Source organism: Theropithecus gelada, chromosome 6 (assembly GCF_003255815.1).
Source record: "Theropithecus gelada isolate Dixy chromosome 6, Tgel_1.0, whole genome shotgun sequence".
NCBI lineage: Eukaryota > Metazoa > Chordata > Mammalia > Primates > Cercopithecidae > Theropithecus > Theropithecus gelada.
The window spans coordinates 6,251,433-6,395,611 of NC_037673.1; the positions used below are offsets into that span (position 1 = coordinate 6,251,433).

At 44.1% G+C, this 144,179-nt stretch overlaps 2 protein-coding genes across 5 annotated transcripts; one reads left to right on the forward strand and one right to left on the reverse strand.

Annotated features, from left to right (window-relative positions):
- Positions 1–25,365: 25,365 nt before the first annotated feature.
- On the reverse strand, positions 25,366–59,398 carry NSUN2 (NOP2/Sun RNA methyltransferase family member 2). 2 transcript variants are annotated; one of them, XM_025387517.1, is made up of 19 exons: positions 58,931–59,398; positions 58,647–58,804; positions 57,925–58,029; positions 51,261–51,366; positions 48,534–48,605; positions 47,342–47,426; positions 45,743–45,935; positions 43,431–43,505; positions 42,210–42,340; positions 37,792–37,865; positions 37,027–37,157; positions 35,899–35,995; positions 32,985–33,169; positions 32,609–32,701; positions 31,347–31,482; positions 30,661–30,741; positions 30,221–30,359; positions 28,553–28,592; positions 25,366–26,362 (listed from the first exon to the last, which is right to left on the reverse strand). In XM_025387517.1, the coding sequence occupies exons 1-19, from the start codon at positions 59,024–59,026 to the stop codon at positions 26,056–26,058; spliced, it is 2,304 nt and encodes a 767-aa protein (XP_025243302.1). In that variant the 5' UTR covers positions 59,027–59,398; the 3' UTR covers positions 25,366–26,055. The 2 variants fall into 2 exon arrangements, with proteins under 2 accessions (XP_025243302.1, XP_025243303.1); XM_025387518.1 differs by lacking the exon at positions 57,925–58,029.
- Positions 59,361–95,470, forward strand: SRD5A1 (steroid 5 alpha-reductase 1). Of its 3 annotated transcripts, none has more exons than XM_025387520.1 (6): positions 59,361–59,904; positions 70,300–70,792; positions 77,100–77,266; positions 81,327–81,428; positions 88,461–88,611; positions 94,112–95,470. In XM_025387520.1, exons 2-6 carry the CDS (start codon positions 70,719–70,721, stop codon positions 94,176–94,178), a joined length of 561 nt encoding a protein of 186 aa, XP_025243305.1. In that variant the 5' UTR covers positions 59,361–59,904; positions 70,300–70,718; the 3' UTR covers positions 94,179–95,470. The 3 variants fall into 3 exon arrangements, 2 of the variants coding, with proteins under 2 accessions (XP_025243305.1, XP_025243304.1); XR_003119805.1 differs by lacking the exon at positions 70,300–70,792 and adding an exon at positions 78,729–78,918 and having other exon boundaries at positions 59,366–59,904; XM_025387519.1 differs by lacking the exon at positions 70,300–70,792 and having other exon boundaries at positions 59,366–59,904.
- Positions 95,471–144,179: the final 48,709 nt, after the last annotated feature.

The window sequence follows — 144,179 nt, forward strand, 5'->3', positions numbered from 1 at the left end:
AGTGAGCCAAGATTGTACCACTGCACTCCAGCCTGGGTGACAGAGCAAGACTCTGTCTCAAACAAAAAAAAAAGAAAAGAAGGAAAGAAAAAGAAAGGAAGGAAGGAAGGAAGGAAGGAAGGAAGGAAGGAAGGAAGGAAGGAAGGAAGGAAGGAAGGAAGGAAGGAAGGAAGGAAGGAAACAGCTTGTTAGAACAGCATCCAGCATCGAGGCAGTAGCCAGTGGAACCCCGCCCTCTGGGAAGGCTACCACCAGCTTTGGTGTCCTGAGCGACACCACCAGGCTGACTGGGGGCGTGTTTCACATTTCAAGTCCAGTGACAGTGCCATTTCCATATCTATAAAACCCAGAGGAGTCAGCGCTATTCTGGGGAGTAGCCATGGCAGCAGGTCCTCTCAGGTAACCCTAATTTGGACAGGAAAGGAGGCAGCCCACAGGAGTGTCTCCAGGGGGGACCCAATGTGAGGGGAAGCCAGGCAGTCGTCTCATGGAGAATTCAGGGGACCTGGGCTCCAGCCTCACCTTAGCCCTCCCTCAATAGCAAAGCAGGTGGATAGGGGACCTGTAAGACCCAGCTGTGGGGGAGAGTCTATTGCAAAATTCCTAGAAGCAAAGCTGTGTTATCCCTCAAAACCATTAGTCAAAGAGCCCAATAGTATTCCAAGAAAGTCCTGGTTTCTCACAGATCTTAGCCACCCAACATTCAAGAGTAAAGTTTCTTCTCAAAGCCTCACCCAGTCGCTTCATCTCTTCTACCCCTGGCATCCTTCAAGGGCCAGCATGCCCTGCAATGTTTCTTTTTCTCTACACTCACTTCCTCCTTGAGCAAAGTTTCTTGTGACTCATGGCAACAAGAAAAGAAAAAGCATTTGCCCTTCCTGTATCTCTCTCCTCCTAAATGATGCCAAATGCTACACAAAGAAAAAGAAAGAAATAAAAGAAAAGAAAAAAGAAAAGAAATAAACAGGATGTACCTTAAATTACAAGTGGATATTGAATGCTCATCAGTTTGGGAACACTCTATGATCCAGGGTTGCAATGGAGAAACACAGGACAGAATCCTTAAGACATGTAGAGAGAGAGACAGACAGAGAGACAGAAACAGAGAGCTTTATTTAAAGGCATTCGTTTACTAGATTATCAGGGCTGGCAAGTTCAAATCCATAGGGCAGGCCATCCAGAATGCAGGCTGGAAACTCCGGGGCAGGAGCTGTTGCTGCCACCTTGAGGCAGAATTTCTTCTTTCTCTGGGAAACCTGTTTTGTTCTTAAGGTCTTCCACTGATGAGATGAGACCCACCCACATTTTCGAGGGTAGCCTTCCTGACTTAAAACCAATTGATTGCAGATGTTAACTGACTGCAGATGTTAACTTCAGCTACAAAATACCTTTGAGGCAACACCTGAATTAGTGTTGGATTAAATAAGTGGATGTGAGAACTTAGCCAAGTTGACCCATGAAACTGATGATCACAAAATACAGAATTAACCTTCCAGTATGGTGATGCACACCTGTAGTACCAGCTACTTGGGAGGCTGAGTGGGGATGATTTCTTGAGCCGATGAGGTCAAGGCTGCAGTGAGCTGTGACTGCACCATGGCCCTCCAGCCTGGGCAACACAGTGAGATCCTGTCTCAAAAGATAGAAAAGGAAAAATTAACCTTCCAACTAGAGTGTGCAGCATTCTCCTGCCATTTTGGGCTGCCCAGACAGGCGACACTGACTGGCATCTCAAGAGACACAAGGCAATGGTGCTTGAGTCATTCCCAGACAGCAAGACACACACAGTGAGCTCTCAACCCTCTGCCCATGGGCCCTCTGAATATACATGGACAAAAATGAGAAACCTGTCCTCCAAAACTCCCAACCAAAGTAAGAGACCACAGGTTTAGAACTCAAGAGATGGTTTCAGCTCTTCTCGCTCCCTGTCCAACCCCATGTATGGCTGGGAAACGGAGGCCTGAGCAGGCGTCCATGTGACTCTCCCAAGTAGCAGAGGATGCAGGACTGCCATCAGGCCTACCTCATGTATTCTATTTGAAAACGCTGCTGTCCACGTGACTACAAACCCCACATGACTAGAGCCACCAGTTCCTCTTTACCCTGGTTCAGTTAGAAGGGACAAGGATTATTCAAATAATCCCCCCTTCATCTCAAAACCTGTCCATATCATATCAAGAAAAAAAGATCCATTGAACGTTTCTCATGTGTTATAGCAGGGTATTGATTTCAGAGAAGTTGAGATTTGCAGTCCTCAGGAACAGTGTCTCTGTGCATAGGTGGGGTGTATAGGGGAGTGGCACAAGGGCCCCCGGATCTGCTGCACCCCACCCTTCACTGGGGAGCCAGGTACCATGAGCTTTGGAAGGCGACCCAAGTATGGGCTGCTGCCCTGCAGTCCCAGCTCTGTGACTCAGGATGAACGCCCTTCCCCATCCATCCTCTAAAATGAACAGGGAGGGCTAATTGAGCCCTAAAATTCTGAGTGTTGGCAGATAATGATATTCTTCTGTGACTATGGAAGTTTATAGTTGTTATATTTTTCTGTCCATGACATCTCTTTGGTTTTAGCCATGACTTATTTGTGCCACGTCCTTGGTGTGACAGGCAATCCCCGATCACTTTATACTATCCATTACTTCCATTGTTCCTTTGGGAAAATGCTGCTTGCTTTCCAAAGCAGTTTTTAGAAATGCGTTACACAATGCCTGTGGTGTCGGTGACCTCATCCATCCTTGTCGCCTGGTGAAAGAGCTTCTGTGATTGTCGGGAGGATCATCTGAGAGCTCTCTGCCACCCGTGGCTTCTTAAAGCAATGGTCCTGAAGGTGCAGAGGTGTGGAAAGGCCGGAGAAAGAAAGGCCCCAAAGTTACACTGCCTCCGAGTCACCTCCATGTCACCGCAGATGCCACGGTGGGGAGGTGGGGTGACCAAAGGGGGCATTCCATATATTTGCAAGCACATCTCATAAACCACTGCACTCGCTTCCAAAGAAATCAATCCTCTTGGTACTTCCCGCGTGTCTTGGAGGCTTTTAGAATATTGGAATGTGTTCTTTCTTTGGAGAAATGCAAATTCCGGCCAAAGTTATCTCCCACCGTACGAAGGAAAGTCTCCTGAAAGTACCGGGTACATGGCACAAGCGGAGATATTGTGCAAGGGCTGGTGGTGACCATCGACAGGAGATTGCGGGAATCACCTAAGTGGGCTGAAGTGGAGGCCATGCCTTTGGAATGTGCAGGTTCTAATGTCTCTCCAGTGGCCTCCATCCACATTTTTCTCTTCAGGACAGTGTGTTACCAGCCTACAGTCTCAGTGGGCAGACACCACCTCCACTTTTTGTGGATGACACCTCCTGCCGGGGCTGTACAGGGAACTCAGAGGAGCCCTGAAGTATGTGGATAAATTTAGGCAGCTGTATTCGTGCGTTTTCATGCTGCTAATAAAGATGTACCCGAAAGTGGACAATTTACAAAAAAAAAAAAAAGAGAGAGAGAGAGATTTAATGGACTCATAGTTCCACGTGGCTGGGGAGGACTCACAACAATCATGGCAGAAGGTGAAAGGCACGTCTCACATGGTGGCAGACAAGAGAAGAGAATGAGAATCAAGCAAAAGGGGTTTTTCCCCTATAAAACTCTCAGGTCTCATGAGATTTATTCACTACCATGAGAACAGTATGGGGAAAACCACCTCATGATTCAATTATCTCCCACCGGCTCCCTCCCACAACTCTTGGGAATTATGGGAACTACAATTCAAGATGAGATGTGGGTGGCGACACAGCCAAACCATATGAGCAGCTGTGCTGCAAGCCAGGCCCCGGTGGCCGGGAGCTCGGTTCCTCAGGCGAACTCGGTGAGGCCCAGATGGCGTCGTAGATACACAGGACGTGAATTTGCTGTGTACATTCAACATCCCTCTAAAAGGCATGGCAACCAGTTCCACAGAGCAGGCAATTCCCTCTACCATGGGACTCATGAGCAGGGCTCCGTGGTGAGCGTGGCATGGGCAACCTCTGCTGCTGTGCACGGGCAGTCTTGGTTCCCAGCCAGAGTTTGAGGACGGGTTTCCTCACCACAAGCCACTCCTTCATCCGAGGCTGACTTAGAGAAGGAAATCCACTCCAATTCCAGTGCAAAAGCCACCACGCTTTCATTCTGACCACACAAATGTTCTCCCATAGGAGTTAACTTTACTGTTTTTAAGTGCCCTATTTATTTTTAACAAGTAATACACAGATGTGGAACAAAATTTAAAGGTATACAATGTGTTCCCCTCTAATTGCCATCCACGAGGCACTCAGTCTCCTCTCGAGAGATGAGTCCTGGATCAGGTTCCCTGCATGTCTCTCCAGAGACATCCATGTAAAGTAGACAGACACCAGAGATTCTGCCCATCTGCACCTTGATTTTCTGTGTTCACCGAGATGTATTAGAAACACGCATCGGCAAATACAGAGCTGCCTAACTCTTTCAGAAAGTGCGCGATGCCATTCCCTTTTGTGGATACGTGGTAATTTATTCAATCAGTTCCCTATTAGCAGGTGGTTTCCCATCCTTCACTCTTGCGATGCTGTGTGATTAACTTTGCAAGTCTGCCTCAAACACTTACCAAAAGATGTGTTGGATAAATTCCTGGAAGTACAATTCCTAAGTCAAAAGGTATGAGTGTTTTTAATTCGATAATTATTGCCAGCCAGTAGGTTTAATCAATGCATACCTTCACCTGCCATATATGAGGGTACCTAGTCAATAACAGCTATGGGAGAAAGCTCATTGTTTCACTTTGCACCCTCTAATGAAATGGGGCATATTTCAACATGTTTAATGGCCATTAGTGTATATATAGAGATATATATTTTTACCTCTTTCTCTGTTGATCTTTTTCTGTTTGATTTGGAGGCACTCTTTGTTTATTAAAGAAGAAATTAGTCCCTTGATTTGGGATAACTTTCCTTTTTTTTTTTTTTTTTTCCTTTGGTCATTACTATTTTATGAGTCTTTTTTCATTCAGAAGATTTTTTGTGGTTGATTTTATTTTATATATATATATATATAAATGTATATATATACACATCTGGATTTGGGATCAAAATTTTAAAAGCCTTCCCCACTCCAAGATTGCAAGTCTGCTGACTTGAAATTCCCACACTTTCCTTTCTCATACACACTGTATAAAATTTAACTGTACTGCAGCTAAACTGCTAAATACTGTCAGCCAAAATTAAGGCTATTGAGGCAGAAATAATTTGAGAAAGGTTTACTGGAAGCCAAATGTGAGGATTGTTCCAGGGTCGAAATAGTTCTACGAGAAAGTTTAGGAGCAGGGAGGGGAGGGCACTCCTTACATTGGAGTTGTCCTTTCCATCGGAGAGTACCAGGATGTCCCAAAGAGGTTACAATCATTAGCTTCAGATTACAACACAAACACAGGCTAAAGCATTCTATCTGCAAGACAACTGGCAAAACTTCATGATTCAGAGACAAACCAGGGCCTGGTGCACTGGTTCATGCCTGTAATCCCAGAGTATTTTGAGGCTGAGGTGGGGGATCCCTTGAGGCCAGAAGTTTGAGGTTACAGTGAGCTATGATCATGCCACTACACTCCAACCTGGGTCACAGATCAAAGCCCGTTTCCAAAAAATAAAAATGAATAAAACAGAAATAAATCAGTGTCCTTTTTCCATACTGATCTGTATGTCGACAGTAGGATGAGGTTACGAGAAGATTTGAGGGATTCACGAGAAGACCCTTTACTCAAGGACAGGATGCAAACCATGTATCACGAAACCTTCCCCAAGCAGATAACTCGGAAGGCTGCCAAGTGGGACCTGTAGGCTCTCAGCACCTACCCGTGGAATGACAGATCCAAGCTAGAAGGGATATGGACAATCCATAGGTCCCACCCTCCTGTTTCAGCAGTGAGAGAATTGAGACACCCTCGGGTGTCTCCTGAGGTCACCCAGCCACCTGGCCCCAGGGAGCACAGGCCCCAGGAAGCCCACCCTTTGTCTCCCCCAGATTCTGACCAACCGCCACATCATCTCTTTGCCTGGTTTCTCCGGGGAACCAGGAAAAGAGTTGAAGAGTAGCTTCTGCTTTATAATGTTCACATTCCATTTCTAGTTGAAAGTCAATTGATTTTTAAATAATGCATCGCCTAAGACTGTGGGTTTTGGCAGGAATTTCAAAATACAGATAAAATTCCAGAGAGTATAAAAGAGAAACACATTTACTGCCAATTTCTTTTGAGGGGAATAGAAAAACACATTTTTGAATAAGCTCACCCTGGGTTCAGTTTTCCCTGTGAGAAGGACACATGTTACAACAAGAAATTAAGGGCTCGTGAAGGAGAGGGGCCACCCTGTGCTCACCCCTACACAGCCCTGCTGGAAAACCCGGTGAACGGTGCCCAGATGCCTGGCTGGCTCCTGGGCTGGGAGGGGACATGGAGGGACAGTGGCCGTCAGGTTCTTTGTGGACACTGGGGATTAACTACTGCCTGTTCTCAGCTCACTGGTGTCCAGTCCATCAATAACCTCATCAATAACCTAACTTTGGTCAATTAGGTTGGAGTTGGAAGGCGGCTGATTTGCTGGCAAGAGGTTTTCTTTCTTCCTCTGTAAAATGGAGTCCTTCATCATCCATCGCAAGGAAACAACTCGCTTCCTAATGCCTCTGCATCAAGGAGCCATGCTCTGCAGCTCTTTGGTACCTTATCTCAAATAGATTCACGCGTCCTTCTGCTGACACGGTGGGTACCTCCCACTGTGCAGCACTCGGAGCATGGACACACACTCTAACTCCAGCTAGGGGAGGACGAAGCCACTTGCACCCGGGAGGCTAAGCAGGTCAGGCAAGTCCTCGCCTTGGAGGGGAGAGTCCTTATGATCCTCCCTGCCTCTGCTCCCACCAACGGGACAGGACGGACCCAGGAGGGGCGAATGGTATGTGGGGCGGGGGCGGTTTGTTCAGATGGAGTCATGAACCCCGGGTCCGTCTGGTCTTTTTTATTCACTGCATATTAAGCTGCATGTGGCCTATAGCTGGTCCCTGCCCTGCACACCTGTATGGCCTGGACTAGGCCCGAGCGCCTCAAGGGCCAAGCTGGGTCCTCCGGACCCCCTGGATTCCCCAGCGCCCAGGCCCGTCTCCAAAGAATTCCGCCCCCCCTTCCCGCTCCCCGGAGAGCAGGTCCCGACTTCTCAGGCGTCGGGGCTCGCCGCAGTCACGCTGCACACCCTCCCGACCTACGACAGCGCCCAGCCCGAGACTCGCGTCTCTCCCCGCGGCGCCGCCCAGGGCCCGGGCCTCGGAGCCCGGCTGCACCCCCTGCTGGCTGCTGGACGGAGGAGCCGCAGGAAGCGGGGAACGCGGGGCCGCGGGGAACGCGGGGGCCGGGCTGGCCGGAGTGAGCGGCAGAGGCGGCGGAGCGGCCGGGGTGCGCGTTAGAGATGGGGCGGCGCGGCTGGGGCGCGCCAGCTCCAGCCCTGGAACCCCGCGGGGTCCTAGACAACAGCGTCTTTGCGGCGTGGGCCCCTTTCTGCGGCTCCTCCTCCTGCGCGCTGTCGGCTCCGGGCCACTGGGGCTTCGAAGGGCGCCAGTTCCCTGCCCCACTTGCACGCCTAGGAGGGCGCAGGCCGCGTGTCCCTGTGGGTGGAAAGCCCCGGCAGCTTGCAAAGACCTCACGTCACAGAAACTTGCGACATTTGCCCCCGATGCGCGCGTCAGGTGCTCCGTCCCTTCTAGGTGGCAGAGGAGAGGGAAGGGTCCCGCCTGGTGGGGCCCTGAGAGCCAATGGGCTGCGGTGCGCGAGTGTGGACGCCGCCCCCGCCTTCTGCGTCTACAACCCGGGGTTCTGGGACCTTTGGAAACCGCTTTGGACGAAGCTGAGCATCTCTTTCCCCACGCTGACCTCCCCCATAGACTCTGGATGGGGGCAAATGAGGGTAAGGGGTGCCGTCACCGCTGGAGGTGGGTTTTCTATGCTCCACAAGACAAAAAATCTGTTAAGTTTAATTTACTGCAGTTTATGTTATTTTTTCTAAGTTTGTAATTTCCTCTTCCAAACGTAGAATTTATATTCACAGAACTAGAATTTATATTCATAGTGCTAGAATTTATATTCATAATGCTAAATACATATGCTTTTAAACTCTACCCCCTAATAAAAGCACAAGGCAGTCTCTCCCCTGAGGAATTCGAACCCGCCGCACAGTCCCCACTCCTGAGGTCACATCGCAGCTAAAAATTTGAGCAGGGAGTGAGGGACTTGTCTTTCCATGATATCTTGGATGTTACCTAACACATATACATATACATCACACATGTCATATGTGGTATAGTATGCACATGATACATGACATATTGATTTGAGAATTAGTTTGATTACCCATGGAGCCACTCCAGGGCAAGCCCTGTATTTAAGGATGTTGCCAGTATCCAGATTGTGTGCTGCAAAAGAGAGCAGTGGTAGACTGGAGGGAAGGACCCAGGGAGAGAAGGAGGGGAAAAAGGAAGAGGGAGGAAGTTTTTCCACGAAGCTGTTAGCCTGCAGTTTCCCTTGGTTGGTGAGCCCTGGGGTGCTATGGCCAGTACCCTGGAATATGCTTGGTCGGCTTCTTCTCTCCAGGTCCAATCCTCTCCGTGTTCTCCCTGGCCTGGAAGGGGAAGATGAGAAGATGAGCTGGGGCTTTAATTGTGTCCTAAGTATCAAAACTTTAGGCCAAACCACTCTGCCCAGCCTTGATGATGGGAAGGCCAAGGGTATGGCAACAGTGAGTGTCTCTATTTCCAGGTCGCAGTGAGGATCTGGAAGGTCAAGAGACAAGGTAGCCCAGCACCTGGCCCGCATTAAGGAAGGAGACCACTACTACTCCTGCTGCCCTCCTCCCCCTACCTTGCTTAGTTCACAAGACAGGAAGAAAAAGAGAAAGCAAAAAGAGAGAAAGAAAAGTAAGATAAATAGCCAGACAACCTCGGCACCACCACCTGGCCCTAGGAGTTAAAAAAAAGTAATAATAATAACATCAACCCCTGACCTAAACTACTTGTGTTATCTGTAAATTTCAGACACTGTATGAAAAAAAGCATTGTAAAACTTTTTGTTCTGTTAGCTGATGCATATAGTCCCCCAGTCACATTTCCCACGCTTGTTCGATTTATCACGAGCCTTTCACGTGGACCTCTTAAAGTTGTAAGCCTTTAAAAAGGCCAAGAATTTCTTCTTCGGGGAGCTTGGCTCTTAAGACACGAGTCTGCTGAAGCTCCCGGCCAAATAAAAAACCTCTTGCTTCTTTAATCCGGTGTCTGAGGAGCTTTGTCTGTGGCTCGTCCTGCTACATCATGATAAGCAATTTCTTCTTCGAGATGATGAAAAAAAAAAAATCCCTGGGTCAGTTCCTTCTTGAGGTGCTGGGCTCATAGCTAACCTTGTCATTTCCCCTCACTGCTGTCACCCAGCCTCCTGTGAACAAAGCATCACAACAGTCAGCATCACAAATCCCCATCAGCCCCATGCAGTTGTGCTGGAGCAGAGGCCATCAGCCTGGCCTTTGGGCTCTCCACAGCGCCCCGCCCAGCTGCTCAGGATGGCCAGGTCCATCCTCCATCTGACAATGTGTGCTCCCTGCACCTGGCCCCAGGATGTGTGCAGTAGGCTGAACTGTGTCCCTCTTGAAGTGCCTGTGCTAAAGTCCTAACCCCGAGTATCTCAGAATGGGAGCTCATGTGGAGGGAGGGTCTTTACCAAATTAAATTGAGTTGTTAGGGTGAGGCATCAGCCCATGTGACTGGTGTCCCTACAGAAAAAGGGAAATGTGGCGACAAACACACACACACAAGGACAACACAGTGTGACCATGAACATGGCCATGGACAAGCCAAGGAGAGAGGCCTGGAACCGTTCCTCCCCACCCAGCCCTCAGAGAGGACCAGCCCTGCCCACACCTTTACTTTGGACTTCCCACCTCCGGAACAGAGAAACAATCCATCTCGGTTGTGTAAGCCTCTAATTTGTGCTGCTTTGTGATTGCAGCCCCAGGAAACTGAAACAATGAGCCAGCAGGCAATGAAAAGGGCAGGCCCACCCCAGGCCAGCTTCAAAGTGAGTCATCTTCCCCTCTCCTTTCCTGAGAGGTGGCCACCTTCGCCTGCTGTCCCAGCTCACACCAGACACCGTGCCCAAGTACTGGCCAGTCCCCAAAGGGCATGGGAGAAAAGCCATCCATCCCTGAAATTCACAGGGAAGGCAACCACTCAGCACCCACTTATCTTAGGAGCGTCCTGAAAGGGGATGCAATCAAGCCAGTTCAATTTGGAATTGCTTAAAAATGTGGATTTTAAGCAGAATGTAAAAAGGAATGATTTCAGACAGTGCTAGTGAGGTTTTATTTTTTTACTTTTTACAACTCCTAGGAAATCCAGAAAGTTCACTCTAGAGAAGCTTGTTTGGCCAAACCTTGCTTTGGGTGGTGAAGACAGAATATGATGTCCCGGATCAGCGTGTGGTGACTTTGGAGGTATTTACACGCAGCTCACTCCAGCTCTGCCACTGGGCTGGCTGAGGTGGCTGCAGTACACGGGGCCCATCCTGAATCCCAGGTTCCTCACATGTGAACAGCATGAAAAGTGCCTCTCAGACATCCACAGGTGTGCAGGGTTAGAGTGGGTGAGTGTCCTAGTGTAGACTCAGCGGAGTGGAGCTAGGGTGTGGGTAGTGGTGTTCTGCCCCTGCTTGCTACCCAGCCCTCCCTCTCCCTCAGACCTGGCCTCGGCCCTCAGGCAGACCCCTGTCTTCTCTTCCACCCCCTCCTTCCTCCTCCCTGGCACTCAGCCTTGCTCCTCTACTCTCTACCCTCCCTCCCCAGGCAGCGCCTCAGCTTGGTCAGCTCCCTTAAGTGCTGTGGCTCCCTTAGGACAAGGCTCTGTCCCTCAGAGCACTGAGCGCCATCTAATGCTGGCCTCTTGGAGACGTTGTATTCACCAGGTAAGATGGATTCACCATTGCACCCCAGAGTGCCTGGCGCACAGCAGGGGCCACATAAATACATCTGCTGGGCGCACGAATACTTCCTCCTTCCTTGCCACCAGCCAGCATCACAACCAGCCTGGCCAGGCTCCCAGCCCAGCCCAGCCCAGCCCAGCTCAGCAGCTAACCCCAGCCTACAGAGTGTTACAGGCCAAGAAAATGGGGGTCATGACCAACTCAGTATACCACTGGAGGCTCTATCAGTGAATGGAAAAATGTTCTCATGAAAGCAGGATGTTGGAAAACTGACAACTGCATCTGCCCCCAGAGGGAGGGCTGAGGGCAGTCACGCCCTGTTCCTTGTGATAGGAACATCTGACGCCTGTTGTATGAAGAACGCAATTATGTGCACCTGTGATTAATTAAGCAACTGACCAACCATTACCTCTCCCTCCGTGCTCTTTCTCCCTAATAAATACGAAGGGCTGTGGAAGCTCAGAGCTGCCTTTGCTCACTAGAAGCGAGGAGCCCCCGACCCCTTCTTTTAAAACAGATCCTCTTGTCTTTTTACTTCTGCGTTCAGCCGCCTTCGTTCACTCCCGTAGAAACCGTCAGCAATAGCACAGCGTTCATCACATCCATGTGGGAGCTCTCAGGGACCCTCTTCTTTACTATGTAGTAAGTATTTCCTGAACACCTCGTGCCGACCTCACCAGACACAAGGCACCCGGAAGCCTCCGTGGACAGAACGTGCTCATGGAGCTGGTGTTCCACTAACAGGACAGATGCCTTAGAAGGTCATCACAAACAGGGACTTTGGACTGCAAGTTGCGGTAAGTCCCATGAATGAAACCAACAAGTTGCCAAATGGAAAGAACCAGAGGAGCTCAGTGTGGACGGGTTAAGCAGTGGCCCCTGGGGGAAGGGAAATTGAAACTGAGACCTGAGCGACTAGAGGCTTGGCGAAGTGATTTTGGGGATGCAAGGGGTGGAGCGAGGGGATGAGATCCTTCCACGCACAGGAACAGCATGTGCAAAGTCCCTGGTTTGGAGTCAGAAGGACCTCTCCTGTGACCGGCCTGGGGGCGTGGCACCAGAGGAGTGGGCGGGGCCAGTCGTGTGGGTAGGGCCATCGCTGGCGCTGGGGTCGGGGTGGGGGCTTCCTGGCCACAGCAAGGAGCCTGAGCTTGCTTGGAATGTCCTCATCTTTAAAAAATTGCTTCACCACGTTTTGGTAGAAAAATGTGGACTCCAAATCAGGAAACCTGGGTTTCCCACTGGGCTGCCCCTAAATGCAAATCTTTTTAAGTGACCCTAATTTCTTGGGGCAGATGAAAACTCCTTTCCCGAAGCGCCTCACAGATCTTGTGTGAACATTAAAGGATGAGCCGGAAAGCCGTTGGGAAAGCCACAGTGCCATCCAAGGAGAGTGATGGCCACTCCAGATGCTGTCCTTGTGAGGCAAGAGAGAAACTCCAGCTCCATCCCCCAGCAAGCCCCTCTGCCTGAACCTCAGCTTCTTCACAGAAGACGAGCCAGGTCATGATACCACCAGGGAGTATGTTTCCATGTTGAATTGAGACACTAAGCCCTTGGCAAATGTTGGCTACGAAAAAAGGGGGCTCCAAGACGGGACCTGTGGTTCAGGTAGAAGACGGTGAACAAGCATTGCCTGAATCAGAGTTCGCTACTCTGGTTACGCAGGTGTCCCCTGTGGACTGGTCAAAAGCCCTTCCCTGACCACTGAGGGAGGGAGGCAAATCAAAGACCCCCACGCACCTCCCGCATGGATGGCCAGAGCGCTGGTCCCACCTCCTTCCTTCCAAACTGCAACCCGGATCAGCACAGCGGAGAAGTCTCCTGTGGCTGGGACTAGTCTGGGATCACACAGAACACTAGATGCTGGGGATTTGTTCACCAACATTCATTCAACAAACACTTACTAAGGCTAACACCGGGAATAGAGACAAACTTCCCTGTCCTCATGGAGCTTGCTTTCAAAAGGGAAGGAGGCAGACAGTAAACAAAACAATCAAATCAATATAAAGCATGGTGCAGAAAAGGTGTGATGCCACCCTCTTGTGTGAGTTTAGAACAAGCAGAAGATATTGTTCCAAGAATTAATTTCAGCTGGTGAAAGAGTGCAGGCAAAAAACCTGATCTCGGACTTTCAGGTGTTGCTTAAGAACATAGTTGCAGTTTTTGTTCTGATTCTTTGTGCATCTTGCACTAGTGAAAGATTCTGCCATGACTGCCACCTCTGGAGACGTCACAGCCAGCACAGCCGTGACCAGGGATGAACTTGGCCGTCATCCAGCAGCACTATGGGAGGACCAGCTGCTGTAAGTGAAGGTCGTCATCCATCTGATTTGCTGGCTTTTTGCCACTACTGCGGTTGAAGTCTTAAGAGTAGCCACCTTTTCTGTACTCAGACCTTCACTTCGCTGGATGTCAGCACGGCAGTGTCAGCAGCTTGATCAAAGACAAACACCGCCACTTCTCTGGATCAGAAGCACATGGAAAGCCACTTTCCAAGAAGACCCAGCTAATCCAAAAGTACCCATATCCCTGTAGCATCCTCTTGGCTGGATGTCACTACTCCTTAAACTTGTACCACTTTGAAGAGTAAAAGTTTAAATTCATTCATAGTATCATTTTTTAGTTTTTAGTGTAAGTGGAGCTGTTTATTGGCCATTTGTATGTCCTTTTTTTTTTTTTGTAAATTACCTCTTTGCCAAATTTTCTCTCAAATGACTCATCTTTTTCTTATTGATTTGCAGAAGCTATTTACATATTATGGATGTGGAGTATCTAACATACACAGCAAATACTTTCTCCCAGTGTGTCACTTTTTAAAAAAATTCCTTATGATGTCTTTCATCCTTATAAAATTATTAAGCTATTGGGAGCTTTTATGCCTTTTCAGTTTATTTTCTTACATAGATAATTATCTGACGTGCAAATAGGGACAGTGTTAGTCTTATCTTCCCAAGGCTGCACCTCAGACGTGGAATGTTGACAGCAATATCTGTTACCTTGTTCCTGTTTTTAAGATTTCACTGTTAAGGCCAGGCATAGTGTTCACGCCTGTAATCCCAGCACTTTGGGAGGCCGAAGTGGGTGGATCATTTGGAGCTAGAAGTTCGAGACCGCCTGGCCAACATGGAGAAACCCTCTCTCTATTTTTAAATACATTTAAAATATTAACAATTAAAACATTTTACCATTAGTATGATGCTTGATAAAGGATTTCCAATACATACTCTTAGATATCAAGTTAAATAAGTTTCCTTTTACTCTTGTTTATTGTTTTGTGTTTTGTTTGTTTTGTTTTTTTGGTTTTTTGAGACAGAGTCTCGCTCTGTCACCCAGACTGGGGTGCAGTGGTGCAATCTCGGCTCACTGCAAGCTCTGCCTCCTGGGTTCACGCCATTCTTCCGCCTCAGCCTCCCGAGTAGCTGGGACTACAGGCACCCGCCACCACATCCAGCTAATTTTTGTATTTTTAGTAGAGATGGGGTTTCACCTCGTTAGCCAGGATGGTCTCGATCTCCTGACCTCGTGATCCTCCCACCTCGGCCTCCCAAAGTGCTGGGATGACAGGCTGTTGTTCGTTATTTTTAAAAATAAGGAATGAATCTTGGATTTTAGTGTATCAATAATTATATTTTAGTTCTTCTTTAACTGCATAATATTCCTTATAATTCCTTATGTCATATTAAAGATGTAAATTTCTATTTATTTTATCATACAAATGATTCATAAATGTATAAGCATGTCATCATATGAGAGTATACTTCCTTATGTTTCATGAATGCATCGTGACATGCTCATTGTTTTAATCACTGCTCAATTTGTGCCACTGATGTTTTCTGAGGCCTGTTTATGTCGGCGATGGTAAGAGTGTTAGCGTTTCCTCTGTGGGTACCTTCATCTACCATGAGTCTCCTGGATATGCTAGCATCACAGAATGGCAGGGGGACATTTCCAGCTTTTTCTATAGAATGAGTTTAACATAGAAACTAGATCTTCCTTGAAAATTTGGTAACACTTACCTGGAAACCTCCCTGGCCTAGTGCCTCTTTTCTGGGGGATAAATGGTATGAAAATGGGTAGATCTCCAAATGCTTTTTCCGTTTTTCTATGATTATTATTCCTACTCAGGCTTTTCTCTTCTTGGAACAATGCTGCTAACTTGTGCTTACTTGGATATTTCTACTTCTTGTATGTTTTCAAATCCATTGGTGTGCAAGTGGACTTAGTATGTTCTTGCAAGTGTAAGAGTCTCTCCATTAGTGTAATGAACTTTCTGTTTTCCTTGAGCAATTAACAAAGATTTCTCTATTTTATTGGTCTTACTCAGAAGAATAAGCTTCTGAGGTTGATCACCCATACTGTGTGTTCTATCTCATTATTCTGGGTTTACTCAAGCTTGTTAATTGATACTCAAATCTCTGTATTTTGTCAATTTCTGTTAGATGCTAGTATTAAAATTTCTTTATATAATCATAGATTTGTCTATTTCTTATTTTATAGGTAACAGTTTTTGCTTTTTCCAATATTTTGTTGTAAGGTGTTGTTTTAAGTTCTTTTTGAATTATTTTGCATTTTTTGGTTATTGTTGTAAGGTGCTTTTCTAAGTTCTTTTTGGATTATTTTGTATTTTTTGGTTATTGTTGTATGGTGCTTTTTAAAGTTCTTTTTGAATTTTTCTGTGTTTTTTGGTTATTGTTGTAAGGTACTTTCTTAAGTTCTTTTTGAATTATTTTGTATTTTTTGGTTATTGTTGTAAGGTGCTTTCTTATTTTTGAATTATTTCGTATTTGGTGATTGTTGTACGGTGCTTTCTTAAGTTCTTTTTGAATTATTTTGTATTTGTGATGATTGCTGTAAGGTGCTTTTTTACGTTCTTTGTGAATTATTTTGTATTTGTGGTGATTGTTGTACGGTGCTTTTTTACATTCTTCGTGAATTATTTTGTATTTGTGGTGATTGTTGTACGGTGCTTTTTTACGTTCTTTGTGAATTATTTTGTATTTGTGGTGATTGTTGTACAGTACTTTTTTACGTTCTTCATGAATTATTTTGTATTTGTGGTGATTGTTGTACGGTGCTTTAAGGTTAAGTGCTGTCACGTGTTCTTGACAGGTTATTCCTTTTATAAATATCAAATGTAGAAAGTTTCCCTGTCCTCCCATTTACTGTGCCTTGCGATGAAGTATGGTTTTTTGATATATTGACATACCTAATACCTATCATAATTTAAAACACACATACTCCTTGACCAATAAATATGACTTCTAGGAATTTATTCGAATGCACACACATGTGCAATATTTGAAATGAAAGGTACAACGTTATTCATTGCAGGCTTTGCAGGTAATAACAAAGGATTGGAAGAAATCCACATATGTATTCACAGGGGTCTGGATAAACAAGGGACCCTCTGCCACTCTGGAAAGAATGAAACTACTTATGTACCAATAGGAAATGATCTGTCAGACCTATGATTAAACAAAAACAAATCCTAGGAACAAAACATTCTGAACAGATGTCAATATTTGTTTAACAGAGGTGGGCAAGCTGGCTCATGCCTATAATCTCAGCACTTTGGGAGGCCAATGCAGGCAGATCACTTGAGGTCAGGGGTTTGAGAGCAGACTGGCCAACATGGTGAAACCCCACGTCTATGAAAAATACAAAAATAGCTGGGTGTGGAGGTGCATGCCTGTAATCCCAGTTACTGGGGAGGCTGAGGCAGGATAATCACTTGAACTTGGGAGGAGGAGGTTGCAGTGAGCCAAGATCATGCCACTGCACTTCAGCCTGGGCAACAGAGTGACAACCTGTCTCAAAAAAAAAAAAAAAAAAAGTTTTAACGGGAGAAAATCATATCTACCTATCTGCACAGAATATCTTGAGGGATGGACGGGAAACTGTTACTGTTGGCTGCCCACAGAGGATGCGGCTGAGCAAGGGGGTAGAAGGGAGCATTTCACAGAGCTGAATCTCTCAAATATTGAACTCCGTGTTTAACTATTCAAAACATAATTAAAATTAAGTGTCCACACCTGCATCTTGCATTAGCATTTGCCTATGTATGTCAGTTTCATTTCCATTTTGTGAGCTGTTTTGCATTTTCTGTTTAGTATGTATTCTCGCTATTTCTAATCTTCTAACCTTTTTTTTTTTTTTTTTTCTGTTTTTTTAGAAGGAGTCTCGCTCTGTCACCCAGACTGGAGTAGTGCAGTGGTGAGATCTCGGCTCACTGCAAGCTCTGCCTCCTGCGTTCTTGCCCTCCTGCTTCAGCCTCCCAAGTAGCTGGGACTACAGGAGACCGCTATCACGCCTGGTTAATTTTTTTTTGTGTATTTTTAGTAGAGACGGGGTTTCACTGTGTTAGCCGGGATGGTCTCGTCTTGATCTCTTGACCTCGTGATCTGCCCGCCTTGGCCTCCCAAAGTGCTGGGATTACAGGCGTGAGCCGCCGCCCACCCACCGCCTTCGATCCTTTTTTCTCCCTTTCTTCTCCTTCCCTAGACTGATGCAATTTTGTGACTTTTCTTTTCTAGTGATTTGGAGGTTATACTTCCTGTTTCTGTCTCCTCATTACTCAACCATGTGAACAGATGTATTGAAGTGGTGCAGCAGATAAGGAGGTATTCAGGGCTGGAGCTGTCCAGGAGCTGAGACAGTGTCAGCTGGGAGCTGAGACACTCAGAGAGTTCCCCCAGCTGAAGAAAGTCTCCCTGCCTAAGGTCGTGATCTTTCCCAGGGCAGCCCACACCCCACATCTAATGACTGGTTAATATTGGAGGTGCGGTGTCAACTCTCACCTCAACTCTGCCAAGTCATGCAGCTCCAGAGTGCCCCATGGGACCCGCTGGGGCCTGTCATGCCTGCAACACAGCCCCGTGTCTCCTGGAGCCCCATCCACCCAACCCTGCGTCTTTCACTCGGCTGCTGGGAATGATCCAAACTTCCTGCACGCACATCTCTAGCAGCAGCGTTTCCCAGGGAACCTGGCTTCCAAACACTGATTTCTCTGACAAGTTCTAACACACACCGTTACAGACAAATGGGCAGTGCCGCTCGTGAAAGGCGATACAAAGAGGCTTATCTGTATATTGGTTCTGGTAATATCCCATTAGTACATTCTCTGGACCCTTTATATAGTAGTAGTTGTTTAAAATGGGTTGCAATTTTAGAGATCTTGATACTGGAAAATGTCATTTGTTGTAACCAAAATCCACCTGGAAAAGCATACCACAGATATTTCCATTTTAATTGTAAAAAGTGAAGTCGTTCTCTTGATACCAACAGTGATCTTATAAATAGCCTAATTACCTAATTAGAACACAAATTTGCATCAATTGCCAGGTGCCTGGATACCTGGAGCACAGGGCCAATGTTTTCTAGTTTTTATTAGTTTTTCATAAGGTACTTTAACATAATCTTTGATGTTGAAGATTGGCATTGAGGAAGTGAGAGGTAGGTAGTAGAAATTCGTGTTTGACATTAAAAAGCAGTAATGCAATTCTGTTTCCTGCTGCAACCAGCTCCCGGGTGCCCTGCCACTAACAGCTCAACAGAAGGGCATGAGGCACCTCTTCCCAGACTGACACAAGGAAATTAGAACAAGAATATATGAGCTATGTGATGCTCCTTGGTTCTCAGGGCTGTGATTCAATGACTATGTTAGTTTCTGCTAGTACTGAAGATTTTGCAGCAGCCGAATATGTGAGCAAAGACGACATTTAAGTTCTATATGCTTCACCCACCTCATCTTTGGATCCCCCAATCAAAAAGTTTTATTTGCTAGCAAATAAATAAATGATTATCAGTAAATGTGCAGTCTTAGCACCTCGCACGCCAACCAGCCCCCACCTTGAAACACAAGCTGTCGGGTGCCATTCTCAGTGCACATATGTTGGGGTGATCAGATCCAACACCAGGTCGTGGGGGCGACAAAGTATGGCAGAGTCAAAGGATTGAGAAAAAGTTTGAGACGTAAATTGGGACCAGGGGGGCATCGCGATCGTGGAGGCTGCGAAGGCCCCGAGCTCTGGGAGCCCACGCTGTTTATTGGTAATCCAACAGAGAAACAGGCAGCGAGAATGTGGGGGTCAAAGGGCGCGTTGCATAAAGCACATGATTTACAGTTGTGGATGGTTTAGCATTTGCTCTGCTACTTGAGAAAATGGAGAGCAGGTTCTTTTAACTCAACATACAATCAATCCTGGGAGAGCAAGGAGCAAGGAGCCAGCAAGTCTAGACACATTCCAGAGCCATGAGCCCTGATTTCTATCCAAGCCACCAGGGATTTTATGCCCTGGGCTTAGATTACGGTTCATCAGGGCAGCCTTCCACCCTTTAGCACAGAGCTTGGTGTTCCAAAAGCCAAAAGGGGTTTTAGACCCTGGCCCCCAGACATGTTCCAAGACTCTTTTACATTATGTCGGACATGCAAGTCCTGCCTTGGCTTCTTCCAACACTCAGCTTTTTCCCAACACACATATTCACTAACTCAGGCCTCAGCACACCTTTTCGGGTAGGTGCTACCATCTGCCCATTTTATAATGAGGTAATAAAGGCCCAGAGATGTTAAGAAACTTGCCCAGGGCCATACAGTCAAGAAGAAAGGGGCTGTATCAGTCATCTATGGCTCTGTAACAAATTATCCCAGGATGTAGTGGCTTGAAACAATACTTAATATCTCACAACTTCTGTAGTCAGGAATGCTGGCTTAACTAGGTCTTCTGCTTCAAAGTCTCTGTAAACTAAACTTCTAAGCCCCCTGCTGACTGAATGGACTCCTTGTGGTCAAGAGGACCCCAGAAAAACCTTAAAACTCAGCTCCCAGCCATAATGAGATGTGAGGTCAGACACACCTCATTCTACCCCTTCCCTTTTGTGGTTTAGACACAACTGACCGACATTAATGTTAAAATAGAGAACGTAAGACTGGCAAATGGACTCTGTGGCAGTAAGAGATCAGATTGTAAACAGGACCCAAAGCCATGCCAGGCAAGGGTTAAGTCACACATCCCTACCCGTTCTTCTAACCACCATGGCTTTTTCTTTTTCTCTAGCAACTAAACAAGCACTGGCCTTGAGATACATTAAACAATTCCAGCTCATCCGGCTCGGAGACATTAACTAACTGACCCCGTTCCACCGGCCATAACTGCAGCTTTGACTTGAACTTACTGAAATCTCTTTGTAGTACTACAAAGAGCCTGTAGTGGCCGGGCGCGGTGGCTCAAGCCTGTAATCCCAGCACTTTGGGAGGCCGAGACGGGCGGATCACGAGGTCAGGAGATCGAGACCATCCTGGCGAACACAGTGAAACCCCGTCTCTACTAACAAATACAAAAAAAAAAAAACTAACCGGGCAAGGTGGCGGGCGCCTGTAGTCCCAGCTACTCGGGAGGCTGAGGCAGGAGAATGGCATAAACCCGGGAGGCGGAGCTTGCAGTGAGCCGAGATCAGGCCACTGCACTCCAGCCTGGGCGACAGAGCCAGACTCCATCTCAAAAAAAAAAAAAAAAAAGAAAAAAAAAAAAAAAAGAGCCTGTAATACAAAGAGATTGATTTCAGTAACTTTCTCCTGACCATGAACTGGTCCTGGCTGGCTGCACACTTGGACACCTTCATGTCCTGAAAAGACCTTTTGACATATAGGGTCTAACTGTAGTACATTTAAATGTTAAGTCTCCATCCCAAAGTGAACATGGGTGGTATGTTACACGCATGTTTGTCCCGTACACATGTGCCAGGACCATCACGAATATTCATAGCTCCTCCTGTCACCTGTTCAATATGCATGTTTAGCCAACCAGTTCAACCTTAAAGCTCCTGTCCCAGCTTCCCTTCCTCCAACGTGTTTCTCTCTGGTCTTGGCTGGAGGCTGTGCTTCCCAGGCTGCAGGATGGCCACCTTGCAGGCTGAAACCTTTGCAAGAAATAAAGTCTCCTCTGTTTTCTAAATGTATTCATTGTGGTTGATATGGTTTGGCTGTGTCTCCACCCATATCTGATCTTGAATTGTAGCTCCCATCATTCCCATGTGTTGTGGGCGGGGCTTGGTGGGAGGTAATTGAATCATGAGGGCGGTGATTTCTCACACTGGTCTCATGGTGGTGAATAAGTCTCACAAGGTCTGATGGTTTTATAAATGGGAGTTCCCCTGAACAAGCTCTCTTGCCTGCCACCATGTAAGACGTGATTTTCCTCCTCATTCACCTTCTGCCATGATTGTGAGGCCTCTCCAGTCATGCGGAACCATGGGTCAATTAAATTTCTTTCCTTTATAAATTACTAGTCTCGGGTATGTCTTTATTAGCAGCATGAGAACAGGCTAATACAGTGGTTTTGTATTTTTAAAGTTAACATCTCTCAAGAAGTGGGTCAACTCAAGCCTCAACTAGGGCAGGATCTGTTTCCAAGCTCACGTAAGGGGTTGTTGGCTGGATTAGGGTCCAAGGCAGTTGCTGGACTAAGGGCCCCAGTTCTTTGCTTTTCCAATGCCACACCTTACTTCATCACAGTAAGACAGGTGTGAGGACTTTTCCCAGCAGGCCCAAGGCCACGCTCCCTAAAAAGGCCTGAATGCAAGACTGGACCTTAGTTGGCCTCTGGGAACTTGGATTTTGGGAGTGTTCCCACCATCCCAACTGATAAGTGGTTCACTGTACCTAAACTGTTTATGCAAACAATACGCTGAGTGCCTGCTTTCCCTGCCACGGTCTGGAATGTTGGAGGTGCAAGACAGAAGGTGCCCACATGACCCCTGTAAGCTTCCTGAGCACTGAGTCTCTAATGAGCTTCCCTAAAAGACAACACTTTCCATGTGTAATCACAACTCACTGGGGGAATCAAGTGTGTCCTGTTTGATTCCTCTGGGAGAGGACTCTCAGAAGCCTGCACCTGTTTTTTTCTAGATGTTACCCCATGTGCCTTTCCCTTTGCTGCATTCATTCACAAGCCTTTTGTGTAATAAATCATAGCAGAGTAGGACTATGTGCTGAGTCCTGGGAGTCCTCACCAAACCCAGGGGTGGGTCTTGGGGACCCCAACACAGCACAAGAGTATCACCACCAAGACAGAAGTCGTAGTCTTCTATATAATCTCATTGGAAGTGACACCCCATCGTCATTCTATGAATTAGAAGCAAGTCATAAGGTGCAGCCCACACACATAGGACAATGCACCAGGACATGAACCCCAGAGGCACGGGTCAAAGGGGCTGTTGTGGAGGCCCGTAGGCCACCGCGGCAGAGCCAGCAGTCAAGCCCCTCACCCTCCATCCCAGGCTGCTCAGCATTCGCCAAAGTGAGCAAGAACAGAGACGTCCCAAACCCACTTCCTGAGAAGTGCTAGGGAATGGAGCGCCATTTGCTAGGGTGAAGCGTGTATATATACAATCCCAGACTGGTGGATGCCCAGTAAGAATTTTGTCCTCTGGGCTCACAGAGACACAGATATCTCTTTTGCAGCACTTACTCACTTCCTAACTGAATAGATCTAAGATTACCACGTTTTAATAGAGAGGGCCCCTGCCTTACAATTCAACTCATGACCTTTTGGCTTTATGGTGGTAGGAAAGCAACACATATTCATTGGAAACTGTACTTTGGATTTTGATCTCTACCTGGGCTGGTGATCTGAAGTCGATATCCTTGTGACGTTGGGCCGTGGTCCTGAGTTGCTCCATCAGCCACGTGATCACAAAGGTCAACAACCAACCCTCTGCAGGGGACTGTGTTACCAGATGATTTTCCCAACTGCGGCATGAACTGTTCTGAGCATGCTAAAGGTAGTCTAGGTGTACTTAATGCACTTTGATGTAGGACATTTTCAACTTATGCTGGCCTTATCAAGACATAATCCCATTGTCAGTTGAAGAGCATCTGTATTTAAAATCTTGTTAACGTTGGCCCCAGTCCACATAGATCCCCTCCTCAGAGACAACCAATACCGTCAATTTCTTCTGTATCCTTCCAGTTACTTTATGCAAATTCAAAAGCACGTCTGTCTCTAAGCCTGCGTATTTCCCCCTTTACACAATGGCATCAGAATGCACATTCTTCTCTACACCTTGCTTTTTTTTCTTCGTGGTCACTGGACTGCAGGACACAGTGAGCTGCTTTAGCCCCTTTGCTGGCCACAGTGTCCACTTGGGGGCGCTGCACCATTCGTATCCCAGTGCCTCGTTGTGGATGCTGAGGGGCTTCTGGGTTTCTGCTATTATCAACAACATTGCATCAGATGACTCTGCATTTGACTCATCTGCGGGCCTGTGAAGTGGACTTGCTGGCTCAAAGTTATCCTTTTTTTTTTTAGGAAATTTACTTTATTCATCTACTCTACAGGTATGTCAAAGTTCAAAGGAAACAAAGAGTTTTCCGTAAAAAGTTTTTCTCCCATTTAAACACCCCCACCAGAAGGCAACTGCGATTCCCAGCCCATGGGGCTGGCTACTTCAGAGAGGCCCTCATCACAGACAAGCCTGCCTGGGCAGAAGCGAAAAATCCTTCTTCAGCCAGCGTCTTTTCTTCTGCAGTGCACTCTTTGGGAATCGGAAGACCCTTATCAAAATGCTGATTAAAGTTAGAGAAAGAAAACCCTTCAGGTTAGGAACAGTCTTCTCCTGAATGTTTCCTCAGGCTTATCCATGCACCGTAACTGTCCACCTTATTTATCAAGTTTTAAGTTTTCTTCTCCCTGTGTGGTCTGTGCTTGCTAGCTGCTGCTCTGTTGTCTTTGACCTCTGTGTCCAATGCTGGAGGCTGCCCTCAGGTGCTCACAGGTCTGGTTGCCCTCAGGTCTGGTTACCCGGGGTTGTCTACTCTAACAAGGCAAGGTGCTCACAGGCAGTGCTGTGAGGAAGTGACTCCTTGCTTTGAGCGTAGCTACAGGGTGATAAGAGTGGGCCATTTCCCAGGAACCCTAAGGCCGCTATCTTACGGCTTTTCTGGAGCTGGACAGTTTCCCCAGAGAAGTATCTTCCAACAATCTCCTTCTATAGACCAAGATCTCACTCCCCTAAACGTTCTGGGGGCTGAGGGAGGACAAGGATGCCGAGAGCACTAACCCCATCCCCACACACCTGTGTGGCCCCCAGGTCCCCAACGTGCCCGGTGTCCCCAGTCCAGGGCCTGGACCAGCAAGTATCCTTTATCGATAATGGGGCAGGTACAAGGACACTGAAACTGACTGGAAACACTTCCCACTGGCCAATTCCGGGACAACCCGAGAACCAAAATAAATGACAGTAAAAATAAACAAATGACGGAATAAAATAGAATCCTTGAATCCATACTGATAGAAATGAATAAAGGACAGAGGTGTGCTTATTCTATGTAGAATGAAAACTAATGATGTAGAAGGGAGGAAAAACAGGGAAAAATCATTTGCAGCTATCGCAGTAAAAACTGGCCAAGGCGAATTATCAAGAAACACTAAAGCTGGCAGCTAAAAGTTTGATGAGAGAGAGGAATAGAGTCTTGAAATGTCTCCTTGCAAAATACTTACAAATTTTTCAGTGGAGAAACTCAGCAGGCAGACACCATATTAATAAAACAAAACACAACACCACAAAAACTTCCCCAGCACTGTAAAGAGAAAAACCAACATCATCAGCCTCCTGACATGATGCAGCGAAAAGAACACAGCACCGCCTCTGTGGTATTCCTGTCAAAAATGCACAAATCACAGGGACACGTTAGACCAACCCAAACTGAAGCACATTCAGACTACCTGACCGGTATCCTGCAAAACTGTCTCAGTCATAAAAGACAGACTGGGAACTGTTTCAGACTGGACTGAACTCGAGACAAGACCGCCAAAGGCAACAGGTGTCACCCCAGACAAAAATTGAACATTGTGACTGCAGAAGACATTACCGGGCCGCTGGAGCGAGCTTGCTGGTTGACCTGCATCTGCATTTCTGACGCCTATGCTGCGAGCTGCAGAGAGGGCCTCTGTTTCCAGGAAATACCATAGGAGCAAGGGGGTAACGGAACACGTCTGCAACTTACTGTCAAAGGGTTCAGAAAAAAATGAGTGACATGCAAACACACCAGAAGATGCAAATGCAAATGCAGAGAAATGTTCAGTGGAGAATTTGGGCGAAAAAGAAATAGGAGCACTTCATGACACAGAGCTTCAAAGTATTTCAGAGTGGAGACTCTAGAGACAAATCCACCAAAGGCAGTGTGTGGTCGGTGTTTGTACAGACCAACACACAAAATGAGGTAGACAGGGAGACAGCAGCCTTCACAGTAAAACTGCTTTCACTGGAGAAAACAAGGATGTATTCTAACACTGCCATTTAGCCGAAAGTCAGTTTGTTCTTTCTGCTTCCTAAGAGCGAAAACAAGAATCACACGTATATATTTTATCATTAATGACTTTATTTAAATATTTCAAGGATCCCAACCCCATTTAAAAATAAAAATTGTAAAGCACTCCATTCAATAAAAGCACATAAGTCCCCCTCAATAATAAGTATGACAATTCACAATACAGCTCTTACTCTGGAGTTTATTTTACCCTTTATTCCAAAAGGCACAGTCATCTGAGGCCTCAGATATTAACCCCACCGCATGTTAATGTCACACCACTAATGTGTAACTCAATGTAATTATTAAAGCTTATAACACACTTCCCCAGGAATTTATAGATTCTTTCTATAAGTAATAATTAAAAAAATACTGGACCTTAAGACCAATACAGGCTTAACAAGAGACCTGAAATTTCCGCAAGGGGAGTTCTGTTTCTTGATAGAAGTACGACTTCTGAATGTCTATTCCCAGCAACAGAAAGACTAGACCCAGCTTGGCCAAAGAAACAAAGTAAAACGAGTGATTTCTAACACGCTAAAAGAATATGTTTTCATCCGCTCCACAAGAAAGCAGTCCTGGTCATTCAGAAGCCTCCTATCGTCCCACCAGTCTGCAGTCATTAGAAATAGACGCTTCACAGGCCACAGGCTTGTTCTGGATTTGGTTTCAGACACCAGTGACACGAAGAGGCCAGTTTTGCGTGTGAGGGATGTGGGCCCCCACTGCCTTGGGCCTGCTCACCGGGGTGGGTGGACGCCCGCAGGGTCACAGGCTGCTGTCACGTCCGGACTGTTGGCCTCTTCTGCATCTGGGCTGTTGGGTTCTCCTGCTCTCTGTTCCTCAGGCACCTCACTCTCTGGCTGTCCAGTGCTGGCTGCACTCTCACTGGTGAGGATAACCCCTTCCTTCTTCTTTTCTCCCAACACCTCCAGCCCCATCATCCTGAGATAATGAAGCCGCTCATTCTTGGGCACAAAAGTTCGAATGGAGGCCTTTCCCCGCCATCCACATAAGACGATGGGGCACTGCAAAGCATCTGGATTCCTGCAAGTGAAAGTGGCTTCATGTAGAACATTAAACATTCCCATAACTAAATCGAACGAGATATAACATGCAACTGCTTAAAAAAGAAAACCACAGAAAACCCATACCCACAAAACTCCCAAAACTACTGGGAGGACATTTTCATCTGTGATCCAAGGGGCAGGTTTTCTCAAAGGGAGATTAGCTTCCTTCTTCGTGTCCTGAATAAGATTCTTACCCTCACTTTCACCTTGCCTCTTTAAGTTCACAATGGAGTAGGCCCCAAATCTACAGATTTCACACACACTTTCAGTGCTGGAATTTCTACATACTTCCTGCTCAAACTTAACTTACTGTCCCCCCGCCCTGTGTCACCTCACCCCACTAAATGAGAAGCGTTTCTCGACAGGCTCCTCGCAGCTCACCTCTAAGTTTCCTAAGTGAACTGAGGCTCCTGAGAGGCGGGGAGACTCGGCCCCTAGCAGGGCTGCCACAGCAGGACCCAGGACCACCCATCCTTTTGATGCTCAGCGTTTTGCGTGATTTGCTCTGCAGGGACCCCACATGGCAATCTGAGCCCTGCTGGGCACACAGTGCTCATTTCCGTTCCCAGCATGCAGTGTTACCCACAGTCAAAAACATCCCCGCCTCTCTGAACCTGCTCCGACCCTCCCTACCTTCCGGGCTCCACCTGTCCAGCCAGCTGGCATCAATGCCCCAACAGAGATGGAAGCCACTATTTCCAACCTCTCTCAAGTTACCTAATTTCTTTCATACGGGACTCTGAGCTAGATTTTAGGTTCCTAACGGCCATGTTTAATCACCTTTCCATTTTTCTTAATGTAAAGCAGGGGCACTACGTTGGTTTCAAGAGGTGAGAGGAAAATATAAGGAATTCCCAACTCCCATCTTCTTTAAAAAAAAAAAAAAAAAAAAAATCATTATTCCTGAAGTTGACTTTTCACCTGTGTATTTTACCAAGTAGAAAAGTTTGAATATGGAAAAGTGAATCCACACCTTAAAATATCCCAATGTTTTCTATGTGGGCCACATGGGACTGTTATTTTAAAAACCATTTATGTGTCTTTACTCAAACTCTTGTAAAAACACCCAGAAGCCATCAATCACTAGATGCTCCTGCCCCTTCACCATCCAGACACCATCCGCCTCCAGCAGGTCCCCAAGGTGCCCATGCGCATGGCCTCACTGACCTCCACAGCCCATCCATCTGTTGTTCCCTCACCAAGTGCCTGCCCCTCCCACCTCAGCCCCTACCTGTCCTCTCTCCACATTGGCAGCCTGACAGCCTGAACCCTGAGGACATGCGGCCCCTCGGCCTCCCTGCCAACCTCTTACCTGGCCCTCCTCCTTCCCTCCTTGGCTGGGCCCGCCCCAACCCCCAGCTTGCTCCTACTCAGGATCTGCACTGTGGTGGTTCGTTCAAGCTAGTACTGGATCCCCGGTCCAACACTAACTTCCCAAAGAAATTTGTACAGTGGTTCTACCTATTCACTCACCCAAATCCCAGTCAGCCCTGGACCCCACTGTACTGCCACCTCTCAGAAATGGTGTTTTATGTCACCAAGAGGGAGCTGTTGCAGGTGAGATCCTAATTCTGCCATTCATGAGCTGAGGAGCTCTGGGCAATCCACCTAACTTTCTGTCCCGGCTTCCTCCTCTGGCAAGTGCTGCCAAAACCAGCACCTGCTCCCCCAAGGCCCCCCATGAGGATGCAGGGTGAATACATGCAAGCAGCATGGAGCAGTGGTCCCGTGGGGACCGTGAGCGTGAGCGTGAGCAAATCCCATGCTCCAGCCCTAGCACTCCTGATGCAATAACATGTCAGCAATACACACAGTTGAACCAGCCATGAGGACAAAAGAAGAGAACCTCACTCAACTGTCCAATCTTTACACTTACTCTGTACAAGACAGAAATTTTCACTGGTTTCTAACGCTTAAAAAATAAGTACTATGCATTTTATTCTCTATAAGCAAAACTTCATTTAGCCCGAGCTGAGTGTTCTATGAAACAGTATCTTCATGATAGGAATATTTTGGTTCTGAAGTTTTCACAAGGCTGCTTCTGAGGAACAATCATAAAAGGCCTGAAGAAGGTCCCCACCTTCCCAAGTCACTTTCCTCACCAATGGGAACACTGTAGCTAATGACAAGGCGTGTGCATCTAAGGACAGGGCTTGTACTGACTTACGCAGAATCTGGTTCATACTTCAGCACGACGCTTCCCTTTGCTGCAAGAGAAACAGACACACATTTGCCAAGTTTTCCAGGCAGTGGATGTGTGCGCTGAGCACGTTTCTGCACCTAGTGATGTGTTAGGTATTCCGAAGAAACAGAATAACAAATAGTCTACATTCTTGGCCTCAAGGATCTAGATGGTGAAAAGAGGCCGTCTGAACACATGAACCAAGTCCAAATGACGCAGTAGGGACGATCTGGAAGAGGACCGAGGCAAAAGCCATTCAGGTCCTTCAAGGGAAGTCACCTGACAAGCCACTCGGAGAAGCAAGGAGGCCGGGGATTAACTGCTGGTTCATTCTTCAAAATTCAAGATTAAATAAATGTAACACCAACTCCCAGAATGGCATGAAATACATAAAAACTGTCTAAAACAATACTGCAATCATCTAAGTGCAGGATTAAAAGAAAACCAGTATATAAACAGTTCCCTTATCCTTTACAAGAATCTCCACTTTAAATTGTGGTTCTTGCCTGGAGACGGCAGCGGGAGACAGACTCCACAGAGCAAGTTTTATATCCCGAAGGAACGCAAAGTTTTAAACGCAAGTAAGAGACATAACTGCAAGAAGTGATTCATGTACTTTTGATTAAATTGAGCCAAAAATATTAAACAGCAAGTTATTTTAAAAAATAAACAAGAATGAAGACAACAGAAAAACAAAATTAGAAGAGCTTGGAGAAGTGATTTTTATGCTTAGGGGAAAAGGTCACTGGAGTGATGTGAAGTGGAAGGTGATGAAATATAAAAGCAGCAATATGACCAATAATCTACTCTGGCTGGCTAGCAGAAAAGTCAGAACCGCTGGCAAGACTCTGGCTTTGCTCTAACACAGGCGATTAAAATCCGCATGTTAGCCAGTCTTGTGAGGCTGTGTACGTTAAAAAACAAATTTACCAGCCGGGCACGGTGACTCACGCCTGTCATCCCAGCACTTTGGGAGGCCGAGGCGGGCGATCACTAGGTCAGGAGATCGAGACCATCCTGGCCAACACGGTGAAATCCCGTCTCTACTAAAAATACAAAAAATTAGCCAGGCATGGTGGCAGGAGCCTGTAGTCCCAGCTACTCGGGAGGCTGAGGCAGGAGAATGGCTGAACCCAGGAGGCGGAGCTTGCAGTGAGCCGAGATCGCACCACGTACTCCAGCCTGGGTGAGAGAGTCTTCGGGAAAACAAAAACAAAAACAAAAACAAATTTACCCAGGCACAGAGACCTACTTCCACCCACCCCCGACCTGCTGACAGGCAAGTGGGTCAAGAGCTCTGGCTGCGGGCCCTGCTAGGGCTGCTCACAGGCCGACCCCTCCTCTCCCCGGACCTCTGGCCCAGCAAGGTGAGCGAAGGCCAGCCCTGCATGCCACACAGACACACCACAGGCTGCTGGGCAGCAGCGGGGCGCCACCAGGGCCTGGGGAAGTACAGCAACCCCAAGATGGCTTTGACCCTTAGCATTCTGAATTGTCAATCAGGGATCTACAGAGCCCTCTGGAAATTGATGTAGCCATAAATAAACTGAAAAATATGACTGATAAATATGCCCCAGAGTACACCACCTGTATTTCTGTCATCCTTTTAAAAGGGAATACAAGCTATGTGTCTATGCATTTCAAACTACTCACCCAGGTCCTTCGCTTGACTGTAGGTCTCACTGCTGAGTTTTCTAAAAAAGGGATTTTCCTGGGTCAACAGTATCTTAACATCTTCCATTGATACAGTAATAATTCTTGAATTAATAAATGGATACAATGTATATATTCCCTGTGTGAACAAAGAGAAGGGATACCATGATGTCATTCACCAACAATAGCCTGCTCTCCGGCTATGGTGGCGTGTCCAGCCCTCACTATGGCCCCTCCCCTTGGACAGGTGTGGAACCCGCCCCCTACGAGGGGAAACCAGCACCCTGCGTGAGCTCAATAACCTCTGAGTGTCAAGTGGCTGGTAGGTGCCAGCCAAGCCCTGAGCCACTCAGACCATCTGGCTGACCAGAAAGCCCATCTACTCCCAACTGCTTCAGTCATCTGTGGCTACTGCTGTTCAAATCCACTTCCAAAATTACCTCCTGTGCCAGCCGGAAAGCACAGTCAAACTCTTCACCACTGTTATTTCGACACCAGACTTTTATCCCTGTGTTAATAACCTTTAAGTAAAAAAAAGATGAGTAAGTAAATATAAGATGAAACACACAGAGATGAACACAGGACCATCTCCTGTAAGGACGCTGGGCCACATGGAGCAGCCGTCATGGAATGGGAAAGGAGAGGAGAAGCAGAAACCCACTGAGAAACCCCGGTAAGAACCAACTGATACTCGCAACTTGTGTTTACGTAGTTTAGAGGGCAGTAAAGCAAACGAAAGAAGGGCCCCCAAATGGCCAAATTCTAAGGGAAGTGTCTCAAAGGACAAATCCCAAGGGTCGAGGCAGCAGTACTCGCAGCCTCTAGGCCCTCGGTACCTTCTCTGCCCAGGAGGGCGGGCTGTGAGAACTACACCAAGGCTCACCCGGCTGTGGGAATGGGGCACAGAAAAGGCACAGGCCGCCAGATTCGGGGCTCTGGTAGAGGAACCACTCAGCCCTGTGCCAGTCAACAGCTCTGAAATCACAGGGCAGGCTCGGGGACCCACAGCCGTCGCTACAGGTGGGGAGGGCAGATGCCAGGGTCTGCTCCAAATGAAACCTAAGCGGCTGTGAGAAGCCACACGCATCCTGAATCACACAGCACTCGGCGTCTGCGCGGCAGGCACCTTCATCTTCTCACTGTTGTTCAGCAGCACGTTCCGCAGCTCCTTAGAAACCATGTAGAGCTGCCTCTTCTTCCCTTCTGTCGTCCGAGTCAGCAAATTCATCCTCGGGAATGAAGGCGCCAAAGCATAAAATTTCCTGCACACAGAAACGGTGTTGTTTACACACAAGGACTTCAACATCTGGTAGACTGTTCTAAACACCTTATTTTCCTCCTCTAGAACTCAATCCCTAAAACTGCAGTGTGGTTCAAGGGCACTGGGCTCTGTTCTGGACTCCAGCTTCTAAACTTCATCCACTTCTACCTGAAACCCCCACGCAACATTTGGGGCACGACTTGATCAGAAACCTAAATTAACAAGTGCAACTTCTCTCCCTCGGCCGCTACTCCAATAACAACGACCTGATAACACTACTTCCGAGACTTTTTTTTTTTTGAGACGGAGTCTTGCTCTGCCACCCAAACTGGAGTGCAGTGGCGTGTTCTCGGCTCACTGCAACCTCTGCCTCCCGGGTTGAAGCGGTTCTCCTGCCTCACCACCACACCTAATTTTTTTTTTGTATTTTTAGTAAAGACGGGTTGTAAAGACGGGTTGTATTTTTAGTAAAGATGGGTTGTATTTTTAGTAAAGACCACCAGGTTGGTCAGGCTGGTCTCGAACTCCTGACCTCGTGATCTGCCCGCCTCAGCCTTCCAAAGTGCTGGGATTATAGGCGTGAGCCACCGCGCCTGGCCGAGACTTACTTTTTAATAGACTTTTACAAATGGATGCAAAGGACCAGTTATGCAAAACACAGTAAGTGACCGCCCTGGTAAATAGATTCTAAAATTCAATGAGTAAGAACAAAATGAATGTCAGACTTATCCTAAACCCTTTTCCTCTATGTTCTATGTCGTCCCTAATTAGCCCCCACACACACAGCTCTTCATTTTTCTACAGAAACTGAACTAGACAGCCTTGGCCACTGGTCTATATAGTCAACTCAGCAATTTAGGTTCAGGATCACAACTAATTTAGATTCATAATCTAAATAATCAGTTTTTTTAATCTATCATGTTCACAAAGTTTACTTTCTCCTTAAATTGAAAGGTTGAGTAAATAACCTCTAAAGTTTCATCCTACTCTAATATGCAGTTAAAAGGGTTAAAAAAAAAAGCTAGACAGAGCTACATACAAAACAATGGTTACATGTGATCAGTTGTGCATTTGATACTCTATAGTAAATTTCTTTAAATGAATAATTTAAAAGGCTGAATCCTTACTCAATAGGTGGAAATAATGGGTCATCTTCAGGAATAAATACAAATGGGTCTTCTTTAAATCCAAATAACTTCATTTTCTTTGATGGAGGAGGACTAAAAAGGAAATCAGGATGAGACAAATCAATCTGTAATGGGTGGTAACCTTCGATACCAAAAGTACATTCTTCCTTTCCGTCAGTTCTGTGCAACATGGAGTTTGCGGCAGCAGATGTTGACACCTTCCAGCTTCCACAGAGTCCGTCCCTCACACTGCATAAACCTGATACCACACATGCACTGCCCCCTCAAACCCACCAGTGGCTCTGGGATCCCATTTAATCCAAAAGGACAGTGAAGACACCAGAGTGTTAGATCAAGACATAACCCCCTTTCTTACCCACACACGCCATCTTTCTTATTGCCATTATTCTCTAAATCCTCAGCTGCATGAGCTATTTCTGTGTCACCAGTTCCTGTGAATGACGGACTTTCCAGCTTAGAGGGATCTGCGGGTTTCCCTTCTGCGGGACCTGCAGGGCTCAGCTGTGTGCTTTCTCTGGTCTCTGCAGATTTACCCTGCAGCTGTCATAGAGAACAATTTCATTGACACACAAAGAGCAGCATTCTTTGTGCTGCTACGAAAAGTTAAAAATAACAAGCTCACAAAATCCATCAGTTCTATGTTTCCTACAGCATTATATGTAGAGAAAGACAACAGAATTTTTTTAAAGTGTCATTTTAAATCTATTTGCTATTATAAACAAAATTCATGGACAGTTTCTTTGGCGTTAAAGCTGATTCTACCTTAATCCCACAAAGAGCATATATAGCCTGTTCCTTAGCAGAGGCTTACAACACCAGCTTATTCTCATGTAAAAATGCTTATCGTGGCCGGGCGCGGTGGCTCAAGCCTGTAATCCCAGCACTTTGGGAGGCCGAGACGGGCGGATCACGAGGTCAGGAGATCGAGACCATCCTGGCTAACACGGTGAAACCCCGTCTCTATTAAGAAATACAAAAAAACTAGCCGGGCGAGGTGGCGGGCGCCTGTAGTCCCAGCTACTCGGGAGGCTGAGGCTGGAGAATGGCGTGAACCCGGGAGGCGGAGCTTGCAGTGAGCTGAGATCCGGCCACTGCACTCCAGCCTGGGCGACAGAGCGAGACTCCGTCTCAAAAAAAAAAAAAAAAAAAAAAAATGCTTATCGTGCATTCTGCTCTGGGTAAGGCACACTGAAGGACACAAAGTGCAACAAGCACGATTTCTAAAATACCCGGCGAGGCAAAAAGACAAGTACATATATAACGAGAAAGGAGAGTAGGAACTGTTTCTGGGTACCTGGACAAACTGCCACAGGAACTAGAAGACAGAGTGCCCCAGGCACCAAGGAAACACCTGCCAAAGAATGAACTTCTGAATCAGGGCCACGGTATAATTTAAATTTGGCTTTGGGAATGAGCAAAATGTTTTACTTTTATTAAAGATCTTTAAAAAATACGTGTCCTTTTTAACAAGTCACAAAATTGATAAAAGTCGTAATTCCTCAGTCCCTATGAAGTAAGTTTTAAAAATAGGATTATTTCAGCACAGGCAAGTTCATTTTATTCAGAGCCACAAAGCTACTAAGCAGAGAAGCCGGGAGCATCCCAGGGAACACATTTTATTGCCATGTTAATATAATGTAAAAAAGCAAAAAACAAAACAGATGAACCCCAAGCCTGTGAGCAGGTCAGTGAGGGCACACACCCCTCCCATCCAACCTTAGCTTCTCCCAGAGGGGCGTTCTTGTTGAGTCCAAGGGCATGTTCTCCCATCTCTGTTCTACCTCAACAACCTCATTCTGGACCTTCAAATACCAAGGTCAGTGTCAGCCTCCCTGGCCTGACTTCTAGCTGAGTGCTTACAGGCCTCAGCACCGCAAAAGATCACGGCGTCCTAACCACGGGGACTCTACCTGCGTTCCCAGTAGGACCAACAGCAGCACAGGCCATGCTAGCACTAGATCTGTTGAACTAAATGAATAAGAAACTGACACCCTAACAGAAAGAGAGAAGTATTCATATTACTTAAATAAGAAAATGACAATAGGTTGTTCTAAAAAGTAAGATTACACATAAGGGACGAACTGAAAAAAATGTCAAAAACCTTTCTACATAAGTATTAACACATCAGAAACGTCAATGTAATCCCCAATGCAGGCCAACCTAAAGCATGCGTCTCTAGGACAGGCTCCCCTGTGACCGCACTGTGCTGTGCAGCTGGCAGTCACGAGCCTGTGGGCACTGACCACTTAAAATGTGACAAGTGCAAAGTCTAAAACACAAGCTACTGAAACCTAGTAGGAGTGAATGCAAAGTATCTAATACTTTACAATATAATTTCTTAGACTGATTCCATGAAAATAACATTCCATCAGAGTTAAGACACCTTGTGAGACTTTTAGCCTCCAAGTGAAACACTTTCTAACCGGACAGAAAAACCCTGGTGACGGCAGGAGAAGTGCAGTCGCCCCCTTTGCCAGTCTGAGGCTGTACGTTCCAACGTTAATCTGCACAAACCGTGCCCCAGAAAAATGCTGGAGCTCTTTGTGGAACTGTTTCCTTTTTGTTCCTCCATAGGCTGAGCTTTTTTGTCCTAATTTTCAAGCATGGATCTTAAAGAAATAGAGACTTCCAGACTTTGATTGCAGGCCAGGTTCTATCATCATGGAAGGCAGATTTATGAATAAATAATGCTGGCGTGATACAGGTGAGACAGGATGCATTACAAAGGACTGTGTGTTAGGATGAAGGCAACACTCTTTCTTCACCACTCTGCTTCCTGGCCCGCCTTGGAAAGCAACAAGCAGGCAGTTTAGATCCATCGCAAACAGGCCGGGCTGCATCTTTCTAGCCAGGTCTGGACAAGGCTGTCACCGTTCCTCGCAGCCAAGGTCAGCAGAGCTCTGCTATCTGTAATCGGTGAAATGAGCCACTCACAAGGACTGGAGCACAGACACCTGGGGCTTCCAATTCAGAGCTACCGAGCAATTTTTCGTGTCTTTTCAACTTTTATTAAATAACTGGATTTACAGTGTGGCAGGAATACATTCCCCCAAACACTGACTTCTCCACGTAACTATCACCTATGAGAAATTTCTGCTTTTTGGAAAACTTGATATTTAAATGAAGTTCCCCCTCATTCAGGCTCAGCTCTCCTGCTGCCCACAGGAAGAAGCTCTTCTTTCCTCTGCACTTCTACTACACTCTGGCTAGTTTTTGTCTTAAATGTATAAGATCAAACGTTATGTCATTTTGGAAAAAGAAAAACTCACCTTTGGCTGACGTTTATTCCACGGCATTGAAGATTTTTTCACCAATACTGCCACAAAAAACCCTCCAGTATTCTGATGATGGGGTAATATCCTAAGGCTAAATATATATACATATATAAAATTCACACTTCTGAACTAATCAAAAATGCATTCTTTTACTATTAAGACAAATACTGTAAAGATGATGCAAGAGAAAAACCATGTCTTCAATCCTCACTCATAGAATGGCCAATATGTAAACTTACATTTTCTTTTTTTGAGACAAGGTCTGGCTCTGTTGCCTAGGTGGGAGTGCAGTGGCATGATCTTGGCTCACTGTAGCCTCCACCTCCCGAGCTCAGGCAATCCTCCTGCCTCAGCCTCCCAAGGAGCTGGGACTACATACAGACATGCAACACTCCGCCTGGCCATTTTTTTTTTTTTTTTTTCCTGTAGAGATGGGGTCTTGCCACATTGCCCAGGCTGGTGTCAAACTTTTGAGCTCAAGTGATCCACCAGCCTTGGCCTCCCAAAGTGCTGGGGATTACAAGCATGGGCCACTACATCTGGCCCACTTTGTAATCTTTAAAAAGTTCATGAAGGCTGAGCACAGTGGCTCATGCCTGTAATCCCAGCACTTTGGGGGGCCGAGGCAGGCAGATCACCAGAGGTCGGGAGTTCGAGACCAGCCTGGCCAATGTGGTGAAAATCTGTTTCTGATAAAAATACAAAAATAAGCCAGGCATGGCGGCGGGCACCTGTAATCTCAGCTACTTGGGAGGCTGAGGCACGAGAATTGCTTGAACCCAGGAGGGAGGCTGCAGTGAGCCAAGATCGAGCCACTGTACTCCAGCCTGGGTGACAGTCAGACTCTGTCTTAAAAAAAAAAAAAGTTCCTGACATATCCTAAGCATTACCATTTACATTCTAGCCAATTCCACTATTAATAAATGCTCAATGCCAGCAACTAACAGGCAAGAGAGCCATATTGGCGGGGAAGTTCACACACATGGGGTTGACCCTGGCACAGCCCAAGTCTCACAGCAATGTCACCTGCTGCCTCCAACTCACCCCAACAAGACTCACCAGCTCACCAGGGACGGGGCTTAACCTTCCCCCTCCCCACACCTGGAGGCCCCACCAACTCACCATCGCTCCAGGTGCATGGCCTGCAGCTTTTCCGGGTCTTTCGGAGGGAACATGGTGGGTCGGATCTGGGTATGTCTGCTGTGAGGAACGGTGTCCCAGTCTGTAAACCACTGCCCATCTTTCGACATTACCTGCAGAACCACAGGGTACATTCCAGATTACTAGCACTATCCAGTAACAAAAATCACAGGGTAGCAGTGTCCATTCTCTCAAAGGTAACAAATGGTCATTCTCATTCGCTCCAAAGACAGGAAGATTATTTGCCAAGACAAAACAAAACAATCCTTACAGAAAATCCCCAAATTATTAATACATAAATTCTGTTAAAAACAAAGATGAAATACATTTATTCTAAAAACCAGTACAAGCATGATAAGATAACATTTTCCATCTAGTGATATCTTTTTAAACAAGCCCCAGGCTGTTTCTGGCCTAAAATTGTAATGAATTATTTCATATTGGAAACAAGGCTTGAATCCCAGCCCAATTTAAAAAAAAAAACTTAAAAAAGCAAAGCTACCCTTACAGGAATGAGAGTAAAGGAGTTTATTTCCGAACACGGAGTAAAGAAAACTTTTCCACTGCCAGGACTAAACACGCCACTTGTCATGAAATGTGTCATGAAATAACACTCTGAAATGGATTCTAATTGGCACAGCAGATGTAGTATTTACTCAAGTTACCCACACGTGAATGCTTTGAAACTTGCTACTTCGGTGATGCTGCGCCTACTCTTTAGAACGAAAGTTCTCGAGAAAAGGTTACCTTCCACTGTGTGATTCCAGGCATCCACTTCAGCCCTGGCAGTTCATCAGACACATCAGCGAGCTCCAAAGCACCTGTGTAGCAAAAGCATGGACGTCTTTTGTTTTTCAAAAAAGTGTAACATACTATGCCCAGTGAAAAAACCAGACACAGATCACATATTATGATTCCATGTACAGAATATGTCCAGGGAAGGCAAACCTATCGACAGAAAGTGGATGAGTGGTTGACGTGGTTCGGATGGAACGGGGAGCAAGTGCTGGGCAGGAAGGGTCTGCTAGGGTGACGGGAATGGCCTAAAGCTGGACTGGGGTAAGGGGCTGCCAACTAGGTAAACTTACTAAAAATCACTGAACCGTACACTTAAAATGAGCGAACGTTAACAATATGTAAACGACACCTCTAAGTTGTTCCAATGACAGGGCATTGAGGAGTCCTGCCACGAACGCGAGACTAACTCCGCGAGAAGATAACCAGGAGGCTGGGCTGCAGGACGCCTGCTCCGTCTCCCCATTCCAGTGCACACTAGGGCGATGCTGTGGGTCTTCATGCAGGCATGTCTAACAAACATCCCAGAATAATGCTAAAAATGAACTGTGGGAATTTTTAAACCTCAAGTTTGTGGTCCCAGGAAGTTTCCTAAAATTGCCCATCAGGACACAGTCAGCCCGATTTTAAAACAATGCAATAATAGCTGTGAACACACACTGGCCTTAAGTGTCCATACCAGTGACACAACAAGAAGCTGTAAGGTGAGGCCATTACAGGAAACTGGTGAGACCGGCTACTAGCACAGATACTGATGTGACAGCCTCTCAGCAGAGGAAAATTCAACAAATCTCCCAGAAAACACAAAAATGGGACAATGACAAAAACAAAGCAGAAGAATCCCCAAGACAGAGAGCGGCAGTAAGAAACCTCTGAAGCAAGCACTGGACTGATTGCTGCCATCATTTGTGCATTCTCTTCCTTTTAAAAGCTAACACTAAATGACAGTGCAGGCAAACACTGACGGGCTTCTCCATCAAACACTGTCCAGGGGCCTCATAAACGAGCAGGGCAGGCATCAGGTGTTACCTCCCCATCCCAGCGCCTGGGTTGGAAGCTGCCAGTGCTGCCCCATGTTGCCCTTTCTCCAGTAAAGCTGTTGAGCACTTTCAGGTGGGGAACGCACCCCACTCCAGTCAAAATCACCAGCAACCACCTACTCTTAAGGCTCAGCCAAGGTCTGCTCCTTCCTGGATAGAGCCATATCCACGCACACCGCCTCTGACAGAGGAACAGAAGGAAGCATCTCCAATGCGGTCTGAAGCCCCCCACACGCAGAAAGCTGGCCGTGACGTCATACTGTACACAGGCCCCTCATACGCAGAAAGCTGGCCGCGACATCATACTGTACACCAGCCCCCCACATGCAGAAAGCTGGCCGAAAAGTCTGAAAAGATTTGCAAGCGTTCACTCAGAAAACCAGCAGTAACATTCTAAATACAAGAAAAATACAGACACTCCAGCCTGGGGAACAGAGCAAGACTCCATCTCAAAAAAAAAAAAAAAAAAAATGCTTCCCACCTTGCAAACACACATACAGACAGACATAAAGTCAGCTAGAGCCACAAATTTAGTGAAGTCTGAAAAGACTGGCAAGCATTCACTCAGAAAACCAGCAGTAACATTATAAATACAAGAAAAGGAACCAGCCGGCCAGTCTGAAAAGCAGAAAGACCAATGAAAATCCATAAGCAAGAAAGTTTCAGACCGGATGAAGACGAACCCATCAGTACACCAGGACAATCCCACATCTGCTCGTCCCTCCTCACAATCTTGATCACTAGCATTCCCGTTTTCTTTTTCACCCTGCAGCTCTTCCTCACTGCCCCGTGCCTGGGTCACACTTGCTCACTCTTAACTTTCAAATGCGGTGCACTGTGTGTGAGGTTCTGTCCACTCTTCCCCGACTAGAGATCAGTGGGTTTTCAGGAGAATGATGCTTCCCCGCTGCTGCTGCAAAGAGAGACCCATGGGAATGAGAACTAGAACTTGGATTCAACCTGCTTTCAGACGACAACCCCTCACGAAGCCACTCCTTCAAACACTGGCATGTTCAGGAAACAGGAGAGGGTGGCAGACAGCATCCAGAGCTCCAGGCAAGTAACCCAGTCCTACAGCACAGCCAGCCTAAAGAGCACACAGTGTGTTCTCTGAACAGTGACAATTTCGTGGTAATGAGACAGGCAAACGGCAAGTATCTCAAATGTGAGGAAAGTAAAGCCTGGTAGACTCAGGTCAGCAAGTCCTGCCTGCAACGGATGATTCCAGCCATGAGTAAGGACAGGCTTGTGCGGGCAAGAGCCTCTCTCGCCTAAGAACTTAGGAGACCTGGCTTTCGGTCCCAGCTACAAGCTTACAACAGAAAAAGGGGAAAAATTAACCACCTAGAGTACTTAACTAGGCAACAGAGACTTAGGAGAGTAGCAAATGCTTAAAGAATCTACAAACATTTTAAGTTAAGCAGCACAAGATGGGCTGTGACCGCTCACCCCAAGTTAAGAAAGCCGCTCACCGAGAAACCGGGAGAAGCTGTCTTTAAAAAAGACAAGGCGCACCAGCAAAGAATGCAGTGAGAACGCCCAGGAACTGGGGCTCGCCCTCAAGTCTGAGTCGTAAATGGCAACTAGGCATGCAAATTAATAAATGCAATCCATTTTCATTCTCAGGGATCTGAAAGCAGACTGTGGCAAGGGAAATAGGAGGTGTTTGTGCTGTTCAAGGTGCCTGGAATCATGGTTTTCTAAATTCCTAGCTAATGAACACAAAAATCTGAGCAGGATTCAACAGTCCTAACAACCAATCCCAAATCACACTTGAAGGAGTAATTTCACTACAACTAAACCATTATGTCCCCCACGCTCCCCCTCACACACCTTTTGGAATAAAGTATCACCAACACCAATTATGACCATGCAAAAAACATCATCCAGAAATGACATCTTTACAGAGGTCTACATAAGCGCAGGAAAATAAACACAACATTAAATTCCAGCTTAAAGGACTGTGAAGGCATCAACAACCACAGGGCTGAGGGCACAACCCAGACCAGCCAGTCGCCGAGGGGAGCCTCACTGGAAGGATGGCAGAGGGTGGGCACTGCCCAGGAAATGCCTGTCTCACTGGCTACGCACCAACTGACTTCACACACATGGGTACAGGAAACACGGTAAGTTTGAAATTTCTCATTATTGACTCTAAGGAGAATATGATGGGAAAAGTTAACATTTTGGCAAAACATAAAAGGAGAAATATTTTCTATCAATACACTGTAGAAATACGTTGCTGTTTCAGAATATTCTGTATTATCTGTCGGTCCCTCAGTATAAAACTGTATGAGGTGACCTCACACCCACTAGGATGGCTACTAACAACAAAGAGCCCCAGATAAGAAGTGTCCCTGAATGTGTAGAGAAATTGGAGCCCTTGTGCACTGGGGGTAGAAACATAAAATGATGCAGCCACTGTGAAAAAGAGCATGGTGGGGTCCCCCCAGAATTAAACACAGAATTACTATATGATCCTATGATCCAGCCATTTGACTTCTGAGCGTATATCCAAAGAATCGTAACCAGGGTCTTGGAGAGAGATTTGTATACCGTGCTCGCAGCAGCATTGCTCACAACAGCCAAAAAGCGGAAGAAACCCAGATGTCCATCAACGGATGGATGGGTAAACAAAATGCGGTTTACATAAACAACAGAATAGTGTTCAGCCTGAATAAGAAATGCAATTTTGACACACACTACAACACAGGTGAGCCTTGAGGACACTGCAGTAAGTTAAATAAGCCCCCAGTCACGAAAAGACAAATACAGTACGATTCCACTTCTGTGAGGTCTAGAGTAGTCAAATTCACACAGACAAAAAATAGAATGGTGGTGTGAGGGGCAGGGAAGAGAGAGAGAGACGGCAGCTAGTGTTTAAAGGAGTTCAGAGTTTCAGTTTTGCAACGTGAAGATTTCTGGAGATGGATGGTCGTGATGATTAACAATGGGAATATACCTAACGGGACTGAACTGCAGGCTCAAAAATGATTAAGATGGTAAACCTCATGTTATGTGTATTGCACTACAATTAAAAATTTTTAAAAACCAGTGATAAGGATCTGACAATCTTTCAAACTTAGGAAAAAATAGCCAAAACTCCTTTTGTTTCCAAACCTCCAAATTCCAATCAATTCACAAAATACAGCAAATCCACATATCCACGTGTTTTTAACTAGGACATCTCCTTAACCCATAACCGTAAGTTAGAGGTTCATCATATAAACAAATTCCCAGGAAAAGGTCTACATGAATACAAAACACAAAGAAAAACAGTGTTTCTGAAAAGCATATGCTGTTAAAAAAAGATCCATCAAGTGTGCTTACCTTCACTTTTTTCCAGTAAAGATGCTATGACTGCTTCATCCTCAATAGGGTTTAGTGAACATGTGGAATACACCATCCTTCCACCTTCGGCCAGCTGTTCAGCCCCGCGCGTTGCAATCCGCAGCTGTAAGCTAAGGGGAGATATCAGATGACTGTAAGGCCAAACATATCCACGAAGCACACATATTAGAAGCACCTACTTATGTCACATATTCATTACAAGTTTTTATAACACAATTATACTTTTACAAAATCTTCTAGGGATCTAAGTGAAGTTAGAGTAAACTTATATGAAGTATTTCATGTTAATAAAAAAATGTATTATATAAATGTTCTTACTGGTCTGTTAACCTTTTCCAGTATGTCAACCAGCAAAGCATAAAGTTCAGTAACAACAGAATTCAACGTATCAGATGAAATTTCACTATTTAAAAAACCTCCATACTTTCTAAATATGTGGTATTTCTACGAAAATTTGGTATCATACATTCCAGTCCTAACTCTTGTCTCTGTGTCACAAAACAGTAGACAGTATTTTACGGAGGTGAGGCCTCCTGCTATAACTGGCTGTGGTGGATGCTAATTAGTATGCTTTGGCTCAGGCACAGTACAGTCCTGCATGCAAGACCATGGCATTTGTCATGTCAAATGAAAAAAAGAATACAAAGCTCTATAGACAGCATAATCAAAAGTATTTGAAAAAAGTACTTAAAAAATCCCTATAACAGAAAAACAATACAATACACCAAACATTAACAGACACGATCATTGTGTTATGAGATTTCTCTTTAAGAATGTTCCAAATGTGCTTCAACAAAGAGTTCCCCATCATAAAAAACCAACCGAAAAATACTTCTAAGAGATCAAAATGTCTCTTAGCAAAACAATGATACAAGAGAACAAAAACAGAGAGAAAAAATTAGTAACACATACATCAAGAGGTAAATGGTCATTTCATGGAAAAATACATGTTTGAAGTGTTGCAGGAAATTTTTACAGAAGGCATTTTTCATCAACATGTTATCTGAAAGGTCTACAATGTGCAGTTACTGCTCCTGAAAGGTTTTCAAATAACTTCTGATCAAACTGCTGAAGGTGGCCATTGCCCATCCTCTGATGCTTACAGCTCTATAATGAAAGACTGGATGCTCAGTTACATAACAATAAATCTGTGCTAATCTACTTGTCACACAGCGTCAGCAGTGATGAAGTTTTACTTACCCATGTAGCTGCAAGCTATTTAAGGTGGTCCACTTTTTCCAAACATCAATGTTTTTTCTCATAGTGCCGTCTCCACTGGAAAAAAAGGTATTTAAGAGTGTAAAGCTCCCTACAGGTGGATGACTGCACTTTAAAAGATATGTCACATTCAAGCTAAGTGACAAAACAAGCATTACAAATACCAATTAGGAAACAATCTCCATTTTCACCAACTACAATTAACTTTCCATTTTTGTTTTCGGGATTTTCTAACGTATTATACTTTTAAATTATACTTCAATTTTCAAACAGAAAATAATGGATTTGAACAGCAAACTCCATTCGCTATCTAAAGAGATATTAATGTGCTTCCATTTGGAAAAAACACTAGGCAAGACTAATTTGCAGACCTAGGACACAGACCCTAAAATACTATTGAAAACCTCAGTTAATCAACAACGATATTTTAATCCGAATGACATGAATAATGACTAATAAGAAATTTTCCACAGTTAGGCTAATATATTAGTTAAATTTTTCCTACAATCACAGTTAAACATTTCTGACTTTCTACTTTTATTTAATGGAAGTTATTTTCACATTTTTGTTAATGGAAGTTACTTCCATGTGTATTTCATAATAAAGACTGGATTTGTTACTTTCTGTGCCTAATTTTATCTATCCTGTTTTCCCAGAAGGTAACGCGTTTCTGCTGGCTTCCTCTGTAAATGCTGATTTTCCTTGGTGGTCTAGCCCCATGTACAGGAGGGACTAGGTCTGCAGGATGGAAGTGTCCCATGAGATGTAATCCCCACTTTACAATGGCATTTCTGGCTGTACACTAGTGGCTTGCATGGTAGAAATCCCACCACAATTTCAGAAATTTCCCCAGCTTGCAACCTCTTGCTCATAAGGTCACTGTGTTCTCAGATCTCAGAATATGATATAAGGAACGAGTTTATCTTTCTGATCAAAAAACAGGTGTGGGAAAACATGAGACCCAAAGGAATACTGAAAAATTGCAACCTAGGGGAAATAAAACTTCAGTTCATGACCTATTTTAAATTTTACTTTCAAGAGGACTTTTTCCAGATATTTTAACACTCGGCTATATTCAGAGCCACCAGCTGCAAGTTTCATACTGAGTTCTGCCATGAGCAGTAACTCTGCCACTCACTGAACCAAAATGGCATTCTTCCATAATGTGGTATCGTATTTAAACCTTGCATTCTGTGCTAACAAGTTTTGTGGCAGCTTTTGGATTCTGGTCTTGACAAACTTATGTCATTCAGAAGGCATTATCACCTGGGATCATCATCTGTGCACCTCCTATGGGAACGGAACAGATGACGTCTTTACTTGTGTTTCTTTCCTTTTAAAAAAACTGTTACTCAGTTATACCATGAGTATTATTTTATAATAATATACTAAATAAACTATTTTAGTTTATTAACAAAACTAGCTTAAAAAATAATAAACTATTTTATAAATATAAACTAAATATCTAAAATGTTGACGTATTATCTCAAGAAAGGTATAAATACACAAGTAAAATGAATTTCTTAAGGGCTTGAACTCCAAAATGTCTTTTTTTTTTTTTTTTTTTTTAAGATGGGGTCTCTCACTCTGTCGCCCAGGCTGGAGTGGTGGCACCATCTTGGTTCACTGCAAGCTCCACCTCCTGGGTTCACACCTCAGCCTCCCAAGTAGCTGGGACTACAGGCGCCCACCACCACACCCGGCTAATTTTCTGTATTTTGTTTAGTAGAGATCGGGTTTCACCGTCTTAGCCAGGATGGTCTCCATCTCCTGACCCTGTGATCCACCCGCCTTGGCCTCCCGAAGTGCTGGGATTACAGGCGTGAACCACTGCACCCTGCTCAAAATTTCTCTCATTGAACTAAATACCATAAAATCCAATGTGATTGCATATTATTCTATGACAAAGTTTTTTTTATATACTGTACTCATTGGAAGAACTAATACAAAATAGTAGGGGTGCACAAATTGTTCCAAGCAATAACATCCTAAAACACACCACAATGACTCTAAGATTCTATTTTCCTCTTAGGTATTTTCTCAGTTTTTTTTTTTTTCTCTTTATCTTTCTGCAGGCTATCGCAACCATCCCTTTCTGTTCTTTATCCAGCATCTGCTGTGCTGCTTCTCATTAAGACTCTACGTGTCCATCTTTTGGTTTTGGCTCACGCTATCTTTCTTTGCACCCCAAGACTCACGTACAAATGTGTCATGTTCATGCACAACTTCATTTAGTCTCTATTTGACTTGATTTCTTTAGCGGATTTGGGCTTTCTGGCCAATAAGAGAAATACCTGCAAGGGACATCACATAAAATTCGATCATAGAAGAGGATCTCTTTCCTGCCGTCCACATCTATCTGGAGCCTGGGTATGCTGGAGGCATCATGGTTGACCACCATGATGCAGGGGCTGCTCAGCCTCTTGGCTTGATGGACGAGCAGGTAGCAGCGCTTGTTGTCCACATCATTAGCAATAACAAATCCCTCTGGAGGCACAGAATTGCAGTGTCAGGTGAAACAGAGCCTAATGGAGTCACATCCTGAAATATGTGACCTCTAAAGGTCAGCCAGTGAGAAGCAGCAATCCACCAAACTTCAGACCCACAGTCAAGGTTTTCTAGAAGTATGTTAAGTGGTTCAAAAAAACGAACCAGGTGGCTCTGGATGGATTTTATGGACACTTGAATTTTGAAAGCCTCAGAAGTCATCTATTCAACAATTATTCACTTTGTGCCAATTACCACACCAAAAATGTCTTTTCTATTATTAGTAACAATTAATTACCAAAAAAAGATGAGGAGAAAGGTGTAGAAACAACAAAATCACCTTACAAATGTTTTAAAATCCTGAACATGAGCCGGGACTCTGCTCTGACTGTGAGTCAGGCTCCCAGGGTGGGGCCCCAAGCACCTGAACACGGAAGCTCTTCCTGGGAGGCTCTGCAGGCTGAGAATTCTACTGGGTGTGCCTCTGCTCATTTCTGGTTCTTCTCACACCCCCAGCAAAAAGGCAAATATACCGACAACATTTATGATCAAAGCCACTCTTCAAAACAGTATAAAACGCAAAACATCCACAAAACAAAGAGGAGAACCTGCTGCTGCTGGGACACCAAGGCTCTTTACTGCCAATGTGGAGAAAATCACTAAAAACAGGGAAAAGTGAAGCAGGCCTTTTAGTCAAGGCATTATCTTTAAATAACGTAAAAAAGAAGACTTCAAAAAAACAGACCTAACAAATATGCCTATTAAAACAGAACTAGAGAAGTTTGCCTGAACAAAGGTAGGACGAGAAGAAAGCTGACTCTAAAACATCACGAGAGGTATTTGTTTCCACTCAATAGAAAGGGGCGCGGTGTCACTATAACAGCTGCCATTTCCTGAGCACCTCGCAAGCTACATACTGATGCATCCCATTTCATATGGGATGTCTAACACTGTAAGTAACTTGCCGATTGGGATTTGAACCCAGGGAGTCTGACAGTAGCTTTCAACAACTATACACTACCGCCCTTCATGTAAGGCAGTAAGTAATAATAATAATAATAATAGTAATAATAATGAGCAAAGGTGGGGGAAGGGGGAAGTTATTAAAAATTCAAAGAGTGAAATCTATCTTCCATAAGGAGGCTTGATAAAGAAACACCATTTGCTTTGATAGAAAACACACATAATTCTAAAATAAAGCTCCCCCAAGGCATGAGTGTGCTGCTTTGAGTACTACTGACGGTGGCAGGCAAGATGTCCAGGTCTACTTCCGGTAGACAGAAAACACATCTGCTTGTCACAGGAGACTTTAGGGCCAAATGAGCAGGCAAAGTTAGAGTCTTTTCCTTGTCTACAATCTGCCAAAGTGGCATTCCTACCCTTCCGAACACAAGTCCAATGCATACCTGGAAAGGGGACATTCATGTCGGCATGTAGCATTTCAATTAACTGTGTGGTCTTTGAGCCAGGTGCTGCACACATATCTAAGATCTATTAACAAAGCAAGAAACTGTTTCATGTTTTTAAAAAACCAAATATTCTGCATTTAATTTAAAGCAATTCTAGGTTTTCAATTTCTATTCCCAGATCTAAATATACTTCCTTACAGAGTCTATAGAATGACATATTTTACTTTTAGGGATTCCATAATATACACTGCCCCAAAATCACAGAATGATATAGGTCCAGTCTCCAAAGAGGATGGGAGCAGAATGAAACTGGAAGCCAGTGACACTAATTATAGAGATGAACGAGTAAGAATTATGAGACTATAATGCTAAGGAACAGAGCTACCTAGGCTCAAATCTCAGCTCAGCCACTTATCAGCTCCATAACATCAGGTCAATTACTTCTCCTTGCTTCCTTTTCCTCATCTGGAAAAATGGAAATGGTGACAGTATCTGCCCTTGGATGGCTGTGTGAATGATAAAGCAAACTAATTCACCTAAAGAGCACAGAGCAAGGCCAGAGGCAGTGGCTCATGCCTGTAATCCCAGCACTTTGGGAGGCTGAGGCAGGCGGATCACCTGAGGTCGGGAGTTAGTGATCAGCCTGACCAACATGGAGAAACCCGTCTCTACTAAAAATACAAAATTAGCCGGGTGTGGTGACGCGCACCTGTAATCCCGGCTACTCGGGAGACTGAGGCAGAATTGCTTGAACTCGGAAGGCGGAGGTTGCGGTGAGCCAAGATTGCGCCATTGCACTCCAGCCTGGACAACGAGAGTGAAACTTTGTCTCAAAAAAAAAAAGGGAAAGAAAAGAGCACCGAACGATGCTTGCCATACGATGAGCTCTTGATACATGTTCACTACCATTTTCAACCTAATTTAGCCAATCACCATCACTGAAGACAATCCATATAGTAAACAAATCAATAAAACTAAAGGGGAGAAAATAGTTTTCTAAACCATAAAAATTAAGTAGGACAAAAACGAAAAAAAAGAAACTAAGATATGTACATATCACTTTTTATCCAAAGTGAAAAGGAGAAAAAAAGGACTAATTATATTAAGAAAAAATGGTTTCAACAAAACAAACAGGCATGACACTGTCAACAAGCTGCCCGCCCACACGTTTCTAGTTGCTGTACGCTACCTTATGATGAGGCCGGACGTTGAGGAGTAGTGGTGGGATCATGCTAACAGCTTCTTGACGACTGATATTTCCCTTGAGGAAAAAAAAAGGCAGCAACAATTACAAAAATAAACAAACAAAAAACGCAGAGAATTTCAATCTTTGTCATTGTTTCAAAAGCAACAGGAAAACAGCACAAAGTCTTACATAGAACAAGAGAACTCATACTATCGCACAGAACACTAAATGAGGATGGATCTGTACACTAGTGGACAAATGGTAGCTTTACCATTCAAGTATTAGAAATTCAGGTAAAATATCAACTTTTATGAAAGAAAAGGGACTTGAAGCTTACAGAATCCCAACTCCCCGTCGCAGGAGAGCACAGAAGCTAGAGGGGCAGCTCTCAAAGACAGAAATGCTATTAAATATTTAAACAAAAACCTTCGACAGCAGACAGCATCAACTTAGGACAGAAAGTGACTGTCAGATGGTTTTTCCTTCTTGCCTAAAATTCTGTTTCTTAGTCCTCCACTATTTTCAGACATAGCCCATGTCCACTTTCTATTTCTCACAACTACCCTTCAAACAGATGAAGACATCAACCACTGCTTCCATCTTTCCATCTTTAGACCATCAATATCTAAAATCCCTCACTACACTCCCTGCCCCGTCTTCTCCAGCGGGCCAGGATATGTTACAAGGCAGAACTGCTCAGGTGCAGACAAAATCCTCCTGCCCTGGCCCAGCACTAGCCTCAACCACGCCTCTATTTTAACCACCTTGAAGCTAAGGCTTTGCTCCATCACAACCCTACAAAAGCTGGGCCTTCTGGAAATGACCAGCCACCCAGGCAGCCATTACTCAGGCTGTGACTGTCAATACAGGCTTTCACATTGATGGCTGCTAATTTTCACCTCATGGGTTTCTGGCCAGCATGAGTCTGTAATGACTCACTCACTAGGCACACTGATTCCAAGCTTCTGAGTTATACGTATGATCCCGATATGGTGGCCTTCTGTCTCCATCCAAGGTTTATTTTTTTTTTTTATTTTTTATTTTATTTTATTTTTTTGAGACGGAGTCTCGCGCTGTGTCACCCAGGCTGGAGTGCAGTGGCGCGATCTCGGCTCACTGCAAAGCTCCGCCTCCCAGGTTCACGCCATTCTCCTGCCTCAGCCTCCGAGTAGCTGGGACTACAGGCGCCCGCCACCATGCCCGGCTAGTTTTTTGTATTTTTAGTAGAGACGGGGTTTCACCATGTTAGCCAGGATGGTCTCGATCTCCTGACCTCGTGATCCACCCGCCTCGGCCTCCCAAAGTGCTGGGATTACAGGCTTGAGCCACCGCGCCCGGCCCTCCATCCAAGGTTTAAATTAAAGCATTAAGTAAGATGGGGACATCCCGGCAGACAGTCACCAGATTCATGATCACCCCATGTAGACGTTTTGTGGCCAGCTTTCCATAACCCAGGTTACTGCCATTCATCTCAAGAACGCTCATCACGCTGACTCCTAATCAAAAACCTTCACTAGTTCCCTACATCTGGACTACATCTGGACTACACTAAATTCCCCACACTAAATTCCCATCTCCTCCATCTTCCAAACACACCAAAACCTGGCTCTTCCAACCTATCCATGTGTATCACACCCCACAAACCCCCTGCTCTCTTCCAAGTGCAAAGCTGAGCTGTTCTCTAGCAGCTTACTGATCTTTACTTGGCCTTCCATCTACATTAAAAGTTGAGCAAGAGAATCCTCTCCTGCACTGGTCTCAAGTATGGAACAAGGTATGTGGCAGCACTTAGTTCCTGGTTCTTGTTACTATTCAGGAAGGAAAAGCCAGGCAGACACAAGCCCAGTTTAGCCGGTTACCTAAATGATAGAAAGCCAAAGTGACAAACAACCATAATCTGGTGACACACAGATTTACTAGAAAGTAGTAGTTTAGAAAATAGGAAGGAAGAAGCTTCTGATTTTAAAAGTGAGAGTAAGAATTCCAAAAAAAACAAACAAATACCCAAACTTTACGGGCATTCATTGAATTATTTACTTCATGAGCAAATAGCTGTTTTGCCGGAGATGGTCTGCTGATAAAGGTAAAAATCTCAGCACCTGAACTGCACTCAAGGAATGTGGATGGCAACAGAGAAGGTGAAGACAGATGCCGTCCTGTGAGGACCAAAGCTGGGCTTAGGTGTTTTGTGGCTGTTAAGTGTTTTGCGGTTACCAAGAAGAATGTATGGTAAGAAAAAACACATAGTATAAAAAGTAAAATCAAAAGCTTCATTTTTAGTAAAATAAATTGATTTTAAAAAACAAAACCAAAAACCTATTCCCCACCAAGATGGCCTTAAAAATATGTTACTTTTTATGGACAATAGGCATCTGAAATGTGAACCTAAGAAGGAAATGACAATGCAGTGCTCACCCCAACCCTACAGCCATCCCCAACCCTACAGCCATCCCCAACCCTACAGCCACCCAAATACATGAGCAAGAGGAAACAAGAAATTAACTAGCTGGGACTGATATCCTTACTAAACTTTACGATTAGATAAACCAAACAAGGCAACGGATATACAAATAGTCAGAAATCACAGGTGGTGCAAGCACTGCAGATATCTTTACTGTGATGTCCACCTATTGCATTGCTTCTAGTGACAAGAACCTAAAAACAGAACTATGCTACATCTATGCATTCACAGCTTTAAGGAAACTAGCAAATCTAAAGAAATCAACTTACAGATTCAGTTTCACTAACTAGAAACTGATGAAACTTTTCCAACTGTGGCGATTTTCTCAAGATTTTTCGACTTAAATTTGTGTGCCAGGCAAGTTCTTCAGGATACCTACCAAAAAGAAAGCAAAACATTTATGGATTATAAACAGTGAAGTCCTCTGTTGACAACTTTGTGCTTCTATCAGTCACGTGCCAAAAGAGACTTCAAATGTTGTTCTCCCTGTTGCTATTCACAATCCTCTAAGGACAGTCAGCAACACTCAGAGATGTCCCTGTAGGCATAAGGAACATGGCTCTAGCTACACCATGTGCCAATCAGAAACAGGAGACTCATGGGGGATTATAAGACATACGCATATTGCCGCAAAATTATAATGATGAAACGTTCAAGATCAGATGGAAAAGTGGACACTCCTCTGCTCTTGACCAGTATAAGGTAACAACAGTAAGGTCATCAGAAATAAAAAGATACAAGATGACTTACTTCATGTGCAGATCGCACAGAATCAAAATAATACAGTGTCAGTGTTCCACAAACATCTGATTAGAGTTTTTTTAAAATATATTTTTCATTATTTCTTTTTTTTTTTTTTTGAGACGGAGTCTGGCTCTGTCGCCCAGGCTGGAATGCAGTGGCCAGATCTCAGCTCACTGCAAGCTCCGCCTCCCAGGCTTATGCCTTTCTCCTGCCTCAGCCTCCCGAGTAGCTGGGACTACAGGGGCCCGCCACGTCGCCCGGCTAGTTTTTTGTATTTTTTTTAGTAGAGACGGGGTTTCAACGTGTTAGCCAGGATGGTCTCGATCTCCTGACCTCGTGATCCGCCCATCTCGGCCTCCCAAAGTGCTGGGATTACAGGCTTGAGCCACCACGCCTGGCCTCATTATTTCTAATACCAGTTCTATAATGTACTAAAATATTTTACATACCAAAAAAATCCCTACCTTGGAAACCACTAATGTATTAATTTGAGCTCCTAGGCTGTTACCTATATATAACTAAGAATAAAGCATTTCCTGCCATCATTTCTTTGAATATATTTGAACTTTCTATAAATGATGACATCAATGTTTTTATTATTATTACTTTTTTTAATTGGGGGAGAAATGGGGGATACTAAAGACATTGTCCTTTTCTTTTTTGAGACAGTCTCACTCTCTCACCTATGTTGGAGTGTAGTGGTGTTATCTCAGCTCACTGCAACTTCTGCCTCCCAGATTCAAGCAATTCTCATGCCTCAGCCAGCCACCTGAGTAGCTGGGATCACAGATGTGTATTTTCAGTAGAGATGGGGTTTTGCCGTGTTGGCCAGGTTGGTCTCGAACTCCTGGCCTCAAGTGATCTGCCCGCATCAGCCTCCCAAACTGTTGGGATTACAGCGTAAGCCACTGTACCCAGGAGGGATGTGCTTTTAAACTTGGCCTGCACCTACACAGGAATCTGCACTGTACGAACGAGCACACTGATGTCACACGGCACCATGCTCAATCCAGTGCCAAACCAAGTGTAACATGTCACGCGGCTATAAATCTTACTGCAGTTTCAGCAATTCTCACTAAATCTGAGATGCAGTAATACACTCAATTTAACAATGCAGGCTCACAATGTTTCCATGCGTCAAACTGTAGCCAGAGTGAAAACTATGAAAATAAAATTGGAATGTTTGGAAAACACAAACATATTTGACTGCTTTTAAACTTCGATTATTTGATGGAAACAAACTCGGGACTTAAAAGTCTAAGACACTGCTCAAGTCATAATATTACAAGATATATCTGAAAAGCATTTTCTACCAGATAATGAAGATGAAACTGGTTGAATCTGTCCACGGCCACCCTCCAAAGGTCCCCAGTGCTTTGATTCTATCTCATATAGCTCAGTTCCCTCCTCAACGTTTACTGTGTTTCAAAAATATAAAGCCAAAATAAAATCATATTCATAAGGCAATTTAAAAAAAGAATTGTTTTAAATAATCTTTTGGACTCATTAGAGGCGAAATAGTAGGTTACATGCAAATTTGGCATTTGCTGTCATATTGGGCAAATATCTGCTATGCCACTATAACCTCTATTTGCAAACAGCCAAATGCCAGCTCATACAATATCTGGTCTTCCTGAACTTGTCTGTGTCAAAGCTAGTATGATCATGTAAGTTATTACCTTACCAAATCACCAAAACATCAATATGAATACCACATGCCATTTAGATTTACTGTAAAGAGCTGAATTTTCATTTTTAAATATAGATAAGCAGCTAGATACACTTTGAACAAATATACCCTTACATGTCTTATTCGTCAAATTTCTGATAGTCAAAATGTAAATGTACTATAACAAGATTAAAATTTTAGAGTATTTATAATTGTGAAGGCTGCTGATCTTTGAATAGAAAGCAGCCTTAGGAACTCTTTAATAGTTAAATAAAAATAAGAAACTAACAGATAAATGTACGTTTCCTCTGGGTACAGAGAACAGCCTGGGCAACAAAGCGAGGCACTGTTTCTACAAGAAATTTTTTAAAATTATGTTTCTTATGTAGCTTGAGGAACAGCATCATCTTTTTATGAAACAAAAAAATGTTTATCGAATCTTTGTATAGATTTTAACATCAAACAAAATGATCTTAAAGAGGTATATTTTTTAGTTACTTAATTCAAATTTAGTTCGTATCTTTTAAGAAAAAATCTTATTTGGGCCCCTTAAAGGATAAATTAAAAGGACCACTGTCATCTTTGCACGTCAACAATTCTCAAGTGGTAAGAACTCTGTAAATATATACAACACCTATGAAAACCATCCTCAATCTAGACATTAAAAAGCACATAAATCTGCCAGGTGCAGTGGCTCATGCCTATAATACCAGCACTTTGGGAGACCAAGGTGGGTGGATCACTTGAGGTCAGGAGTTCAAGAGCAGCCTGTCCAACATGGCAAAACCCCATCTCTACAAAAAATATGAAAAAACAGCTGGGTGTGGTGACATGGGCCTGTAATCCCAGCTACTTGGGACACTGAGGTGGGAGGATCACCTGAGCCCAGGAGGTGGAGGTTTGCAGTGAGCTGAGATCATGCCACTGCACTCCAACCTGGGCGAGAGACCTATCTCAAGAAAAAATAAATACATAAACAGCACATAAATAGAATGACAGTAAGATGCACTCTGAACAATTGGTTGTCAAAACAATGCTTTTTTAAGAATGCTTTAGGATAATTTCTCATTGTTCTGAGTCTACGAATATAAGAAAAAAAATGAAATTGGCCCAAGCTATGGTACTATACATAACTTTCCTTCTAGAAAATGTAGTTCCAAAAAACACTTTCCTAAATTATATTTCACTATGTACCAGAGGATTGGGAAGAATATTACATGCTCTATTTCTGCATCTTGAGCAATACAGAAAACTACCAGAAGTCCTGAAAAGCTTCTGCTTTACTTGCTTGCTGAGAGATTTAGTATCCTAAAACTGACAGGTGAATTTGAATAAATAAATGTTCAGAGAATAAAGCTGCCAAGAAACTGGCATTGGCCAGGAATGGTGGCTCACGTCTGTAATCCCAGCACTTTGGGAAACCAAGGCAGGAGGATCGCTTGAGCCCTGGAATTCAAGACCAGCCTGGGCGACATGGTGAAACTCCATCTCTACAAAAAATAAACAGATTAGCCAGGCATGGTGGCATGCACCTGTAGTCTGAGCTACTCGGGAGGCTGAGGTGGAAGGATCACGTGAGCCTGGGAGGTCAAGGCTACATCACTGCACTCCAGCCTGGGTGACAGAGTGAGACCCTGTCTCAAAATAAAATACAGAAACCATCATTGATACATTATCATTGGAAATTTATTGATACATACATTAATACATACATTACTTGGAAAAAGCCAAGTATTAGAAACCCAAATCATACAATGTTTTGTTCATACCCTTCAGTTGTGTGTTTAGAAAATTAAAGCAAACAAAAACATAACTGGCTGTTGGCAGAAAGCGATTCACTTTCATTCTTCAACTACAGACAACCTGCAGATTCTAAGAGTTTGGTAATTACCCTGTCACATACCCAGACACGTTGTTCAACAAACAAGGTGGAAAAGCAGCTATTAAATGTTAAAAGGGCTGATCGAATCAAAGTTTAACTGTAGTTTGCAGAGAGTAATAAAAAACTAGCAAGGCTTATTAACATCGCATGGTTTCTCCTAGTTTGCTGGAGCCTGCAGAAGAAAATGCCCACATTGACGTGCCTTGAGAACACACCTCTTCCCTACAGACGCGTGCTGAAACCCTCCTCCTGGACAGGAACTTCATCTTAAAAGCATTTCTTATCCCATCTCTGTGCTTCTATACACAAGGTTTTAGAAACAAATATTTCCAGGTGATTGTGTGAAGCAGCACATACATCCACCACTGTTAAAAATACAAACATGCCCAAGGAGAATCATAATCCTGTCTTCTTAAAATATTTTATATGGTTTGGCTCTGTGTTCCCACCCCAATTTCACCTTGAATTGTAATATTCCCCACGTGTCAAGAGCAAGACCAGGTGGAGATAATTAAATCACCGGGGCAGTTTCCCTCACGTTGTGAGGCTGCAGTGAACCGTCACTCTCACGACAAGTGAGTCTGTTTTCCAGGGGGAGATCGGATGGTTTATAAAAGGCTTCTTCCTTTGCTCGACACTCATTGTCTCTCCTGCCACCCTGTGAAGAGAGACCTTCTGCCATGATTTTAAGGTTCCTGAGGAGTCCCCAGCCATGTGGAAATGTGAGTCAATTAAGCCCCTTTCCTTTATATACACATTACTCGGGTATGTCCTTATAACAGCATGAAAACGGACTACTACAGTATCAGACCTCTACTTCAAGCAGAACATAATCAATGTCGTCAATGTAATCTTCAAACGACTAGAGAAGAGTCTACAACCTAGTTACTAGTTACTAGGAGGAAGAAAAGCTTGATCTCATGAAGGCTGCCTCTTCTCAGCAATGCCATAACTAGAGGCTGAAAAATATGTACCCTTTCCACTGACCTCACTACAGTGGACAATTAGTGACCACTAACAGCAACCTAGCACCTGAATCACTTTCCTACACTGTACCCTTCAAGCTTTTAAACATCTGAGATGTGGCATATCTATTATTTTTTTCTTTTTTGAGATGGGGTCTTGTTCTGTGGCCCAGGCTAGAGCGCAGTGGCATGATCTTGGCTCACTGCAACCTCCACCTCCTGGGTTCAAGCGATTCTCATGCCTCAGCCTCCCTAGTGGCTGGGATTGTAGGTGTGTGCCACCATGACGGTCAAATTTTTGTATTTTTAGTAGAGATGGGGTTTCACGATGTTGGTCATATTTATTCCTATATCCCAGAAACACATTCCATGATGGTGATATTTGGTCTTCATACTGGCTGAAAATTGACTTAATGTTTGGCCAGTCAGCATTCATTGTGAATGTATAAGCTTATCTGTGATAGACAACGAAAATCCAAATAGCCAATGAAAGAAAAGCAAGCAAATCTGTACCCCATGATTAACGAAAATCTGACCTCGATTTGCGAACACTAGAGGTTATCTAGAAAGGAAAGATAACACTACGTACTGGAAGAGTCAAAACCTCAAAAGTTGATGCAAAACACTTAATTCGGCAGGGCGCAGTGGCTCACGCCTGTAATCCCAGCACTTTGGGAGACCGAGGTGGGTGGGTCATGAGGTCAGGAGATCAAGACCATCCTGGCTAACATGGTGAAACCCCATCTCTACTAAAAATACAAAAAATTAGCCTGGTGTGGTGGCGGGCGCCTGTAGTCCCAGCTACTCAGGAGGCTGAGGCGGGAGAATGGCATGAACCCGGGAGGTGGAATTTGCAGTGAGCCAAGATCATGCCACTGTACTCCAACCTGGGCGACAGAGTGAGACTCCGTCTCAAAACAAAGGCTTAATTCACCTTTTCGCGCATTACTTTTCTTTTCTGAGAACTCAATACCTCAAAGTTAATAATAACGGCTTTTCCACTTACAAGTTAACCGAAGGACTGGCGCCTCCAGAGTTCTCCAAGCATCTTTACAAGACGCTTTCAGCACACGGGATCACCTTCACACAACTGAGACTAGAACTGAGTCATGAGGAATAGGTAACCCAGAGGGCACCTGCAGGACAAGTCAAGAAAGAGGTGGCTCCCGGAGTAGCAGTACGCATGGGTGCCAAGACTCGGAAATGCTACACTGGCTGGCGCAGTCTGTACTGGGAAGTACCAGGAGACAACCTGACAGCAGACAGTGGTAACCTGTCTGTAATGGAAAATACTAAGAGACCACCTACCAGGAGACTATTGTCAAGCCAAGTCTGTCCTTTTTCTGAAGGCAAAGAAGCCACTCTGCAACAGTTTTGATGAGAAAACAAGGGCTGTAACATGGAGCTGGCAGAAGTGGTGACATAAAGGAAGAGGTTGGATGTACTAGGAAGAGTTAGTTGGCTGAACTTAGTGACTCATAAAGCTGCAAATCGCCTGAAAACTTGGATACCAGTGTAATGTTGATAGAAGCACCAGGTACTAAAACATTAGGATGTTTGCCAAGTATACCCAGGCTCTTTCATGTTAACAGCAAATGCACTACCAAGAAATATAATTCAAGTGATTATATCCCAAACAACAAATAATCCGCATGAAGCATTGTGGTACCTACCAACTCAGTGGCTGTGGAACTTCAACTTTCTGACCGTCCACCTCCAGGTCCTCCAATTCCTTAAAATATTTGTTCTTTAAGCAATGGAGAATCTCTTTTGCATGGCTATTGAAAAACAAGAAAGTTTCAAACTGACCTAGAAAGCTAAGCTAATACATTGTATCTTTTTAAATTTAAGACTGCAAGTATTTTAAAACTAAAACCAACTTTTGCATGGAGAGTAAACATTCTTCAGTCACTACTTTTACACTGTATCCCTTCAAAATTTAAGCAATCCACACTGTTTATCCCTAAGAGCAACACTGCATTCCTTCTCTCCTAAGTATACCTACAGTTTTAGTTTCACTTGCGACTCATTTAGAAAGATGTAACTACAAAGATGGGGGGTGGGACGGAGGGGGGAACGACCAAGGGGTTTTATGCATTCTCTATAAATTCTCTTACGTTCAAAAGGTAAGACCCTCAGCTTCCCTCCTGGAAGATTCCCCAGGAACCGAATCTTCCTCAGATCCCATTTTCATTTCCTCTTCTAACCCTGCACCTGCAATACCTCCGTGACCATTTCATTGGACCCTGTGCTCCCACCTCAATGCTTCCTGAATCCAAACCGCTGAAACGCCACGGTTCTCTGGCATCGTAACACTTGTCGGAGAAAACACCATTGCCCTTAACCGCCAGCATCCTGGCCCCAACTCCCAAAAAATCAGGCACTGCCCCTCTACCTTTTGTAACCAGTAATTCTTAAAGTGGCCGGGAGGGGCTCCCTGAGAGCGTCCATGAACTGGCCCCACTCGCCCTCGGGCACGATCTTGAGCTCCTGGTAGTAGTGCTCGAACAGCTTGTTCTCCTTGACGATCTCGGGGTAGCCTCCTTCCCAGCCCTGAGAAAGGAAAGCGACGTCTACCCCGAGGCCCGAGGAGCTGCCCCTCGCCGCCGCTTCGGAGGCCTCGGGGTCCGGGAGGTCCACGAGGAGCCCCTGGCCCGCCCGCCGGGTCCCGGCTCCTACCGCTTCGCCGCGCTTTCCACCGCCCTCGGCGCCATCCTCCGCATCCTCTGGCCGCTGCTGTTGCTGGAGCCGCCGGCCCCGCGACCGCCGCCCCATAGCCCACGCGGCCGCACACGCAGCACGCACAAACCGGCCGGCCACAGCCAGATCGTACAGCTCCCAGGACTTCCGGCCGGAAACCAAGGCCCCACGTGTCCGGGCCTGGTCCTTTCGGGGGCCTTTGGGGACCGTCCAAGAATAAGCCTAAAGCGCACAACCCGTCTTCCCTAAAAGCAGCGAGAGAGGGAAAACCGCGGACAGCTCTGAGGCGGAAAAAGCCTCCAGGAAGCAGCCATGAAGGCGTCTCCAAGCGAAGCGCCCAGGTTTCCCACGCGGTCTCAGGGACCTCCGCGGACAGCCTGAGGCCGCCCGTCCGCAGAGCGGCGCCGGGTTACGCCGGCCCGGCGTGGGCGGGGCGCTTGCAGGTCCCTCCCCGCGCAGGTGCTCGCCCCGCCCCCGGGGCCGCGCCCACAGCCCCGGCTGCCCTGGAGAAGCCTGGATTGAGAACCCTGTCTGCAGTGTCCCGGCAGTGCCGAACTCGGGTAGCCGCCCGTCCCGCCCCCGCGCCGCCGCCTTATATGTTGCCTGCCGCGGCCTCTGGGGCATGGAGCACGCTACCCAGCCCCGGCGATGGCGACGGCGGTGGCGGAGGAGCTCCTGCTGGCCGAGGAGCGCATGCTGGCCGCGCTCGCCTACCTGCAGTGCGCCGTGGGCTGCGCGGTCTTAGCGCGGAATCGTGAGACGAACTTGGCGTACGGCCGCCACGCGTCGCCCAGCTTTAGGGTCCGAGTGCCGGCGCGGGCCGCCTGGGTGGTGCAGGAGCTGCCCTCGCTGGCTCTGCCGCTCTACCAGTACGCCAGCGAGTCCGCCCCGCGCCTCCGCAGCGCGCCCAACTGCATCCTCCTGGCCATGTTCCTCGTCCACTACGGGCATCGGTAACGTCCCCGGCCCCCGACCCCCGGCCCGGCGTCCTCTCCGACCTTCCCCTCACTGCCCGGTGCCCTCTCCCCGAAGCCTCCCCCACCCAGATGCCCTCTCCCTGCCAAACCCCCGGGGCGTCCCCCATCTGCACGGGTCCCCTTCCCCTGCCGCCCCTGGGGTCCCCTCCCCGAGTCCCCCGGCCCCGGGAGTTTGGAAACCAGAAGGGATTCGTCTAGAAAGGGCGGGAAGCGAAGGACTAGAAGGGAGTGATGGAAAAAATCATGATGAAACTGATCTGGAAAGAGCCACTCGGTGGTCCTAGGTTTGGTTTCCTTAGCCGGGTGCGGTGGCGCCTGTCTGTAATCCCAGTTACTCGGGAGGCTGAGATGGGAGAAGAGCTTGAACCCCCGGGAGGCGGAGGTTACAGTGAGCCGAGATCTCGCCACTGCCCTCCAGCCTGAGTGACAGAGCGAGACTCTGTCTCAAAATTAAATACATAAAAATAAATAATTAAAAAGTAAAAATATAAAATTAAAATGAAGACTAGATTTTGTTCCCTTAGATCACGTCTGCGGGGGCGTGGGGGGGGGTGACCTAGAGTCTAATGCTGATGGTCTTCAGTCTTGAGGGCTACTGGTTTCTACTCCTTTCTGCCGGTTCCCCCTTTGGTATCTTTGGTGATGGTGGAGCTGTTTTCTCTGAGCCAAGTGATCAGCTGCAACTGGAAACCTGGTATGCTAAAATTGCCTAGCAGTTTCTCTATATAGGCTTGATCACTTTCACACTTTCATCTCCACCTTATGCAAGGGACCCCAGGATTGTGGGGGGGGCTTTCCAGGCAACAACCTTAAACCTTAAACAAATCAAGTCTTAAAGATGACTTCTAAATCTTTCAAGGTGTTTTTTTTTTTTTTTTTTTTGAATATTTTAAAACTGGCTGTGTCTGAAATCTTCAAGTTTTCTAATAAGTTGGGGTTCTCTCCAGGTCTTATCTTTTGGCTTTTACACAGCTAAAGCAAACGGCAGGTCAAAAGTTCAAAATCAAATTTTAAATGTTTTCATTCAGGCTCTGGAAAGCTTCACCGTTAAAAAGGATGTCTCTGCACCCAAGGAAGTTGAACTCACTGGCTATGTGACTGTGGGCCGTTTACCCAACCTTTCTGATTTGGGGTCCTACCTTAAAACACCCACTTCCCACCAAGACAGGAAGAACTCAGTGTGTCTTTATAAGCCTCTGTTCTTTTCCTGGTGTCATGCATTCCAGTGAAGAATTTTTTTTTAGAATAGGATCAACCATTGCTACACATGTGTGAATGCACATCCAGACATGTACTCTGTGTGTCATTCATGTACACTGCTGCCAGCCTCCTGTGCCAGCAAAACTGTGGCATTGGAAATGAAGGGAGCACTTTACAAAGTTTTGCCTGACATCCCAAATGGAAGCTTTTTAACTTGAGACATCATGTTTAATTGTACCTACATTCACTCAAGCAAAAAAATGAATGCAACCTCCCAAAGGGCCAGGGTCACCTTGAATGATAGAACTTGAACAGCTCATTCATACAGAGGAAAGCATGGAGACACAGCATGCTGCTGTCTTCCCTGAGGCTGTTGGATGAGGAGCTGCTAGGACGAAATCGCACTTCCTATACTAATAGTTTAAAAGCTGCTCCAAGAGGATTGGCTGGGTCAGGTATAGTTTTTTTAAACTGCTAGGCTATTTTTTTGGGGGGGGAGGGGGCAGGGTTGTACATGTTATTGTGTACATAGCCTATGTGGTTTGCGGACATTACGCTTTCCAAATAGAAGAGATAAACATTTTCCATTCTACCCAAGCAACTAATTTATTAAACAGTCATTTGATCTAAGTCATGAGCACTTGGAAGAGAACCAGAGTGGAAACAGCATTTAGCACTGAGCACAAACCATCCCAGCAGCCCCTGGAAGCGTCCTGGAGCCTCTTATTTGCACAGGGCCCTGCAGAGAACACCAGACCCAGTGGGAGGAGGCTGTGGGTACAAGGATGACTCAGAGGCAGGAGAAAGGTGAGCCTGAGGAGTTGCTGGCCAGGCAGAGCCAGTGGCACCTTAAAAAACCTGACAGGTGTGCACACAGGCCCTGTGCTGAGCTGTGAGATTTCACAGGAATGAGGTTGGGCCCTGCCCTGGGGAGCTAGAGCCTCTTTTGGGAGTGGCGAGGACCAGAGCCCAGTCCAGGGACTTTCCACAGTCCATGAGGCCTGAAGGCAGCAGCAGAGCTACAGCTCTTGCCAGAGCAACTGACAGTTCCAGGAACAATGAGTACAGGATAGTCAGCTCAGGAGGGAGGAAAAGTGCAGGAAAGGATAGAGGGAATAGTGCACTTTCATGTATTTATTCAGCAAACACTGAGGACCTACGTGCCAGTGAGGATTTCTGGACCTGGTGGTGTGCTGGGGATATAGTGACAAGACGTTCCCTTTTAGTTGAGGAGTAAAAGACAGGTTGTGGAGAATCTATGGGGTCTTTTGGACACAAACACCAGGGAAGGAAGGACAGGCTGCCTGGAAGGGGACAGGGCTGGGGTGGGGCGATAGCTGTGATGCAGGACGAGCTGTGGTCCTGACCAGTTCCCCCAGGAGGCCAAAGGACATTTTCAGGAACATCTTTAGGGCTCGCGGTGTCAACAAAGATTGCCTGCATCCTATCTGTGCTGAGGCCTCCTCCTTCTGATCCCAGGGCGCTTGGGTTCTTGGGGGCAGAGGCGGAAGCGTCTCACTGGGGCCTTAGTCATGCAGCGCATGGAGTGGCATCTGGCACGGTGGCAGCCCCTGGAGGCAGGTGCCTTCCCCAGCCTCCTGGCAGGCCTCGCTAGGGCCTTCCGAAGCCTGTGTTTACTCCTGTCACCTTTGCCCTCCGCTCCGTGGTTACGGTGACGCCCCACTGCATCTACCCTGTTCCCTAGCCCTCTATTTTGTTTCCCTGGGCTGGTGCTGTAACCCAGGTCCTCATCGCCTGTGTAGGTTCTTGTTGGGCTTCTTCACTCTTCCCCACTGGTCTTTCTTTACCCTCGTTTGTAAATCCTGCTTTGCTAGACACAGCAAAAGTCTCCTGGAGTCAAGGGCATTAGCTCTGAACTGTGTTGGAGTTGCTGGGTGGCTTTGCAGACTGCTGCCTGACCTCAGGCTCTTTCTCTCCACCCAGGCAGGTTTGTTCAGTGTTCCCTGAACCCAGGCTGCTTTGCTCATGGATTTCCCTTCGCCACTATCAGCAGTGAGTTAGGGGATTGTCTCTTCATTGTATGTTCATTTAACAAATAACTCCGAGTAGCCTGAGCAGGAGGTGCTGCTTGCCATGGGAGCCCTCAGTGACTGCCTCTGTTAGGACTGGTGGCCAAGTGGTGCCCAGAGTGCAGACAGTCAGGTGCCCTGAGGTCTCCTCTTTCTGACACCTGCCCCAGGTCTGTACTCAGCCAGGTCCATGACCTTGTGGGACTTTGCTTCTGTCTTTATCTCTGACGATGGTGCCTCAAAAAATTGCACCTACTTTAATTCCTTGTTCCTCGCATGTAATTCTATTAATGGGCTCTTGTGGGGAGCCTAGCCCAGCTTCACTTTTAAATGTGTTGTGGGTAATGTTAAAACACAGCAGGGAACTTTGAGGGTGAAGTATGTTAAAAGATAAACTCAGGTGCATTAAAATTGTAGTTTTTTAGGCTGGGCACACTGGCTCGTGCCTGTAATCCCAGCACTTTGGGAGGCTGAGGCAGGTGGATCACACGAGGTCAGGAGTTTGAGACCAGCCTAACCAACATGCCGAAACCCTGTCTCTACTAAAAATACAAAATTTAGCTGGGTGTCATGGCACATGCCTGTAATCCCAGCTACTTGGCAGGCTGAGGCAGGAGAATTACTTGAATCCGGAGGCGGAGGTGCAGTCCAGCCTGGGCAACAAGAGCGAAACTCATCTTAAAAAAAAAAAAAAAAAAGTTGTAGCATTTTTTTGGAGCAGACTAATTCATGAATCAGCACCAAACCACAAGCAGTGTAAGCTCCACCTAGAAGGCGTGTAGGAAAGCGATTTTGTAAGATGTGTTTGCACAGGCAAGACAAAGGAAGCATTTGATTGGTCAGAGTGGAAAGTCCCAGAGATTAGTGGGTGGTTTCTGATTGGCACAATCTCTCATTAGAAGTCACTTGGCAGTTTCTGATTGATTTAAGTTTCCTTCCACTGTTAGGTTTCCATGTGCTTATGTAAGACACAAGACACCATCTCAGCCTAATGGCCTTCTAATTAATTTGTTTTAATAAGGGCATACTGAATCCTTGGCCCTTGTCTCATAGATTGGAATAATCTGAGAAAATAAAAACTTCTATTCAAAAGTGTAGAATGATGAAAAGTGAAATAATGATAGCCAAGTACTTATTTTAAGCATGCTTTGTTGGCAGCTGTGCAATTTGGCCATCATTTCAAAAGTCTTTTATAGAAGGAAAGGCTAGGCGAAAGGAACAGACCCAAATCTAAGAAGTGCTATAGATTTCAATGGTCTCAAGTTGTTCAGGGAAAAAAGCAATAAAGTCAAGTATTAAAATTAACCACTCTCAGTTTTAAACATTTAAAAATGATTAAGTCCACCATGGCCTAAATTACTCCCATATAACCAAATTCTCTATTTCATTGTTCCCAAACTTGGGGGTACAACATTATAGGTTGTCCTGAAAGATGACGTCCAGTTGCTCTGAGAGTCAAATCATTTGCTGAATAAATGCCTGTCTGTTACAAGTCAACCAAGGGATTATTATTCCCAGTTTGTTGGGAAGATATTTCAAGACATACTTTTTTAGTTCACTGTGTGAATTAAATAGGCATAGAACTTGCTTCCAAGATGACAAAACCCAAGAATCTTACTTTAAACGTTTGAAAGAATAGTCATTCCAAGTTTGCATTTTCATCCCCGGAATGCATACTGTATCATATTTTGAGTCTTTCCCCTTTGGAGGAGATCACGTCGAGCAGATGAGTATGAACAGTTATTTTACCAGTTACTTGGGTTTATACTGTATGGGTAATTCTGCTGGTTTGAATAACTGGAGAAATCACTCGAGTGCTGCTTAGGAGTAGACATTTGAGAAGCTCGGAGTTCTCAGTGCCCCTTACGTGGGTGCCACCCCACAGTCCTCGCGGAGAGTAAGAATGGACAGGGAAGCAGCCCCAATGATTTTGTTCTTTTTGATAATCCATGTTTCTTCTTGGGTGCTTATAGGGTACTTTCTTTTTCCCTAGATGGATAATCTGTGTTTGCTTGTTTATTAATTTTGCCAGATTCTCTCTGAGCCTTTTTAGGAAATTGAATTTAGCCCAGGAAACTGAATTTCTCCATGTCTCTCATTCCATCTGTTCTGAATGCTAGGTGCCAGGACTTAAGACACTTGTCAATATTGTATGTGAACAAACTTACAGGTGAAATACATGCTTGTTGTAGAAAACTTAGAAAATAATTCAAGGAAAGAAATAAAAGGTGCCTATAATTTCATCTTAGAGATAAAGCTGACAATATTGTGGTATTATCTTTTTCCCGTATCTTTCATTGTTTTTAATAAGTTTTTTTCTAAGCAGTGGAAATGCACACATACAAACACATACAACATCTTGTAACCTACTTTTGGCAGTTAGTATTTCTTTTGACTTAATAGAAACACTTAGTGAAAATGACTGACAGTGACAATTTCATATGCTCGAACCAGACATTCCTACGTCTCAATGGGTCCTCATGGTGTGGTGGCTGGAGCACCTGGGAAGGGGACATTGCCAGCCAGCCCTGCCACTGTGATATTGTCTGGCCACGTCACCATATTCCTGCGAGCTTCCATGTTCTGATCTGTAAAATAGGGATAATAATCACAGGTTGGCAGTGTTAAAAAAAAAAGGGGCATTTAGTATAGGATTAGGAATTATTAGAAACACTTCTATAAGGAACTATAAGATGCACTTTTATATTATATCTAAGCTTGTAAACTCAACCAAAAGGCAACTGCAAATCATCCTGGCCATTGAAGCACCAAAGAAATTCTGGCTCATTAATGCTCTCAGTTCAGCTCCATCATCAAACATGTCTCCCTGGTGGCCTCACAGACACCAAGGTTTGCAGTTTCCATGGGTTATAAAAACAACTTGATGAAAAGCAAGTCTCATTCTTTTTTTTTTTTAAATTGAGATGAGGTCTCCCAGTGTTGCCTGGGCCGGTCTCAAACTTCTGGGCTCAAACAATCCTCTTGCCTTGGCTTCTCAAAGTGGTGGCATTACCACTACACCAGGCCAAAGTCTTGTTCTTTACATGGAAAGAGATAAGATAAAATAGGAAAACTAACATGACGGAGAACGAAGTGTCAGATTTAATCTTACATTTACTGTGATGAATCAGCAAACAGAATCTCTGTGTAGCTTCCCAGACCTGACTGTTTTGTATTCATTAGCTTGTAATCAGAACAGAAAACAGATTTATAACCCATTACTTAACGTTCTTTTTAATCCAAGTGCTTCATAGTTTCTCTTTAATATGGTTTCCATCCTAAGGGATTGTCACCTTGTTCAATCCTTTACTTTCTCAAAGAGAGAGGATAGTTGTTTCCCATTGTTCCTCTGTGGAATGGTGACTTTGTGTGCGAATGGGACGGTGTAGGAGAAAGGGCTGTGAGTGCCCACGCCTGTCCTAACTGGGGTAGTCTGGGCCGCACACTGATGTGCTGTGAGTTCCATGAGTAATTTATATCCAGGCAGGTGCGCCCACCTTCCTTGCTATCTGAAATTGGCCCCATGGCCCTAAGTAGGACCCTGTCATTTATGCTTGGAGTCCACTGGCCTCTCCGAAGTGCTGTTGTCCCTCTAGAGTCTAGACAAAGACTCGGGTGAAAGCCATGCCCAGACACCTTCTTCCCGACCCTACCCCACGCGAGTTCCAAATTGGCCACAGTCAAAGGAAAATCTTTGCCGACAACAATGGATTTCCAAGGAAGGAAACTGAGTAAAGCTAAAGAGAATGGCCCGAAACGAGAAAAGCCTTCCGGGAGGTGCTGAGAGGGGCAGAGCGCTTCCTCGGAGCGGAGTGCCTAGGTCCAAGTCAGCGCTCTAGAGAGAGGGAAGTCCGTGGGAAGATCTTACCTTCTCCTAGCGGTTGGAGGCAGAGGCAGCGTTCCCCTCCCCTCCCCTGTCCACCGCTTTGTTGACTTCAGCGGTTTTATGACAGGCCTATAGGCATCATCAGGGTTGCTGGTGTCCCCTTCCAGGGCAGGAATCAGAGAACACCAGAAAAGACTGGTGTCGATCTTTGTAAGGCTTGGTTTCCAGTCCTTGCAGCTCTGAGACATTCACATGAGACAAAAAAGAGGGACAAATCTTATCCTGAGGTTCTTTGTGAATGTCTTATCCAGGGCATGTGCTGGAGCAGAAGTCATTCAAAAATGCAGATACACTTCCAGAGCACAGCCAAACCTAGACTGCAGCAGCTCCAGCCGTGTAGCACCAGTGCCCTGAGCGAGAGCACTTTCTAAGGAAGTCAAGTTGATGTCTCCAAAATATAACACGTGTGCTAATTCAGACTAATTGTCAGCAGGCTTTTCTGGAAAGAGCCAGGTAGTACATATCTTAAGCTTTGTGGGCCAAGATACTGGGTAGGTATTTATGATGAGAGAAAACAAATTTTCACAAAAAGTTTCAGTGGTAAATTCAAAATATATTATCTTAGTGCATTTTTTTTTATAATATATGTCTAATGAGAAGAATAGAATTCTTTTGGTAAGGGATAACATTTCACTTACTAGGATTCAAAGTTAGTGTTTCCTATTATCAACATCTATGGTAAATGTTCCTCTCGTAGTGTTGATCTGTAATGAGACTGTACGTATTTTATCTCTGTAAATGGAAGCGTCGACATCAGTCCACATGTATATGATTTTCACTGAGCACGGTCATCTCTTGGAAGGCACTCATGGAATCCCGTTAGATTCTTCTCTTGATCTTTGCCTTTCCTTATCGTATTACGTTGCAGATTCATATCTTCCTGTGGAAGATTAGATGGCAACTCTTCCACTGCACAGCTGAATGGATTTTGAAATATGGAAATCCAGGTTCACAAACACACTGTATTTAAACTTAGAATTTATATTCTCTGCAAATGTATGTGAGCATGGAGATCTCACTTTTAATTTTAATAGCATGGAAAGTACAGAACGCAGTTTGATATGACTTGTGATTGGAACAATGTCAGTTGTCATCAAAATGACTTTAACACAGTATGAGTTTTGCACGAGTGCTGTTTTGCCTTGCAGCTTTAGGTTGAATTTATTATCAAGTCTTCAGTAAAAGCTACTTTCCAAAGCCCTTCAGAACTCAATAATGGTGGTGAGGGCAGTTCTTGTTCAGAAAAGTTTCAGTCTCAGCTCTGAGTTCAAAATAATGCGGTAAAACTTTATTAAGCCATCAAACTGGTGTATTTACGTGGGACAAATAAGCATAGTCAGCTTATTTGTGACAAAAAGTTAAGAGAACGGATGATGGTTGAGTCCATGAGAGGGATTGTCATTCATTGTTGACACTATGGGCTCAATCATACACAATATATTTTCTGCAAAAGACCTGCTGATACAAAGAATAGCATGAAACACCTTACATTTTTACAAGCTTTGTAAGTTTGTAATTTGTTTGTTTTTTTGTCCCATACATTTTTATCACCATCAATTGTAACGGCTTAGCAGATTCCACCTTGGATTCTACTGAATTTGTGTTTTCTCAAGATCTTTGAAAATATTCTCACCAGTAGTTGTTCTACACAGACTATCTAAAGAGCTTAATCCTTCATTCACTTCAGCCTTGATGTGAACTCCTCAAATAAACAACTGAGCTGTGTCAGTAACATCCGTAGACTCACCCAGAGCCAACAAAGAATGCTCATCATCTGCCTTGCTTTTGTTTTTTTTTTTTTAATTATTATTTTGAGACAGGATCTCACTCTGTCACCCAAGCTGGAGTGCAGTGGCATGATCTTCAGCTCACTGCAGCCTCCACCTCCCAGGCTCAGATGATCCTCCCACCTCAGCCTCCCAAGTAGCTGGGACTACAGGCATGTCCCACCACATGCAACTAATTTTCATATTTTTTGCAGAGGGGGGGTTTCGTCATGTTGCCCAGGCTAGTCACAAATTCCTGGACTCGAGCAATCTGCCTGCCTTGGCCTCCCAAAGGATTACAGGCATGACCCACGGCACCTGGTCTTGCCTTGTTTAAATTGACTGTCAAGGTTGCTCCCAGTGTCCTTAACTCCTCTAGCAAGTGTTCTCCCCGAAAGGCTAATTGTGAGAAACAAGTGTGTGTTCTCTGGACACGCCTCTTTGGCTGCCTTGTTGATTAACTCACCATCGACGCGCAGCTTTCCTTCCTTCACTAACCCATGAGCCGCCCGATAGCCTACTTTGGTTGCAGCCTCATTTTCCTTTGTTTTGTGAAGAAATTCTGCTGCCTCGACCTCCCTGTCTTAAATGTTCTAATTTCTCTGACCAGTGCTTTTCTGTGAGTTGGGAATAGGCTGGTGAGTACAGAGTCTGGTAATATTATCCTCTATTATATTCTTTTGACACAGTTCTAGTGTCATTGCCAGCTGACGTTTTTCAGGTCAGTATTCAACCCACAAGGTTCCCGGAGGGAACGTCCACCACATACGCAGAATGTTTCCTGGGCGTTGCTTCTCTCACACTGCATTTGTCCATTCTTTAAATGGGTGACATCCAATGCAGAAGTATCTTAGACCATTTTCAATTATTTCAAGCTTGCTAATATTTTCTCTTCCTCTTTTTCACCTTGCCTTCCTGTTATCCATTATTGAATTTAGGATGGATTTTTTTCAGGTCCAGAGGTCCAACCTCTTATGAACTGAGTCCTGTCTATTTCAACAGACTTTTTTCTAAACCAAATCCAGGCCTTATGTTCCCCACAATTTTTATGTCTTGCTCTTTTTTTCTGTATTTCTTCAGACTTAGAATTCGAACACTTTCTCAGCTCTGTCCTGCAGTTTGCCTACAGGGAAATATCTTGAGGCCATAATTGTCAGGGAAGTTTTCTCTCAACTTTCTCATACCGGTGTCCTTTCTGCTCTTTGCCACATTGAGAATCTCCTAAGCTGACTTCAGAAGTGGGCTGTCAGCTCTTGGTGCCTCTCAACTTGGTACACTGAGGGGTAGAGTGAGAGCCACTCTGTCTTCTGCCATTAATTCTGTCCCTCCGGGTCTAACACAAGGCCTCCTGTTCTGGTTGACAAATGGGCAGTGGCAAGAAGGATATCTGATCACAAGTCAAGATTGCCTCCTATTTTTAAGGGAGCCTATGACAGTCCAAGAAGCACACACTTATCTCCATCAAAACCAAATTCTGCTTGTTCTACAGGAAATGTTGGTATGCAAGCACTTGCAGGGTGCCTGCATCCCAAATGCCAGCCCACGGTACCCATTGTCTGCCTGGATCTAAATCATGATTCCAAGACGCAGAGAGAAATTGCTGGGATTCCTTGTTCTTATTCGTTGCTTGGCAACACTACAGCTTCCAGAATACCTACCTCACTGACGACACAACGTCTGAATGCACACTTACTGGCCAACACGTACTTTGCTGTAAATCAGTATGAAGGGATCCTGGCCTGAATGAGATGAGAACCTTGGAGGCTGCTTTTGACTTATGTGAATGTCTTCCCCAGGAGTTGAGTAGGAGTTCTGGGGAGAGAGTGGCTTGAGGATGCACAGCCAGCATTACACTACTATTATCACGTGATTACTGTCGGTGTTCATAACTGTAACTAATGACTAATTATGATTTTACCCTGGTGCAAATGGTCAGAATGGAAACAAATAACAAGCTTTAAACTTTTTCCTGCTCTATTAAGGTATAATTCACAAATAATAAAATTCACCCATTTTAAGTCTAATTTGAGCTGGGCACGGTGGCTCAGGCCTGTAATCCCAACATTTTGGGAGGTAGAGGCGGGTGGATCACCTGAGGTCGGGAGTTCGAGACCAGCCTGACCCACATGGAGAAACCCCGTCTCTACTAAAAATACAAAATTAGCCGGGTGTGGTAACACATGCCTGTAATCCCAGCTACTCGGGAGGCTGAGGCAGGAGAATCGCTTCTACCCGGGAGGTGGAGGTTGCAGTGAGCCGAGATCACGCCACTGCACTCCAGCCTGGATGACAAGAGCAAAACTCCATCTCAAAAAAAAAAAAAAAGTCTGTAGTTTGATGAATTTTGGTGATGGCATATAGTTGTATAATCATCACCACAAATCAAGAGATGGAACAGTTGTATTCCTCTAAAAAACTCCCTTTGTGTCTTTGCAGCCAGTCTCCACCCTGACGCTATTTTTGCCTTGTCTGGATTTCATAAATCTAAATTCAGTTTCACAATCTATTTAAAAAAAATTTTTTTTTATTATTATACTTTAAGTTCTAGGGTATATGTGCAGAACATGCAGGTTTGTTACATAGGTATACACGTGCCATGGTGGTTTGCTGCACCCATCAACCCATGGTCTACATTAGATATTTCTCCTAATGCTATCCCTCCCCCAACCGCTCACCTCCCGACAGGCCCTGGTTTGTGATGTTCCCCTCCCTGTGTCCATGTGTTCTCATTGTTCAGCTCCCACTTATGAGTGAGAACATGTGGTATTTGGTTTTCTGTTCCTGTGTTAGTTTGCTGAGAATGATGGTTTCCAGCGTCATCCATGTCCCTGCAAAGGACATGAACTCATCCTTTTTTATGGCTGCATAGTATTCCATGGTGTATATGTGCCACATTTTCTTTGTCCAGACTATCATTGATGGGTATTTGGGTTGGTTCCAAGTCTTTGCTACTGTGAACAGTGCTGCAATAAACATACATGTGCATGTGTCCTTATAATAGAATGATTGATAATCCTTTGGGTATATACCTAGTAATGAGATCACTGGGGCAAATGGTATTTCTAGTTCTAGATCCTTGAAGAATTACCACACTGTCTTCCACAATGGTTGAACTAATTTACACTCCCACCAACAGTGTAAAAGCATTCGTATTTCTCCACATCCTCTCCAGCATCTGTTGTTTCCTGACTTTTTAATGATCACCATTCTAACTGGCATGAGATGCTATCTCATTGTGGTTTTGATTTGCATTTCTCTAATGACCAGTGGTGATGAGCATTTTTTCATATGTTTGTTGGTTGCATAACTGTCTTCTTTTCAGAAGTGTCTGTTCATATCCATTGCCCACTTTTTGATGGGCTTGTTTGTTTTTTTCTTATAAATTTGTTTAAGTTCTTCCTAGATTCTGGATATTAGCCCTTTGTCAGATGGATACATTGTAAAAATTTTCTCCCATTCTATAGGTTGCCTGTTCACTCTGATGATAGTTTCTTTTTCTGTGCAGAAGCTCTTTAGTTAATTAGAGCCCATTTGTCAATTTTGGCTTTTGTTGCCATTGGTTTTTGTGTTTTAGTCATGAAGTATTTGCCCATGCCTATGTCCTGAATGGTATTACCTATGTTTTCTTCTAGGATTTTTATGGTTTTAGGTCTTACGTTTAAGTCTTTAATCCATCTTGAGTTAATTTTTGTAGAAGGTGTAAGGAAGGGATCCAGTTTCAGCTTTCTACATATGGCTAGCCAATTTTCCCAACACCATTTATTAAATAGGGAATCCTTTCCCCATTGCTTGTTTTTGTCAGGTTTGTCAAAGATCAGATGGTTGTAGATGTGTGGTGTTATTTCTGAGGCCTCTGCTCTGTTCCATTGGTCTATATATCTGTTTTGGTACCAGTACCATGCTGTTTTGGTTTCTGTAGCCTTGTAGTATAGTTTAAAGTCAGGTAGCATGATGCCTCCAGGTTTGTTCCTTTTGCTTAGGATTGTCTTGTCTATGTGGGCTCTTTTTTGGTTCCATAGGAAATTTAAAGTAGTTTTTTCCAATTCTGTGAAGAAAGTCAATAGTAGCTTGATGGGGATAGCATTGAATCTATAAGTTACTTTGGGTGGTATGGCCATTTTTCACAATATTGGTTCTTCCTGCTCATGAGCATGGAATGTTTATCCATTTGTTTGGTCCTCTCTGATTTCCTTTAGCAGTGGTTTGTTGTCCTCCTTGAAGAGGTCTTTCACATCCCTTGTAAGTTATATTCCTTGGTTTTTTATTCTCTTTGTAGCAATTGTGAATGGGAATTCACTTATGATTTGGCTGTTTGTCTGTTATTGGTGTATAGGAATGCTTGTGATTTTTGATTTTTGCACATTGATTTTGTATCCTGAGACTGCTGAATTTGCTTATCAGCTTAAGAATACTTTGGGCTGAGACGATGGGGTTTTCTAAATATACGTTCATGTCATCTGCAAACAGAGACAATTTGACTTCCTCTTTTCCTAATTCAGTGCCCTTTATTTCTTTCCCTTGCCTGATTGCCCTGGCCAGAACTTCCAATACTATGTTGAATAGGAGTGGTGAGAGAGGGCATCCTTGTCTTCTGCCAGATTTCAAAGGGAATGCTTCCAGTTTTTGTTCATTCAGTATTATATTGGCTGTGGGTTTGTCATAAATAGGTGTTATTATTTTGAGATACGTTCCATCAATACCTAGTTTATTGAGAGTTTTTAGCATGAAGAGCTGTTGAATTTTGTTGAAGGCCTTTTCTGCATCTATTGTGATAGTCATGTGGTTTTTGTCATTGATTCTCTTCATGTGATGGATTACGTTTATTGATTTGTGCATGATGAACCAGACTTGCATCCCAGGGGTGAAGCCGATTTATTGTGGTGGATAAGCTTTTTGATGTGCTGCTGGATTCGGTTTGCCAGTATTTTATTGAGGATTTTCCCGTTGATGTTCATCAGAGATATTGCCCTGAAATTTTCTTTGTGTGTTGTTTCTCTGCCAGGTTTTGCTATCAGAATGATGCTTGCCTCATAAAATGAATCTTGGCCTGCCTTGCTAGGTTGGGGAAGTTCTCCTGGATAATATCCTGAAGAGTGTTTTCCAACTTGGTTCCATTCTCCCCGTCACTTTCAGGTACACCAATCAAACGTAGATTTGGTCTTTTCACATAGTCCCATATTTCTTGGAAGCTTTGTTTGTTTCTTTTCACTTTTTTCTCTAATCTTGTCTTCTCGCTTTATTTCATTGAGTTGCTCTTCAATCACTGATATCCTTTTTCCACTTGATCAGTTTGGCTATTGATACTTGTATATGCTTCATGAAGTTCTTGTGCTGTGTTTTTCAGCTGCGTCAGGTCATTTATGTTCTTCTCTAAGCAGGTTATTGTAGTTAGCAATTCGTCTAACCTTTTCTCCAGGTTCTTAGCTTCCTTGCATTGGGTTAGAACATGCTCCTTTAGCTCAGAGGAGTTTGTTGTTACCCACCTTCTGAAGCCTGCTTTTGTCAATTCATCGAACTAATTCTCTGTCCAGTTTTGTTCTCTTGCTGGCAAGGAGTTGTGATCCTTTGGAAGAGAAGAGGCGTTCTGGTTTTTTGAATTTTCAGCCTTTTTGCACTGGTTTCTCCCCATCTTTGTGGATTTATCTACCTTTGGTCTTTGATGTTGGTGATATTGATACTATTTTTTTCTGTTTGTTAGTTTTCCTTCTAACAGTCAGGGTCCTCTTCTGCACGTCTGCTGGAGTTTGCTGGAGGTCCACTCCAGACGCTGTTTGCCTGGGTATCACCAGTGGAGGTTGCAGATCAACAAAGATTGCTGCCTGTTCCTACCTCTGGAAGCTTCATCCCAGAGGGGCAGCCGCCAGATGCCAGCCAGAGCTCTCCTGTATGAGGTGTCTGGCCCCTACTGGGAGGAGTCTTCCAGTGTGGATACACAGGGGGTCAGGGACCCACTTGAGGAGGCTGTCCCTTCTCAGAGTTCGAACACTGTGCTGGGAGAACCGCTGCTGTCTTCAGAGTTGTCAGGCAGGGACGTTTAAGTCTGCTGAAGCTGCACCGCAGCTGCCTCCTCCCCCAGGTGCTCTGTTCCAGGGAGCTGTGGTTGGCTCCACCCAGTTTGAACTTCCTGGGGCTTCGTTTACACTGTGAGGGTAAAACCGTCTACTCAAGCCTCAGCAATGGTGGATGCCCTTCCCCCACCAAGCTCTAGCATCCCAGGTAGACCTCAAACTGCTGTGGAGCAGCAAGAATTTCAAGCCAGTGGATCTTAGCTTGCTGGGCTCCATCAGGGTGGGACCTGCTGAGCCAGGCACTGGAGAGAATCTGGTCTGCTGGTTGTGAAGACTGTGGGAAAAGTGCAGTATCTGGGCCAGAATGCACCGTTCCTCCTGGTACAGTCTCTCACGGCTTCCCTTGGCTAGGAAAAGGAAATCCCTCGACCCCTTGCACTTCCCAGGTGAGGCGATGCCCCACCCTGCTTCAGCTCGCCCTCCCTGGGCTGCACCACTGTCCAACCAGTCCCAGTGAGATAAGCCAGGTACTTCAGTTGGAAATGCAGGAATCACACACCTTCTGTGTCAATCTCACTGGGAACTGCAGACTGGAGCTGTTCCTATTCAGCCATCTTGCCTGCCCACCCTTCACAATCTATTAATATACAGAGAGCAGTAATATTGCCCAAAAAGGGAAAGTTAATCTTTGTAGTTAATCCTCTCCCCTGAGTCTCATTTTGCCTTTTCTAGAATGTCATGTCTAAACTGGATTTATTTCATTGGTAACAGTGCTATTCATGTTGTCTTTCTTCCTTCTTGGGTCAGTTTTGGTCATCTGTGTCTTTCAGGGACTTTGTCTATTTCATCAAGTTGTCAAATTTATTGGTATAAGGTTGTTCATAATAGTTCCTTATTATCTGGGTGGATCATGTGAGCCTAGGAGTTCAAGACCAGAACTAGAGACCAGACACAGAGAGACCCTGTCTCTACAAAAAAAAGTTTTTAAATTAACCAGGTGTGGTTGTATGTGCCTGAGGTCCCAGCTACTCAGGAAGCTGAGGCAGGAGGATCACTTGAGCCTAGGATGTTGAGGCTGCAGTGAGCCATGATTGCCCCACTGCACTCTAGCCTGGGTGACAGAAAAAGACCCTGTCTTGAATTAAAAAAAAAAAAAAGAGTTCCTTATTATCCTTTTAAGGTCTGTAGAATATGTAGTGATGTCCCCTCTTTCAGTGTGTTATACACTGATATTAAAAAGAAAATTCAAACAGAGAATAACATTTTGCATTCTCTTTATAATTTTCTAATTTCTTGTCCTTTTATTTTCACTCATTAAACCTTTAGTAAAGTGCATCTAAGCCAGTGTGGTACAACAGAACATGATATTTGAATTGCCCCAGTTTACGTTTAATCTCAGCCACTCACTAGCCCGTGGCCTTGAGCAGCTTACTTAACCACTCTGAGTCTTAATTTTATCCTCTATCAAATGTGGATAAGAGTGCCTCTGCCGGGTTAGCTGAGGTGGGGGGGGGCAAGGAGTTGCAGGGGGAATGGGGGGCGGGGCTAGCAGGTGAAAGTGCTCAGTGAATGGAAGCCATTGCAGTGGTGATGGATGATGTGATGATGTGTTCCAAATCTTATTGCTCAGACTAGGACTAGTTAATGGTTTTAGGATAGTGGAAATTTTGAAAGCCTCTTGAAGCCCCTAATTTTCCTAAATTCAATGTATTCTGTTTTATATTGTATGTAAGTAGAATCTGGAGTTTGTACACTGTGGTGAACATAATTGAAACGTGGTAATGCTTTATTTAAAAGTCTGCTTTTTGGCTGGATACAGTGGCTCACACCTATAATCCCAGCATTTTGAGAGGACAAGGCAGGAAGATCACTTGAGGCAGGCATTTGAGACCAGCCTGAGCAACAGAGTGAGACCTGGTCTCTACAAAATAATAATAATAATAATAATAATAATAATAGTGTGGTGGCACATGCTTGTAGTCACAGCTACTCGAGAGGCTGGGACAGGAAGATTGCTTAAACCCTGGAGCTCAAGGGTGCAGTGAGCCATGATCATGCCACTGCACTGCAGCCTGGGCAACACAGCAAGAACCTGTCTCAAAAAATAAAATTAAAGTCAAAATCCACTTTTAGCTTAGATATAATAAATCAGTATGAATGTTACTGAGGATGACGTTTGTACAAGAAAGTAAGATTTAAAACCCAAATCATTTAAGACAGGATTACAGAAATGATTATCTTTAATTTTTAAAAAATTTGTGCCTGTTTCTTGTTTCCTAAGGTGCTTAATTTACCCATTTCTGATGCGAGGAGGAAAGCCTATGCCACTGTTGGCGTGTACAATGGCGATTATGTTCTGTACCTTTAATGGCTATTTGCAAAGCAGATACTTGAGCCATTGGGCAGTGTATGCTGATGACTGGGTAACAGATCCCCGTTTTCTAATAGGTGAGTGTCCACAGCAGTGAACTCCGCCTTGTTCACATCACTGCTTTTATGTTGATGTCCCAGTGGTTTCTAATGAGAAGTCCAAGCTTCCTGTGAGAACAAAGACTCACAGCAGAGAGAGCAGCAGGACCCCGGAGTCCCCATGGGACAACCCAGCTGTCTCAGCACAGCTCGGGGCAGGGAGGTGACGCAGGTGATGGGAACCTTCCCCTGCATGGGCAGGCGCTGAAGCACAGGTGCCTGGTCAGGCCAAGAACCCAAAAATAGCAGCGCACTGTAGCAGAATGAGCAGGGACTAAAGATTGAGACACTTTGGCCACTCATTGACCACTTAATCTAAGACAGGACCCAAACCTCCTGCGGTTCCTTCTGTGACATGAGAAAAACCCAGCCTGGGTTAACTTCCTACAGTGCAGCTTTTGTGATTCTATGACCTTGAATCAACTTTTAGGTTTATGAAGTTGATGAATTTTTTTGTTTGTATCAGTTAATGTGAATTAATGTACATTTTCAACCTCTAATTATAACTTTGTAAGTTCTGAGCAAAATTGAAAATAAAACAGCCATCAACGATATTTGCAAGAGCATTAAAAATTCATCATCTGGCTGGATGCAGTGGCTCCCACTGTAATCCTAGCACTTTGGGAGGCTGAGGTGGGCAGAATCACTTGAATCCAGGAGTTCAAGACCAGCCTGGGCAACGTCGCAAAACTGCATCTCTACACAAAATACAAAAATGTAGCCGGGCGTGGTGACACACACCTGTGGTCCCAGCTTACTCAGAGGCACTGAGGTGGGAGGATCACCTGAGGCCAGGAGGTCAAGGCTGCAGTGAGCCATGATTGTGCCACTGCGTTCCAGCCTGGGTGACAGAGTGACACTGTGTCTCAAAAAAAAAAAAAACAAAAACTCAGGAGTCTTGTATATAAGAAAGATTCTTCTATGTATTTGTTTAGTCTATCCTAGCATTTAGATATTAAACCATGCTGAGGTGTAGCTTACTCACAACGGCAGCATGCTAAAAGTTATAGTCTGTCAGATTTGGAAACTACCCTGCAGTACTTCCCCTTAAGCTACATAAAATAACCTGACACTGCATTTTTCTGCTTCTCCATGAGTATTAATTTATAATCATAGAAATAAACTAACACTTGGATAGCACTTTGTTGCTGAGAGGTCCCTTTCACATTTCTCAGTCATGTTTTTTGTCGGTGAATTCGAATTTTATTCCAAGGTTTCACCATACCTGAGGATCATTACAGTGAGACACCTGTCCCTCCTCTACAAAAGGAGGGTTGGCTGAGAAGGCGTTTCAGGATCCTTTTCTAGCCCCAGAAATCTGTGCCTCCATGAAATGCTAGGCTAAATTATTTGGTACTAAACTGTTGTACAGTACCCCCAAATATCTTCTTGGTTTACCTGCTTTTTGACTACTTTATTTTCTTCTGCCCTACCTGTCAAGAGGAAGAACAGGCTTTTGAGTTCCTATGCAAATCACACGATTTATGCCTCCCCATGTTCTCTGAGGCAGAAAGGATGCCCATAAGATGTGAAAGGTCAGAAGAGTTACACAGCTGGCCCAAGATATCTAGACGCAGTGAATGGCAGAGTGGTGATTTCTGCCGCCTCGCCAAGCTGAGTGTCCACAAGTGGCAACAAGAAATAAGAGGAAAGGGAATTTCTTTTTAACTGAAGATATAGATTTTAAATGTTTACTAGAGAGTCTTGTGGAACTCACTTCTATGATGAACAACAACAAAAGAACCCTCCTATTTAAAGTAGCTCCGCAGATGGTTCGCATCACGTAGAGGTGACTGTGAAGCTGGTCAGAGATTCCAAACACCAAGAAATACAGACCTCTTGACTTCTCTACAATTAAATAGAAGGATTTGAAAAGGAAAAAATATGCCAATTGGAAGACAATCTAGGTTACGTTTTGTGTGTTATATTTATTGCCTAGAGTTGTTTTTATGAGGGAACAGACATGAAATTACATAAATAAGTAATTATGCCTACTGTAGTTACTATGAAGTCATAACCAAATAATAATAAATTTCTTTTTCTTTTCTTTTTTTTTTTTTTTTGAGATGGAGGCTCACTCTATCGCCCAGGCTGGAGTGCAGTGGTGCAATCTCGGCTCACTGCAACCTCTGCCTCCTGGGTTCAAGAGATTCTCCTGCCTCAGCCTCCTGATTAGCTGGGACTATAGGTGCATGTCACTATGCCCAGCTAATTTTTGTATTTTTTTAGTAAAGACAGGGTTTTATCATGTTGGCGAGACTGGTCTTGGACTCCTGACCTCAGGTGATTCACCTGCCTCGGCCTCCCAAAGTGGTGGGATTACAGGTGTCAGCCACCATGCAAAGAATTTCTAATAAAAGGTTTTCCAAAACAGCAAAAGTGGTTAATCTAAAATATTTTATAGAAAGATTTTAAGAATTTTTTTTTTTTTTTGAGGCAGCCTGTCATCCAGGCTGGAGTGCATTGGCACAATCTTGGCTCATGGCAACCTGTGCCTCCCAGGCTCAAGCAATTCTTGTGCATCAGCCTTGGAGTAGCTGGGATTACAGGTGTGCACCATCGCACCTGGCTGATTTATGTATTTTCAGTAGAGATGGGGTTTCACCATGTTGGCCAGGCTGGTCTTGAACTCCTGGCCTGAAGTGATCTACCCATCTTGGCCTCCCAAAGTGCTGGGATTATAGGTGTGAGCCACTGTGCCTAGCTAGATTTTAAGATTCTTATAAATGGAATTAAATATTTAGCTTAGATGAACACAAGTACTAGTTTTCTTCCAATCTAAGCAATAAAGGGAGCTTGTCTCCTAGAAGAAACATAAAGTAGCCATGTTATTTAGACAACATGATTTCTTTCTAGAACCTCGTATTGGAAGCCCAATTACCTAGGAGTGAAATACTAAAATGCCCAAAAGGTAGCAAATCAACTATAAATGTATGGATCCAATAAATGACTTACAAAACCTATTATAAAACGTGTATGAACTGCTTAGAAAAAAAAAAGCTGATTACAGTGGCAAAATCAGAAGGAAGAAATCTTGAAACCCTTGCTATAGACCAGAAGGTTTTCCATGTCCTAGTTCTGTGAAAAAGTGTTCAATGTCACTGATGTGATGACTCAAATAATAATGATACCCCACGTGTACATTGATTTAATATTGAACTAAATGTCAGCATTAAGCAGCATCTTTCTTTCACATTTTAAAAAAGTATATCAGAACCATCAAGTTAACCCCTTTTTATCAATATTTCTTTTATAAAGCACTGTTTTGGCCTTGAGCGTTTTCTTGATGGAATTAATTGATATAATACTAAGAACTCTCCTTTAAGTGATGAAAAATCCCTGCAGATTTGTTAGAATAGGAGAGAAAACTGGGGATACCGTGGGATTCTGGGGAGAGCCATGCAGCCAGCCATGGTAGACTGTTGTCAGGAACCGAGGAAGAAGGACTGACCGAGGAATGCTGATTGATGAGCCTGCAGGAATTCTGCGGTAGGGGAAATGTGGATGTGCATTAATTTGTTCAAATGAGGTTGTAAATAAGAGAAGACCAGAGATCGGCTCCTAGGAACTGCCACCCCTCAAGGGGCAGTGTACAGCCAGTGGTGACAGAGCAGCACAGGAGCATCACCCCTCCTGATCCATGTGGTGGAGATGGTAGCATTGCCTCATGCAGACTTTGTGAGAAATAAGTGGGATGAGTCTGTTTGGTGGGCTGACTCCCTGATGGTCCCTAGAAAGGAGCCTTGTGCCCAAGTCAGATTTCTATCCATACCTGTCATCTTGAAAATGTAGATTGTGATGATCAGGTCAAAATATTTTGAATACATTAGATGATGTATTTGTATTATTAGAAAAACAAAGCCCTGCTTAGCATACCTGACAAAGGTGCTTGATGGTTTTTACTATCAGTTATGGCTAATATGTTGCACTAACAATGGTAATATGAAGGGTTGCAATAATACTGTTCAGTCAGGCTGGGGCTCGTAGTGAAATTTTATGGTTTATTAGCCACAATCATCTTGCAATTTTTTTCCTTTAGGTTTTGGCTTGTGGTTAACGGGTATGTTGATAAACATCCATTCAGATCATATCCTAAGGAATCTCAGAAAACCAGGAGACACTGGATACAAAATACCAAGGGGTACGTACTGAAAGTGAAGAATTTCTGTGAAAGTTGTGTGCCATGGTGCCTGTCTATTTTAGTGTTGCCAGATCTAAGAAGTAGTAGCATGGTATTTATTAGCTACAAGTTTTCAGTGTAAGTCATCATTATTAATAACAAGTGCTGTTATTATTGTCTTATTAGAATAACAAAAGATCCAAATCTGGCTAACTGAACAGTTATTAAACAAAGCAGAAACTACAGTTATATCTGTGCTTGGAAAGAGAGGATGAGGAAGAATGTGTGATTTACAAGGAGTGTCTGACACTTCTGTTTCTAGCAGTATAATGGAATAGATACTTTGACCCTCCTCTGAAAACAGTTTAAAATGTTGGAATATTTTGAAAATCTTAAACGCATCAGTATACTATCAAGAAAGGAAGTAGGCCGGGCGCGGTGGCTCAAGCCTGTAATCCCAGCACTTTGGGAGGCCGAGACGGGCGAATCACAAGGTCAGGAGATCGAGACCATCCTGGCTAACCCGGTGAAACCCCGTCTCTACTAAAAAGTACAAAAAACCAGCCGGGCGAGGTGGCGGGCGCCTGTAGTCCCAGCTACTCGGGAGGCTGAGGCAGGAGAATGGCGTAAACCTGGGAGGCGGAGCTTGTAGTGAGCTGAGATCTGGCCACTGCACTCCAACCTGGGCAACAGAGCGAGACTCCGTCTCAAAAAAAAAAAAAAAAGAAAGGAAGTAATCATCAGAGGACAAGATCTAGGTGAATGATGGAATCTGGAGCGTGTCTTTTGAGAATTTGTGACAAGGCACCAACCCCCATGCTGGTTTATAACCCAGATTCGCACTACTTGTATAGTATGAAAAATCTCAAGCCGTGAATTAATTTCCGTGGCCTAGGGTGGTGGTGGACTCTCCTGGCCAGCAAAAGCCCAGATCTGCATTCAACCTGAGTCTCAAAGAACCCAATGTGCCACACTCCACAGAGTAAGAGGTACAAAACCCACAAGGAAGTACAGCACCATGAGGGAGAATGTAATTCAACATGAAAGGTTTCAGATGTTAGAATTAATGGAAACATTATAAAGTGAGTACTTTAAATGCTTTTTATAACGAGTAATTACAATTAGGAGTAAAGAAGCAATGTACCATAAAAAGGACTAGAAACCAATAGAGTTTCAGAAAAAAAAATGTAAAGTACAGAAATCTAAAACTTTAATGGAGAAAGGGCATGACATCACTTAGTTTGAACTTCTTCCACTTATGTTCCGAGAAACCATATGAGAATCGCAACAAAAACAAACAACGCTCCAAATCCCAAATTACTAAAACTGTGACCCTGAGAACCTGGAATCAGCAAAGCCAGCTCCACATGTGATGGTAGTGTGATAGAAGTGGCAGAGAAGAGAAAACATGACAGAGTCCTAGACAGGCTGCTGATCACCCATTCAGCCCCTGGGCGGATTGGGGAAGAATCCCCTCTTTGGTGTTGGGGTTATAAGCAAACTGCACCCTCATGGGGTCATCCCAAGGAGCCACTTCCTCTGGCAGGTACAGTGGCTGGGAGAGTGCAATGTAAGCTGGATGGTGGCCCCCTCGCTTTGTGCCCAGCACCCTTGCATGGGGAACAGCATGATTCCAGATTCATTGGCAAGTGTTTGTCCCCTGAAGGAGAGGGCCCTGTCCTAAGGAGGGGCTGCCATGAGCCAGACAAAGAAGGGAGAGGGCACAGTCCTGGGGGAGGGAGAATGAAAAGGTACAGAAGATGCCAGAAGCCACAGACTGGCAGATTTGAGAAACACCACTTCCAAAAGAAAGGGCATCCCCAGAGATGGCAGGATCCCATGGGAGGGCCCTTCTGGGCCAGGCTGGTCACAGAAAGACCTGACGTGCCTCATACAGAGGGTCCTGTCCACTGTCCCACACTAGTTGAGATGCCACAAAAACTTTTTAGCCTCTTTCCCTCCATTTCCTGCTCTCATGTCTGATCCTTGTTCTAATCCAACATATTGAAACCTGAAGAACAAAAAAGGTACAATCCCCAAATCTGTGCAGTCATAACATTGGGACAGCAAAGAAGCAGCAAAACTTACCTGAGCAGAAACATGTTTCACAAAGCAGGGGAAAATTGTAATCAAAATTCCAACATGAGTTTTAAAATGTGAATGGAGGCTAGGCGTGGTGGCTGCACCTGTAATCCCAGCACTTTGAGAGGCCGAGTTGGGCAGATCACATGAGGTCCAGAGTTCAAGACCAACCTGGCCAACATGGTAAAACCCCATCCCTACTAAAAACACAAAATTTAGCCAGGTGTGGTGGCACATGCCTGTAATCCCAGCTACTTAGGAGGCTGAGACAAGGCTGAGACACGAGAATCGCTTGAACCTGGGAGGCAGAGGGTGCAGTTAGCCAAGATCATGCCACTGCACTCCAGCCTGGGCGACAGAGTGAGACTCTGTCTCAAAAAAGTAAAAAATACAAATAAAATGTGAATGGAGCAGTTGCAGGGTCTATACCCATCAGCTGAAGAACACCTGCAATGAACCTGCAATCTACAAACTTAGCTTATTTTCTGTCTCAGTAAAGGGAGACCCCTCCCTGCCACATTTCCCTACAGTGCATAGCCTCCTTCCTGCAGCTAGTAATCAACCCAGCTTCCCAACGGCCTATGGCCATCAATGGCATCTCTGAGAACAGATAGGCCAAAGGAGATGTAGAAGCTTGGCTGTGACTCTCAGGGCAGCAGGAAGTAGCACCAGACGTCGGTGCAGATGACATGGGACACATGAGACTTAAGAAAGAAAATGCTTCTAAAATTTTTAATTTCTCCTATCCAAGTACTAACTAGGCTCGAACTTGCTTAGCTTTCAAGATCAGACAAGATCAAAATTCTTTATTTCTAATCATTAAATTAAAAGGCCCACAAGACCAGGGGGGAAAAAAAAAAAAAAAAACACACCACAGAAGCATATCAGAAGATAGAAATGAAAAAGCAAAGAATATGATATCTAGACTGGGTGCAGTGGCTCACACCTGTAATCCCAACACTTTAGGAGGCTGAGGCAGGAGGATCACTTGAGGCCAGGAGTTCGAGACCAGCCTAGACAACATAGCTAGACCCCCATCTCTACAAGAAAAATGAAAGAAAATTAGCCAGGCATGGTGGTGCACACCTGTGGTCCCAGACACTCAGGAGGCTGAGGTGGGAAGATCACTTGAACCCAGGAGTTTGTGGCTACAGTGAACCTCAGTTACGCCACTACACTCCAGAGGGAGACCCTGTCAAAAAAAAAAAAAAAATCATTCTTATTGTGAATGACGTTTTTGGCGATAGCTGGAGAAGTAAGGAAAATATATCCATCCTAGGCACATTGAAGTCCATGAAGAAGAAATCCAAAGCATTGAAACAGAACATATTTTAAAAACTAATTCAAGAAAGCTTTTGTGAAGTAAAACAAGATGCAAGAGCGTCTGCCGTTTGCAAGTGCACACCCTATACCAGGGAAAGTCGACAGGAAACAGTGACGATCATCTGCACGTGCCGTGAGTGGCTCATAAGGGAAGGTTTGTTAGATTCTTCAGGGCAACATTCAGTGCCAAGGCCTTAGAGGCAGCACCATGAGAGGCCCAAGGAATGTGGAAGCCAAAATTTTATCCTAGCTTTGGAGTCCCTCGTGTAAAATCTGTCAGGTTTTGAAGACTACAGGTATAGGTAATCTGGGTGCTGAGCCCCATGAGGACTCCACCATGGTCGGCTTTGTGACTGGCCCCCCTCACTGCAGACTCTTAATTTGCAGGGTGTTTTTACATGACACACTCATGGTTTCTAATACACAGGTGTGCCGTCTACATCCAGTGACTACGTGAGGTCTTTCAGAAATGCTTCCCAGGACTCTGTTAATAACGGTGCCGTAACTGGTTAGTGTCAAAGGAGCAAGTGACAAAATGAACAACTAAAGAGATAAAGAGAGGTGCACAGATAGGATGCCCATAGTCGGTACATACAGGCTGAACTGGGGCTTAGGGCAAGTGCTGTGGGCTGTGTGTGACGACCAGTTTGTGGTTTTGTAATGCGGCGTCTGTAAGCAGCCTGTGTCTCAAGACATTTTTTGGCAGATTGGCATCTCCAGGTTTTCCGGTCTAATTACATGCTTACTGGTCCACCCATATGGTTCCACCAAATAATGTGCCCCACACTGGACCCTCCGAGAGAAGGTTCACTGAGCAGGCTGCATGCGGGAAGGCATCATGGCCCCAGCCCTCCCCACAGGCTGTCTGCCCTTTGGGGACATCTGCAGGACGGGGTGCAAAGGTCCTTCCACGTCTGGGATTCAGCTGCCCAGGGCTCTGTTGAAATACAGATGATCGTTAATGTCATCTTGTAGAAAGTTGAAGCAGTTACAGAAATGGGTGAATAAGAAAGTGACAGTGACTAAGCTCCACGGTTCAGAGGGAACAGCGCTGTGAATGCTTTGGGTCCATTCTTGCAGGCGCTTCTGCAGGTGCATATGCCCACACATTGTGAATGACATTCTATTTATTGGGCATTAAGTTTGATATTTTTATGTATTATATTGTCATTAAAAAGTTTGTTTGTCAATGAATGTTGCTATTTGTATTAGTCTGTTTTCACTCTGCTATAAAGAACTACCTGAGTCTGGGTCATTTATGAAGAAAAAAGGTTTAACTGACTCACAGCTCCGCATGGCTGGGGAGGACTCAGGAAACTTACCATCATGGCAGAAGGCGAAGGGGAAGCAAAGACCTTCACATGGCGGCAGGAGAGAGAACAAGCGAAGGGGGACCTGCCTCACACTTTCAAACAATTACATCTCATGAGAATTCACTAGCACAAGAAACCGCCCCCATGATCCAGTCACCTCCCACTGGGTTCCTCCCTTGTCCTGTGGGGATCACAGTTCAAGATGAGATTGGGTGGGGACACAGAATCAAACCGTATCAGTATTATTTTACAATTATGAATTATTTCAAGCTTACAGAAAAGTAGTAGAGAGCTCAATATTGCAAACATCTACACACCCCCACCTTCCTTCAATAAGAAAAAGAAAAGCACTTTGCTGTCTTGGGCTCAGCAAAACCATTTTCTTTCTTTTTAAAAAAGAGACCATCTCAGGCTGGGCGCCGTCGCTCACGCCTGTAATGCCAGCACTTTAGGAGGCTGAGACAGGTGGATCACCTGAGGTCGGGAATTCGACACCAGCCTAGCCAACATGGTGAAACCCCGTCCCTACTAAAAATACAAAACTCCAAAAAAAAAAAAAAAAAAAAAAAGATCATCTCAGCTCCAGCCAAAGCCCTCATGCACGTAAGTTGCAGTGTGCTCAGAGAACTAGTCTCTACCCTATGCTGCAGTATTTGTTGCAATTGGTCTTTTTTTTTTTTTTTTTTTTTTGAGACGGAGTCTCGCTCTGCCGCCCAGGCTGGAGTGCAGTGGCCGGATCTCAGCTCACTGCAAGCTCCGCCTCCCGGGTTCCCGCCATTCTCCTGCCTCAGCCTCCTGAGTAGCTGGGACTACAGGCGCCCGCCACTGCGCCCGGCTAGTTTTTTGTATTTTTTAGTAGAGACGGGGTTTCACCGTGTTAGCCAGGATGGTCTCGATCTCCTGACCTCGTGATCCGCCCGTCTCGGCCTCCCAAAGTGCTGGGATTACAGGCTTGAGCCACCGCGCCCGGCCGCAATTGGTCTTAAGACTTAGGGTGTAATCGGTTTGTCTTTTTTTTTTTTTTTTTTTTGAGACAGAGTCTAACTCTGTCACCCAGGCTGGAGTGCAATGAATGGCACGACCTCGGCTCACTGCAACCTGTGCCTCCTGGGTTCAAGCGATTCTTATTCATCAGCTTCCCGAGTAGCTGCGACTACAGGCATGCACCATCACACCTAGTTAATTTTTGTATTTTCAGCAGAGACAAGGTTTCACCATGTTGGCCAGGCTGATCTGGAACTCCTGACCTCACATGATCCACCTGCCTCAGCCTCCCAAAGTTCTGGGATTACAGGCGTGAGCGACCGCACCCGGCCTAATTTTTAAAAAAATGCTCTGTCCTTATATGCCTTCTGAATTTTCTCAGCTCTGCAGACATAGTGCCCAACCGGAACCCAGGGCAGAATACATCAGGCCTCTCTAGAACACACTTGAGTAGCCACAAAGCTACAGCCTGAGGGTGAGTCCCAAGTCCCAAGGAGGGGCCTCCTGCCCTCCTTCTCTGCTAGGACCCCTCTCCCTGCCCCTCGTCTGGTCCTTGGAGTGTGCCAGCCATTGCTCTCCGCCTCAGGGCCTTTGCTGCATCTCTTCTCTTGCCTGGAGCACTCCTGAGAGCACCCCCAGCACCTGCCAGGCTGGCCCTCACTTGCAAGCCTTGAATCTACCCTCACCTTCCCTGTGAGGCTTGTTCCCAGCCACTCTGTGATGGTGACCTCCTCCACCCCATCCCAGTTCCAGGGCCCCTCACTACTGTGCCCTGCCCCTCACTACTCCTCCCCCTCCATGTGCTGCATGCTCTCTTTGTTCATGACACTGGGGTTTATGGTTCTAGATGTGGGGAGGGGGTCTGTCCAAGTGCCTGGGCATAATACTGACTCAGCGCATTTGTGAAGATGTGATGAATGAATGAATGAAGGGAATGAATGAATGAGTGAATGAATCTGTGCTTGAAAGTGAATATCTTCGTCACTCATTGCTCTAGGGTTCTATTTAGGTCCATTTTACTTGCTAGTTCATTGTTAGTTGTTACTCTATTCTCTGCTTGCATGATCCATCAACAGGTGCAGTGGTTTAGTGGTGTCTTCCACTGTAACTGTACATGTATGTATTCACATAGACGGGTATTGATATATATATATGTAGTTGATGATCAGAAGCTGTGATATGAATTAGTAAACCATGTAACGCTGGATATGTCTTATTGATTAACATCCTATAAGGGAAATATTTTTCCGTTCTTGAATTTATGTTCTCCAGGTAAGTATTCACTAGCATCTCTGAAGTCCATATTTCATTTTGTAGTAAATGTACTACTTTGGTCTGTGTTTTCTTCTAGGAGGCTTATTTGAATACGTAACTGCAGCCAACTATTTTGGAGAAATCATGGAGTGGTGTGGCTATGCCCTGGCCAGCTGGTCTGTCCAAGGCGCAGCTTTTGCTTTCTTCACATTTTGTTTTTTATCTGGTAGAGCAAAAGAGCATCATCAGTAAGTTTTAAAACACTTTTACCATTTGTAATTTGTTCTTTGACTATATTATTACTCTTTTTCAGGATAGATTTTTGAAGTGTTAAATTGCTGAATTCCAGTTTATTCTGTGCTTTGGCCAAACAAGTACAAAACCAACCCGATAGCTGTAGAATCACCCAGCTCTAAGGAATTGTCAGAGCCACATAAGCAGAGTTGTTCTCTATACCACGTCCTTAGCCTCTCTGAATTGACATTGCTGGAGTCAGTGGTGCAGCTGGACACGAAGCAGGGGATTCGGGGTTCTGAGTGGGAAACACTGATTAAAACAGAAGCCTGACTGAGCACAGCCAATGGCCAGCTTGTGAATGCTGCAGGTTGAGGAATCCCTGAAGAGGAAGGTGAATCCCAGAGCCCGGCAACACTGGCAGAACTCATGCACACAGAGCTCTCTAGCTATGTGGTGACTCAGGCCATGGCTCTGAACCTGGGGTCCTTGATGGGCTACAGAGGCTCCGTGTGCCCCCTAAAATGACATTTTCCAGAGACCTGGTCCTTGGCTTTTATCTGATCCCCCAAAGGGCTTGTGAGCCATTTGACCAACACACTCATAAAGAAATCAAAGGGACCGGGCATGGTGGCTCACGCCTGTAATCCCAGCACTTCGGGAGGCCGAGGCCAGTGGATCACTTGAGGTCAGGAGTTCAAGACTGGCCTGGCCAACATGGTAAAACCCCATCTCTACTAAAAATACAAAAATTAGCCAGGCATGTTGGCGGTCGCCTGTAATCCCAGCTACTCGGGAGGCTGAGGCACAAGAATCACTTGAACCTGGGAGGTGGAGGTTGCAGTGAGCCGATATCGTGCCACTGTACTCTAGCCTGGTTGATAGAGTAAGACTCAGTCTCAAAAAGGAAGAAAGAAAGAAAAAGAAATCAAAGGATGTCAAGGCTGAAGTGAATTTAGAGAACATCTTTCTAACCCAATGGATGAGGAAACTGAGGTTCAAGGAGCAGAGTCTGAGGCCTGCCAGGAGCCCCGTCTCATTGACAGGAAGAGATCTCAGCCACAGCGTGGAATCTCTACTTGCCCTGACATGGGCGTGTGTCCCTGACAATAAATGATGGAGACTGGGCTTAGCAAGCAGCCAGCCTGGTATGCACATTTACCGTGTGCCCTGAGCCACTCGCTTTATCACTCAAAACATCTAATCAAAATCTCCAAAGCTGCCAATGCTATGAGGCGTGCAAAAATGTATAACTCTGTCCTTCTTCATGGAGTTTATCATCTTTTTTGGGACTGAGGACAGAGAGAAAAAGCTAAAAGAAGAATAGATTGATAGCATGGTATAGTGGGAAAAGTACCTAGGTGTACTTCCCAGCCTCACCACGTGTTTGCAGATGCAAAGGATGATTATTGGAGTAATAAGAAGAAAGGTCATATCTGAAGTATCTCTTTGTCTAGTTTTTTTTTCTTTTTTTAAGACAGCATCTCGCTCTGTCACCCAGGCTAGAGTGCGGTGGCACAATCTCAGCTTGCTGCCACCTCTGCCTCCTGGGCTCAAGTGATCTTCCCACCTCAGCCTCCTGAGTAGCTGGGATTACAGGCACACACCACCAGGCCTGGCTAATTTTTTATATTTTTTTGTAGAGTTGTGGTCTCACTATATTGCCCAAGCTGGTCTTGAACTCTTGGACTCAAGTAATCCTCGCACCTCAGCCTCCCGAAGTGCTAGGATTAGAGGCGTGAGCTAACGTGGCTGGTCTCTGTCTAATACTTGAAGAAGTGATAGCATAAATGTGAAAGCTGATGAAGCTCTCAGGGCAGCGCCCTGCATTCTTTCGAGACACTCCATTGTGCCAGTGACCTGGTATTTTCACACATACAGTGAGGAGAACAAAAGCAGAGCCACGACCTACCTAAATCCTGCAGCTGCTGAGAAAAACAGAGGGGTCTGCAGGAAGTTGAGTGAGTGCTGAAGGCAGAGAGGGTTTGAGAAGGAGGCTCGATGCCAGGCATGGCAGAAAACACTGTGGGCCAGGAATGGGCCCTCTGTGCTGGGAACTGTGTTCGTCAAAAAGTCATATGGGAGTCCTAAGCCCTGGTACCTGTGAAAGCGACCTTACTGGGGAACGTATTCAGTTGAGATGAGAAGGGGAAACGTGGATACAGATACACACCAGGTGATCACACAGAGTGGGAAGGCCACGGGAAGATGGACAGAGAGGCAGGGGCGATGCAGCCACGAGCCCAGGAACACGTGGCACCACCAGAGCTGGAGGAGATGGGACTGGAACCTTCCCTGAACCTCCAGAGGGAGCGGAGCCCTGCTGCCACCTTGATTTCCAACTTCTGGCCTCCAGAACTGGGAGAGAATCGATGACCGTTATTATAAGCCACCCAGTGTGTGGTAACTTTGTTCTAGCAGCCACAGGGAACTGATACACCAGCCTTCCGGCCATTTAAAATTGACTGGGAAAGTAAGGGCAGGAGTATGATTTGTGAACCCTTCTGTTTTCTCCTCTGCCACATGACTTTGTTGTCACAGGTTTGGTTGAGATACTACGTCATCACTCTAAATATACATTCTAGAGTCTGACTTCCTCCCCTCTGCCCCCGCTGCTCCCAGCACTGCACCCGCTGCTCCCGCTGCCCCCGCTGCCCCCGCTGCTCCCAGCACTGCACCCGCTGCCCCCGCTGCCCCCAGCACTGCCCCCACTGCCCCTGCTGCCCCAAGCACTGCCCCCGCTGCACCCGCTGTCCCCGCTGCCCCCGCTGCCCCCAGCACTGCCCCCGCTGCCCCCAGCACTGCACCCGGCCTGGGCCACGCTTCCCGGTGAAGATGCCATCCTTTTACATTCCTAATATTTGATGTGAAGAAGCAAGTAATGGCTCATTTCTCTTAAACAAAACAAATGAGATAACACTGACATTTAAAAAAACATGGATCAGCGTAAGATTGAACACGGGCACACCAAGTCAGTGGTAAAGATGTTTCCTCAAATGAAATCAGGAAACAGGAAAACCCCTCTCAGTATATGAATATGAAACATATAGAAATGGAAAATAAGTAATTCAGTTATCTAAATGAAAGTCTTTGCTAACAAAAACCCAAAGATATTCTTTGCAGAAGAATTCATGAGTTGAAAGAGCTCTTTGTCATCCATTTGCTGTTTAAATTGGTGTCAGTGTGAAACCAGTTTTAAGTACTGAAGAATTAATCAATTCAGTTTTGCAGAATTATGTTCAGAAATGTAGGACTTACAAGCTGAGAATAAAATAAAAACTCTTTTTAAAAAAATATTTTCATAAACCCAACTAATTAAGCCATCAAATAAACGTATTCCAAAAGAAACCATGCCAAGGATCTATTCCTTGCGCTCCATTTGATGGATTATAATGTTCTTTTTTTTTTTTTTTTTTTTTTTTTGAGACAGTCTCGCTCTGTTGCCCAGGCTGGAGTGCAGGGGCGCGATCTTGCCTCACTGCAAGTTCCGCCTCCCAGGTTCACACCATTCTCCTGCCTCAGCCTCCCGAGTAGCTGGCACTACAGGCGCCTGGCTAATTTTTTTGTATTTTTAGTAGAGATGGGGTTTCACCGCATTAGCCAGCATGGTCTTGATCTCCTGACCTCACGATCCACCCGCCTTGGCCTCCCAAAGTTCTGGGATTACAGGCGTGAGCCACTACGCCTGGCCGGATTATAATGTTCTAAAAACAAAACTGTATTACAATGAAATTCTTTCTGAAATAATTAGTATTTAAATTCATAAATGATTGCATTGATAGTTAAACTCTAGGTCAGAAACAGTCACCTGTGCTGGGTTGCTAACAAATATTCTCTTTAAAGGCAAAATTTAAAGGTATTCTAAGGAGTGAGAAAAATTTAATCATTTAACAATAAATATTTTATTTCCATATAATGGTTTCTGTGAAATACATTTACCTCTTCAGCCAACATCCCTTCATTATGTGAGAACATCCTGACCTCACACGTGTTCTTTCTGATGTCACAGAGCCCAGCCTTGCTGCCCAGCCTGGCTGGAAGGAGCGTTTTCTCGGTGTCCTGCGGCAGTCCTGTGTCTCCTGTCTCCCGCCTGCCCTCTCGTGTTTGCCCATTTCAGGCTCTCCTGCTGTCATGTACTCTGCCCTTGACTTTTCGGGTCAGGGTGCCCATCTTCCACGGGCAGTTTCTGGGAGAGAGGAGCTCACCCGCTATGTCCCTGTGCGGCATCCAGTGCCGCTGGCCCGTGGGGAAGCTCTCCAGCACTTGCAAGGGGTGGATGGCCTGGATTCCAGCAGGCCTGTGAAAACCTTCAGGCTCTAACCAGCAAACATGTTTGCAGTCCACTTCCTCAGGCTTCACACCAGCTGTGAAAACCTTCAGCCTCTAACCAGCGAACATGTTTGCAATCCACTTTCACAGGTTTCACACCAGCTGTTGGGCTTGGCCACGTTGTGTGTTGGGCACTCCGGTCCATGTGCCACCACTGAGCCACATAGCTGGAAAGGCTGCAGTCTCGAGGCCTCATGCCAGGGGAAGTGATCCTTGACCTGGAAGTCCTGACCGACTTCTTAGAATTGTTCTTACTACATGCCTTTTTGGGGACACAGAACATAAAAAAGTAAACGTGGCCGCCCAGTATGTTCAGATTCTCTATTTGTGGATTCCGGTGTTAAACTTAGCTAAGACCAGCAGGGGTTTGCCAACTGCCTCTCAGTTTCTCATCCTTATATGTTTCTACCACATTAACAGCGAGCTAATTGCTTTCTCTTATGATTTTTAGCCTGTTAATCTTTGTGTGTTTATAGAAACTCCCTTTTATGACTATTTCTCCATCTTGTCAAATTATTTCTAATTTTTACTCCATCCACTTAGTTGCCACCTTTCCCAACTGACTATTACCCCCAAAACAAATGAGCATGCCTTCGTTGATACAATTTATATCAAAACTGAAAATACTGTTTGTTTTGAGCACAAGGCTGAATTGTGGACAACGCCGTACTACATTTTCCCAGATTTCACTGAATCCTTACTAAGAGCTGTTCCTGAGCCTCCTGGTATACAGCTGGGTGCCCACTCTATACACCCTGGGCTAGGCCAGTAGTTCTCGACTGCAGGCTGGAGAAAACTCTTAAGAGTCTACCAGCAGATATTCAGAAGCACCTACTTTGTCCTGCCCCTCCTCCAGCCTGCATGCTTTCCCCAGGGGCTGAAAAGACAGCTCCACAACGTGCTGTTCAGTATTTTCATCAAATGTCAGTAATTTTCCTTCCAGATAGAAAGCTGAATTCTATGGGCTACTTCTTCTGGATCACACTTTATGATTAGATATATTTAATTCTTCATGATATAGGCAAAATTAAACTATAAGTATGAAATGCCAAAGTTTTTGTTACTACATTTAAAAACTGAATAGTCTTTTGTCATGAAAAATATTGTCACTTTTGTTAGCATCTGTTAAATGTCTAAGTGACAGAATTATTCCCTTTAAAAAAAATTTTTTTTTCTTATTTTTAGGTGGTACCTCCAGAAATTTGAAGAGTATCCAAAGTTCAGAAAAATTCTAATTCCATTTTTGTTTTAAGTGCATTTTCAACGAAATTATCTTCAAGTTGAAGCTTTCCAATGGTGTTTCTCTAGGGACTTTGTAAATAAGTTATATCTTTGTAATTTTCCTGCTACTTCATCATTTTCAAGATGTCCTCTAGAAATATTTTTTCTAGTAATTTTGCAAGCTACCTAATAAGTACTTAAATAAACTGAAATGGAGATTGAAGTATCCTACTGTGTAACAGATCAGAATTTCAAACTCGAGGTAATAACTGCTGACATTTGTTCTAATTTCAAATTTACCTCTTTTGGCTATATCTTGCCAAGTGTGTCTAAGACTAGAGTTTACAACTGTCTTTGATGGCATTTTCAGAACAATAAATGTCACAATCCCTTCTATAGCCCCCTACAGTGATCCCTTCAAGGTCAACAGCAGTGTTGCTTTCCCCCTGTAGGGCTGGGATATGTCTTGGAGCCCTCTCTCGGAGGCCACAGAGGCCGGGGGTAGCCATTGTGCAGTCATGGCCCAGGGGAAACTTGCCAACCTTCATTGTCAGGTGCTGTGTGTAAGTGGAGAACTTGGGGATAGAGGAGGAAGCTCCTTGTGGCTCTTCCAAGGCGGGGCAAAGGCATCTGGACTTGTTCCAGCCCAGCCCCCCAGGTGACATCACCAGGCAGGGAGGGGTGCTGGTGGTGGTTTAGATGGAGTAAGTTGCTTTGCCATGCAAGTGGCTCCTGGGCCCTAAACAGGCACCTTTAGGCCATGGGTCACTCACCATGAGCCATCAGTATGCTCTGGTCTGACATGGTTTCTCTTTGTCCTCTAGTCTAGACCTAGTTTTTTGTTCTGTTCTCCACGTATGGATATAGTAGAGATTATTGTCTGTGAAATTTCTCCTTTGTGGATTTTGAGTTTTCCGTTGTAGTGTAAAGAATGATTACCTTCTGTAACAATAAAAAGACCACTTTTTAAGATTTATCCTGTTCTTTGTCGATTGAAACATAATAATTATATTGTTAAGATTCTCTACAGCCTTCTTTTTCTTCCATAGCTAATCTTCTTCTAATTGTTTTTTGCTTTCTGTTTTGCTGTTGCTGCTTTGCAAAGCTTTTCCCTCATAGCCTGTACCTGTTATCAGTATAAAATAATCTTCCTGTTGAATGCTTCATGACTTGAATTCTACTTTGATAAAAACATTGCCATACTGCTTTTTATCTTGATGAATTCATCTGGCATTTCTTTGCTTTATCGTCTCATCTGGAGTTTTTAAATGCCATTTGTTTTAGTTGTCTTTAACAACATAATAAATAGACTTTGCCATTTAACAAGGTAGCTCAAATTCTTTTACTAGTTGTTACATCGAAACATTCTTTCATCGTGTTTCCTGTTTTTATTTGGTTTTTTCAACTTCTTCTGTTTACTATCTACAGTGATTTGGAAAGGAGATTTCCTTTAAAACAAACAAGCTTATTGGAATGGCTTTTATGATTTTTAAAGTAGCCTTGAGAGCTTCCAGTTAAATCTGATGAGCTGAACATACACCTTTCCTTCTCCCCTCTCTATCCTGACCCCAGTTGAAATCACCTAAAAGGAGTTTAAGTGGGGGAGTGGCCCCATAAAGAGAGTGAGAGAGAGCCATCACTGCAGACAGATCACAGCACGGGTGGAGATGGGCCTGATGTGGCAGAGCAGAGAGGCCATGACAGCACGCACCCAGCCGAGACCCTGGGTCCTCACACCTGGGCTGACAGAGGGCAGAGGGATATGAGCACCTCAAAGTGAGACCAACTAAACATGGTGCCCGCAGCAGAAAGCAGTGTCCTCTGCACTCCCACTCCCCACGGACAGCACATAGAGCCCAGAAATGAGCACAGAGAGCCCAGAAATGTCCTCTGCACTCCCACTCCCCACGGACAGCACATAGAGCCCAGAAATGAGCCACATGCCCATTGCCGGGGAAGAGAAAGGTAGGCTGAGGTGGTGGTCTGTCCTAACACAAAAATTAACTAAGTGGGGAAAAACGGAGAACTAGGTGTTGGCATCCCAGGAAAAAAATAAAGTCTCCACATTTTGGTCTTCAGGGATCCTGCCCCATAATGGCTGGTTACCTCCTGCCTCGAGCTGCAGGGAAGCTGGGGGTGGCGTGGTGCCCCTGCAATTAACTCTCCTGCTCAGACTTTCTGGTCCTTCTTAGAAAATGTGAACCAGTGAGCAAGAAGCGCCTGGTACATAGAAAAATCTGCATCATGAAAGAACAATGAAAGCCTCTTCAAGAAAACATGATCCTAGGCATCAAAGGGAATTTTTAAAAAGAAATCATAACTTCAGGGAGATTCAGCATCCACAGAGGAATGGACATCACTCACTGTGGGACATCACATACTGGGATACTACTCAGCAATGTGAAGGAATGGACTGTTGATGAATATTTATAAATCACATAATCTGGTAAAGATTTTAATATTCATAATATGTAAAGAACTATCAAAATTCAGTAATAAAGCATATGTTTTGTAAATGGACAAATGATCTGACACTTCACCAAATAATACATACAGTGGCAAATAAGTACATGCACAGATGCTTAATGTCTTTGGTCACTGGGGAAACAATAAGGTATCAGTACACATCTATGAGCCTTTCACAAAACTGATTTGAATGCTAAAATCTATAAAAACTCATTCTGTTGAACAGTAAACTGAGGCACAAATAAATTTTAAAGAATTTATTTGATCAAACAACAATTCATGAACTAGGCAGCTCCAAACCAGACATGGTTAAGGAGCTCCACTAGGGGGAGCAAGGAGAAGGCTTCCATAGGATGGACACAGAGGAAAGCAGCACAGTTTGTGGCTCCAGCTGCACAGCTACCTCATTTGGTCTGTTCCGTTGGAAGATCCCTGGTTATATAAGTTTGGTGCCTGTCCTGGTCAGTTGAGCTTAAATCCTGTTTTTCTTCAGTATAGGTATTTACAACAAATAGCTCAAGTTAAGTTTTGCTTATGTTTGCAAAGCAAGCAAGGGTTAGGTCATTTATGAGGCCTAACTGGTTTTGTCCACCCAGGGATTCTTCAGGTCTGGTCTCCATTCTAATTTACTTTAACACTTCTACATATGATAGTCCCCAAAATATGAACATTTTCCCAATAACACTTGTAAGCCATAACTTATTTTCCTCCATTAAATATTGTTACATTTACTTCAAGATAGTTTTAAACTACTTAAACTACTAAATATCTTAAACTACTATTCTAAGATAGTTTTAAACTCCTTAGAAACTATGCATTTGCTCAAACAGCCTGTTCTTCAGTTAAAGTTCAAACCCGTTTGACCAGAGAAAAGCAAACATTATTAACTAAGAATATGATTGTGTTAGTCTGTTTTCATGCTGCTGATAAAGACATACCTGAGACGAGCTAATTTATAAAGAAAAAGAGGTTTAATGGACTCATGATTCCACATGGCTGATGAGGCCTCACAATCATGGCGAAAAACACATCTTACGTGGTAGCAGACAAGAGAGAACGACAGCCAAGCAAAAGCGGAAACCGCTTATAAAACCATGAGATCTCGTGAGACTTACTCACTACCGTGAGAACAGTATGGGGGAACCACCCCCATGATTCAATTACCTCGCACTGGGTCCCTCTCACAACACGTGGGAATTGTGGGAGCTACAATTCAAGATGAGATATGGGTGGCGACACAGCCAAACTATATCAACCATTTTTTTTTTCACTTGTGAAGGTAAAACATTTAATTTAAAAATGTTGACACTACAATGTATTAAATAGTTATAAATGGACACAGTGTATTCTATAGCTGCCAAGTTTACTTTTTTTTTTTTTTTTTTTACGGAAACTGTAAGTTATACTGTGGTTAAGACTTGTACCTTCACCCTTGAAAAAGCCCACATTCTATCACAGCGATGTATGGTCAGACTTAACAGCCGCAATTGTTAAACACTTGGATCAAGTCATAACCGGTTTTATTGCAAAAGGACCCCGTACACATTTATCAATTCTAGTACCTTAATAGCTAACCGACAAGTCATTAACATACAGAAACATACATCATGAGAAGCAAGAAATATCATCCATCCCTTCTGCATATTAGCAGCTTGTCACTCCTTAGCGACAGTGCTCACATCCCTGAGGTCAGTGGACACTCACTTTCCACATTCCTCTGGAGTGAAAGATGGAATGACTTAAGTACAAATTATAAACAATTTCTTACAAAAGTCACAAACTGAAGTATTTTACAGAATTTACTACAAAACACCATAAAAACTGCCTTCACTGAAGCGCTCTCTCTCTCGGTATCCGGCGAGCCAACTGGATGTCTTTGGGCATGATGGTGACTCTCTCAGCTTGGATGAGATAGTATCTTCTCATGGATGAGATAGTGTCTCTCAGCGTGGATGGATAGTATCTTCAAGCAGACTCACCAGGTAGCTTCCTAGCCTCCTGCCATGCACGGATGGCTGCGCTGGGAAACTTCAGGTCGGTTTTGAAATCGGGTGCGATCTCCTGCACCTGGCTCTGCAAAGGCAGCTTCCGGATGAGCAGCTGCCCTGACTTCTGATAACCACGAATCTCTCGCAGCGCCCCCGCCCCCGGCCTGTAGGGATGAGTTTTCTTCACCGCCCCCGGAGAGGGGCGCTGTCCTGGCGGCTTTCGTGGCCAGCTCCTTGCTGAGGGCTTTCCCCCTGGGGGATTTACAAGCTGTCAGCTTGGTTCGGGCTATTTCTTTTTCCCCAGCGCCGAAGTTGGAGGCCGCAATCGCAGAGCGAAAACCCGACGCTCCTCCAACGAAAGACCAAACTGCTCTGCGCTGCAAAGACCTTGACTAATAAAAATTTAACCTTTTTTATTAATTAAACAAAAAATCCAGTCTAAAAATGGTTTCATTCCACAAAGAGGCATCTTTCCAAATTGCAGTGAAAAAGACGAATAATTCTCAACTTTACTTTCTATTACTTGCTATGGAATTCCCTCACAAAATTGCTCTCCAGCACACCAGAACAGCATTTGTAGAATGGTATTAGGGTAATGACAGTGTGACGCTAATTGTCTGATACACATTAACAAAAGCAGGTCACTGCTGGTCACCATAGCAAGACATTCAGCTAATAAATGGTTACCCGCTGAATCTTTACTTAGGACATTAATTGCTTCACCCACATAAAAATAAACAGCAGCCAGGAGACTACCCTAGTCAATGTCCAGAGGGTCCCCTTTCTTTCCATTTTCTGCAGGCGAGTCCTTTATGTTTAGAAACCTTGCCTGCACGGCATGCTCATGCCACCATGAGCAGGAGGTCACTGGAAGCTCAGGAGCCTCCTATTCCCCAGGCTGACTGGGGCCGTGGAGGCTGGGGAATGGGCACACATATGCCCCCATTAGCTAGATGAGGCTCACGTTCCGTTTCTTCCGGAAGCACTGCACTAGACTGTGGCCTGCTGGAGTGCAGCAACCAACTCTAAGCCATTCGCTGCCATCCACCCTAAGACCTGGTAGGGGGCCTGGGACGTAATCAGGGCTCAAAACACATTTGCTAAACAACAACAAAATGACTCACATATTGCTTCTCACTCAAAGCAGAAAACCAAGGTAGAAAGACCACAGGGAAATGCAGCCAGGGGTGTGGATCCTGAAGAGATGCCTGAAATGAGTGTCCTGTACAGTGGGAAGGCTGGAAAAATGTTTGCCAGTTACTGTTCCTGGCTAAAGGTCATTCAGGTCCACATGCCCAAACACAACTAATCTGTGCATTTTGAGATTTGTGGATGTCCTCATAACCCTGTGTCCTTGAAAGCAAATTAGTGAGTGCCCAAGGTAGCCTGGGAGGGTGTCCCCCCTGGGGCCACTTCTGGGTAGAAGCAACTTTCAAAGCCAAAGCCCCCCAGGCCAGTTTGGGGCTCCCACATCTGCTTCTCCACTTACTCTGTTATCTGATCTTCTTCAAGTGCTGGCTCAGAGCTGGCCAGCATCACCACTGATGAGACTAGGTTATCTCTGGGTTCTGATGAAGCCCTAGATTGCCAAATAAATCGTGACTCCAGAATCTGTAGCTTAACCCTGGTTGGGTGTCCTGGGTCCCTCCAGCCTTCCTCTAATGTCTCCTGGTGAGGGTCCTCTGTCTGTTCCGGCCGCTGACAAAATACCATAAACTAGGTGACTTATACACAACCGAAAGGTATTGCCCACAGTTCTTGAGCGTGGAAAGTCCAAAATCAAAATTCGGTGTCTGGTGAGGCCCCTGTTCCTGGTTCATAGGTGATACCTCCCTGTGCTCTCACCTGGAAGAAGGGACTAGCCAGCTCTGTGGGTCTCTTTCTAAGGACACGAATCCCATTCATGAGGCCTCCACCCTCATCACCTAATCATCTCCCAAAGGTTTCACCTCCTAACACCATTGCATTGTGGGCTAGGTTCGAACATTTGAATTTGGGGCTCACAAACACTGGGACGCTGCAGGCCCACTGGCTTTGCTTTTCCTATCTGAACACGTCCCCAGCCCATGCAGGCAGTGGCCAGTCCTTAGGAATTCAGCAAGGGGACTGTGCCACTGCCCACCATCACACCCCCGTCCCAGGCAAGGGGCCCATCCCATGGAAATGGCCCTGCAGTGTTGGGGTTGTGAAGCCTGTTCCTCAGGGAACCTGGGGGTCTAGCCTCTCTCCAACCCATCAGGGCCAGTGCCCCCCGGCTTGCTCTGCCCTCTGCCACCCTCCTCTGTGGTTTGGGGTTCTCAGGGAGCTCATTGCACCCAGGCACCCTGCCCCAGTCCTTGGCACAGTGCAGCTTCCTTCTGAACTGCCCTCGGGTGTCTGTGGGCACCAGTGGGTCTACTGCTTCCCCAGACTGGGTCCCCTTCCTCCTCTCCATGCTGGGGATGGGATTGCTCTGAGGTGGCCACCCCAGGCTGGTATAGCGGCAAAAGCCCGAGCCCACAGTGCTCTCCTTAGCTTGTCTAAGCCTCTTCTTTACCCTGGGCCGGGGGCTGGAGGGAGGAGCGCAGAACCCAGCATCTCCCCGCTGCACCTTCCTCCTCCCCCCAGGACCCCAGGGCCTCTGTTGGGTCTCCCTTGCCTAGCTGGGACTTCTTTCTAAGGTCTCTTTGACCTCAACCTGTGGTTAAGCCTTGATGGTGGGTGGGGTGCAGTAGAGGAGGCAGAACTGGCTTAGCAGGAGAGGCTTTAAATCAGGCAGTACTTCAGAAATGGTAGCCATGCTGCGATGGCCGGTTGCCTTATTTGTTTTAAACCAAGCACTTTCCCAGCAGCCCTAATGGTCCTCTGCCTTTATTGCCTGAAAATCCCCTTCAGCAATCCTAAAGCCTCTCCCAGCTTGACTTGGCCCTCTCCCTGGTGGAGACATCAGGGCTGCCAAGGCTTGCTTCTCTCTTTTCCTACCTTTTACCTGTTTCTGACTCAAACCACCTCTGTGCTAGGCTTCTCCCTCAGAGAGGCCTCTGCGCATGACTTCAGTCACCCAACACTGACAGAACTTAGAACCCAATAGCCCATTTCTCTCCTTCCATCCAGACCCTGTCTGCTGTTATCTGTAGGAAGACCACAGCCAACTGCTATCATGACCAAAGCTAAAATCCAGTGAGACAGAGAACAATAGTTGTACCCGTCTCCTCCTTATCTCCAAGGCCAGTGGTGCATGCATTTGTGCATTCAACAATATTTGCCAAGCACTTACTATATGTCAAGCACAGCAGTGGGTGCTGAGGACAGATGGGTAGGCAAAACAGTCCTGGCCCAGGTGGAGTGACAGGTAAGAAACAAGTAAGTAGCTAAAATAGAAAAAAATGGGCAGAAAAAAATGACAAGAATAAAAGCAAGGAAAAGGGAAGGGACCCTCTCTTGTGTCTGATACAGCCATAATCTTCTCCATAGGCCATTGCTATAACCAAAGCTTGCCCACCTTTCTTAAGATACTCATCAACCAGGTCATTGCAAGTACTGTTAATTGATTCCTTTTTATGGCTGAGTAGTATTCCATTGTGTGTGTGTGTGTGTGTATGAGTGTGTGTATGTATGTATGTGTGTGTATATATATATCCCAGTTTCTTTATCCACTTGCTGACTGATGGGCATTTGAGTTGGTTCCGCAATTTTGCAATTGTGAATTGTGCTGCTGCAAACATGTGCGTGCAAGTATCTTTTTTGAATAATGACTTCTTTTCCTCTGGGTGGATACCCAGTAGTGGGATTGCTGGATCAAATGGTAGTTCTACTTTTAGTTCTTTAAGGAATCTCCACACTGTTTTCCATGGTGGCTGGTGGCTGTACTGGTTTACATTCCCACCAGCAGTGTAGAAATGGTAGTTCTACTTTTAGTTCTTCAAGGAATCTCCACACTGTTTTCCATGGTGGCTGGTGGCTGTACTGGTTTACATTCCCACCAGCAGTGTAGAAGTGTTCCCTGATTGCCGCATGCATGCCAACATCTACTGTTTTTTCATTTTTTGATTATGACCATTCTTGCAGGAGTAAGGGGGTATCACATTGTGGCTTTTATTTGCATTTCCCTGATCATTAGTGATGTTGAGCATTTTTTCATATGTTTGTTGACCATTTGTATATCTTCTTTTGAGAATTGTCTATTCATGTCCTTAACCCACTTTTTGATGGGATTGTTTTTTTCTCATTGATTTGTTTGAGCTTGTTGTAGATTCTGGATATTAGTCCTTTGTCTGATGTATAGATTGTGAAGATTTTCTCTGACTCTGTGCGTTGCCCATTTACTCTGCTGACTGTTCCTTTTACCATGCAAAAGCTCTTTAGTTTAATTAACTCCCGTCTATTTATCTTTGTTTTTATTGTTGGAGACTATTATTCTAAGTTAAGTAACTCAGGAATGGAAAACCAAATATCATATGTTCTCATTGATATGTGGAAGCTAAGCTATGAGGACACAAAGGCATAAGAATGATACAATGGACTTTGGAGACTTGGGGGGAAAGTTGGGGGGGTGAGGAATAAAAGACAACATTTATGTTATAGTATATACCACTTAGGAGATGGGTGCACCGGGATCTCCCAGATCACCACTAAAGAATTTACTCAAGTAACCAAATACCACCTGTACCCCAATAACTTATGGGAAAAAAAAAGATACTGATCAACCTATTCCAGGCCCTCTTTCCACCACTGAGCCTCTTGGGGACATAAAGAGCTGCCTGCCCTCCCCTGTTCCCCTTGCCTGTTTACAGCAGGTACAGGCTTCGTCACAGTGCATCCCTTCTGAACTCCTCCAGCAACTTCCATCTGTCGTGGATCCAGGGTAGGATTCTGTCCTGGATTCCAAGACACTGCAGGCTGGATCGCTCTACCCCACTGCTCCCATCTCTGGAACCTCCTATCCTGTTGAGTAGGATCCTCCTGACATTACAGATTAGAGAAGAGGAATGCCAGGAGGCTGGATGTTGGATGGGCCCCTTCCCACAGGGAGGTCATCACCAGAGGACAGTCTCACTCTCCCCCGGCCAACCTTGGTGGGGAGGGAGACTCCTGTTGACCAAGCTCACCCCGATACCCACGTGAAACCTGTGCTCTGCATCGATGTTCATCAGGGATATTGGTCTAAAATTCTCTTTTTTTGTTGTGTCTCTGCCAGGCTTTGGTATCAGGATGATGTTGGCCTCATAAAATGAGTTAGGGAGGATTCCCTCTTTTTCTATTGATTGGAATAGTTTCAGAAGGAATGGTACCAGCTCCTCCTTGTACCTCTGGTAGAATTCAGCTGTGAATTCATCTGGTCCTGGACTTTTTTTTGTTGGTAGGCTATTAATTATTGCCTCAATTTCAGAGCCTGCTATTGGTCTATTCAGGGATTCAACTTCTTCCTGGTTTAGTCTTGGAAGAGTGTAAGTGTCCAGGAAATTATCCATTTCTTCTAGATTTTCTAGTTTATTTGCGTAGAGGTGTTTATAGTATTCTCTGATGGTAGTTTGTATTTCTGTGGGGTCGGTGGTGATATCCCCTTTATCATTTTTTATTGCGTCTATTTGATTCTTCTCTCTTTTCTTCTTTATTAGTCTTGCTAGCGGTCTGTCAATTTTGTTGATCTTTTCAAAAAACAAACTCCTGGATTCATTGATTTTTTGGAGGGTTTTTTGTGTCTCTATCTCCTTTAGTTCTGCTCTGATCTTAGTTATTTCTTGCTTTCTGCTAGCTTTCGAATGTGTTTGCTCTTGCTTCTCTAGTTCTTTTAATTGTGATGTTAGAGTGTCAATTTTAGATCTTTCCTGCTTTCTCTTGTGGGCATTTAGTGCTATAAATTTGGATTAGAGACTTAAATGTTAGACCTAATACCATAAAAACCCTAGAAGAAAACCTAGGTAGTACCATTCAGGACATAGGCATGGGCAAAGACTTCATGTCTAAAACACCAAAAGCAATGGCAACAAAAGCCAAAATTGACAAATGGGATCTAATTAAACTAAAGAGCTTCTGCACAGCAAAAGAAACTACCATCAGAGTGAACAGGCAACCTACAGAATGGGAGAAAATTTTTGCAATCTACTCATCTGACAAAGGGCTAATATCCAGAACCTACAAAGAACTCAAACAAATTTACAAGAAAAAAACAAACAACTCCATCAAAAAGTGGGCAAAGGATATGAACAGACATTTCTCAAAAGAAGACATTCATACAGCCAACAGACACATGAAAAAATGCTCATCATCACTGGCCATCAGAGAAATGCAAATCAAAACCACAATGAGATACCATCTCACACCAGTTAGAATGGCGATCATTCAAAAGTCAGGAAACAACAGGTGCTGGAGAGGATGTGGAGAAATAGGAACACTTTTACACTGTTGGTGGGATTGTAAACTAGTTCAACCATTATGGAAAACAGTATGGCGATTCCTCAAGGATCTAGAACTAGATGTACCATATGACCCAGCCATCCCATTACTGGGTATATACCCAAAGGATTATAAATCATGCTGCTATAAAGACACATGCACACGTATGTTTATTGCGGCACTATTCACAATAGCAAAGACTTGGAATCAACCCAAATATCCATCAGTGACAGACTGGATTAAGAAAATGTGGCACATATACACCATGGAATACTATGCAGCCATAAAAAAGGATGAGTTTGTGTCCTTTGTAGGGACATGGATGCAGCTGGAAACCATCATTCTTAGCAAACTATCACAAGAACAGAAAACCAAACACCGCATGTTCTCACTCATAGGTGGGAACTGAACAATGAGATCACTTGGACTCGGGAAGGGGAACATCACACACCGGGGCCTATCATGGGGAGGGGGGAGGGGGGAGGGATTGCATTGGGAGTTATATCTGATGTAAATGACGAGTTGATGGGTGCAGCACACCAACATGGCACAAATATACATATGTAACAAACCTGCACATTATGCACATGTACCCTAGAACTTAAAGTATAATAATAATAATAAATAAATTTTAAAAAAAGTAAAAAAAAAAAAAAAGAAACCTGTGCTCTGAGACTTGCAGTCACCACTGGGAGTCAGAAACAGGACTTTTGGCTCTAAAACAGTCACATGAACTAAGTCTTTATGAAATTCGGGTTCCAAAAGCAATCATGCATTTGAAAATCCAAGTATATTTTAGAAGAACTGGAAGAAAAAAGACATCAGAGATGATGCAAATAAAAAGATGAATTCATAAGAGATAAACTCACATCTTGCCTTTTTTATTTTTCTGGAGACATTTGGGGGCTGTTTTGAAGGAACGAGATGAGCTGGCCCACTGAGGCTACACCTCTCGGCGCCATTAGCCAAATTCATCACAAGAAAAGGTGCCTTGCTGTCTACCCTGGACATTCTGCTGGAGCTTTTGTGACCGAGCGCACTGATAACTGTCCCCTTTGTCCCACAACCAGCATAAACCTCTTGTTCTAATGGGGCCACTCTCTCCAGGCACCTGTCCAAACTCCCAGCACCAGTTGCACATCTTCATGCTGTTCCTCGCTGTGTTTCAACAGTCCCTCTCTCAGCCCTGACATAACACTTCTCCTGCCACCACATCACTCCCTTGATTTTTCCTTATGTCCCAACCTTCCCTGAGATTCTGAGTTTTAGGTGGCATGAATGAATGATTAATTAGAGAAGACCTCTTCCACCACCCTGACTCCCAGCCCTAGCTTCCAACTTACGGTAGAGCAGTAGAACATGCAGAGCAGTTAAAAGGACTGCCCCAAGTCCTGGCTCCACTGTTTCATATCCATGCAACCTTGAATAAGTCACCTACCTAAATGTCCTGCACCTTAGTTTCCTCATTTGCAAAACAAAAATAACAATAGCATGGACCACATGGGGCAGTTGTGAACATTAAATGAATAACATTTGGAAAGTTATCAGATACTGTCTGGCACATGAATGTACTTAATAAATGTTTATACATATATATTTTTTCATTATTGGTGCATTCAACCGTCATACTGAATGCCTCAGTACACTGCATTCAACTCTGTACCCATATACTTCTAAAATCACATTTATGAGGGACACTCTGCTGTCCCATGGTCTTAGCATATCAATTTCTTTTTTAGTCCATGAGTACAGTTAGCTCCTTATCTCATGCTCTTAGAGTCACATGTTTCTACATGTAACCAAAAGCTCTAATAACTTTATAAGATGTATTATTGCAACAGAATGAATCTATGGTGGCCCCTGTAATGCCCACCTTCTGGCATTAATAGTTTTGTGTGATTCTCTTTTTATGGCTGATATGATTTGGCTCTGTGTCCCCACCCAAATCTCATCTTGAATTGTACTCCCACGATCCCCACATGTTGTGGGAGGGACCTGGTGGGAGATAATTTGAATCATGGGGGCGGTTTCCCCCATACTGTTCTTGTGGTAGTGAATGAGTCTCACAAGATCTGATGGTTTTATCAGGTGTTTATGCTTTTGCATCTTCCTCATTTTCTCTTGCCACCACAATGTAAGAAGTTCCTTTTGCCCCCACAACATGATTTAGAGGCCTCCCCAGCCAGGTGAAACTATAAGTCCAATTAAACCTCTTTTTCTTCCCAGTCTCAGGTATGTCTTTATCAACAGCATGAAAATGGACTAATACAATGGCAAAAGTGGCAGAATGTATGTGATTGTGATACATATGATTGTAACACCTGTCTCTGCAGGACACGCTTCTTAGACAGCTTTGAAGAACCCAGCTGCTGTGCTATGAACTTACCTGTGGAGAGGACCATGCAGTCAGGAGGTGAATGTTGCCTCCCGTGGACACTAAGCAAGAAACTGAGGCCCTAACTCCAGCAACCACAAGGGCTGAATACTGCCAGTAGCCACATGAGTGAGGAAACAGCAGTTCCCCCAGTTGAGCTCCTGATGAGACCACAGCCCAGCTGATACCTTGGCTGAAGCTTGGTAAAACCCTGAGCAGAGAACTCAACTAGGCTGTATGTCCCCAGACTCCTGACCTACAGAAACTGTGAGATGACAGATGTGTGTTGTCTTACACCTCTAAGTTTATGGTACTATGGTTATGCAGCCATAAGTAAATAATGCAATAATGAAGAGTATCATAGCTTGCATTGTCTGAAAACTACAATTGACTAGAGACAAAAAAAAAAAAACTTTTCAAGATAGCCAAGACAAATATCCACATGTCAGGACATCAGTTGTCCCTCACAAAGAACCAGACCACTTTTATTACAAGACTGCCTTTTGTCTACTTGTTTGTGGTGGTGAGTGCAGTAGAGCACTGTCACATTACTCTAGCTGCTTTAGGTCTTTTAAAAACCTGACTTGTCAGAGGAAACTAAATGGAAATGCTAAGTCAGCAAAATAGTTTTCCTGAACTTCTAGAACCTTCTCCACATTGAGAGAATCTAATTAACGCTATGAACTGTGAACCATTTTTAAAATTGTGCAGGTTTTATTTTTTCTTAAATTACATTCTCCACTTTTCCCTGAATAAAATAGAGCTGAGAAGACATGTTTATATCACTAGTGACTAACAGAATCTGAGTAATATTTTATAATGTTCACCTCTCATTTATGAAAACTTCATCTCTGTCAAATATAATACCAATGAAATATTGTATTATTACTTCTTCAATTCCTGGTTCTCCTAAAGCAGTCAGTTTTTAACATAAAATGAATATATATCTAATGTAGCAATATAAATATTACTCAGCATTTAGTGGTCTATCTAGACCATCTGTTGGCAAATGAACAAATGCCTGCCTATAGAGCAGAATATGAAGGGTTAAACATCATTTCCCTGAATGTTAGAAGGTTGGTGTGCCTCTTCATCCCACAGGAAATAAAAGGAAAGGGCATCCCAGGATGGTTAGGAGACAAGATTGGCCCAGCTGGAGACGGGCATTGTAGGTGAAAGAGGGCCATAAGCATTGAGCTGAGGATTTGGGGTTTGCATGATCTGCACAACTAGTCCTGTTATGAGGCATCATTTCTGCTTCAAATGGAGAAAGGAGTTGGTAGTCTACATCTCTCAAGGACCGTGTGTATGCAGTAGAAGAAAGAACCTACCTATGGGCCCCCCTTTTCCACTGTGCCTCCTTAGCTTTGCATTCCCTCTGGGAAGATGCTGGAAACCAGATTACTTTATGGATTATACTGGGAGAATCGATTCTTCAATGTCTACAGATGAGCTGGTTAAAAAAGAATAACTGAGATTGTTAAAACTCTATGTTTTAAAGGAAATACTGGGAAAGTTTTGTGTAACACTCAGAGGTGAGTGAAAATGGTAGTAGGTGACGGGCTTTGGGGCTAAAGACAAACTTTAGACAATGTTAAAACAATCTCCTTTCCCAATCTTCCTTCTTAAGTGATGGTAGTCATGATTGGCCAGAATTAGGATGAAAAGAAACAAAACCCATAGTTGAGATCCAAAAGTTTGGGAGAACTTAGGAGAAGTGTAGCCTGGATTCCTGAAAATGTTGACTTATAGAGACATTTTTGAGATATGAAAGTTCATTATTTCCTGGTGCTTAAGGAAGAAAATAATTAATGTTGTGAGCTGGGCGGGACTTTAGGGACCATGCTGAACAATCCACTGACCACTGCAGGCTCCCATTTAGGATCTTGGGCCAACAGCCACCAGCCTCTGTTCATGCAGTCTCACTGGGGGCAGTTACTTCTTTGGAGTGGCATGCCTCTGAGCAGATAATTCCAATAATCAATGTCAAACTAGATATTGAAACAGCCCAGGTATCCTGGTCAAGCTAGCTGTTGATACTCCTGACTGTCGCATTATTTTGTTTTTTGTTTTGTTTTGTTTTGAGACGGAGTCTCACTCTGTCACCCAGACTGGAGTACAATAGTGCGATCTTGGCTCACTGCAAGCTCTGCCTCCTGGGTTCAAATGATTCTTCTGCCTCAGCCTCCCAAGTAGCTGGGATTACAGGTGCATGCCACCACACCCGGCTAATTTTGTATTTTTAGTAGAGATAGGGTTTCACCATGTTGTCCAGGCTGGTCTTGAACTTCTGACCTTAGGTGATCCACCCACCTTGGCCTCCCAAGGTGCTGGGATTATAGGCATGAGCCACACCTCCCGGCCCAACTGTTGCATTATTATTTGCAGATGTTGGCTATCCCTGCTGTTGTCTATATATCAATTCTGTCTACCCAACACAGCCGCAAACTTCTCAAGGTGAGGAGTGAGCCATCACTCCTTGCACCTCTTGCTGTGATTGACATGGTATACCTTAAGATATGTGTTAATTCCTATGTCTTAATAAATATTGGCTTAGGGAGAATTTGCTGGAGCAAGTAAAGACAGTATGTTTAACTTCTTTTATTCAACAGAATTAAAAAACTAGCTGGTTCTCTCAATGAAATAATACTTTCTTTTCTTTCTTAAAATCTAGCTGATCTGATCTAAAATACACATGTGGGAGGTGGAATTGTAGAAATATCTCAAATTAATTGGTGTCTAGCTCTTTGTAAGGTATTTGACAGTCTGAGTTGGTTGCTTCCCCCACTGCAAATCAGCAAAATCTGCTCTCAAAGGCTTCACGTGGCTGGGAAAACTCTGTTCCCAATTCAGATCCTCTGGGGAGGGCATCAATTATTTCCTCTTGTTTTTAGCACTGATTGTTCTGTCTAATTTGAAAGGATCCAAAAAAGGAAATGACACTTAGCATTAGTATCATTCTCCATCACTTTTGAAAGATATATGAAGGGAATGTTGGCGCAATCAGTCTAGAAACATATTTCTCCTATAACAATAAGCCAGTTCTTTTTGCTTTGAATCAGAAACGGCTCCAGTAGACCCATGAAGGAAAGGGAAACAAAGCTGAGTGCCAAGCATATGATAACATGCTCAGCATCATAGCACATTAGGGGCTTGCAAACTGAAACAACAATACCACTACACACCTATCAGAATGGCCAAAATCCAGAAGACTGACATCACCAATGCTAGTGAGAATGTGGAGCAACAGGAACTCTCATTCACTGCTGGTGGGGATGCAAAGTCGGGGAGCCACTTGGGAAGACAGCCTGGCAGGTTCTTAAAAAGGTAAACAGGCCGGGCGCGGTGGCTCACGCCTGTAATCCCAGCACTTTAGGAGGCCGAGGTGGGTGGATCACGAGGTCAGGAGATCAAGACCATCCTGGCTAACATGGTGAAACCCATCTCTAGTAAAAATACAAAAAATTAGCCGGGCATGGTGGTGGGCGCCTGTAGTTCCAGCTACTTGGGAGGCTGAGGCAGGAGAATGGCGTGAACCCAGGTGGTGGAGCTTGCAGTGAGCCGAGATCACGCCACTGCACTCCTGTGCAGTGTCTGGGAGACACAGCGAGACTCCGTCTTTAAAAAAAAAAAAAAAAGGTAAACATACTCTTACTATACTATCTAGTAGATTTGCTCCTAGGTGTTTACCCAAAGGAGCTGAAAACATGTCCATGCACATGAATGCTTATAGCAGCTTTACTCAAAATTGCCAAAAAATTGGAAGCAACCAAGATGTCCTTCAATAGGTGGGTGGATAAAGAAATTGTATCCAATTCTATTTCTATAAGGAAAATCTATTCATACAATAGAATATTAGTGTCAGAGATTTTTTTTTAACAAAGAGCTATCAAGCCATGAAAAGATAAGGAAGAACTTATTTTCCCTATATTCCTGAAAAAAGCCAGTTTGCAAAGGGCAACATACTATATGATCCCAACTGTACGACATTCTGAAAAAGGCACAACTATGGAGACAATAAAAAGATCAGAGTTTTGGGTGAAGGGAGGGATGAACAGGCAGAATACAAACAAATTTTAGGGCAGTGATTATTATTATGATACTGTAATGGACACAGAATATTATGCATTTTTCAAAGCACATAGAATATACAACATGAAGAAGGAATGCTAATGTAAACTCTGGATTTTCATTAATAATAATATATTATTAACTAAAATGATTTATTTTACTTATTTTCATTATTATCTAAAATGTTATTTAATTATTAAATTTAGATGCTACTTAATTTTTGCTTTATTATTATTATGTTAACATCATCAACTGTAACTAGTGTACAACACTAATGCAGGATGTTAATAGGGGAAATGGTGTTGGAGAGGGAGATATGTGAGAACTCTGTACTTTCTTTTCAATTATTCTGTAAACATAAAGCTGCTCTAAAAAATAAAATCTATTAATTAAAAAAAATAACTGAGTGGAAAAAGAGCATTTTGCTCATTGGACGGACTTTTTGTCCTCCATGTGATGGAGTCAGCTGGCTGGGCGTAAACCTGCAGAAGGTGGGAGAAGGCTCTGCCAGCCTTGCCCCTGAGGTTTCCACCCTCCCGTGCTCTGATTTCCTGGGGTTGTGCTCTGTTGCCTCCAGTGAGAGGTGGTCAGTAACTCCATGAGCTGCTTCTGGTGCCTTTGCACCAGACAGATTTTGCAAAGGCAGGTGTGTCAACTACAACCAGAAGCCAATTTCCCTGGAGTCAGATTTCAGACCACATGCATCACTCCTCCTCACAATGTAATCTCCTCCCCAGGCTGAGCCCTGCCAGAGGGGAGAGTTAGGACTGGTGGGAAGGGCTTGCCCCCTTGGCTGCAGGAAACTCAGGTGGCACCTTGGGGAGAATCCTAAAAAGATGCTCTTCTTCAAGATGCCTCACATCTACCTGTCAGAAAATTGTCACACTGTTCTGATGTTTCAGACAACTCACTTTCATCTGCTAGAAAACCGTCTAGATAAATACAAGCCTGTGATGTCTGTACCTCTGATGATGTCCCTTAGACATGGTGTCCTCCTCCACCTATTGTCAGAAGGTGGCCCATCTGAGCTCCTGGTGGCCAGTTCCCTCCATCCACTAGGACAGGCAGGCCACTGGGAAGCATCCTTCTCCACACCCACATGCCCTGTCCTTGGGAGCCGGGCGACATCTCAGATGACGTGCAGAATCCCTTCGTGCAGGCTCATCACGAGCCCTTTGTTCCTTAGGGTAATAGCAAACAAATGTGCCGTTGTTCCTCATTTCCATGTATTTCCATCGGTTAATTGGAAATGGTTCTGCCTGAATAGGAAATTTTTCTATCTTGGGCTTCTTGAACAGAGAAGCTTTGGGGCACAATCCTAAATCTTCAGAGGACAGAGAGCCCACATGCCACCCTTCCAGTACTGAATAGCAGCTTGGGTCCTGAGAATTTCCAATACCCATATTTTAGGGATTTTTTTGTCTACTAAAAGTAACAGTTTCATTCAGGACAAGAGGTTATTCAAAAATACATAAATAATGGCCTCTACTGAGGACTTACATTGTGTAGAGAATAATGCATTGGAAAATGCTAAACTACCTAGTGAATAGCAAGTATGGGGGCAGGGAGGAGGAACAGGCTTCCATCTTGATTAAGTGAAAAATAAAATAATGATGCTTTCATTTTTATTAGACAGTATATCATATACAAAATCCCAATTTTTCTCTTACTAACAGAGAAACCGCATCTTGCCCTGTGGAGAGGACCGACTCTTTAGGTCCACTCTAAGCCTGTCCTCCTTCCTGTCTCAGCATTTGCTCCACCAGCTTTCATTCAGCACAGAGCCTGGGGCACGGGTGCCATGAAGATGAATACAGGAGAGATCTTAGCCTTAAGGGGCTCATGGCCTGATAAGTGCATAAACAAAAAAATAATTTTTAATACAACACGGTAGGTGCTATGATACAAATTATGTACAATACACATATAAGCGGAGAGGGAAATGTCTGATTCTGCATGGGGGTTCCAAAGAAATCAGGTGACAGTTGAGATGGTCATGGTAGAATAGGTAATTGGGCAGATATGAGCAGGGCAGCATAGGGCCCCCAAAGAACATCAGGTGACTGTCAGGTGACTGACGGGTGGTTGTTGACAGCCAGGGAGCTGGCAATGGGAGGGGAACATTTCCTAACAAACAGGAGACATGTTGAGCTTGTGGGCAACAACTTCCCAACAAAAACTTAAAATGGTGAAGTTTGATCTTCCTTTGGGACATGTCTAAGCATGCACAGTAAGGAGCAAATATGGCAGCATTGGACCTGTATACGACCTTCCTCTAGGGGTGCTAGACCAGTAAGGGAAAACTGCCCTAAGACAGCATGCACATAGCTTCAACCACCAAATGGCACCTGTGGTCCCTCACACACTAGCAAGTCACTATGCACTTGGCAATTAGCCAGCAGCCCACCCAAAGGGAAAGACGAGAGGAAGAGATTGGGAGAAACTGAGAAATTATAAATCTATAAGAGCCCTGAGCCAACAATCAGGTGAAGCATTCAAATCTTTTGAGTTGTCCACTTGATCCCTTCCAAGTGTACTTTGCTTTGCTTCAATAAACTGTCATGTCTGCCTTACATCTACCTCTGTCTCTTGGCTGAATTCTTTCTCCCAAGACAAGGATCAAGGACTAAGGGGAGCTCATCCAGACTTGCCGCCAGTAACAGTCATGGCAGAAATAATCCAGAAATAGCTCTACTTATGGCCAACCATTTAATTCTCTTCCTGGACACTCAGGAGGATCACATTTACCCTATACCTGAGTAGAGCCATGAAACTAATTCTGACCAAGGTGGATATATGGGCAAATGTGATGTGTGACACTTCCAGGCTATCCCATAAACTGTCTCATAAACATCCAGTCCTTTATCCTCCTGTGGCAAATGTGAAGTTACATGCTGGGGATTGCAGTATCCCAAGAAGCAAGGAGCCTGGATCTCTGAGTCACTCCACTGCCTGGAGAAGGATGACTCAACTGGAACATCCTCACTGGACAACAGGTGGGTGGGAAATAAACTTTTATTTTGTTAAGTCACTAAAATTTGGAGGTCGTTTGCAACAACTGGCATGATTTATTTAATACTACGGAAATTGGTATTCTGAAGTGGGTTGCTGCATTGACAAAAATATGTGGCCATTTTCTTAGCAGTTGAGCAAGAGGTGGGGTGGAAACAGCATGCTGGGTGACTGGAAATCTATGGTACATAGTGTCAAGACATCTGGCAAATGGTCATGTGCAGAGACTTGGAAGGCTGACTCCATCACTATAGGTTCATGGCAGTTACTGGACAATGGAATGTTAGAAATGTGTACAAATTGGAATTTATTCTCTTTGGAAAGGCAAGAAATACAAGAAAGAGATGAGCACGGATGTAACTGGCTATTTTGGAAACAGAAAACCAAAGGTAACAGGCCAGAAATTTAGGGCCTTATAGGGTTGTAAGAGGTAACCGCTTTTGGTCCCCAGACAGTGAAACATGAAAATAAAAAATTATTTGAGCTGACAAAGGTCTAGTGAACTTTCTCTAAGCTCATTAAAGTAACTCAGGGCAAATATGTGAGTAAGGGTATAGACTTCCCACTCAAGCCCAGTGGCATGAAAGAAGCTGCCATTCTGCTGAGCAGGAGGAACCCCGTGGAGAAGAGGTGAGAACCAAAGGAGATTAGAGAACAATGTCCAGAAAAGGTCTTTAAGTATGGTTACTGATATATGGAATTGACTGGAAGCAAATAGATCAGAAGGCACTAAGATTTTGAGACAGCTGCACTGCCAAAAATACCATAACCCTGGACCAAAAAGTTCTTTGACTATTGGAGACTTAAAAACAATCTTTGAGTACCCAATCTTTCCTGAACAGAAAGTGACTTCCAAAAGCTGCACTGCCCAAAGCCAAACACATTGGCCAACATCTCTTCTTAGGTGACTGTGAGATAATAATGAGGAAGGAAGAGCCCCCCAGAGGGTGAATTCTGAAGCCACAAGAACAGGATCTAATCAGCGTTTTCCCAGCGTTAAGAACAGGGAAACATCACTACAGGGCAACATCGACAGGACTCAAGCATGGCTATGGGCTAGAGATGGATGTGAGACTTCCATTCCTCCATTCCAAAAGGAAGAATTACACACAGTTCTGTTCTCGAATCATCACTGTCTATCAGAAAGCAGGGTGGCAGATAGCACATCACTCAGATCATACTCAGACCAACAGGAGCAGTTCAGTTTCCAGTGGAGAGTCCTGAACGGCTCAGGGATCCCAGGCTCCAACTGCATACCATGACTGGGTGGGCACCTGTTTTCTCTCCGTGGGGCAGAGGGGGAGCAAGTTTTATCATATGGGAAGAGAAGTAAAACAATATGGTGACCAGAATGGTCGATAGGTATGCCTTCGTTAAACTGTTTGTTTTCCTCCTCCGCTCAGGGAGACCACATTCCCCAATCCTGTTGCATATGGATGGAGCCGGGCGATTGGCTTTGAGCAATGTAGTATGGGTATTACAGCTGCTGGCGCCAGGCTAGAGCAAACAGGCAGGAAGATTGGTCCTCTTTGCTTTCTCTCTTTCTTCTGGAAAGGGACGCTTTTCTCTTCTGACCTTTGGACATCAGACTCCAGGTTCTCCAGCTTTGGGGCTCTGAACCTGGCACCAGCAGCCTGCTGGGAGCTCTTAGGGCTCACTGGGGGCTGCACTGTCAGCTTCCCTGGTTCTGAGTCTTTGGACTTGGACTGAGCCACTGGCTTCTCTGGTTTTTCAGCTTGTAGTTGGACTATCATAGGACTTTGCCTCTATGATTGTGTGAGCCAGTACCCCAGTTCCGGTAGCCACCCGAGACTCTACGGCAGAATGGAGTCTGGCCACTTCCCCACTCTCCGAAGATTTTACAGAGCCTTTCTGCCCTTAGGCCACACGTGCCCAGCATACAATGCAAATGACCATGTATCAAGTGTGCTGGAAGCATACAATGCAAATGACCATGTGTCAAATGTGCTGGACTGAGGCCTCAAGGCAAGCTTACCCCTGTGCAGGGTTAATGACAAACCCAAGGTGGGCAGCCTGGAGCTAGCCACAGTCCAAGCCAAAAGCTCCAGTGACATCTGCTCTGTGTCCAAAAAGGTAGAAGGAAAGGAACACAGTGTGCTAACTTATCTCAAATAATTATTTATTGCCAACATCAAGTATGAAATGTGAAGCTATTCAGTGCCAGTTACAGAAAAGCTGTATTACTATGTATCTTACAGAATAGTTAAATTACTAAGTTTTGACTAGAGAATAAAATTTGTCTTAATTTGTAGTAAGTTTTATTTGTTGAAATATAGACTTATAATATTGAAGACGGTGCTGGGTGTCGACTTCTGAACACGCACACACTGGATAGTGTATGAAACGCTGTGCAACACAACAGGGCAAGAAATTGGAAACCTGCTTTTCTGCAATAACTTTTCATTTGCCCTTACACAAGGAACATTGCACTGCTTATTTTGACAATGATACTCTTGTATTCATTGAATAAATCACCTAATTTGTAAGAATCTACATTTTATTCCCATGGGAAATAATAAAGCATTTTCATTCTGAATAAAAATGTGAACTGCATAAACATTTGTGTTTTTTTTTTAATTGGTTCTCTTAAGGGGGGACATAGGGCTTTTCACTGCTTTATACAAATGTAAGGCATAGAATCATTCTCTTAAATTAAAACAGAACTTTTCATTAATTATTTACTTATTTGCCTAAAAATGTCTTTATGACCAACAAATGGAACAGCTTTTGCACTTCAAAGTAAAATCTTCACTTTCACAAATCACTGGAGTTTTTGGCTACCAGAAACTGGGCTTTGAATTGCTTCCCCCTAAGTAACTGGGACTCAGTGGACCCTGTCTCAGGACATCTGGCTTGGTAACCGTTGTCATGATGAGTGCATGACTCCTGACACTCTGGGCTTGTGGAGACGGGCCAGCTGGAACATGCTGGCAGTGGGGCTGCTGAGAGGGGCTGGGCCAGGGTTCATGGTGAAGGGGAACCAGCAGGTCTTGCTGAAGGGGTAAAACCAAAAGAGAGGAATAAAAGATGACTCCAACGTCCTAGGTCTGAGCAACTGGAAGGATGAAGATGTCATTGTTAACGGAGGTGGGGAAGGCTGCAGTGGTGGGGACTTGGCTCCTGGAGAGAACCAGCAGCTCAGGTATAGATGTGTGGGATGTGAGGTACCCACTCACAGCGGGTCTCACCTCTTGATTCTGCCTAGTTTCACTTTCACAGAGGAGATTTATCCCCAGGTATTAGATCCCCTCTACAATAACAACAGCTGGATATAAATTTTCCCTGCAAAATGACACTATTCTGTAAAACAAGTAGTAATCGGATGTTGCATATGCATAGGCAACGTAAAGTTAAATGTCATATATTGATACTTTTATATCAATCATAACATGTAGCTAAGTAACATTAATCACACATTAGTGACTTGATTTCATCTCAGCCAGATTCTTGAGGCATAAGAAAAACAAAAATGACAGAAATTTCCTAATTGACTTTATTCAACTGATTGATACAGAAAGAAAACCAGATACCTCTATCAAAAAGCTTATACTTTATATGGGTACGTTCATCTATTCCTAATGCAGGTGTTTTGATACCTGTATTATATTTCAAATATGTACATGTATCACTCAGAGTTTTCAAGAGAGATGGAACCGATAGAATGGATAGATGGATAGATAAATGTATGTATTTTAAGCATTACCTCACTGAGCTGTGGGGGCTGGCAAGTCTGGAATGTACAGGCCAGCAGGCTAGAAACCCAGGCAGGAGATGATGCTGCCATCCTGAGGCAGAATTTCTTCTCTGGGAAACTTCAGTTTTTGCTCTTATGGCCTTCAACTGATTGGATGAGGCCCACCACACTATCAGGGGTAATCTCCTTTACTGACATCTACCGAACGCCTTCACAGCAACACCTACATTAGTGTTTGACCAAACAAAGAGGCACTGTATCCTACCCAAGTTGACACATAAAATTTACCATCACAGCAACCTGTACAAGTTAGTGTCCTGCCCTTTTTAGAAGACTTGGAACTGGGAAATATCAGGACATATACAAAAAATTACCAATTTCAATGGAGAGTAATTCATAGAAAGGGTTTAAGACCCTCCTGGGTCGAGAACAGCCTTGCCAACATGGCGAAATGCCGTCTCTACTAAAAACACAAAAATTAGCCCGGCATGGTGGCTCACACGTGTAATCCCAGCTACTCAGAAGGCTAAGGCAGGAGAATCACTTGAACCAGGGAGGCGGAGGTTGCAGTGAGCTGAGATTGCGCCACTACACTCCAGCCTGGGCAACAGAGCAAGACTCCATCTCAAAAAGACCCTCCTGGGCAGGTGGAGGCATAGACACTGTGGAGACGCTGTCGCAGATGACCCTGGGGAGGCAGACGTGCTTCTTCCCACATAGCAGACAGTGTGGGACACACAGCCTGTGCCTACTCTATTGTGTTCAGAGCATGACTCCACGGCCAGGTGAACCACATGGGTTCTTGGGTTTCCACCTGTGCCATGTGTTGGGGTGGGACAGGAGAGAAGCTAACTGTTCATTTGCTAGTGCTCCTGCCCCCAAGCCCCTGTGCCTGTGCTGCCCGCCCTTTCAAGGTGGATTCACTCCATCCTTCTGCATGCCACTCCTGCTGTGGGCCCTGGAGATGCGAGGATGAGGAAACTATGGGTTCTACTACAACAGAGCCCACAGTCTGAAGGGGGAGGCTGCCAGGGAAACCATGACTGAGGGTGGAGGGATGAGTGTGGAGATACATTAGCCTGGAGGGAGGGCACTGGCAGCTCTGAGGTTGGCTTTTGGGGAGGTAGGAACAGCCTTCCTACACTCCAGGAAAGTCAGGAAAGGCTTCTGGGAGGAGGTGACCCTTGAACAATTTTGAGGATCCTTCAACAACATCATAAATAAAGATCAAACCACACATGTCTCAGGGCTATTTGTGACAGGTTTGAACTGCCCTAAGTAGTCTCAGGAAAGATGGGTACTGATCCTGAAGACTTTTTCTATAGCATAGATTATAAAAATATGAATTTCTAACCCTGGCTGCTCACCCTTCTCCCCATTCTTGTGTTTCTGACAGGGTCATCAGAAATTATCTCCTAGGGTACCATAAAAACCTCTTTTAATATGTAGTGTGATAAAGCAGCTTAAAGTTCAGCATGTTAGGGGAAAGTGATTAAAACTTAAACAAGTAACAATAGCATTTCCCATTTCCAAAAGGGATGAAAATTCCCATTGCAAGGGTGAAGCAGGTCAGATGGCTGCCATGCGTGCCTTTGAAAAACCAATCAAGATGTGTTCAGGAACCAGAAAACGGACTAACCCAACAGGAGTATTTTTGAGTGCACATTTACTGTCTGAGCCCTTATATCTGAAGGAAATTAACTGCCTCACCACCACACTACAGTTATTTATGGAACCACTTGCTGGGTAGGCAGTGGAAGCCCCTATTCGTGGGCAACTCCTAGATGAGAAAGCCAATGAGCCAGTACCCGCGAAGAAATGTGTGATTAGAATCCAATTCATGTACGTGTGAACCTCATGGGGCACAGTGCTGGGAGGGGCAGGGGGGCCAAAGAAGGCCTCTCCAAGAAGATGACATCATAGTAAAGGTGAGGCAGCACAGGTGAGAAAGGTGGGAAGGAGCCAATCCCTCCAGTGCTTCCAGACAGGAAATAATAGCCCGGTGCTCCAGGCAGGAGGAGCCTGCCTTCTGGAGGCATTGACAGCGCTCCAAAGTGGAGGGTTGGAGAGGGAGCCACACCAGATCTGCCGGATCACTGCAAGGGCTCTGGGCCAAGCTTGATGGAAATGAAGGGAGGACTCGGCACAGTTTTAACCCACAAGTTGTTCTTACTTTCCTGGTAGATATTTGCTATTATGTTTGGCAGAACTGGGCACCTGGACTGTTCTCTTGGTCAAGTAATTTTGATGAGAGTTCCTTTCTTTCCTGAAGGTCAGTCAGATATGCTTGCTCCCTCTTCCCATTATCCCCAGCAGGTCTGCTGAACAAGTGCACTCAACTGCCTGGGTGCACCTCTTCCCACGACATCAAATGTCTAGCTTGTGAGGGCTGCACTGTCTTGCAGTGTTTCTATTTCTTGCTCTCAGCAGTACTGTGGTGGGGCCTGTATCTTGATAGAGGCAAGGAAACCCGGGTCTTGAGGCTCAGAGGTTCTTGACACTGGCTCTCCGGTAAGATCACCATGGACACTAAAATGTTTCTGTAAAGGCCAGGGCCCCCACTCAAACCTGCCTTTCTGGGTTGTCCTGGCCCCAACTGCCCTGTTCAGGTTTTCAGACATTCAAAGAGAAGAGTCGAGGTCAACCAACATTTATGCCGGCAAATGATCAGATTTCTCTTAGGAGAGTAGACATTTTCTTCTCTTTCCTGTGAGTCCCAAATGATAAGCTGAAAGTTGTTTCCTACTGCTCACACACAGCCCCTCTGAAAAGCAGAAAAACTTTCTGAGGTATTGAGCGAGGTGTTTTAACACCATGGACAGCGCCCTTGGTTCTTTGACCGGGACGTGCTTCCTAATAAAACGGCATTCCAGGTTCTAGAAAGCATTTCGGCAACATAGGCTCAGAAACACCAGATTCAAGAGAATAACTATTATACGTGAATACACTTAAAAATAGATCACACACTCTAACAACTGAAATGTACAGAAGAGATGAAAGTGCATCCGTTAACGTTTAAATGCCCATTTCTACTGGTAGCATTCATCTGTACACTCAGCACAGCGCAGCAGCTAACCTCTAGGACAGCGCCGGGGCAGAGGCAGCAAGGAGCCAGCGCTGCAAAGCTGTGAGGGGCGGGCTTTAGGCTCCCACCGCCTGTATCTGAAACGCTGGGACGGGTATTTAACCCCCTGAACCTCGCTCCTCTTGCCTGTGAAATGTGGATGCTCCAGCGGGAGTTTCCGAAGATTGGAAGCTTGACATGTAAAGGCCTTAGCAGAAAGCTGCCCTTGGTTTTAGGACCACTTAAATACGCAATCAGGTTTCCCTTCACCACTTTCATTAAAGCTTTTTAAAAAATATGATGCTTCTTCAGTGGAGCTATTTCCTCCTTCTCTCCACACCCAAAATACAAACAAAAACACACCCACCTGCACACATTTGCACACGCACTCGATCACATTCACAAGCATTCACACACTCTTATCTATACTCACTATCACTCACACCCAGTCACACCCACCTGCACACTCTCACACTCCCCACGCACATATTCCTGCATACACGCATGCACACATTCACTCATGCACCCTCACACACACACAGCAGGCTCAGATGAATTTGAGATGTCCCTCTAGCTCTCCCACATCTCAGGTATTATGCTCAGAGCTTCTGGCATTGATGTGTGGAAAATGTGAGAGACCTCTGCCTCTAGACCACATTATTATATTATTCATTTTCTATTTCTTCTATTTTTTTTAGTTTTATGATTTTTATTAGAAAAATGACGTGTGCTCACTGCAGCTGAGGAAGGGACAGGGAGAGAGAGAGAGAGAGAGAGAAAGACTTAAGGGAGGGTTTTAAATACTTCTCCTGACTTCAAATCTCTCACCTCTGAGATAGTTGCTGGTTTGTTTATGTAGTTATTAACTGTGGTCAACTGAAAAATGGCCCCAAATATGTCATTGTCCTAATCTCTGGCACCTGTGATTGTGACCTTACATGGCAAAAGAAATTTTGCAGCTATGATTAAATTAAGGATCTCGAGATTGAGGATTACTTTGGATTTTCCAGGAGGACCCAGTGTCATCTTAAGTGTCCTTTAAGAGGGAGGCAGGCAGGTCAGAGAGGAGAAGGCCACGTGATGCTGGACGCAGAGGACTAAGTGTTGCGCTGTAAAGAGGGAGGAACAGGCCACAAGCCAAGGAATACAGGCCACACTGGAAGCTGAAAAAGACAAGGAAAGGGACTCTCTCCTTAGAACCTTCAGAAGAAAGCAACCCTACCAACACCTTGACTTTAGCCCAGTGAAACTCATTCAGGACTTCTGACCTCCAGAACTTATAACATAGTAAGTTTATGTGATTTTAAGTCACTAAATTTGTGGTAATTTGTTACAGCAACAATAGAAAATTAATACACCAAATGTTTTCTATACTCATGTGTGTGTGTGTGTGTGTGTGTGTGTGTGTGTGTGTGTGTGTATACTCCACTTTTTTGGCCAAATGAAATTACGTAAAGTATGTATTTTTAAAAATTTGATCAGGAGGCTGAGGAAGGAGAATGGCATGAAGCCGGGAGGCAAAGCTTACAGTGAGCTCAGATCACACCACTGCACTCCAGCCTGGGCGACAGAGCAAGACTCCGTCAAAAAAAAAAAAAAAAAAAAAGATATCAATTCCTATAACATTATCTTTTTAAAGAGTTTTTTGGTAATCCTTTGTATGGGTGAACATACTGCATTTAGTCTACTATCAATATATGCACACTTATTATCTTTGCATTTCCACTATTAGAAATGATCAATGAATACTCATATCCATGTCGCTTTGGCTACATGTGGCTGTGTTTCTGTAGGATAGATCCCCAGCAGTAGAAGGATGTCTAAGTTCATTAGACACTGTTGAATGCACTTCACACTCACTGCAGCACAAGAGTGGCCACTTGCCCACATCTTAGCAACAATAGAAAACATCATCCTTTGCCCACTTTTTTCTATTGGAAATGTTCATTTTTTCTTATTGATTTGATATCGATCTTTATATACTAAATATATTACTTATATGTTGGATAAGTTGCAAATATTTTCCTTCTTTGTGTTTGTCTTTTAACTTTTTCCTTTCGGCAAGAAAATGTGCTCAGTTTTTATGTCTTAGAAGTAGGAAAAAGGCTTTTTTAAACCCAAAAGTCTATCAGAAAAAGATTTTCTAATAAATACCCTCCTATAATTACATCTAAACTTTGTAGTTTCACTTTAAAATATCTTAATCTCTAATACATCTGAAATTTGTGTGTGCATTGGGAAACAGAGATACAACCTTTTTTTTTTTTTTCTTAAAGAAAAGCTAATCATTTGTATTTTCCTCAGATATTTGAAATACTACCTCTTTTCATTTACTAGGTTCCACAGCTATCTGGGTCTGTTTTAGTGTTCTCTTTGTGCTTATTAATTTACTATATATGAAGCCAGGCACGGTGGTTCATTACTGTAATCCCAGCACTTAGGTAGGCTGAGGCAGGCGGATCACCTAAGGTCAGGAGTTCAAGACCAGACTGTCCAACATGGTGAAACCTCATCTCTACTAAAAATACAGATTAGCTGGGCATGGTGGCACGTGCCTGTAATCCCAGCTACTCAGAAGGCTAGGGTGGAAAATCGCTTGAACCCGGGAGGTGGACATTGCAGTGAGCTGAGACTGTGCCATTGCACTCCAGCCTGGGCGATAAGAGAAAAACTCCATCTCAAAATAATAATGATAATAATAATAATAATTTACTAGATATAAGATTCTGGGAATACAACATTCTTACAGTATTTTTGGATCTCTAGAAGGTAAACTCTTCCCTAATTATTTTTCTTTATTTTTAAAACTGTTTGAATGTTTTAATACACTTATTACATTATTTTATGTTTTTAGTTTATTTCACTTTAATTTTTAGTCAATGGAGGTGGCCAAAACAACCCATAACAGACTCTGCCTATGTGTAACGAATACTCAAGTTTTCAGCAGAAGGAGTTACATGAAAATGTGCTCCAATCGGTTGAGACAAAGCAAAGCCAGCACCGAGAAAGACAAAGTTATAGACAAGGCTGGGAGCGAGCACAAGACTGTTAGAATGCAAAGAACAAAATTATTCTCAAAAGAGAAGATTTGGAATGTCAAATAAAATAAATTTAAAAACTGCATATGAAATACCAGATTCAGTTAATCGTGTGGAGTAGTGGCAAGGAGAAGACAATTAAAATCATTATGGAGTATGTGTGTGTGCGTGCAGTTATACAATGGTGAATCGGGTGGATTGGGGCACTGGGTGGTAAATTTTAAAAAGCATTTGAATTTTAACTCTGAAAATTAAGGAAGACATTTATATTTAAAAATCACCAATATAACCATTTCTAGAATTAAAAGCCAAGATATATAACTTCAAAATAGTAGAGAATATAAAATGCCTCCTCAACACCAGCAAAAAATTAATTAAAAGACAATGGATGAAACAATAAGGAAATGGAAGATAAATCCAAAGAACAAGATAATAGAAGTAAGCAAAAATTTATCAATAAGATTTTTAAAAAATAGATGGTACAAGTATCCATGTAAGAAAGAAAACTTTCAGAAAGTTCCTTAAAACAAAGCACAAGCAACTGGCTGGGAGCAGTGACTCATGCCTGTAATCGCAGCATTTGGGGAGGTTGAGGCAGGGGGATTGCTTGAGTCCAGGAGTTTGAGACTGGTCTGGGTAACATGGCAAGACCCATCTCTACAAAAAACAAACAAACAAAAAGCACCACACACACACACACACGCAGGCAAGTGCCATTTATGAGTTATGCCTACAAAATCTGATACTAACGGGCTGGAAGTTGAAGGAAGATACTGGGAACAGAGGTCTACAATTTTGTTCTTTTAATTCAAGATTCTCTTGGCTAATCTTAGCATTTTGCATTTCTATATGCATTTTAGAATCAGCTTGCTAATTTCCACAATAATAATGTGGGAGTTTTACTTAGGACTGCATTTAACCCGCAGATCAATTTGAGGGAATTGTGGCACCTGTAATCCCAGGTACTCAGGAAGCTGAGGCAGGAGAATCTCTTGAACCCAGGAGGCAGAGGTTGCAGTGAGCCGAGACTGCGTCACTGCACTCCAGCCTGGGCGACAGATTGCAATACTGGTTTTTCCAATCCATGGAGATGACGTCTTCCTCCATTTACATAAATATTCTTTAATTTCTCTGAAGAGTTTTGCAGTTTTCAGCGTAAAAGTCCTATACATCTTTTGATATATCTATTTGTAGGTATTTTATTTTTATGATAATGTAAATATTTTTAAAAATCCATGTTCTACTTATTTATTGTTGGTATATGGAAATACAATTGATTGTTTTGTGTACTGACTTTGTATTGTGTACCCTTTATAAATTTGCTTATTGATTTGAATACTGTGTAGATTTCTTTGGATTATCTATGTATACAATTAGTTATCAGCAAATAATGAGTTTTATTTATTTCTTTATAATTCTTTTGCCTTTATTCATTTTTCTTGGCTTATCACACTGGATAGGACCTCCAATATAAGGGCAAATAGAAGTGTGATAATGGATATCTGTGTCTCATTTCTAATTTCATGAGAAAAAGTTTTAATATTTTATCATTAATAGGTTTACTTTAGTTTTCTGTTAATTTTTAAATTAAACTACAAATTTTCCATTCTATTTCTGATTTCCATTATTTTTTTGTGTTTTCTTTTTAATCACAAATAGGTGTTCAATCTTATTTTAAAATTTTTTTTGTATCTACATAGATGATCATATTTTTTTCTCCTTTTTATGTTAATGTAGAAATTACATAGATTGACTTTCAAATATTAAACCCATCTTATATTGTCATAAACTCACATTAGACCTGATGTATCATTATTTTTATATATCGCTAGATTTAGCTTATATTTTATTTAGGATTTTTGCATCTATAGTCCTTAAAGACATTGGCCCATAATTTTCCTTTCTTGTAACATAATTGACAGATTTTGGTTCAAGGTTACACTGACTTCAAATGTGACTTGAAAGCTGCATCTTCTTCATTCTCTGAAAGACTTTGTGTAAGATTGTGGCTGTAGGATGTATAGTAATTTCCCTTTTTCTATTCCTGATGTTGGTTATATATAGTCTTCCTTTTTTCTTTTTCTTGATCAATTTTATTAACATTTTCAAAGAATGAGCATTTTTTTCTTTGTTGATTATCTCTATTGCATATTTGCCGTCTATTTAATTGATTTCTGTCCTTGTTTTTTATTGCATTATTTCTTCTATATTTATTTATTTATTTATTTGAGACAGAGTCTTACACTGTCACCCGGGCTGGAGTGCAGTGACTGGATCTTGGTTCACTGCAATCTCCGCCTCCCAGGTTCAAGCGATTCTCATGCCTCAGCTTCCAGGTAGCTGGGATTACAGGCGCCCGCCACCATGCTTAGGTATTTTTTAATTTAATTTTATTTTTTTTAGTAAAGACGGAGTTTCACTATGACCAGGCTGGTCTCGAACTCCTGACCTTGTGATTCACCCGCCTTGGCCTCCCTAAGTGCTTGGATTACAGGCATGTGCCACCACGCCCGGCCTCTTCTATTTTTAAAAATTTGTTATTCTTTTTCCAGTTTCTCGAGGTTATAATGAAAGCTAAAAATTGACTTTTCAGTCTTTTTTTTTTTTCCGTTGTAATATATGAATTCAGGTTGCGCATTTTTATTTTAAGAATGGCTGTTTTAGTCCATTCTCACACTGCTATGAAGAAATATTTGAGACTGAGTAATTTATAAAGAAAAGAAGTTTAATTGACTCACAGTTCTGCATGGCTGGGGAGGCCTCAGGAAACTTACAATCATGGCAGAAGGCACCTCTTCATAGGGCAGCAGGAGAGAGAAATGAGTGCCAGCAGGGGAAATGCCAGAAGCTTATAAAACCATCAGATCTCATGAGAGTCCCTCACTATCATGAGAACAGTAGGATTCAATTACCTCCCGCTAAGTACCTCCCACAACAGTGAGGATTATGGGAACTACAACTCAAGATGAGATTTGGGTGGGGACACAGCCAAACCATATCAGTGGCTTAAAATCTTTGCCAGGTTTTGCTATGTCAACAGTCTTTATCACTCAGTTTGAAATAGTCTCTAGTATTCCTTCTGATATCTTCTCTCACCCATAGCTTATTAGAACTGTAGAGCTTAATTTTCAAACAAGTGGGGATTTTCCAGTTTCTTTTTTCCCAAGCTAACTTTCTCTGTGGCCAGAGAAAATGATCTTCGTTATTTAAACTTTTTGAAATTTTGGGAGCTTGATTTACTGACCAGCTATAATCAATTCTGGTAAATGTTTCATGTGCAATTAAAAAGAATGTGTATACTATGGATTTAGAGTGCAGTATTCTATAAATGATAATTAGGCCAAACTTGCTAATTGTGTTATTCAAATTATCTGCTTTGAAATATTTGTGTTAAAATCTACCATTATGGTTGTGAATTTATTTACTTGTTCTTCATATTTTGTTAGTTTTGCTCTACATATATTTTCAAGTTCTGTTATTGGATTCATGCAGATTAAAATTTATGATATCTTCTTAGTGAATTGACCCCATTATCATTTTCAAGTGTTTATCGTTAGTAACACTTCTTGCCTTAAAGTCAATTCTGTCTGATATTAGTATAAATATACTAGCTTTCTACGCCTATAATCCCAGTGCTTTGGGAGGCCAAGGTGGGTGGATCACTTGATTCCAGGAGTTCTACACCAGCCTGGACAACATGGTGAAACCCCTTTTCTACCAAAAATACAAAAAATTAGCTGAGTGTGGTGGTGCATGCCTGTGGCCCAGCTACTCGAGAGGCTGAGGTTGGAGGACTGCATGAGCCTGGGAGGCAGAGGTTGCAGGGACCTGAGATTGCACCACTGAACTCCAGCCTGGATGACAGAGTAAGACCTTATCTCAAAAAAAAAAAAAGCATATATATATATAAAATGTATATTTATACTAGCTTTGGTTTGGTTTTCCTGGCATATCTTTTCTCATCATTTTACATTCAATCTTTTTGTATCCTGATATTTAAATCATTATCTCTTGGAAGCAGCATATAGCTGGGTTTTAATAGCCTCAACTGACAATCTTAAATCTTTTTCTTGGAGCATTTAGACAATTTATGTTTAACACAATTACTGATATAGTTATGTTTATATCTACCATGTTACTATTTTGATCCACCTGCTTTGTGTTCCTTTTTCCTCCTTTCATGACTTCTTTTACATTAATCAAATATTTGTATCATTTATTTTCCCTAAGCTAACATGCTAGCTGCTATATAAACTTGAACTCTCTGATGAAATAGATATTTTGTTATGAAGGTGCAAATAATTCAAATGGATTTGTTAAGAAATAGAACACCAGAAATGGCTCTTGAAAATTTAAAATTTATTGAAAATCTGTCTTCAATGTTGGGATGGCCAGATAATTCTTACAAATAATCATGATGATATCTTTAAGAAACAAATGCCATGATTTAAACTACAGAGTATCACAGAAGTGAAACCTTTAATAAAATATTAGTGTATATTGTCTAGTGGTATAATCTGGTAATAATATAACAAACCTAAACAGATTTTATTGCTTGAATGTGAATGTGATTTAACATAAATGAAGCCTCTCTATAATTCTTGAATGAATAAAAAGGTCAAGAAAGACCATAGGATATTTTCGTAAATATAAAAAAAGTATTTGAGAGTATTTCTTACTGAATTTTAAAAAGCTTCTAGAACTAGGGATAGAATATCATTTTCTTAATAACGTAATAACCTACTGGAACCAGCAACTAAAGAATATTTAACAATTACAGAATATAATTATTTTCATTAAAATCAAGAACAAGAGAAAATGCCTACTATTACTCATATGGTTCATCATTGATTTGCATTTGCATTGTCTAATGATTTTAGACAATGCAGTGAGAAAAATATGAAGTTGCATACTGCAAAGTAGGCAATGATATTTTCTGTCTTTACAGATGATTTGATTGTCTATCTGGAAAATCCAAGGGAATCAATTGATTAACACTACTTTAATTGATAACAAATTCTAATTGGATGGTTGGTTAGCTATCCAAGACACAGAAATCAATATTTTTCCAACATAGCACCAATAACTTGAAAAGCTAAAAAAGCTACATATTTTCCTTAAAAAATATATAAATACTAGCAATAACTTAAAAACTGTGCAGAGTCACTGCAAAGTAATTAACACTTTACTTCAAGACAGAAAAGTTTTGAATAAGACAGCATTCTTCTGGATTCAAGACTTGTATTAATTACTTTTATTGAATGATAGAACCACAAATTTACATAATAAAATATAATTTTAAGCCTCTCTCATGCTCACACTCATCGGCAACTTCACATACTTTTAGTTATACATTTACATCTAAACACAAACATATAGCTTTCATAAAAATAGAATCATACTGAACATGTTATTCCCCAGGTTGCTTTCCATTCAAGAACACATTTGGGAGTTCTTTTTACGGTTGTATAGTTATATCTCATTTTTAACTCCTACACAGGATTTCATAGTATGGATATGCATGATTTATTTACATAATTCCTTTCCAATGGGTTGTTTATAATCTTTTGTTAAAGCTACTTACATATTATAGGTATCAAACCTATGTTTATTTATTTTTTGAATTTTATGTTTTAATTTTAACTTTAAATTTTTAATTTCAATAGCTTTAAGAGTCCAAGTGGTTTGGGGTTACATTGATAAATTGTACAGTGGTGAAGTCTGAGATTTTATTGTACCCATCACCCAAGTAGTGTATGTTGTACCTTATAGGTAGCTCTTTATCCCTCATGCTCACCTACCCTCCCCACTTCTAAGTCTTCAATGTCCACTATACCACTTTATATGCCTTTGCATACCCATAGCTCAGCTTCCACTTATAAGTGAGAACATGCGATATTTGGTTTTCCATTCCAATCCTGAGTTACTTCACATTGGATAATGGCCTGTAATTGAATCCAAGTTGTTGAAAAAGACATTATTTCATTTTTTTTATGGGTAGTATTTACATATATACATATATATATATATATATAAATATTTTCTGTATCCACTCATTGTTTGACGGGCACTTAGGTTGATTCCGTATCTTTGCAATGGTGAATTGTGCTTCGATAAACATACTTCTCCAGCTGTCTTTCTGATTTAATGACTTCTTTTCCTTTGGGTAGATACACAATAGAGGGATGGCTGTGTTGAATGGTAGATTTACTTTTAGTTCTTTGAGAAATCTCCAAACTGTTTTCCATAGAGAATGTGTTAATTTACATCCCCACTAGCAATGCATGAATGTTCACTTTTCATCACATCCATGCCAACATCTATTTTTTTTTGACTTTTTAATAACGGCCATTCTGGTTGGGGTAAGGTAGTTTGAATTTGTATTTCCCTGATGATTAGTGAGGTTGAGCATTTTTTCATATATTTGTTGGCTGCATGTATGTCTTCTTTTGAGAATTGTCTAATGGCACTTGTTCACTTCTTAACAAGATTATACTTTTTCTTGCTGATTTGTTTGAGTTCCTGTAGATTCTGGATATTAGTTCTTTGTCAGAGGAATACTTTGCAAATATTTTCTCCCACTGTGTAGGTTGTCTGTTTACTTTGTTGATTATTTCTTTTGTTGTGGAGAAGCTTTTTAGTTTAATTACATCCCATTTATTTATTTTTGTTTTTGTTGCATTTGCTTTTGGGATCTTAGTCTTAAATTCTTTGCTTAGGCCAATGTCCAGAAGAGTTTTTTCTAGGTTTTCTTCTAGAATTTTTTTATGGTTTTAGGTCTTAGATTTAAGTCTTCAATCCATTTAGAGTTAATTTTTGTATATGGTGAGAGGCAGAGCTCGAGCTTCATTCTTCTACCTGTGGCTATCCGATTTTCCCAGCATCGTTTATTGAATAGGGTGTCCTTTCACCAGTTTATGTTTTTGTGTGCTTTGTCAGAGAACAATTGATTGTAAGTATCTGGCTTTATTTATGGTTCTTTATTCTGTTCCATGGGTCTATGCATCTACTTTTATACCAATAACAAGCTGTTTTGGTTACTATAGACCTTGTCATATAATTTGAAGTCAGGTAATATGATGCCTCCAAATTTGTTCTTTTCGTTTAGCATTGTTTTGGCAATTCAGGCTCTTTTTTTAGTTTCTTGTGAATTTTAGGATTGTTTTTCTAATTCTATGAAAAATGATGCTGGTATATTAGCAGGAATTGCATTGAATCTGTAGATTGCTTTGGGCAGTATGGTCATTTTCACAATATTGATTTTTCCAATCTATAAGCATACAATGTACTTCTATTTATTTGTATCATCTATTATTTCTTTCAGCAGCATTTTATAGTTCTCCTTGTAGACATATTTCACCTCTGTGGTTAAGCATATTCCTAGCTATTTTGTGGTTATTGTAAAAGGAATTGAGTTCTCGATTTCATTCTCAGCTTGGTCATTGTTGTTGTATAGCATTGCTATGGATTTGCCTACACTGATTTTCTAACCTGAGAGTTTACTGAGTTTATTTATGAGATCTAGGAGTCTTTAGGGTTTTCTAGGTACATAATCCTATCATGAACAAACAGTTCTGACTTCCTCTTTTCCAGTTTGAATGTCTTTTTTCTTTCTTTTGCCTGATTGCTCTGGCTAGAACTTCCTGTATTAATTCTTATGTGTAGTTAGCCCAAGTTGATAAAATCCATTTATAGAATCTAAAAATGTAATATAATAGATTTAAATTTATAGAACTCCATTGGGGTTTTGTTCTTGAACTTACCAAAATTATCCTGATTTATCTAGAATAATACATTTGCTTGAATATACAAAATTTTTTCAGGAAAATAACATTAAATTTTTGAGGAGAAGTATCCTCTTACTAGATAGTAAACATATCAATTTACAGTCTAATAATCAAAACAGTATTTTTTTGGTCAATAAATTAATAGACCAATCACTGGAACTCAATAGAAACTTTAGAAACGTACTCAAGTTTCTGTAAGAATTTATGATATCATTATCTCAGTAATTGGAGAAATAGTATATTGGAATGAATTATCATTTAGAAAAAAACAAATTCCCTATCTCATATCTTACACAAAATAAATTCAAAATGCATTAAAGTTTTGTTTTGTTTTGTTTTGTTTTTCTCTGGAGACAAGGTCTCACTCTGTTGCCCAGGCTGGAGTACAGCAGTGTGATCATAGTTCACTGCAGTCTTAGACTCCTCAAGCAATCTCCCACCTCAGCCTCTGGAACAGCTGGAACTACAAAGCACATGCCACCACATCTGGTTAATTTTTTAATTTTTATTTTGTAAAGATGCAGTCTCACCTATGTTGCCCAGGCTGGTCTTGAACTCCTGAACTCAAGTGATCCTCCTGCCTCAGCTTCCCAAAGTGCTGAGATTACAGGCATGAGCCACTGCACCCAGCCTGCATTAATGTTTTAAATGTGAATTGTAAAGGCAGATGATGAATATATGTATTTGATTGGGTGAGGAAATTCTAAGCATGACTCATGGTCAGAAAAAGTACTCTATGGATATTTTTCCCCTTCACAGTGGTTGGTCATTATTCTTAAAATATTATACTAACCCACTGAACCACTGTTTTATGTTTCATGATCTGCTAGTTGGAAACTTTTTTTGTCTTCATATCTTTCTCTCATAAAAAAACTTATATATTTAGAAGATTTATCCAATAATGGGCTTACATTTACCATAAATACCATTTTTTTTTTCTCCCATGAAATTATAAGTCACATTTTAGACATCAGGAGACTTTCAGTCCTAAGAAGTTACAATTTGAAATTAAACTTATCTAGTTTTTAAAAACTTCTAAGCTAGCAGGATATAAATAATGTGCTGGTGTTGGCAATAACTGTTCATAGCTCTTTCAAAAATTTGAATTCTGGAAATGCCTTTCCCTCGGCAGCATGTTTTGTTTGCTTCAGGCATTTTGCAAACACAATACTTTTAAAACACAGCTTTCTATCTCCCCCCTGAAATAATTTGAGAATCACCTTTATGGTTTGTCATTTTACTGTTTAGACTTGAAATGGATTCATCTGTCTTACTAATCAAGCCTTTAACTAATAATATAATTACAGCACTTATGCATGTATTTCTTATGACACTCCAAACTTCACAAACTCTTCCTTAGAATTAGTGTAAAAGAAAGAGGTGAAATTTCTCCCATCTCCCTCCAATAGCTGTGTGCCTTCTGGAAAACACGTGCTATGATCTGTGTCTCTAAAATATGCTGAGTGCTTTGTCCCGAAAAGAGTCAGCTTCTCTGAAAAAAACATCAGCCAAGATCCCTCTCTAACTTTACGATGAGAAGTATCATTCCAGATGAAAAGCACAAGTCCCATTCAAAAGGAATGGAAGTGAATTTTACAAAGATTATGTGATTGATCTGAAGAGGAAGACAAAGCAAATTGAGTATCTCTTCCCGTACCATATGTGACAGTTTCTCTGAAAGTTTTAGGACCATGAATATGACTTTCCTAATCAAGCAACCCATTTCAATTTTTTTTTTTTTCGCTTTTGAAATAAGGTCTTGCTCTATCACCCAGACTGGAGTGCAGTGGTGCAAACGCAGCTCACTGCGGCCTTTCCCTCCTGGGCTCAGGTGATCCTCCCCAGTAGCTGAGATTACAGGTGCACACTAACATGCCTGGCTAATTTTTAAAAAATTTTTGTAGAGACAGGGTTTTGCTATATTGCTTAGGTTGTCTCAACTTCCTGTCCTCAAGTGATCCTCCCACTTTGGCCTCTCAAAGTGCTGGAATGAGCCACCACACCTAGCCAATCTTTTAATTTTTACTTAGTAACTGCTTACATTTTCAAGTAAATGTGAAAACCTACGTCTTTTGTGCTCTGTGTTGATCTCTTCCTGAATGTGGTTTGGCTCAGAGCCCAGCATCCTTGGCATTGACTTGGTTACTCCTTAAATATTTACAGTCCTCAATACTTTTCTTGTCCTCAGCCTTACTCTTTTGCTGTTTGGAGCATTTGGAAGTGAATAATGTCTCTCTCAGTTTCATTTGAGACTTTTGAGGAGAGTTTCTGCCCTGTGATGCTGGGGGTGCCTGCTGCAATGCCTGTTGCATTGCCCTGGGAAGCATGAAGGAGTGGAGAGGCAGGTGGGTGAATTCACACCACGCCAGCTTGTGTTCACTGAGGGCTTCCTGCCTGCAGGCCGTGGAGCTGGGTCCAGTGAAGGGCTCAGATTCTGGGGGGCAAGGCTCCTGCTGGGACAAAGCCTATAGTCCACTGGGGATGCTGAGCAAAAGGGTGGAAATTAAAAAGTGGAAGAGCTAACTTAATTCAAGGCAATACGAAAAGCCCTATTATTCATTTTCACAATCGCCACAGTAATGTTCACAATTGTTACAAATTTCTCTCTCCTAATTTCATTACTTTAAGGCCGATGTGGTCAGGAAAGCTTTACGGAGGTTTTGGTTGGACCTGAGCCTGGAAGGCTGGCGCTGCGCTGGGAGAGGCAAAGGTGATGTTAGGGGAGTGTCCAGGAAACAGTGCGCCCTGAGGCACAGGTCAGAGACAAGGCAGCCCGAGGCTTGTGCAGGGCCTCTGGGCAAACCAGCTCTGGTAGGTTCCAGGCTTCAGCAAGTAGGTGAGTGGCTAAAAATCAGGCTGGTCTGGAGATGAGGGTCTAAGATTAGGGAGGGTCAGCAGCTTTGTTTTTATTCAGTCAACAACTATGCATTGGACACAGCTGTCTGCCAGGCCCTTTGCTGGGCTTTTCCATACAAGAGTGGACAGAGTTGGCATCGTTGCTGTCCCCAGGTACAGGCAGCTAATGAAGGGATATAAGTGAGTAAACCTGCAATGAGCTGACCATGTGTCAAAGGACTAGAGACACAAGAGAGGGCCTCCCCAAGGACAGCTGAGCCAGATTCCAGGGGTGACAGAAAGTGTGTGGGGGGAGGGGGCTTCAGCGGCTCATGGACAGCTTTCCCAGACAGAGAGGGCAGTGCTCAGGCTCTGCAGCGTGGAAGCAGGCTGCAGCCGAGGGTCTGAAGGGGTTCGGGGTGGCCAAGGGAAGAGCGCCAGCAAGGTGATGACAATACTAGAACCTAGAGAGGGAGGAGAGAGTGAAATCATAACAAATGGACCCAACAGAGGTGTCCAGGCAGGGGCTGGACCACTGATGGTGAGGTAGGGGCTGTGGAAAATGCCCTTGGTGCTGGAGAGGATGTGGAGAAATAGGAATGCTTTTACACTGTTGGTGGGACTGTAAACTAGTTCAACCACGGTGGAAGACAGTGTGGCGAATCCTCAAGGACCTAGAACTAGAAATACCATTTGACCCAGCCATCCCATTACTGGGGATATACCCAAAGGATTATAAATCATGCTGCTATAAAGACACATGCACATGTATGTTTATTGTGGCACTATTCACAATAGCAAAGACTTGGAACCAACCCAAATGTCCATCAATGACAGACTGGATTAAGAAAATGTGGCACATATACACCATGGAATACTATGCAGCCATAAAAAAGGATGAGTTCATGTCCTTTGTAGGGACATGGATGCAGCTGGAAACCATCGTTTTCAGCAAACTATCGCAAGAACAGAAAACCAAACACCGCATGTTCTCACTCATAGGTGGGAATTGAACAATGAGATCACTTGGACACAGGGTGGGGAACATCACACACTGGGGCCTGTCGTGGGGTGGCGGTAGGGGGAGGGACAGCATTAGGAGATATACCTAATGTAAATGACGAGTTAATGGGTGCAGCACACCAACATGGCACATGTATACGTATGTAACAAACCTGCACGTTGTGCACATGTACCCTAGAACTTAAAGTATAATTAAAAAAAAAAAAGGCAATGTCCCTGAATGAGAAACTGTGTTTGTGCAATGCACATGACAATTTGTGTCGATGGTGCATCTTTTCCGCTGTTTCCAGTCTCTAGAAACTCTTTTATTACAGAACAGTTGAGAAGAACACAAAACCAGCATCCCTCCGAGGTGACTCACCTTCTCCCCACTGCTCACTCTGTTAGTAACACTGACATTTTTTACACAGAATATTGAACACCTGCCCTGAAAACCTTGCTTTTGTGCCTGCTCTCAGGTACAGGAATAACACTGGGGCTGTCGGGGAGTGTGACCATGAGTCCTGATTCTGAACCCGTAATGGGAAGCGCACTAGGGCTGGATTCCTGCCATCCATTGCTGGCCATGCACCCTGCACCCACTACATGGGGAGAACCACAGGTAGAGTCACTGAATACCTGAATATTAAATGCACGAGGAGATGCACTTAACCATCTAAGAACCGAGGGAGCTGGCCACAAAGACAGGGAAAAATTTTTGACAGTGTTGAAAAGTTTTTTTCCTCTTGTTTCTGGACATCTTGAAGTCAGAATATCCAATGCTCTTTAAGCATTTTTATGATAAAAAGCAATCACCTTATTAGTGGCTGTGTTTAAAGCTAGCCAGACTGAGGGCGGTAAACAGCACTCCATTTATTAATGTGGGGCTGCGAACCTGAGCACCAGCTGGGACCTCCCTGTGTGCACTGGGCCATGGTGAGAGAGAGGCATGGGGCATGGGGCATGGGAGAGGCGTCCTTGGTCCAAAGGATGCATGAGATGGTATTAGAACCTCCCATTCCTGCTGCATGAAGACGTCAAAAAAAAAAAAAAAAAAAAAAAAGAAAAATAGAGCCTCCCATTTATTCTCAAGTGTTCTGTCTGTCCTCTTAGTCAGAGGTCCATACATCCCACCCTCACCATGTGGCTTGAAGAGCCGGCTCCCTGACTTTGCCTTGGCCAATGAAATGGAATTTGGCACGACACTGCTATATCCAGCAGAATCTTGAGGGCAAATGTGTAGTTTCACCATGTCTCACCTTCCTTTGCCATTGACTGAGATGGGTTGCTACTCTTGCCTGGGTGCCCAAACACGGAAGGTAAGATGTGGGGTAGTGCCTGGGAGGAGAGCCACCACCAATGTGTGTCATGTTGTTCCTATGAGCCACTGAGGTCATGGGGATGTCTGTTACTGCAGCATAAATGAGCAAGAGCTAACTAATAAAGAGATTAACATTTAAACATTTAAAAAAACGTAGAGTGGGCCAAACAAAGCACGCCCTGGGCCAGCATGCTCTTTCATACATCATGACCACTTCCCACCTTCCGGAGAGGTGCATGGGATCTTCCGCAATGCTAGGCAGGCTGCCCCTTTCCTTTCCTTTTTCCTTTGCTTTCCTTTTCCCTTTCCTTTCCCTCCCTCACTCCCCTCCCCCTCCCTTCCCCCTCCCCTCCCCTTCCCCCATTTCTCTTTTTCCAGACAGGGCCTTGCTCTGTTGCCCAGGCTGCAGTGCAGTGGCGCCATCATAACTCACCACAGCCTTAACCTCCCGGGCCCAAATGATTCTCCCACTGCAGCCTCCTGATCCTGGGATCGTAGGTGTGCACCACCACACCTGACTAATATTTTTTCTTTTTTTTATAGAGACGGGGTCTTCCTATGTTGTCCAGGCTGGTCTCCAACTCCTGGAAAGCATAGGAAGACCCTGTCTCTATTAAAAAAAAAAAAAAAAAGGAAGAAAAGAAAAGAAAAAAGAGGTCAGGCGTGGTGGCTCATGCCTGTAATCCCAGCACTTTGGGAGGCTGAGGCGGGCAGATCACCTGAGGCCAGGAGTTTGAGACCAGCCTGGCCATCATGGTGAAACCCCACCTCTACTGAAAATACAAAAAAATTAGTCAGGAGTGGTGGCACACACCTGTAATCCCAGCCACTCAGGAGGCTGAGGCAGGAGAATCACTTGAACCCAGGAGGTGGGGGTTGCAGTGAGCCGAGATTGTGCCACTGCGCTCTAGTCTGGGTGACAGAGTGTGACTCTGTCTCAAAAAAACAAAAACAAAACAAAAAAAGAAAAAAGTGACCCCTCCATCTCAGCCTCTGTGCCTGGCCCAAGACAGGCTGCCAAGACCACCACCAGTATGCGCTGTCCTTTCTCAAGGTGTCTTCAAGGAGAAGTTAAGTACACCGTGGACAGCCCCCTGGCAGTAACACACCTATTGCAAGCCCCTTCGTGTAGGAGGATTTGTTCTCCTGGCTCCTCCTTCCAATATGAACATCTGGAACTACAACTGTAGACCAGAGTCCGGACCTAGGGTTGAGATCCTCAAACACTCCCATGGAAGAGACCCCGTTCTCCCAGCTGCTTGGAGGCATTTCACAGCTAAAACCACTCTTCCAGTTAAAGGAAGTAAATGAATGGGCAACGGCCGTAAATAATGTCCTCTCTTGTATTTTTCCCTAAACATGGGTTTTGTGGTCATGTCTTTGCTGGTGCTGAAACACTTTTTCACAACCAGTGATAATGTATGTGATTAAAACCTCGGAAATGGATTCCCTCAGTCACTCACTCATTTTCAAGGATGCCACCAAGTTTAGAATGTTGCTGTCCCATGCTTCTCCCCACCCTTGCCCATGGCCTTTGTGCTGCTGTGCCCATTATCTGTGTAATGGCTAAAATTCAGAAGAAAATGGCTAAAATTCAGAAGGAAAGTAAAATTACAAGCAGCATTTTTCTCAACAAACAGACCACTGGTGACCTAGTGAGGGCACCAGCCATTGCCTACGCCTGTCCTTCTGGTGGCACAGAATTCACTGGAAAGGTCTCGGCCAGCCAGGCTCTGCGTCCAGCCTGTCTGTGTCTCTAAGGGGGGCCTGCGCCTCCCGGGCTGCCTGGCAGGGCCCGTGAGGCTTCACTGTCATGAGAAAAGAATCCACAGGTCAGTAAACTTGCTATTTTTAGGCCTCAGTGGACTTGCGCCAGTTTCCTGAGTGTAGTAATTACCCAGATATTTTATTGAATAGGGCCTTGAAAACTTACAACACACACCTCAAACCTACTCAGAAATTTAAACAGGTTTAAAATGCCATGTAGAGAATTCTCAAAGACAAATGACAAGCCCACTAACCCATCCACCTCCCCCCACGCCCTCAGGCTGCTCCTACCCTGCTTCTCTGTGCTTGCCACACCCGTCCCCGCCCTGGTGAGCTCACCCCATGCAGCTCTGCTACGTGCCAGCCAGGCAGGGCTTGCTCCCTGACGGACCTTTCCGGACTGGCTTCTCTTCTAAATGCAAGCCTCTATGTCCAATTGTCTTCTGGGGATGTAGGAGGGACGTCTCCAACCTAGCGTTTCCTAAAGAGGGATGCTTCCTGCTCCACCCAGTGGCCCCCATCTCAGGAAATAAGACTTTCATCCATGGCTGAGGCCACCGACCCAAACGGATGCTTTGTTCACTCTTCGCCTCCCTCCCCACTCAGTCCCCATGGCTGGCTCTACTTCAAAATCCATGCTGCATTCAAATCCATGCTGCTCCCCATTCAACCCCCACCTCCAGAATCTCCTGCGGGACTGCCATAGCCTCCTAACTGAGCCCCTGTCCCAATGGGTCCCCTACCCGGTACTGTTCCACATGGCATGTAATCTTCTAGAGTATGTCAATTTGACCTTGATCGCTTGACTCACAATCTCCAAGTCTTCACTTTCTTACCATGGGGGAAGGAAGGCCCGGCCTGCGATGAAGGCGCACAAGTCTGTGGGTGGTTTCCTTTCTGAGGCCCACGAGGCTGCGCTTCCCTCTGGTTGTTAAGTGTCATGTGTAGAAGATAATGACTCAAGTGCCTGGATTAGCAATTATGGGGACTAGCGATGCCCCTACCCTACCCTCAAAGTCCGGGCTTGAACAATAGAACAAAACAGACACCCAGAGGGTTTGGCAGGGAATAGAGAATGATTAGAGAAATAGAAAAATTAATTAGCTCATTAGAGCGGGAGCAGGAGAGCCATTCTCTTCCATTAATGGGGAAGTTGGAGCCCGAACCAAGAGCAGAAGCCATGGACTGACTCTTTCTTCAGTGAGAGGAAGCAACGAGAGAAGCAGAAGACTGAAAGAAAACTCCAGCTCCTTTAAGAATCACGGAGAAGTAACAGCGGACAGGTAGGACGCACAGAATAGATACACCGCACCGGTCACTCTTGTAAGCACTTCATGGCCATGCCTGCCTTTCATCTTCACATAATCCCAAGCATGAGTTACAACAATTTTCCCCATTCTGAGGCCAGCAAGTTTAATCAGTTTGCCTGAGGCCACACAGCTAGGAAATGGCAGAATGACGGCAGTCAGGTGAATTGGCTCCACAGCCACTGTTCTTAACAAAAACAGAAATCTAAATTTGAGAATATGCCCTGTTGAAAGACTCTTAAAACAGAGAGAAAATCCAGCAAACTTCCCCTGAGACGGATGGTCTGGGTTTCTTTCCATTTCCTAGAACTGCTTACCTGTGCGGAGCCATGCTTACTAACCCATTGCCCTTGGTGACAGTGAGGCTTGGTGCTGGGCTGCCAGTGACCTCAGTTAGGGGGCATGGAAAACTTGGTGATTTTAGCTGCAGGCAGTGTCTGGGGTGGCGGTGCCTGCAGTCTGGTGTGTTGTAATGTAAACACCCAGGAAAGCTTCTTGTTGCTGCTTTAGGCCCAAGGCAGGGAGCCAGGAGAAATAGAGAAGGGAAGGGGTCTTCATTAGATGAGAAAGGAATATTGAAAAGTGAGGGTTTTTCTGTTTCACTTTCATGTTATTTGACCTTTTACATTGTAAATTATATTCATTTAAAAAAATAAAGAAAAGGAAACATTTCTCCAGTAAATGGAATGCAGGACACATATTAAAACAGGCAGTGAGCGTTAAGCTACACAGTGATTTTAAAACGAACGCACCATCTTACTTGCTCAGGCAGTGGCTCCTGTGTTCACGATCTAAGGCATTCTGTTCCAACCTCCTTGGTGGAAACCTGGAAGCTCTCTGATCTTTCCTCTCTCCTTCCTCCACATTGAATCAATTACAGAACCCCAAAGATTTTACCTCCTATACACATTGTGGCAAAGTCAGTGTGGTGTGTTTGCCAGACCCAGTACCTTTGTGTTCGGGGCTCTCAGCTGGACTATATATTCCAGCCTCCCTCAAGTTAGACGGGGCCACATATCTAAGTTCTGGCCACCAAGACGTGCGTGTGAGTGATGTGCTGGCCACCCCCCAGACCTGGACCCTAAACCTCCTGCAGTATGTTCCATCCTATTTCTTCCCCTCACCCCTTTGCTGGCCCTCTGCAGAGAACTAGCTGAAAACTCCAGGGCCCAAGGGAACAGCAGAACTTCTGCATGAAAGAACCAGGATCCCTGAATGACTGTGTGGAGCAGAGTTCTCCTTCCCCATACCCCAGGCTCCATGCGGTGGACTGGGAAGTGAATAAGAAATAAACTCTTAACATGTCATACCACTCTGATAAACTCTTAACATGTCATGCCACCCTGATTTGAGATCGTTTCTTATAGCAACAATGACTGACCCTAATTTATTTTCTCCTAAACAATCCTTTCCATACCTAATACTGTGCCCATTACTGATTTTCTGTTTCTCTCAATAGGCCATCCCCCTAACCTTTACCTCCATCTTCAATCGTGCCCTCTCATAATTCCATCTGTTAAGACAAAGTGAATTTTTCTTAAAATGCATGTCAGACCATACCCCTCTTTAGGGTACATCTTTTAATGGTACCCCCCAAAGGGCTGTCACATGGCACACCCTTCCTGTGCCTGGCCTTGGCCAACAGCCTCACATTGGATTTCTGCTGCCATGCTCGGGCCCTGGCCACTGAGAGCCCTGGGGAATTTCTGTCCTCAGGGCTGTGTCTCTGGCCATTTCTCATCCTGGAATGTCCTTCGTCTGTTAGGCTAATACTCTGCATCTTCTAGGATCAGTCCGGCAACACCTCTGGGTTCCCTTGCCCTGTCTCCCACTGGTACCCTGCACACACGTGTACATCACACACATCTCCGTTTGTTGAGCTGGGAGCTTCTTTGGGCCCTCACTCAGAGATGGAATTTGTCATCTGTGTGTGCTTGACGCCGGGGCCCAGCAACTACCCCAGTCGTGACAATCCGAAGTTGTCTCCAGACATGGCCACATGTCCCCTGGGAGACACAGTCAGCTCTGGTGGACAATCCTGCTCTAGAGTAGTTGGGAAGAGGCATTTCTTGTGGGTTGTATTCTCTTGGTGGGGCTGTTCTATTCAAGGTTGAAAACTGGATTTCATCAGAACATTCAAGTCTCTGTAGTAGGCCAAAAAGTGTCCTTCCAAAATTCACACTCACCCAGAACCTCAGAACAAGACCGTATTTGGAAACAGGGTCTTTGCAGGCTCTCAGAAACAGACTCGTATGGACTGAATTCAGATGAGATTGTGGGTGGCAGACATTGGCTTGATATGAGACCCACTTCCTGCTTCTCTACTAACAGACCCAGTTTCTTTCAACATGGTCATAAGTCCAGCACAAACAATACTCATGACTGGTTTAGGTCATTCATGATCATTCTGTGTCTCATCCTGTGTCTCAATTTCTCAGACTCTCTTGCAGTCTGGGTGGCCTTATAACCAGCTCTAATCAACAAGATTTGAGGACAAATCTAACATGAGGTTTCTTGGAAAAAGTTTGCTTTTCTGATACAAAGGGTCACAGACAGCAGACACTGTCCTTCTTCCCCCACCTCCTTCCTGTGGACATGAGAGCTGGAGCCAGAGCAGCCATTAGGTAAAGGCCCAGGGAAATGTCAGACAGGTCAGCTCAGACATCCCGGGGCACTGGGCCACCATGCCAATGGCCCTCTCTTGCTGGATTTCTTATTACGGGAGCAAAATAACTTTCTTGTTTTATTTAAGTCTCTGCAGTAGATTGCACAGTGGTCTTCCCAAAATTCTGGGTGAATTTTGGGAGGACACTATGCAACCTCCTAGTGTCCTCAGAATGTCAGAACAAGATCTTATTTGGAAATAGGGTCTTTGGAGGTATAATTAGTTAAGAATCTTCAGATGAAATCATCCTGAATTTAGAGTGGGTCCCAAATCCAATTACTGATGTCCTTACAAGAAGAGAAGGCATAGAGAGATACACAGGGGAGGATGTCATGTGATAACAGAGGTGGAGGTTAGCATAATTCAGCCTCTTCATTCTCCCCCTTCCAGTGCCCCACGCCCCTTGCAATGTGATGCAGCTCCTTCCACCAAGAGGTGGAGGCTTCGTTCCCACTCCTTGACTTGTCAAGGCCTTGCCACTTGCTTTGGCTCACAGAATGGTAAGGAAATGATGGCATGCCAGTTCTGAGCCTCATGCATGTCTATTTGCATTCCTGAAACCCTGTTCAGTCACCTGAGAACAAGCCTGAGTCAGCCTGCTGGATAACAAGAGAGTGATGGTCCTTGTCAACTCTGTCAACTCTGGTGTCCCAGCTGCCAGCCAGGCTACTCTAGCTCAGCCAGCCTTCAGCTGATCGGCCAGCTGAGTGGAGCAAGATCAGCTGTGTTTGACCCAGAGCAGCAAAACCACTTAGTTGATTTGTAGCCTTGTGAGCAATACCAAACACTTATTTTAAGCCACTAAGCTTGGGGTGGTTTCTTACCCAGCGGTAGCTGACTAATACCTACACACTTTCAGTTATTGGGCACCTGTGAGCAATTGAATTTGGGCTCCCTGGTTTAGGTAGAGGTTTTCAAACTTCACTGTGTTTTAGAATTACTCAGAAAATTTACTTAAAATAGAGATTCCTGGGCTTGCTCCTAGAGAGTGTCAGTAGATTGGGTGAGCTCCAGGTATCTGCATTTTGACCAGCATTGCTAATTCTGGCATGGGTAGTCCATGGAATACACTTTGTAAACCATTTTTTTCATGGGAACAAATCACTAAAACCATTGTGTAATTTCTAATATTATTCCTCCTCCAATATCAGAAGAGAGCGAGGAGAGGGTTTCGGCCCAAAAGGAGAATGGGCTGCACTTATCTGTAGAGATTGATAAAGAGAAAGATCTCCCTCGCCCAGCATC

Coding starts and splice junctions, on each gene's coding strand:
- SRD5A1 (XM_025387519.1), top strand. CDS start 59,600: ATGGCGACGGCGGTGGCGGAGGAGCTCCTGCTGGCCGAGGAGCGCATG. Junction 77,267..81,326: donor AGATCCCCGTTTTCTAATAG/GTGAGTGTCCAC, acceptor TTTTTCCTTTAG/GTTTTGGCTTGTGGTTAACG. Junction 81,429..88,460: donor TGGATACAAAATACCAAGGG/GTACGTACTGAA, acceptor GTTTTCTTCTAG/GAGGCTTATTTGAATACGTA.
- NSUN2 (XM_025387517.1), bottom strand. CDS start 59,026: ATGGGGCGGCGGTCGCGGGGCCGGCGGCTCCAGCAACAGCAGCGGCCA. Junction 35,996..37,026: donor GCCATGCACCTGGAGCGATG/GTGAGTTGGTGG, acceptor ATATATATTTAG/CCTTAGGATATTACCCCATC. Junction 31,483..32,608: donor CCATTATTTCCACCTATTGA/GTAAGGATTCAG, acceptor TTCTGTGTGCAG/GAAATTTTATGCTTTGGCGC.